The 144,179-nt window shown below is 40.1% G+C and overlaps 1 protein-coding gene across 8 annotated transcripts; it reads right to left on the bottom strand.

The window, feature by feature from the left end:
- Positions 1 to 32,646: 32,646 nt before the first annotated feature.
- GK (glycerol kinase) lies at positions 32,647 to 100,786 on the bottom strand. Of its 8 annotated transcripts, XM_070502058.1 has the most exons (22): positions 100,491 to 100,720; positions 89,633 to 89,706; positions 86,954 to 87,060; positions 80,036 to 80,113; positions 70,818 to 70,901; positions 67,389 to 67,465; positions 65,221 to 65,358; positions 63,275 to 63,384; positions 62,726 to 62,792; positions 61,639 to 61,656; positions 59,886 to 59,921; positions 59,429 to 59,496; positions 53,412 to 53,454; positions 52,858 to 52,938; positions 44,312 to 44,390; positions 41,766 to 41,862; positions 41,135 to 41,219; positions 40,497 to 40,617; positions 40,243 to 40,386; positions 38,430 to 38,510; positions 35,724 to 35,810; positions 32,758 to 33,909 (listed from the first exon to the last, which is right to left on the bottom strand). In XM_070502058.1, exons 1-22 carry the CDS (start codon positions 100,566 to 100,568, stop codon positions 33,899 to 33,901), a joined length of 1,764 nt encoding a protein of 587 aa, XP_070358159.1. In that variant the 5' UTR covers positions 100,569 to 100,720; the 3' UTR covers positions 32,758 to 33,898. The 8 variants fall into 8 exon arrangements, with proteins under 8 accessions (XP_014699052.1, XP_070358163.1, XP_044619401.1 ...); XM_070502062.1 differs by lacking the exon at positions 35,724 to 35,810 and having other exon boundaries at positions 32,654 to 33,909; positions 100,491 to 100,700; XM_014843563.3 differs by lacking the exon at positions 70,818 to 70,901 and having other exon boundaries at positions 32,757 to 33,909; positions 100,491 to 100,786.
- Between the last annotated feature and the right edge of the window lie 43,393 nt (positions 100,787 to 144,179).

Genomic DNA, 144,179 nt, shown 5'->3' with positions numbered 1-144,179 from the left:
TATCACATTGTAAATTTCGGGTATACGTTATTATATTTCAGCTTCCGTATCGACTGCACTGTGTTCACCACCAATACCCTGATTTTTATCTGTCACTATACACATGTGCCCCTTTAGCCCTTTCGCCCTCCCCCCTCCCTGCTCCTCTAGTAATACTCATCTATTCTCCTTGTCTGTGTGTTTATCGTCCACATATGGGTGAAATCATATGGTATTTGCCTTCCTCTGTCTGACTTATTTCGCTTAGCATAATACCCTCAAGGTCCATTCGTGTTGTCGCAAATGGGACGATTTTGTTTTTTTACAGCTGAGTAGTATTCCATTGTATGTATGTACCACATCTTCTTTATCCACTCATCTGTAGAAGGGCACTTGGGTTGCTTCCGCGTCTTGGCTGTTCAGAATAATGCTGCAATGAACATACGAGTATGTACCTCTTTTTGCACCCATATGTTCATTGCAGCATTATTCAAAATAATAGCCAAGTGACTCCATGTTCTTTGGATAAATACCCAGTAGTGGAATAGGTGGATCATATGGTATTTCTATTTTTAATTTTTTGAGACATCTCCATACTGTTTTCCATAATGACTGCACCAGGAGTGTATGAGTGTTCCCTCTACTAGAGGAAATAAACAAAGAAAACTTCTCGGTAAATTTGTGATAAAAAGACATTATTTTATTTTCTTGTTCTTGTCTATGTTAATGGTACATGACCAAATATTTATAAGCCCAATTTTGATATTCTAATGATTCTTGCTTTTAATCACATTCTCCCTGCCCTTTATTTTTGGCCTTCTATTGTATCTCAAAGAAAGAGAAATCAGACAAAGAGAAGCAAGTCGCTAGACTAGAGCCATACTGGAGTAATTGCTTTGAACTTAGTCAAACGCATGACCTGGAAGTGCTTCTAAACCTGGTCACTTTCATCCATTCGGTTTTTGCCACAGGAGAAATGTTAGATAAACTGAAATCACAGAAATATGCTATTTATAATCTATTTAAAGCAACAACTGCATTAAGTTATTAAAATCTTGGTTGTATGAATCAAACTTTTTTTTTTTTGCACGCAACTTTCAAATACTGTGTTTTATACTAGTAGACAAGAATATCCCTTAAAAGTAATTTAATTTCCTAGGAAAGATCATTTTTAGCAGTTTCTAGCTAACTCTACTTGTGGATTTGCTATTCATAGCATTAAGATCACTAAGAAAGCAAGCTTTGGTATAGAGGATGCCAATTATTTTTTAGCCTAAGTTCTCTTTTCCCAAATTGCCCATGTATTTCTGTCATGGAAGGATAAGGAGAAAATCTACAAGGGCTGTGAACATCAAGGATATTCTTTTTTCTTTTTTTGAGGAACATTAGCCCTGAGCTAACATCCACCAACAAGCCTCCTTTTTTTTTTTTCTCCTGAAGAAGATTGGCCCTGACCTAACATCTGTGCCCATCTTCCTCTACTGCCACAGCATGGCCTGACAAGCGGTGCATAGGTCCACACCCAGGATCTGAACCAGTGAACCCCGGGCCACTGAAGCAGAGCGTGTGAACCTAACCGCTGTGCCACTAGGCCAGCCCCCAAAGATATTCTCATTAGTCAGGATAGGTTAGTTTATGCTGCAATAACAACCCCAATATCTCAGTAGCTGAACACAACAAACATTTGTTTCTGGCCTCTGCTCAAAATGGTCACCCCAGGAGCTGAGCCTGAGGGAGGATCCAACATGACACTTGGTTCTACCATTACTACAGCATGGGGAAGAGAGTGATTCAGTGTCTCCCACTGGCCATTAAATGTAACATCTAACACTTGGGCACTTGTGGTAGTCATAATTTGCACCCTGTGAATTAGAAGTGACAGAGAAGAAGAATATTTGACTGCAGAGAGATGAAGAGAGTGACAGAGACCTGATAGTGATCTACTTTTTGGCTATAACATAACCTGAGGCTGAGATATCCTCCTGTCCTTGGGGTCTAAGATATACCTTAAGGTCCATTCAATAAACGCATTTTTTTCTTTGGCTAGAGCTAGTTTCTGATGCTTACAACCAAAAGCTTTCCCACCTCATTAACACTGTTTAGTCCACGTGTTTCCGTACTAAGTACAGTGAGCTGCTATTATAGGCTCAGGCTGTGCATTGAGCTAAACACTGCCATCTCACTCCAGAGGAAATAAATCCCGTGGAGATGTAGACTCCTTCTCCTCTGAATTATCCTAATGCATATTCTTGTAGACTGTGAAGTTTTTCCCTCACTTAATTTAGAGACGAAAGCTTCTTTTCTTAATGCCCTAATTAGAACAGTAGCTGAATGTATTGAGTATTTACTGTTGCAGGCATTATGCTAAGTACCTTAAAGAAACGATAGCTTAGCTAGTTAAGTACAATGCCCAGCGTCATAGAACTAGATAGTGTCATAGGTGATTTTCAACCCTTATCTGTCACACTCCAGAGCCTATACTTCTCATCTTATGATCCTCTAAATCTCAACCTAATCTAGATATCTGTATATCAAAATCGTAAAGACATACATTTATGTTTTTCCCAATAAGACTTATTTTTATTAAGAAATTATAAGAGCATCATGATACCATAAGATGTCCTTTCTTTTCATCGCCATTTTTCAAAGCATTAGACATCTATCCATGAACCACCGCACCTTTGTGGGACTTGTGGGATCCAGCACCATATGCCAAGGGACCCAGGAGGAACCTCTCCCAACTGTGCATCTGGTAGTAAGCAGACAGACAGCAGTATAGGCGGTAAAACCAGCGGAGCAGCAAACCCACCCCAACCCCTCTCATGGCAGTCAAGAAAAAACCTGGAGAGTGCTGACCTGGGCAAACCCCACAGACAAGAGAGAAATTGTGCAAGTCCAGCCTTCCCGAGGGGAGATTCCAGCATGCCACTGGAGCAAAAAAATATGTCTGACAGAGAAAGACCAACTCTGTATGACTCCACTCATAGGTGGTAGTTAACATGTGGACAAAGAGAACTGATCGGTGGTTACCAGGGGAAAGGGGGGTTGGGGGGAGGGCACTAGGGGTGAAGTGGTGTACCTACAACATGACTAATAATGATGTACAGCTGTAATTTCACAAGGTTGTTAACTATCATAATCTTAATTTTAAAAAAAATTAAAAAAAAATATGTCTGAGTTTAGATGCAGGAGAGATAGTGAGAACTTTACGAGTGCCACCCCTTCCCCTCTACCCCCGCAAGGAAACACTGCATGGGGTTGAACTATCAGGCAGTACTGACCTCGCCTCCCAACCTCTCTCACAGTTGAAAAGGAGAACAGTGAGGGAGTGCCTGCTACTCCAGTGGTGAGAGATGCAGCTGGAGGAATCCCTTTCTCTCCAGCAGCACCCAGAGTATAGAGGCAGGACCTCCAGGATTAGAAGGGAAGAGAACAGGAAAGAGGCAGATAAGAATATCAAAGGACATTAAAAGGGACATGGTTCCTGCTGACTCCACTCAGCAGGAATTCCACCCACACCTGAGAGTACCACACCTGGGGATCTCCCGACCAGGTTCACTGGCACCCACAACACCTTGGGTACTAAATCCACACCTCCCCCCACTCTGCAGCTGGCTCCTTGTGCATACGCCTGAGTGCAGCAGCAGAGCTGGCTCTGGTAGTTAGAGAGTATGCTCAGAAAACAGGCCAAGGTCTATGGGCAAGAGAGAAACCACAAACTTGAGCTATAGCGCCACCTTTTGGAAAACAAAAGATAGGTTCCCAGTAGCCAGCCTGGTGAGTTGCAAGAACCAGAGAAGACATAAAAGCTTACAATTCTGCCACAAGAGGGAGTAAGAAGAGTGCAGCAGGTGTACCCATACAAAAGTGAAGAAAACGCCAGATAATAACAGCACCAACAAACAGAATATCCCGTCTGAAGTCAACTAGCAAAGATTTAAGGAGGCGTCTGCTACTTCAAATGCAAAAGCAGTGATGCAAAACTGCAAGGAACACACAAAAAATCAAGGAAATATGTCATCACCAAAAGACAATAATAATTCTTCAACAACCGAGCTATAAGGCATGGAATTTTGCAATCTAGCTGATAAAGAATTCAAAGTAGCTATTTTGAAGAAACTCAATGAGCTACAAGAAAACCCAGAAAGACAGTTGAACAAAATAATTTCAAAAATACATGTTCAAAATAAGATATTTACCAAAAAGACAGAAATCACAAAAAAGAATCAAGCAAAAGTTCTGGAGTTGAAGAACTCAATGAATGAAGTGAAAAATGCAATAGAGAGATTCCGTAGCAGAGTAGTGCAAATGGAAGACAGAATAAGTGAGTGAGAGGATAAGATTTTGAAATAACCTAGTTAGAGAAAAAAGAATGAAAAAGAGAAGACAGCCTATGTGATCTGTGGGATTCCATCAAAGGAACAAATATTAGAATAATCAGGATTTCAGAAGGAGAAGAGAGGGAGAAGGGGGCAGAAAGCTTATTTAAGGAAATAGCTGAGAACTTCCTAAACATGGGGAGAGAATTGGACACCCAAGTTTACGAAGCTAATAGATCACGCTATTATCTCAATGCAAAAAGACCATGGGCTGGCCCGGTGGCACAGCAGTTAAGTTTGCACGTTCCACTTCTTGGTGGCCCGGGGTTCACCAATTTGGATCCCGGATGCAGACATGGCACCACTTGGCAAGCCATGCTGTGGTAGGCGTCCCACATATAAAGTAGAGGAAGATGGGCACGGATGTTAGCTCAGGGCCAGTCTTCCTCAGCAAAAAGAGGAGGATTGGTGGCAGTTATCTCAGGGCTAATCTTCCTCAAAAAAAAAAAAAAAAGACCTTCTCCACGATATTATAATGAAATTGTCAAAAATCAAAGATAAAGAGAATCCTAAAAGCAGCCAGGGAAAAGAAGATTGTAACCTACAAAGGAACCCCTATTTGGCCATTAGTGGATTTCTCAGCTGAAACCCTATAGGTCAGCAGAGAGTGGAATGACATATTCAAAGTGTTGACAGAAAAAAAGAAATCGCCAGCCAAGAATACTCTATCCTGCAAAATTACCCTTCATATATGAAGGAGAAATAAAGACTTTGCTAGACAAACAAAAGCTGAGGGAGTTCATCACCACTAGCCCTGCCTTGCAAGAAATGCTGAAAGGAGTTCTTTAAACTGAAACGAGAAGACACTAATCAATGACATGAAAACATACCAAAGTATACAACACATCAGTAAAGATAAATATACAGTCAGACTTAGAAAACTCTAATTATGTAATAGGATGGTGTGTTAACTACTAAACTGTAGTATAAAGGTCAAAGGAAAGGAGTATTAAAAATAATTATAGCTACTACAATTTGTTAATGAATATACAATATAAAAAGAGGTAAATAATGACATCAAAAATACAAAAGGAGTAAAAGGGTGAAGCTTTTATAGACAATTGAAGTTAAGTTGCTATTAGTTTAAAATGGACTGTTTTATCTATGAGATATCTTATGTAAATCTCATGGTAACCACAAGGCAAAAGACTAGAGTAGACACACAAAAGACAAAGAAAGGAGAAAGAGAGCATACCACCACAGAAAAATCACTAATTTATATAGGTGGGCAGAAACAGAGGGAAAAAGAAACAATAGAAAGACCAAACAACCATAAAACAATAAAATGGCATTAGTAAGTTCTTACATATCAATAATGGCTCTAGGGGCTGGCCCAGTGGCTCAGTGGTTAAGTGCGCATGTTCTGCTTTGGCAGCCCGGGGTTTGCCAGTTCGAATCCTGGGTGCAGACATGGCACCGCTTGGCAAGCCATGCTGTGGCAGGCGTCCCACACATAAAGTGGAGGAAGATGGGCATGGATGTTAGCTCAGGGCCAGTCTTCCTCAGCAAAAAGAGGAGGATTGGCAGATGTTAGCTCAGGGCTAATCTTACTCAAAAAATAATAATAATAATAATAATAATAATAATAATGACTCTAAAAGTAAGTGGATTGAATTCACTAAAAGGCACAGAGTGGCTGGATGGATAAAACAGAAACAAAAATAAAAACAAAAACAAGAGCCAACTATATGTTACTTACAAGAAAGTCCTTCAGCTTTAAGGATACACATAGCCTCAAAGTGAAGGGATGGAAAAAGATCTTCCATACAAGTAGAAACCAAAAGAGAGCAGAGATGGCTATACTTATATCAGATAAAATAGACCTTAAGCCAAAAACAGTAACAAGAGACAAAGAAGGTCATTATATAATGATAAAGGGGTCAATCATCAAGAAAATATAACAATTATAAATATACACATATCCAACATCACAGCACATAAATACATTAAACAAATACTAAGAGATCCGAATGGAGAACTAGATAATAATACAATAACAGGAGGGGACTTCCATACCCCACTTTCGGCAATGGATAGATCATGCAGACAGAACATCACTAAGCAAATGTTGGACTTGAACTATACTTTGCATCAAATGGACCTAACAGACATTTGTAGAACACTCCATCCAAGAGTAGCAGAATACACATTCTTCTCACATGCACACAGAACATTCTCCAGGAGCGACCATATGATAGGACACAAAACAAGTCTACCAACTTAAGGAGACTGAAATCATACCAAGTATCTTTTCCAACCACAATGGCATGAAACTAGAAATCACAAGAGGAAGAAAGCTGGATAATCTGCAAATATGTAGAAATTATACAACACACTCCTGAACAACTGATGGGTCAAAGAATAAATCAAAAGAGAAATAAAAAAATATCTCAAAACAAATGAAAATGGAAACATACCAAAATCTATGGGATGCTGCAAAAGCAGTTCTGAGACCGAAGTTTATAGTGGGAAATGCATATCTTAATACAATAGAAAGGTCTCAAATAACTTGACACCTCAAAGAACCAGAAAAAGAAGAACAAACTGAGCTCAAAGTTAGCAGAAGGAAGGAAACAACAAAGATAAGAGTGGAAATAAATGAGAGACCAGAAAGACAATACAACCAAAATCAATGAAACCAAGAACTGTTTTTTGAAAAGATAAACAAAAATGACAAACCTCTACCTAGTCTAAGAAAAAAGAGAAGACTCAAAATCAGAAACGAAAGAGGAGACTTTATAACTGATACTACAGAAATACAAAGGATCATAAGAGATTACTATGAACAATAATATGCCAGCAAATTAGATAAGCTAGAAGAAATGGATAAATTCCTAGAAACATACGACATACCAAGACTGAATCATGAAGAAATAGAAAGTTTGAACAGACCAATAACGAGTAAGGAGATTTTATCAGTAACTAAAAACCTCCCAACATAGTGGCTGGCCCAGTGGTGCAGCAGTTTAGTGCGCACATTCCACTTTGGCGGCCCGGGGTTCGCCGGTTTGGATCCTGGGTGCAGACACGGCACCGCGTGGCAAGCCATGCTGTGGTAGGCATTCCACATATAAAGTAGAGGAAGATGGGTACAGATGTTAGCTCATGGCCAGTCTTCGTCAGCGAAAAGAGGAGGTTTGGCAGCAGATGTTAGCTCAGGGCTAATCTTCCTCAAAAAAAAAAAAAAAAAAAAACAAAGAAAAACCTTCCAACACAGAAAACCTCAGGACCAGATGGCTTTACTGGTGAATTCTAACAATCATTTAAAGAAGAATTAGTACCAATTTTTCTCAAACTCTCCCAAAAAAACAGAAGAGGAGGAAACACTTCCGAATTCATCTTATGAGGCCAGCATTACCCTGATATCTAAGCCAGATAAGGGCACTACAAGAAAACTATAGACCTGATAAATATAGATGCAAAAATTTTCAACAAAATATTAGCAAACTGAATTTACAACACATAAAAAGTTATACACTTTGACAAGTGGGATTTATTCCTGGGGTACAAGGCTGGTTCAACATACACAAATGTGATACACCACTTTAATAGAATGAAAGGTAAAAATCATATGATCATGTCAATAGATGTAGAAAAAGCATTTGATGGGGCCGGCCCCATGGCGCAGTGGTTAAGTTCACGTATGCCACTTCAGCAACCCGGGGTTCGCCAGTTTGGATCCCAGGTGCAGACATGGTACCGCTTGTCAAGCCATGCTGTGGTAGGCATCCCACATATAAAGTAGAGGAGGATGGGCACGGATGTTAGCTCAGGGCCAGTCTTCCTCAGCAAAAAGAGGAGGATTGGCGGCAGATGTTAGCTCAGGGCTAATCTTCCTTAAAAAAAAAAAGAAGATGTGGTGTATATATATGCAATGGAATGTTACTCAGCCATGAGAAAGAAAAAAATCCTTCCATTTGCAACAACATAGATGGACCTCAATTGAGGCATTATGCTAAGTGAAATAAGTCAGTGAGAGAAAGACAAATACAGTATATCACTTGTATGTGGAATCTAAAAAAGCCAAACTTGTAAAATCTGAGAGTAGAATGGTGGTTCCCAGGGGCTGAGGGTGGGGGAATTGGGAAGATGTTGGTCAAAGGGTATAAACTTGGAAGCAGTAGGTAAGTCAGTCCTGAAGAGTGAATGCACAGCACAGGGATTAGAGACAATGATACTGTTTTATAACCTTCAAAGTTGCTAAGAGACTAGATCTTAATTGTTCCCACCACAAAAAAGAAACGATGATTACGTGACATGATAGAAGTGTTACTAACGCTACAGTGGTAATCATGTTGCAATATACATGTAGTAAATCAACACACTCTAAATCTTACATTTACACAATGTTATATGTCGATTATATCTCAATAAAAATAAATTTAAAAATTAAAATGATAAAAGCCCACACTCTTTGAAATGTTCACCCGTTTATTCATTAGTGTGCAGTACGAATGTAAGTTTTATGTTTGCATTCTGAGGCCGTCCTTGAAAGCATAATGCATTGTTTAAAGTCTAGGCGGCCCATGGAGTGACTTGTGTTTCCCAATGGAGAAGATCCAAAGGAAACACTCGGACGGGCCAATAGCTTCTGTAGCTAATACGGATTTGCCTTTCATGAAAAACCAGTCCAGCACCAGGACGCGGGTGAAGGGTGGAATGGCTTGCTTGGTATCCTCAGGCAGTACCTGCAGGGGTGAATGTGGGCAGGGAAAATTGGAAGGGCCCGTCAAAGCAGATTGTTTCTTTTGTTCCAGTCACGCAGGGAATATTTTTAAAGGTAGATTTGCAGTTCTATTTGGGTCAACACTGGAGTTTTGTATTCCTTACCAGCTATATACGCCTTTAAAAATATCTTCACCCCAGTTGGTGGTACGTTTTATTTTGTGCTGACGTTCAAGTTCTCAGTACGGGTTGTTCCTGAGGCCCAAGTTTATCCTGTCCTTTCCTTCACTTGGTTCAGCCTCAAAACACACAGGGGTCTTCCAATGAATCTTCTTTTTTGGCTGAAGCTATGTTACAGTTAACTTTTACTGCGTAACAAACTACTACCAAACTCAGTGGCTGAAAGCCAGCATTCATTTAGCGCACGAGACTGTGGGTCAGCTGGGTGATTCTGGGATGGGCTGCCCTGGTTGATCTTGTCTGAGTTCAACTCATGTGCCACTCACGCTGACAGCTGGATGATCTAGAAGACGACCTCACTTATATGTCTGGCAAGTAGATAGCTGTTGGCTGAGTGCTGTGAAAGTGACTGGGCCATGTGGTTACTTGTCCTCAGCAGGCCAGCCCCGGCTTCCGCACATGGCAATTACAGGGTTCCATGAGGTGTAAGAGAGGGCAAGCCCCAAGGTGCAAGAACTTTTCAAACCTCTGATGGTATCACATTTTTTAGTGTCCCATTGGCCAAAGCAAGTGACAAGGTCAACCCAGATTCAAGTAGATAAATAGCCTCTGCCTGGTGAAGGGAGGCATTCTGGCCTTGTTTGCAATCTCCCACAGCTAGTTCAAACGGGCTTTTTATCATTCAAATTGGGTTCCTATCGCTCGTGATCAACTACTGATAGAAACTATTTTTAATTTTTAAAGTGTTAATCTGAATAATGTTTATAATCATATCTCATTGGCACAACAATCACGGAACTAATCAGGCAAACTTTAGAAGAAATATATTTGAAGTTGATAAACCAACAGGGCCTTCAAAGCAATCTCCTGCTGGCATTTTAACAGGGTAATCTGCTTTTCAAGGACTTGGGATAGGCTATTGAACCATCTCAGAGATGCACGTTGTATATACATATTTTTTGTCCCGAAAGGACTTCCTTTGTAAACTTGGTTATCCTCCGAAGTGCTTTTCTGCTCGTAGGCAAGGAGGGACAGTTCCATACATTGTTTGTGGAAAAGACAATAACAGCTCACTCCTCCCGTTGCCACAGGGAGCAGTTTTGATTACTTTGTCACACTTGGTGTGCGTCCTCCCAGAAACGCCGGAGGCTGCAAAGTTAAAATCGCTCCCCAAGTGGCAGCAGTGGCTCACCACGGACGGTTTCATCTTCCAGCTCCATAAACATTCTGATGTCCTCAAGCATCGATGAGGCCATCTGGAGCCCAGGATGACCAGACAAATGGGCAACATTGGTTACTATTGCTTCTCCTCAAGGAACATTAACTAAGATGTCCTTTTGAAGTAAAGCATCTGGACCTATTTATCACTGTTTAACGATGAAGTGAAGGGGTTGCAGCCTAGCCAGAGTACTGCATTCAGATGCTAAATACGCATCGGAAAGAAGTTTGGCGAGGAGAGAAATGACTGCAGACATCTCTCCTTCCCTGAGACTTAGAACGCTTGGTCAGTGTCATGGGTGGCAAAAAATCCCCAAGCCGTGCTGCCACATCTTAGAGACTTTTTGAATTTTCAAAATAAGGTGAGGGGTTGCCCCTAGATTAGACACCACAGAAACATATGCAATTTCATGGACATTGACCGACTCAAACACACACACACACAGATTGACCAAACTCCTGAATGAATCTTCCCTTCGCTTCTGAGAGACCCTTTCATCCGGCCCCTGACCCCTCGGAGTTGAGGGTTCCTCCCTCAGGGCCACTACTGAATCTTAAAGGCTTTTAAGTAGTGGAGTGACATGTCAGGTTCGTGGTTAGAAAACTCCGTTAGAGCGGCAAGATTGGGGCAGTTTTTGCTGTGTAAAGAAATGAACCCCAAACATAGAGGCTTAAGGAAACAATCATTTTATTGCTCGTGATTCTTCGGGCAAAGGTGAATCACATGGCCAAGCCCCAACTCAGTGCACATGGGGACCAGTCAAAGGGGTGGATACTGGAAAGTGTGAGCAAACTGGGGGCCATTACTGCCCCAGTCTGCTGCAGACGGCTTCATGATTTCATCTGTGAGTTACTTCCGAACTTGTGGATGGATTTTTCTATGGCTCTAAGTGATTTTTTTCTTACACTTGTGTACATTTTGAGAAATGATGAGGCTTTAAACAAGGTTAATAGGGAGGATGATCAGGAGACAAGATAATACGTATACTGTTTTTTTTTTTCCTCCTGCTTTTTCTCCCCAAATCCCCCCAGCACATAGTTGTATATTCTAGTTGTGGGTCCTCCTAGTTGTGGCATGTGGGACGCCACCTCAGCGTGGCCTGAGGAGCGGTGCCATGTCCACACCCAGGATCTGAACTGGCAAAACCCTGGGCCGCGGAAGCGGAGCGCGCAAACCCAACCACTCGGCCATGGGGCCGGCCCCTGTATATTCTGTTTTGATTTCTATTTATGTTTAAGAAAAGCTGGCTTCAATTTATGCTCATTTCTCTACTGGGAAGAGTTGAGTGTCATAAAAACCAAGAGAACTCACCCCGTAGACTCCAGGGACATTAGGTGATGATCACAAAGCGTTCTTCCATAGAACCTCACTACCGTTTACACGTCTACATCCAGAGTCCCCATTTAAAGTTAGTTTTTGCTTACAAATTAATTCCATAGCTACACAAAGGAGACCACTTGATTATTTCAAGTATAAAGGAAACAAATTCTTGTTCTCTTTTTGTCCATGTTCTTATTTGTCCCTTCAAAAGCCTCTAATTAGATTACTCCTTCATTCCAAAAATAGTTATTTAGCTTATTATATGCAAAGAATGCAAATGCATGTAAGATTTGCTTTTCCCATTTGCTATCTTCTCCCTAGACCAGGCTTATTCCGTCATTCCTTATTCATTCAGCAAATATCTACAGTACTGAGTATGTTTTATGTGCCATATACAATTATAACTCTGCAGATCAAACATTCAATCAACAAATACGTACTGAGTGTCAGTTATGTGCCAGGCACTATGCTAGACATTAGGGTTCTAAGGGTGAGGAAAGCTCCACATTCTTTACTTTCTGGAGTTTATAGTGTAGTTGAGAATACAGACATTAATCTTAAAATCACATGAACGTGAGTATATTTAATCACAAAATGAAATAAGAGATATCCCTGGCAAAAGCGATAGCATACACAAAGGCTCTGGCAGGAGGCGCCCGGCCCATTAGTAGAACTGAAGGAAGGGCTGGGGTAGGGAGACTGTGGTGGGAAGTTGTGGAGATGAGGCTGGAGCTGGGCGATGGGAGGTGGCTCGTGCTGTGAAGGGCTGTAGGTCATGGTAAATACATGCGCTTTTATCTTAAGATAAATGAGAGTGACTGAAGGATTTGAAGTCGGAGGGGGGGGAGGGGTGGCATTGTCAGATTTTATTTTAAAATGATTGCTCCGACTGTTGGAGAGCAGATCGGAGTGGGGCCAGGGTGGATGCAGAGAGATGAGTAGGAGGAATCTCTGTTTAGTAGATCAGGTGGGAGCCTAGAATAGGGCGGTGCCAGCGTAAATGGAGGAAAGGAGATGAATTTCAGGTTTACAGGCGGTAAAAACAGACTTTGGTGATGGATCTATGCAGGCTGAGGTGGAGGGAGGGATCAAAGCTGACTCCTAGGTGCCCAAATGGTTCAGTAATACCTTTAGTAAGGTTTCTACTGACAAATAGAAATGGCAAGTAATAGGATATATTGGAGTATATGAGGAAGCCATTTGGTGTAAGCCTAATTCGTCCTGACTTTGTTTTTCCAAAAGGGCCTGACATGGCCATTGAGCATGCATTGTCTATCCGCTTTAAGCATTTCCCATGGCAAGAACAAATGCCCTTAAGATAAAGGTGCAACTTCCCCACACATTGGCATTTCCTTAAGGATAAGCATCTCTCCCTAGGCTGGGAACTGATTGCTATGCTCACCTGTGACCACCCAGCTCGAGACAACAGGCCTGCCGCCCTGCTGTGTCCACCAAGACAGCAGACCTACTACCTGCTGTGTCCATCAATTGCTGTGCCGACAGAGCAGTCTCGTGACTATTGTAAAAGGGACATTTCAATCATACGTGAAACATGCTCTTTCAGGGTGTATAACCACTCTGTACACCCCACTTCTTTGGTGCCCTTCCTTTCTTGGAGAAGGAAGGCCCCAGGCTACGGTCCTCACATTTTGGCTCAGAATAAACTCATCTGAATTTTCATTTATAGATTAGTTATGGATTATGTGTGTTGACACTACCTATGATTCTGCACCCAATTCTAAGGTGTGGGTATTTTTCCTCACCACCAAGCAATTCTCTGACACCAGGTGGGTGTCCTACAATTCAACTCAATTCCGACACTATCTACCTGGAGTCCTACCAGACTGCTCCCCAGCCCCCATTCAGACGCCAATCACAAGTCTAGGTTATCATCTGTGCTTCTGACTCATCGGCTATAGATCAGAGGTTCCCACAACCCCCTCCTCAGGCTCAATTAATTTGCTAGAGCAGCTTACAGAACTCAGAGAAGCATTTTACTTACTTACTAGATCACCAGCGTATTATAAAAGGATATAACTCAGGGCAGCCAGATGGAAGAGATGCACAGGGCAAGGTACAGGGAAGGGACGCGGAGCTGCCTTGCTCTCAGAGCACGCCACTCTCCCAGCACTTCCATGTGTTCACCAACCAGGAAGCTCGGCAAACCCCAGCCTTTTTGGGTTGTTATGGAGGCTTCATTACACATGCATGATTGATTAAATCGTTGGCCATTGCTGATTGAACTTAATCTCCAGCCCCTCCCCTCTCCCCGGAGGTCTGGGGGCGGGACTGAAAGTTCCAATCCAGGAATTGAATGGTTGGCTCCACTGGCAACCAGCCCCCATCCCTAGGTGCTTTCCAAAAGTCATCTCATTAACATGACAAGAGATGCCTTAATGCCTCTCATCACAGGAAATTCCAAGGGTTTTAGGAGCTCTGTGCCGGGAAAGGATGAAGACCAAATATATATTTCTCATTATAAATCATAATATCATACTACTACCTTGTTAGGGATGGAAACAAGACACACTTTCTCTTGGATAAGAATTGCAAAGGCAACCCATGAAGTCGTTCCCACGGTGTTTCAGTTAGCGTTTACTGTGCCACAAACCACCCCCAAAATGTCATGGCTTAAGACAACAGGTATTTATTCACTCACAATTCTGAGGCTGGGCAATCCCGGCTGTGCTCAGATGAGTCGTTCCTCTGCTGCTAGTCTCTGGGCTCACATTGGTGAATGCAGTCAGCTGGCAGTTCAGCTGACTAAGAGCCCTCAGCTGAGATGGTTTATTGACCGTCCCACTGAAACTGGCAGAGAGTTAACCATTGATGATTAAGTAGCTAGGAACTAAAGTTTTGTTTCCTTTTTGCAATTACTGATTATAGCTTTTAGCTGTTAAACGCACCCATTGTTAACTGCTGCTTAGGCAATATGATATCTGACTCCCACTGGGCTCCTACAGATAACATCTCCCTGGAGCCTGGATCACCATGGTAATGGGTGTATGAGCCATTTTTCAGGAATTAGAACTCCTTGTCCACTTCAGGCCAGTTGAGACCACCAACTGATCAACTGGGCCCATGCAGATGTCTGATAGGTGACCTTTTGACGTCAAGAGGCTGAAAACTCCACCCTCAGATCATGCTAATGCCACCATTTTGTGAACATGGGTCCGATGAAGAGGCACGGAGTCTGAATACGCTTGCGCAGATCGTCAATTATCTCACCTCCCATCACCTGTCTCCACATTTCAGACCACCTTGCCCCCTATCCCATAAATATCCCTGAGTCCCTATTTTCAGGGAAGCGAATTTGAGGCTCATGCTCTCACCTCCTCACATGCCTGCCTTGCGATTAAACCTTCTCTCTGCTGCAATCTCATCGTCTCGGTGTTTGGCTTTCTGGGCGCTGGGCAAAAACGAACCTGGTTCATTAACACCACGAGATCTCATCTTCCAGTAGGCCAGCCTGGCTTCTTTACATGGTGACCTCAGGGTTCCAAAGAATAACATGAGAAGCTATGCCCGAAGTGTTATCTCTTTTCAAGCCTTGGCTTGAACCACATTTACTATTGTTCCATTGGACAAAACAAGTCACTCAGTCAAGCCCAGAGTCATTATACATGTGAAAGATGGCATGAGTGGAGCCATATTAAAATAGAACCAGAGTGGCCATCTCAGAGGAATTGCCTTGCACGTCTTGTCTTATCTCCCAAACTGGACCAAACTGCCAACATTCCAAGCAGTTACTAAGGACAAGAATATCCTGTCTGTAAGAACTCATGGAACTGGCCTTTGCTGATGACCGGATTGAACCTGTCAATGAAGTACAAGTCCAGCCTTTTGCCTGATGATGGAACCTCAGGCCAATCTACGAAGTAAAAACCCAGCCTTACCTCATCTAGCAACAGTGAACTCTTCTTTAATACAACTTACGTCATCCTCCCTTTATCCCATAAAAACCCTAAGCCTCTCTCTGTAATCGGGACACAATTTGGGTTTCTGCCTGAATCTGTGCTCCCTGAATTACAATTCTTTGATCCCAAATAAACGTTTTGCCTCTTACACTGTTTTCTGTTTTTGTAGGTTGACATACAAGAGAATCACTCAGGGGCATGGATATGATGAGCTGTGACCAAACTGGGGACAATTACTGAAACAATCTGCCACCCATGGTTTCATTGTTTTAACTGTGAGTGGCTTCAGAACTTGTAAGAGGCTTTCCTATGATCTCAGGGATCTATTTACATTTATGTAGAATCAATACATTATTATCTAGGCACAGCTACTATTTGACCCGGTGTTCTTGACCTAGTGTCTAGCTCTGGTGACGTAATGTATCTCTCCTTCTGGATCACCATGGCCTCGAAACATTGATTTTCTCGCAGGCTCTCCAGCCACTGCAGTATCATTTTTTGTGGGTTTTGTGCTTCTAGTGAGGAAACTTTGAATTATTTTCTGGTCTCCAATATCTTGTATTTTTTTTTTTTTTTGAGGAAGATCAGCCCTGAGCTAACTACTGCCAGTCATCCTCTTTTTTTTTTTTGCTGAGGAAGCCTGGCCCTGAGCTAACATCTGTGCCCATCTTCCTCTACTTTATATGTGGGACGCCTACCACAGCATGGCGTGCCAAGCAGTGCCACGTCTGCACCCGGGATCCGAACCGGCAAAGCCTGGGCTGCCAAGAAGCAGAAGGTGCGAACTTAACTGCTGCACCACTGGGCCGGCCGCCTCCAATATCTTGTATTTGACTCAAAGTATTTCATGATCACTATACATTTCTTTGTATAAGCTTTCCATTTAAAAAATGTTCTTTCTAACAGACATGATTGTATCAGTCAGCCATTGGTATGTAATGACAAAACACATAATTCTTATGACATTACAACAATAAATGTTGATTTTGCTCATATGTCTGTGGGTCAGCTGGGGAGTCTGCTAATCTAAGCTGGATCTGGGTCAGCTCCATGTGTCTCTCATCATCCTTGATCTACAGGGTTAGCTAGTAAAGGTTTGTCAATAATGACTTATCTTTTAAACCCACTGGCCACACTGAGGTCTTGGGTTGGTTGGTTTGCTTGTATGTTTTTAAATTTGTTTTCTCTCTCCCCCCACTCTCCGTGTTTAAAATGTGGTTCTTAAAAAGTTTTAAGACACAGTAAATTATTTCTTTTACTTTTATTTACATTTTTTCCCTAAATGATAATTTATCTGAGATGCTTTTTCTTTTATCCATTTTATCCATGAAATTTATCGAGACATCTTAGTTTTTCTATTATTTCTGTATCTGTCAGCTGCCAGACAGGTGGGTAAGAAATTTGTTCACTAAACCATCAAGTGTATCACTTGCTTGTCCTTTTTATCCCAAGTATATCAAGACATTCTTTCCTTTTCCACTATTATTATTCACAGAGAAAGGATCACCTTTGTCCTTCACTTTAAATGAAAGTTCTAGACATTTATCAAACATCTAGCACTTTCAAAGGCTGCTCAGGCTATTTGGCCAGTTAGCTGAGAAGCAATGGCCATGAAAAGAAGCTCTGAAATCCCCCCAGAGAATCCGTGATAAAAAAAGGCCTTACTTCTAGAATGAATAAATCTTCTGAGGATGATGGGGTAGGAATTTGCTAATTGAGGGTCACCTACTTAGGTACAATTATGTATGCTTTATAGATTAATAATAAATATTAATGGCAGAAGTTACTGAATAGAAAATAAAGGCTTGCAAGTAAATATACCTGCAAATATTCATCACGGCAACTTTAGTGAGTGAAAGTGGGCCACAGTTCTAGGAGGCAAGCCTGTGTCACAGATTAGAATGTGGAATCAAAGCTAACCCAGGAGAACTTCAAGGCAGTTGGCTGTACTGCACGTGACCATCTACTCTCCCACTACCATTTCTTGGTAACATTTCTGAATGTGTACATCACCGAGCTTTTGGCCCCAGAAATGCACATGGCAGGACAACAGTGAATCATGACTGGAAAGAGTCTATGATGCTAAGAAGTCCGGTCGAGTGGTCAAGAGTCTTGGCTTTAGAGTCTGACGCACTTGGGGTTGAGTCTGAGTTCCATCACTCGCTCTTTGACCTCGGGCAAACCAATCAGCTTCTCTGGGGCACCTGTAGGGATTCGGGGAGCTTGTCTGTTCCAGGGCAAGATTCCAGTCTTAGGACCAGCCTCCTTGAACACCACTCCACCACCTGCTCCTCCCCACCGCTGCCTACCCACGAGGACTCTGAAGTTCCCCCCTGAGTCTCTGCGGGGAGAAGAACTCGAGTCTCCCCTCCAGTGGGTTCTGTCCCCTTTCCTTCTTTCCTCACTCACTGCCCTCAGAAGCATTTATCTCTTTCCCCTCCTCCCAAGCATAAAGCCCTCCAAGTGTTAAAGGGAAAAAAAAATACAGCAGGAACAAAAGGCATTCTAACTGCTCAATAAATTATCTAGTTGAAGAGGAAATAGTATTAACTAACTTAAAGGCAAGGAGGTTATATAAAAGCAAAACAAAACAGGGGCCGGCCTGGTGGCGCAGTGGTTAAGTTCGCATGTTCCACTTCAGCGGTCTGGGGTTCACTGGTTTGGATCCCAGGTGCAGACCTAAGCACTGCTTGTCAAGCCATGCTGTGGTAGATGTCCCACATATAAAGTAGAGGAAGATGGGCACGGATGTTAGCTCAGGGCCAGCCTTCCTCAGCAAAAGGAGGAGGATTGACAGTAGTTAGCTCAGGGCTAATCTTCCTCAAAAACAAAACAAAACAAAAACAAACCGTTAGGTTAGCAATGCATACTGATGTGTTATGGATGCAATGACATAGTGTCTAGAATTTGCTTTGAAAGATTCTAGAAAGGAAGGAAGGGAGGAAGTGAGGAAGAAGGAAAAACACATTGGGTGGGAACAATGGAACAAGGTTGGCAAAACATGGACCAGTTCTTGCAGCTTGGTAATGGGTATATGGGGGTTCATTGCGCGATTTTCTCTGCTTTTTGTGCATGTTGGAAATTTCCATCATGAAAAGTTAGGAAATAAAAAATTAAAAATAAAGAGTGTTTATGAAAATTAAATGTGATCATCCACGGTAAAGTAGGTAAAGCACCCAAACTGGATATACAGTAACAACACAATAAATAATATTATTATTGCCTACCTATCACCTCACATGAGCAACATTTTATAGACCAGAGGGTAAATACTTTATATTAACCCTTTTGGGCATTTCGCCTTCAAGTAAGACAGATCTAGACGCAAATTCTGGCTCCTCCTTCTTAAAGACATGCAATATTTTTCAGGCTTTGGGAACCTCTTCTATCTCCAAGAGCTTCTGGATTATGTAGCCTACTCTTATGTCCCATGTGTCTACTTTATATGAGTAGGATTATGCTAATTAAGATACTGCAACAGGGGTCTGCATTCTCCCCCGGCAACAATCCCCATTCGCACAGGGTATGTGGTCTTGTTTCCACAGAGGTCTGTCTCTGTCTGTTTTCTTTACTTTCCCTCCTCCCTGTTTCCATTTCTTGTCTGGCCTCTGTGGGCGTTTGACATTTTGACATGGGCGTAGGGCATGAAAGGACCAGGAGGATGCAGAAGGAAGGGGAAAGACCTCAGTAAACCCTCTTCCTTTTGTAACCTTTTATCATTGCTATTTTTCCTATCTATTAGAAGATAACAGTTCGCATTTATTGAGCAGTTGCCCTGTGACATCTCTGTTCTAAGCAATTTGTATGCATTATTTCACTTAATCTTCACTACTCTAGGAGGTGGGGATCGTTATCTTTATTTTCTAGAAGAGGGAATGATGCAAACAAGTTGAACATTTGGACAAAGGCCACACAACTAATTACTGTGCGTCGAACCCAGGCAGAGAGCCCAAGATCTTAACCACTGTGCTCTTTTCCCCACTGTTTTCCTCTGATGTTTTAAAAATGTATTTTCTTTTCCTTCAGGGTTCTTGCAAGTTGTGATTTGCTTTCAATTTTTTTCTCTATTGAGTTGTAATTCTGTACTAAACCTTTTAAAAAGTCAAACAATACAGATGCGTTTACAGCAGAAGAAAAGTCCCCTTCCCCATAATCCACTAGGAAAGCGCTGTTAAGAGCTCAGTGTAGACCTTTCTTATGAACCTCAACAGCATTCTCTAGTGACATCACAATGGTCATAGTAGGAGAAAACCAGTATCATGGAGTTTGTAATAGGATGGTTGTAATACGCAGGAACTATGTCCAGAATTGCTCTCTGCATTCTGATAATTTCTGTTATGCTTTCCTCACTTTATCTCATTCTCAAAAGAGAAGGAGTGAGAAGAAAAGTGACTCCAGAGGCAACTCCTAGGAGATAAAATGGCCAATGGGCCTTCCTTCAAACCGAACTCGGTGGGAAGCTGAACATGCCAGTGACTGATCAACACACACATGATGAAAGTCATTATCTACGCCACCAGGAGGCCCATCATTCATAAAGTGACATGCTAAAATGGCCATTCCCAACCTACCAGAACAGTCTCTCTTGCAGCTAACAGTAAATCCTTAGAATACTATTCATTCATTCATTTATTCATTCACGCAACACATATGTTCAGCACCTACCATGTGCTACACACTCCTAGGCGCTGAGGAAACAAATCAGAAGAAAATTCCTGTCTTCATGGAGCATACATTCCAGAGAAAGATAAGGGAAATAGACGGCAAAGTCATTTTAATAAAATACGTACTGTCAGATGATGATAAGTGCTATGGAGGAAAAATATCAGGGAAGAGAGTAAAGAGTGTTGGATAGGCTTGTGATTTTGCTCTTGTTGCTTTTTTCTCATTTCAGATATTTTCTTCTATGGTCTCTGTTACATGTTCTAGGTTTTTAGCCTTTTATATTGTGAGATATAATTTACATACAGAAATGTACATAAAACATATATGTGTAGTTAAATTAAGTATTACTATAAGGTGAACACTCATGTACCCACCACTCCACTCATGAGCTAGAAAGACCATTATCTTAGAAACTTTCCACCTGTTACTGCCTGCTATACACTGAATGTTTGCATTTCTCCAAAACTCATGAGTTGAAGCCTAATCCCCAACGTGATGCCTTTAGGAGGTGGGTCCTTTGGTAGGTGATTAGGTCATGGAGGTGGAGCTCTCATGAATGGGATTAGTGCCCTCATAAAAGAGACCTCAGAAAGCTCCCTCGCCCTGTCCGCCTGCAAGGACGCAGATAGAAGACGGCTGTCTATGAACCAGGAAGCGGGCTCTCACCAGACACCAAACCTGCTGCAGCCCTGACCTTGGACTTCCCAGCCTCCAGAGGGCGAGAAATAAATGTTTGTTGTTTAAGCCACCTAGTCTATGGTATTTTTGTTATAGCAGCGTGAGCTGACTAAGACATTGCCCAACCAAAACCCCCTCTACAGACTTCCAGAGGCAACCGCTATTCTGACTTCCATGTTAATCACTCCCTTGCATTTTTAATACTTTTACTACCCATAAATGCCTCCCTAAAAAAGACAGTACAGTCTTTGGGCTTTCCACTTTGTTGAGGTACCTGTTCCATTCTTCTAACCATTTTTCTAAATTGGGTTGTCTGCCATTTTCTCATTGATTTAGAGAAGTTCCTTTACATTCTAGATACAAGTTCTTGGTCATATATGTGTGATGCAAATATTTTCCCACTCTCTGGTGTTTTCACATTTTATGATGTTTGTGGCAGGAACAGAAGAGGCTCTGCCCACCGGTGAGGGGTGTGGTTAGCTGATAGCCTCCTGCCGTTGGCTCCTTCAGGGTCCTTCTTAGTTTTTCAACCAAGCTCATGCTTTTCTTGGGGTAGCCCCTAGCCAATGACTGAGCAGGTGGTGGTACTCTGGCTTGGCCATTTCTGCCCATGTGGGGCTCCTCTAACAGGCAATCTTCACTCCAGAACTCTCCATTGGGCTGGCAGAGATTTTCCACCTTCTTTTCTTTCTGTGCTCCACACTGGGTAATTTGTCTTGATCTATCTTCCAATTTACTAATTCTCTCTTCTGACGTGTCCAACTTGTTGTTCAACACATCCACGACATTCTTGGTTATTGAATTTTTCTTTCCTATAAGTTCAGGTTGATTCTTTTTCAAACCTGCTTTGCAGATGTTTTCAAGTTTGTCATTTATTTCTTGAAACTTGCCTGATAACATCTAAAATTGTGAAAATCTTTCTGCTGTTATTTGAGCAGGTTCTCTTTCATGATGCTTTGCCTTCTAATGCTGTCTTTGACTCCAGGCTGGTTATTACCTTAGGAAAATTATTTCTGGTGGCCTCCAGAGGCCTAGAATGGTGAGGCTTTGTGAATTGATTAGGTCAGACACCCAGGGGCACTTCTAGTCCAGACTGCATCAATCAAGTTCAGGGCTTGAGGGACCTGGCTCATTGAGGCTGTGAGTCCCTGGGGTACAAATTTGAATGAGGCAGGCATGTGCCAATAACTTCTTAGGGATTCTTTTCCTTCTCTTTCTTCTTTTCTAGCTCTGCTCAGAGTCAAGGAAGCCTTCTCTGTAGTCTCCCGGGCTAGACAGTGAGGGAGTAGATCCAGTCCTTATCCTGGAGGTATAAGTCTTTTGGGATCCATCTGTAATGATGGAGAATCTCCTACCTACAAGACTCACTATATGTTGAATGCATCTTGGTCCTGGACTTCTGAATCCCAAATGGGAAACCTGTTCATCCAAAGATGGTGCTCTGATAGCTTCTATCTCTGAGCACAGGCTGTCATCCAAAAATTAAAAATTGGCCTGGAAGTTTACCACTGTCTTTTCAGCTCTGCAATACTTTTAATTTTTTTGTAAAGATTGGCACCTGAGCTAACAACTGTTGCCAATCTTTTTTTTTCTGCTTTTTCTCCCCAAATCTCCCTAGTACATAGTTGCATATTTTAGTTGTGGGTCCTTCTAGTTATGGCATATGGGACGCCGCCTCAGCATGGCCCAATGAGCGGTGCCACGTCCACACCCGGGATCCGAACTGGTGAAACCCTGGGCCACTGAAGCAGAGTGTGCAAATTTAACCCTCAGCCACGGGGCCAGTCCCAGCTCTGCAACACTTTTAAGGTATTATTTTGACATTTTCAATGAGAAGGTTGATCTGAATAACCTAGTGTGATACATAAATATGGCCACAAATTATCTGCAGCTCTTCCTATCAAGAGATGGAGTCTATTTTCCCTGCTCTTGAATCTAGGCCTGCCTTATGATTTGCTTTAACCAATAGAAAACACTGGGAGTGACAGTGTGGGACTTCCCAAGCCCAGGCCTCAAGAGGTCTCACAACTTCTGCTCTTGCCCTCTTGGAACCCAGCCACCGTGGGAAGAAGTCTGAGCTATCCTGCTGGATAGACAACATGGAAAACAACTTAGGTGCTCTGACCAACAGCCTCAGCTAGCTGCCAGATGTGTGAGTGAAGTCAACCAAGCCAGCCAGCCCCCAGCCAACTGGTCATCTGACTGTAGGCCCATGGGACCAACAGAAGAACTGCTCCTCTGAGCTAGGCCAAATTGATGGTCCAGAGAATTGTGACCAATAGAATAGCTGTTGTTCTAAGCTACAAAGTTTCGGAGTAGTCTCCTAGGCAGCAATAGATAACTGATAACACCCAGCTCACTACCATGAACTTCAAGCTCCCTAAACTGAAATTGTCATGTTGAAAACATCACTATCAATTTTTTGTTATTCATTATTTTGAGAAGGTATTTACATAAAGTTTGTTAATAATCTAAGTATATTTTACTTTAGTAACCAAATATTTGAGGGCAGAATTGGATTTTAATCCTTTTTTCCTTTTGATTTCAGAAAAACCTTTAAGCATACATGGTTAGAATGGCCAAGTTCACTTGGAGATACTAAAGTCAATCAATCGCTAAAGCATAATATGAAAAACTCTACCTTCCTTTCTCCACTCCCTTCCCTGAGGGGACTAAAATTAGCTCCGCTAAAAGCAATTTTAGAAACAAAACTCATTATTCTTTAACCTAGAAACCTGAGCACAGAGAAAGGAATGGTATAACTCTAAGACCATTCACATTATTTCAAGTTAACATCCTACTCACATGTTTTGGATAAAAACCTTTTTAATGTCTTTCTACAGCAGAGCTCCAAAAAAAGTTTTGGGAGCAAGACAATCTCTTCGACTATGCCTTCCTGCTTGTGTATTTTTAGCATCTATACGGTTACAACAAAATTTCCCACTAATAGTACAATGCAAAGCAAAATATCATTACTTCTCTTAGACAAAAATTAATTTGAATTACTCAATTCCAAAGTAGTTTATGATTCTTTTTAGAGTAGCATATTCAAAGAAATTTCTTTTAAAAATGTCTCATTTATATGAAAAGAATTCCATTTGAAATACACTTACCCAAAAGATGCCTAAGGAATTAGGGTGTTAAAATTGTTGGCTCAATGACTGATGATTAAAGGAATTTAATCCTATTTGTAGCTTATTAACATTGATATGAATCTATTGTGATTGTTTTTTCAGAGTATACACTTTGCCTTATACAACTGTATGTGAAAAATGTTTTTACTACAAAATATTCTATAAATTAGATTATTCATCATTTTCCAAATTAGTTGAGCTTTATCATATTTGGATGCTAAAGTGCTTATGGTACTTAGAACGTGATCAAAATGCTGATGGATTATAGTAATAAAGAATATTTTCTTAATAACTTTGTAAATTTAATATGTAAAAAGCTAATGAGAATGATAATAGAGTTAAAAAAGATTTCCTTGGTATTGAGACAATAATGATGGCACCAACATAGGTACCATTAACAAAACTTTGTCTCGATTTGATGTTTGTGGATTGTTTTAAAAAGAGATTATTTCTTTATAATTCTCTAGAAGCAAATAGGTGAAAAGGAAAAAAATGATAATGAAAAATAATTTGGTTGATATTGTTAAAATAATGGGGGCACAATTTTGCCTCGAAATTGGTCGATTCTACTATTTCATCCCAAGAGTCAACCATGAACAGAGGTGTTTAAAAATAGCTTCTAAGAAAATAGGCTGGGGGCCGGCCCCGTGGCCAAGTAGTTAAGTTCGTGTGCTCTGCTTCAGCGGCCCAGGGTTTCGTTGGTTTGGATCCTGGGCGTGGACCTAGCATCACTCATCAGGCCACACTAGAGGGACCTGCAACTAGAATATACAACTACATACTGCGGGGCCTTAGGGAGAAGAAAAACAAAAGGAAGATTGGCAACAGATGTTAGCTCAGGGCCAATCTTTAAAAAAAGAAAATAGGCTGTAATTAAGATCTTTATGACCGAATAAATTTAGGACAGTATATAATGTGCAATTAGCAGAGATATTCCAGTTTGTAAATAATTGTTAAATGTTAAATTATCTACTATGAAGAGCATTATCTATAAATCTGATTTTTATGATGAGCTGCAAAATCTAAGCTGCAGGTAAGTATAAATGGATTGACGGCTTCACTTACACCTTTAGTTTTTACGAGCCTGGCATGAAAGCATCCTGGGCATCTCCCACGGTCACCACAATGCTTTCATTTAACTGATTACAAAAAACGAGTACTTCAGCTACTTTTGCAGTACACGCTGATGGGAAGGATGCCTGAGAAGACAGAAAGCATTACTGTGGAGAGCAGCGCCACCTAGGGGTTGAATTTGTTTCTAACAAGAAACTGACTTCTCAATAGATAACCAGGTCACTAGACCCTGTTCTACATGGCCTGTAGCAAGCTGATAAAACATTTTGGACTACAAGTGATGGACTTAGAAAACATAGGGGAATCTTGTATGGTACACATTACTTAATAAATTGTGATTATAAATTTGAGACATTTCAGCAGAAATGGTTCAGCATTTGTCCATTTATAATCACTTTATATTGGCATTACAGTGTCTAAAATATAACTCTATAAAAAACCCACAACCATTAAATTTTCAGTCCAGTCTACCATCACCAGATGAAAGAAACCTACGTTAACACTTGTAGCTTCACCAGTTCTCCTTCCAGTTGCAGGACAGAAATCCCTGGCTTGAACTACACAGTCACTTGGCTCGAGCCAAGAATCTGGGGAGGAGTATGCAGTGAGAATTTTCTTTCTTGAGTTTTGACAGGCAGCCTTCTTTTTGGAAGACCCACGTGGTTACCAGTGAGTACAGTTCAATTAGTCAAACAGTCGTTGAGGTGAATTAGGAAACAGGAACAAGCAGCAACAGGCTTCAGTGTGAGAAGCCCTGTGTGTTACAGGCATGGCCCTGTCCGGGCCTGACATGCACGTGTGCCTCTCTGAGACGGAGGGGAGGGGCGCCTGGTGGCTCTGATGAACACACAGTCACACTAGAGACCTGGCACAAATTTCCCTCCAATAATCTTTATTACCCAGTCTATAACCCATAGAGAAAAGAACAGCTCTGCTTTTGTTTATTCTAAATGTACCCACTTAATAGAAAATAATCTCTCCTATACTCAAATGTGATTATACTGAACAAAAATATGTACTGTCTCTCTGTGTGTGTGTGTGTGTGTGTGTGCTGGAGGGTGGGTGTGTACCCTGCAGGATACACACATACACACATATTTAACAAATAAAGAATTAACCCAATCTGCGGGATGGATACATAAAGATAATATTGAAAAGCCATAGAAGAATCTAAACAATTTTGTTTTCATCATTAGTTATGTCTCTTCCTTTAAAATCTATTAGATAAAACAACTAGCAGTAACAGCTCACTGAGTGGAGCAAAGGGAAGTGAAACACCAAGGCATAATGGGAAAACCCCTCAGCACAGGTGAACCTAGCAAGAGTTCCATTTCAGAGCCCGGGTTTCCCTTCCAGAGCAGGTGTTGGTCATTTCGATTGCCACCCTACCATTCTATTTTATCCATGGCTTTGCGGTCTTTTAAACACATGTTCATCCACTTTTATCATTTAGTGCTTTCTTTCAACTGTAATGAACTAGGACCTGGAATACAATAAAACAGGCCTTGTGCCCGACTTAAAAATCCAGTATAAAGATCACAACGATTTTTCCCCTTGACATTGAACTTTAAAGTGAGAGTTGCCTTTTCTGTCCAGAAATTTCCTAGCCTTAGTATGTAACTGCATATGTGGTGGGCTTACAGCAGCGCAGTTGTCTATTAAAACTTGCGGAAGGTACTATATAGGAAATTAGACAAATGGGTATTTCTTTTTTGAGTCTTCTAAATTCAGTTCATAACAAGTGATTGGCTAGGCAAGAACGCAATTTCGAATACACATTTCTTCTGTATATTGATACTTTATACGAGGTGCTTGAAATAATTGTGCCAGATCAGTAAGATTTCAACCCTTTTAATTGGGAAGGCTGGCAGGATAACAAAACTGTGCTAACGGACAGTGAATGATGGACTTACATACATACAATTAGGGCAATATGCCTTATCTTTTTGTTATGAAGCATTTCAAGCATACAGAAAAGTAGAGAATATAGTAAATACATGTGTACCCACCACTCGGAAGTGTCAAATCTTAAGATTTTGCTATACTTGCCTGAGCTCTTTGAATTTTTTAGGAAACACAACTTTTCAGGTTCCAGTGAGGTCTTCTTCCTTGATTCCATCCCGTCCCTTCCAGAGGTAACCATCATCCTAACCCTGGTATCCATCATCCCTATGCAAGTCCTACACTTCTAGTTCACCTGTGTGTCCACATACAGGATAGCTTGTATTGTTTTGCATGTTAAAAAAAATTTTTTTTGAGGAAGATTAGCCCTGAGCTAACATCTGCTGCCAATCCTCCTCTTTTTGCTGAGGAAGACTGGCCCTGAGCTAACATCCGTGCCCATCTTCCTCCACTTTATATGTGGGACGCCTACCACAGCATGGTGTGCCAAGCGGTGCCACGTCCACACCCAGGATCCGAACGGGCGAACCCTGGGCCGTTGAGAAGTGGAACGTGCGAACTTAACCGCTGTGCCACAGGGCCGGCCCTGCATGTTAAAATTTTTATGTAGTCTATGAGCATTCAAGATCTATGAGGATACTCCCTTTAAGTTTGGGGAAAAAAATCAAAATCACTACAGGCATTATTTTAGGACTAGGAATGATTTTCCACTCTTTTTTTTAACCTCTTTTATTTTCCAATTTTTCTAAGAGCACTTATTACTCTTATTTCCAAACAATTTGATCAAAATAAGAAAATGGACAGGAATGCTTGTTTTAAAAAGAGCTCCCTGGGTTGCTGAGACCAGCGATGTAGAGTGTGAGCTCGCACACAGTACTGCCATTTGAATTAGATTCACCACTAACTGAAGGAGGAGATTTCAAACAGACCTATTGTTTCCTCCTATAAGCTCTGTAGTGAAGAAAAAGATGTGGTGGTAAATTAATTAAAGGCTGAAGGTTTAAATTGAGTTTGGGGAGAAAGAGGATGTGGAACAGATGGAATTAAACCTTTAAGAAAATTAAGCAATGGCATAGTGGAAAGGTTCCACTTTGGGGAAAGTCAAGTTACTGCTAATTATGGTACTATATTTTGGTTAATACTTTCAGAAGACTGCCTCCTCACTTATCAAGTCTTTGAGGGAAGCGAGTTAGCTGCATCTGATAATACCGGTATATTCTATTGGACAGACCGCGAAAACCCCTGGGAAGACGAATGGAAGGCCATAGCTTGTTTTACCATAATTTTTTATGTGTTAGTGACTAAAACACCTTTCTTATTTCCAATATTAAATGCTTGAGAAACAGTTAAAGTGGAATAAATAGGAGTTAAATTTACCAACCTCCATTTTTCAGGGAGTAAATAAAATTCCTTTCTGGGGCTGGCCCCGTGGCCGAGTGGTTAAGTTCGCGCGCTCCGCTGCAGGCGGCCCAGTGTTTCGTTAGTTCGAATCCTGGGCGCGGACATGGCACTGCTCATCAGACCACGCTGAGACAGCGTCCCACATGCCACAACTAGAAGAACCCACAACGAAGAATACACAACTATGTACCGGGGGCTTTGGGGAGAAAAAGGAAAAAATAAAATCTTTAAAAAAAAAAAAAATTCCTTTCTTTCAGAGGGCTCATTTCAAGGATTACAAGCTCCCATGCCATCAGGGGCTGGTCACATGTTTATTTTACAGAAACACAAATTAAAAATAGTTTTGTTGTTCTAAACAAGCTCGTGGGCTGAATTTGGCCTGTGGGTCACTAACTTATGACGTCTAAATTACATTTTTATTGATGTAATTCATGTATCATAAATGCACCCCTTTAAATAAGTGTAAAATTCCGTGGTTTTTAGTATATTCACAAAGTTGTGCAACCCTCACCACTATCTAATTCCAAAACATTTTCATCACCCCAAAAGAAACCCTGTACCCATAAGCAGTCATTTCCGATTTTCCCTCTCCCCGCAGACTCTGGCAACCACTAATCTATTTTCCATCTCTATGGATTTGTCTATTCTGGACATTTCACATAAATGGACTCATACAATATGTGGCTTTTTGTGTCTGGCTTTTTTCACTTTGCATACTTTTCAAGGCTCATCCATGTTGTGGCATTGATCAGTACTTCGTTCCTTTTTCGCCTACATAATATTCCACTATATGGCTATACCACCTTTTGTTTATCCATTCATCAACTGATAGAAATTTGGGTTGTTTCCTCTTTTTGGCTATTATGAATATTGCTGCCATGAACATTCATGCACAATGACCTCTGAATTTAAGTTTGAAAATTTAAAATTAGTTTCATAAATAGTTAATACATTAACATGGCTCAATATTATACATACTAACAGTTAACATGGTTCAAATATACATATAGAGAAAAGTTTTTTCTCACTTGTCTCTCACCTGCCTTTCACTGCTTTCTGTCCCAGTAAGTAAACACTATTCACAGCTTTTTTTTGTGAGGAAGATTAGCCCTGAGCTAACATCTGCTGCCAATCCTCCTCTTTTTGCTGATGAAGACTGGCCCTGGGCTAACATCCATGCCCATCTTCCTCTACTTTATATGTGGGATGCCTGCCACAGCATGGCTTCCCAAGCAGTGCCAAGTCCACACCCAGGATCTGAACTGGTGAACCCTGGTCCGCTGAAGCAGAATGTGCACACTGAATTGCTGCATCACTGGGCCAGCCCCTATTCACAGCTTCTTATGTGTCCTTCCAGCACAGGCAAACATTTTCTCTTTTTAATTTATTTTTTGGTGAGGAAGACTGGCCCCAAGCTAACATCCATTGCCAATCCTTCTCTTTTTGCTTGAGGAAGATTGTCCCTGAACTAACATCTGTGCCAATCTTCCTCTATTTTGTATGTGGGACACCACCACAGCGTGGCTTGATGAGCAGTGTGCAGGTCTGTGCCCAGGATCCAAACCTGCAAACCCTGGGCTGCCAAAGAGGAGCATGGGAACTTAACCACTACATCACCAGGCCAGCCCCTCTCTTTTTTAAATACAAAGGTAGCACCTTACGCGCTCCTCTGCACCTTGCTGTTTCACATATCCTGGGTTCGTTTCCACATGTTTCTAGACACTGTCCTCATTCTTTTCTAAAGCTATGCATTTTCTAGTGTGTGGCTGTACCACAGTTTATTTAACCAGTCTCCCTTTGATGGATGTTCTGGTGATGATTTCAATGATTTGATATTTATGAAATCTACTTGTAAATGTCATACAATAAGCAACCATCAAGATAAATATCAGGATTAATAATGAAGAATAGAAGCAGCTACTTACTTTTAACACTCAACAGGAAAATCAAAAAGGGCCTGAGGCTACGTTTTAAAATAAAATATTGTCATCCTCTCAACTATTATGCTGTCAGGTTAGAACCAGTTATCTGAAATAGGATGAAAACTGGCAAATAAAGATACTGGTCTAGTTGAGCAACTTGTTTTTAACCTTTCTTCTGCTTCTCAGAATATTTATCTTTATAGTCCCCAAATTTAATTTAGTGGGTCATTTCCACTAAATCTTATAACAGGGAAATCTCAGGAAACACTTATGAGTTTTTTCAGCCTTAAAACAGAAGAAAATCCTACCGTTTGCGACATTGACCTGGAAGACACTATGCTAAGTGAAAAAAGCCAGACACAGAAAGACAAATAATGCATGATCTCACTTATGTGTGGGATCTAAAAAAGTCAACCTCACAGAAACAGAGAGGAGACTGGTGGTTACCAGGGGCTGGGGGGAGGGGGAAGTGCAGGCGCTGTTGTTCATCGGGTTTAGTTAGTTATGTAAGATGACTCAGTTCTCGAGATCTGCTGTACAACGTAGTGCCTACATTTAACAGCACAGTCTCGTACGCTTCAAAATTTAAGGCGGTAGATCTCATGTGAAGCATTCTTACCACAAGAAAAAAGCAAAGGGGCACAAGGAAGCTTTTGGAGGTGATGGATATGTTTATTACCTTGATGACGGTGATGGTGTCATGGGTGTGTGCCTATGTCCAAACTCATCAAATTCTATATATTAAATATGTGCAGTTTTCTGTATATCAATTATACCTCATTAAAGCTGTGAAAAATAGCAATTTTTGTACTTTTGGTACTTCTATTCACTATTAGGTAGACACTATGAGGTGAATACTACCTGTTCTACTGTCAGTGCTGCTAGTTCCTATGTTATGACAGCTTTCGTTTGGTGGTTTCTCCTAAATAGCTATCATTCTTCCTTCCCAAATGATACAAAACACCCATCAATGAAAGAATTGAGCTTTGGGCACTTCAAAAGAAATACACGAAAAAACTCTAAGATATCATTACAGAAGCAAAGACGCATTACGTATTTTACTGATTAGCTGGAGAAGAAAAGATTGAGGTGTTGGCTAGCAAGTGGAAAGAACAGCGGGGTACTTGACTCCACCGACTAATCAAGGGGGAGAGAAACCAGCAGAAGGTCATGGTTAGCCACGTGAGACCCTCCTGATAACGGCTGCTCAACTCACCAGGGCATTTCCTGGATGCTGAGATGGCACAGTGTAGTCTTTTCTAACAGAACGATTAAGGTGCTCATCATTCAGAAACGATTTCTTCAGCTGCTGGCTAATTCTTCAGAATGCGCCTGATCAAGTGCTAGCAGGGGAGCTCCACGTTTCCTGAAATAGCTTTCTCAATTTAACTTTGATCTAAGCTCTAGTCTCTAAGTGAGAAATGCAAGTAAGAATGAGGGGTCAATTTATTTTAAGTACATTTATCATTAAATATCAATGTGTACAATTTCAAACATTTATAAATATTGCAATTTGTAGAAAATGAGTGTAACCTTAAAATTATCTGAACAGTGATTTTCACATTATTCACAGTTAATTCAACCTATCTTTGTAGAAATATAATTATGTTAAAAAGTACCCTTGCCACAACGTAACAATTTCATGATACCTTTCTATAATATTTATGTCACTAAAGTGGCAGCTGCATCAATAAAACCCAGCAGATTCAATAATATAGAAACAGGACAAATAGAACTGCAAATGCAAGCTACCATTAATCCAAAACAAAATAAAACCTTTTATACTAATATATAAATATTTTCCCATTTTCAGTTCTGACTGAAGAAAATAATTGGGGGACAGTATTTTATTCATAGTAAACAGAAATTAAAAATATTTTTGAAATTGACATTATGCAGCTAGATTAGGTAAGTTTTTATAATACGTAATACTAAATATTTTGAGAAATTCTTGGTTTCATTGCGAGCCATTTCTAATAGTAAACCTTTTTTCAGTTGTAATGACAGTAAGCAGAAATAATTCTCTGTCATCCCACATAGAATAATTGCTTATCTGCAACTGATAATGTATTTAGATAAAAAGAGATTCTTGGCTTTATTTCTAAGGTTTTTTTCGACTTAAGTTTTTAAGCTTTTTCGACACCCTCCAAAAGGATCCCAAATAAATCTAAAATTATGTCAAAGGAAAATAACTTTATACGGACTAGTGCTTGTGTTTAAAGCAATATTTACTACAGTATTCCATAGTTTTCTTTTTCTTTCTCAGCATATACCCAGCTAAAACAAATAAAAAGGTAAGATATAAAAAATACAGTTGAAGTCACAATAAAGTACATTTTCTTTTATTGACATAGAACATTTACTTAAATTTTAAATGTTGGCTCTTTAAGAAAAAGTGTCTCCTTGTAAATAATATGCATAACCGTTGCCCAAAAATGTATACAGTGTTTTCTCCAAAATATTTATACATATAGTGGTCCACTTAAGACCAGCCCCATTATAACTTGCTGAATACAATGTGCTCTTAATTTATAAATGGGCTACCCTCAGTATAGAAAATATATAGGCATGTATGTCATACATACAAAGTAAGAAATATAAAAAGGAGAGATGAAAAGAAAAAAAAGAAATGTTCTTCCCTATAAGATCCAGACAGAAGTTCAGTGTCGTTAGCGAGACCATGTAAATGTACTCTTAATTTATAAATGGGCTACCCTCAATATATAAAATATATAGGCATGCATGTTAGACATGCAATGCAAAAAATATAAAAAGGAGAGATGGAAAAAAAAGGTCAAAGTGTCCTTCCCCATAAGATCCAGACGGCAGTTCGGCGTAATTAGTGAGACCATGGAAAATGTCCAAGGAGTTTCAGCTCTAGCAAGTACTTTTCAGAAAAATATCTAAGCTATGAGAGCAATAAATTTCCATTTTAAGAATTTAGTAGAGGTTTCCATTTAAACAGTCAGTGAGGATGCTGTGGTCTCCCTAATAGGCAGAAAAGAGGACTCTTGGCCGTCTGTTAAAAAGAAACAAACAAAAAGTTGCTCATTTTTAGCCAGTTAGTAAGAAACCTTTAATCAAGTGTGTGTAGTGCAGAGAATGACATCCTGGCCCACGAGCGTCTGAATTTGTTCGACGAAAGATTCCAATGGACAGGATCTGAATTCTTAGATCTTAGAGGGAATGGGGCAGGAAGTGATGGCAAAAAAGGGGTCAGCCCCAAAGGTGGCTGGTCCAATCTTAACTGTTGATGTTAAAAAACACACCAAATGTTTCTATAACATTCTTTCTGCTGCATTTTCTTTATTTCAAGCCACGGGTCTACTTGGAGGGTCATGCACCAAGTGGCTTATAAATAAAATCAGAGTCTATGAATAGTGTCATCACATTTAGAGACAACCACTGGATTCTCTCATTAGATAAAGAGGTCGCATCTTTGGAATCCATGAGTTAGTATTATTTACGGGATACCTAAAATGGGGAACAAAAACCATATGTCAATAGCAACATACATGAAATTCAGGAATTAAAGCAATGAAGACTACTAGTCATTTACTGAGCTAGAAATTCCATATGGTCTCTAAATACTGCTTCACAGTCAAAATGCAAGAAATATAACTGGACCAATTCCAAAATTAGCAAATATTAACACTATTGCTAATTGTTTACCAAGGCAAGCAATTCCCACTGTTCTCCAATCTCAGCATATGTTACCAAGAGAGAACCTAAAGATGGCAATCATCCATTTTGGAAGCTTAGGCATTTGGACACTTAATGTATCCTTTAGTGTAGAGATATGCTACATGTCTCAATTTTCATAGAGAACAGGCTTTTTCATCCTGTCATGGTACCAAAGGGGAAACAGAGGGATAAAAGAATCCATGAAAACATTCAGCTGCCATGTTTTTTTCTTTCCTTTTCCAGACCATCATTATGCAGCCAAAAACAACCCCCTCAGGATAATAACAGAATAATAGAACTTCTCCTAAAACAGCATATAAGTTTCTTTATAAATTAAAGTTACAATTCTTCAGGGGAATATAAGGGCTCCTTCAACAAACATTCTTGAGAAGCAGACAGAAAATAGTCATCTGCTAATTCTGTATAGATTTATGTATACAGAAGCCCTTTGTAGGATGTAAAGCACTAATGCCAACATAAGGTATTGTTATTACGGAAGGAGAAGACTGAAACATTTATCCTGCATTGAAGAATACAAAAGAAGGAAATATAGTTTTAAATTCTCATGCAAGTAACCTATATTTTATCACTAATTAAAAGATAATCTAATGTTCTGCTGATGTAAATAATTTTCATTCCATATATGCATATATATATATATATATATATGTATGTATGTACATATAGCTAAACGATGATGCCAAGCTAAATTAAGGCTTGTCAGATTTTTACAAACAGATGTTCTGCCATATCAATAAAGTTTACATTTTACACGTAAAACCCAGGCCATCCATCTAATTAATTGAGAGAAATAATTCAACTCTTTCCCTAATTATGAAGATTTTAAAAATGTTTCACTTTCTTGGCAACATATGGACTAAGTCACTTCCATTTAAGCCATTAACTTGGAGAAAAAGTGAGCTATCATCAAGAATGGCTTCCAAAAATGATTATTACACTTAAGTTAACACATAACACAGGTTATGCAATGTATTTCATAATATGCTGAGCAATTTTACTCATAAATAATAATTCAGTTTTAATTTCAACCCCAATTTATTTAAGCAATTTTAAAAACATGAGTTCGCAAAATGTATTCTTTTAACTAAAATAAAAGTGACTATATATTTCCCCTAGTTTTAGAGTTTTACAGAAACTCTGCTAACATACTCTGGCCAACACTCTTACTAGAATTGAAAGATTAAGACTTGCGTAGCAAATTTTCATAAGTATGAGAAACAGCTTATGTACGCTTGAAAGCCAATTTGATCATGGTCAAAAATTAGACTTTAAGTTTCATCTGTCACTCAGAAAGTCCTTCCATTTGAGCATTAACAGTAGCGCGTGCACTTTTGCTGCTGAGGGCAGAATGGAGCCCCTCAAATCCTCATCATCTACTGCAAATTGAAAGAGGTTAAGCAGAGCCACAGTCCTTCATTCTGACTGCCCCCAAAGATTAACTGGTCTAACCAACTAGACATTTAACGGATTTTCCAGGTTCCTTAGCATAGGAAGAACGAAAAACATGGAAAACTTTCTGCTGAGTTACACACAAATATATTAATGCTAACTAATAAAATCGTCTAATTTAAAGAGTAACTGACCTGAGATGTACCTTGCTCCGATTAACATTACCATGCTACTCACTATAAAAAAGCCCAAGGGTAGACTACAGAAGATACTAGGGTCACCTGTGGTCATCCAAGTAGAAGGGAATTCCAGTCAAGCAAACCAAAAGAGAGACACATAATTACAATATTTGTGTTAAGAATCACATGACAGCAAAACAAATTAAGTTATAAAAATAGTATATTCATAAAAGCTAGCAAAGAGTTATTATTTCAAATCAAAACTATAATCAATATTGAAGGCTTACGACAATGAACAAACAATACAGATAGCACGCTACGAGTAGCCAAGAACATACAGTAGTCTCCCCTTATCCGCGTTTTTGCTTTCTGTGGTTTCAGTTACCCGCGGTGAACCGCAGTCCCAAAATAATGCTACCTCACAACGCCTATGTCATTCACTTCACTTCACTTGAGCTCATCATGCAGGCACTGTGCCATCTCACATCGTTAGAAGAAGGATGAATACAGTGCAATAAGATATTTTGAGAGAGAGACGACATGCATATAACTTTTATTATAGTACATTTTAATTGTTCAATTTTATTGTTACTACTGTTAATCTCTTACTGTGCCTAATTGATAAATTAAACTTTATCATAGGTATGTAAATATAGGAAAAAACATAGTATATATAAGGTTCAGTACTATCCGCGGTTTCAGGAATCCATCAGGGGTCTTGGAACGTGTCCCCTGCAGATAAAGGGGTACTACTATAGTGCATATAGACCAACATAAGCCTTACACTGGCGAAGCCAAAGAGAGAACTTTTTGGGAGGCTACTGACTTTAGCTTTCTTGATTGTTCCCCAAAAGATGCTAAAATGAGCAATCCAATTCCCCCAAAGTTCAAATTATGGATCCTTTGGCTATCAGAGAAGAATTATAGTCTACTGAAAATGCGTTTCACACCCTATTGGATTCATTTTCTTTTTTAAATAGAAATTGGTGTATAAGAAAATGCACCTGAGAATTAATATTACTGTAACTTAAAAGCTAAATTGTGTTAACCTACACTTACAAAAATTGCCTGAGAACATGCTTCTTTGATTATTTTCTAACCTGGATTCTCTTGGAATCTCTTTCTTTAAAGAATATTTCTTATATTTATGCTTTTGGTTTTTTTCTTCTCCCCAAACCCCCCCAGTACATAGCCGTATACTCTAGCTGTAGGTCCTTCTGGTTGTGCTATGTGGGACATCGCCTCAGCATGGCTTGATGAGCGGTGCTATGTCCACGCCCAGGATCTGAACCAGTAAAACCCTGGGCTGCCACAGCAGAGTGCGTGAACTTAACCACTCAGCCACGGGGCTGGCCAACCCCTATGCTTTTCTTGAATTTAAAAACTATATATCTAGAATATTTAACATTCTTTAAATAAGAAGTGTATTCAAAATTAACATCCAATTGAAATTAGTCTTTGAGTGGTGAACATGATATAATCTAAAAAGAAACTGAAATATGACGTACATCTGAAATTTATATAATGTTATAAACCAACATTACTGCAATAAAAAAAAATTAACATCCTAGAGTTAAAAAAATACAACCACTAGATGAAGTGGCACACATCTGTTATATCTTGTACAGAAACTAGCACTGTGGTAGAAAAATGATTGAGAAGTTTAATTATAAACGGTCTCAAAATTGCAAACAGCCTTAGCATGAAAAGCTTTGCCACCATCTTGGAAAGGAAGTTGAGTCTCAGAACAAAAGATTAAAGAAAAAGGATATTAAGCTTATTTAGGAGAAAAAACAAAAGCTTCAAATAGGAACATCCAGGACTGAAAATACAGATCACAGTGATCTGTGGTAGTGGATGATTCCAGAAGCTTCTCCTAAGAGCCAGATACATTAAAAGTGGTTCTATAACTCACTTTGGGGTTGGAAGGCAGGTTACCTTTCATTTATAAACTCTTCTCCATTAAAGCATATGCTTCAATACATTCCTGGCCATTGTTCCATCCATTATGTTCCATATCTTGCATTTAGCAAAGAATTAAAATATTATGCCATATTAAAGGCATGTTTAAGGCTGTTTAAATATCAAAAGCATATTAAAGACAGCTTAAGACTGCTTACAACTAAATGGTTTACTTAAGTTGAATACCTTCCTACCTAAGTGAGTGAAAACAATAGTCCTTTGTTTTTTGCCAAGAGCATTTCCAAATCTATTATGACACTCTACTGTGTGGGATATATTTCTTCCTTTCTGATTCCAGTGAATTTCCATAATATACACCCACTAAGAACTTGGAATCAGCCTAGGAAGTGGCGAAATATATCCTGAAATTAATACAGCTTTCAGCTGGTTCAGGTCATGAAGACAGCCCCCCAAAAAGGTAAAGTAAGATATTAAGAGAAAAAAAAGACTATAGTTGATTTTTTTTCATTAAGAAGAAACTAGAAATAATTTCACTTTTAGAAAACTAAGTTATCAATTGAAGTACCAGGAATAAACTAATAAGAAAAGATATAGTAGGACAGAGTTAAGGATGTATATCAACCTGATAATTTACATCTTATGTTTAGAACTTTAAAGTGTTTTTAAAATGCTAGAAACTCCGGACATATGAAAATGGTTTTCTTCAGAGCAGCCTTGCTAAGTATAAATGGTCAGATATTCAAATAAGATATTGAACATACTAAGAAAAAGTGGCAATAATATTAAAAACATTTTTACCACTTTCCGAAGACTGAGTTGTAACCCAACCCATTGACTTCATCACAGCTTTCTTCCACGTAGAATAACGAATTTCACTTTCTAGAAATAGAAGGTAGGAAAAACACACATATGAAAGGTGGTTTACTGAGATGTTCTAAGGACCACACTTACGTTCACTCAGCATTCTTGACTAATTGTTACACGTATAAACTGACATGGGACTTTACCAGGACTCATATTTGGGAGAGTATGGCTGCTAGGGAGTGCCAGTGACCGGAAGAGACGCTTGCTTGGAAGTTGGAGGGGAAATTCAGCTGGGTCTACAGGGTGAAGGGAGATTGGGAGAGGGCTACCTGCTAAGACCAGGCCATTTACAAATGAGCGGTGATGAATTAGAAAGGGGAATCCCATTTGATCTGTTCTCTCTTTGTTGTGTGTGTGTGTGTGTTGTGGGGAGACAAGAGGGGTTGGTGAAGGGAAGGACAACTGACACAACTGATTAACTCTGGGCTAAGGCCTAAAAATGGCACGGGTGGCTCTAATCAGAAAACTAATCCTTAATTTTTTGCACACAAGTTCCTTGCTCTAAGAGAGGGATTAGTGTCTTGAGACCATATACTTGCTCTGAACATTATTTGCTTATTAAAAAGTAGTTCTTTTCAGAAGTAGAAAAATTCTTGAACTTCATATTTTATCTAATATTGCAAAAGTTAAACATTACTTAGAGACAGAATATCAGATTTTGAAACACATTTCTACATCAGGGTACATGGTACACTGTCTGACTATAAAATTACTAGCATTACGATCTACTTTCTTATATATGGAAAAGAACGAATACAATTAAGAAGTGCTGGCATAGTCTTCCAGAAAATTAAACAAAAATGAATTTGAAAGCTTCTTTCCCAATAGCTCAAAATCCACTTTGATGCTATTTTATACATAGGGTTTTTAAAAGTTATAAAACCAGGGGCCAGCCTGGTGGCGCAGCGGGGCCCACGTTCTGCTTCAGCGGCCCAGGGTTCGCTGGTCCGGATCCTGGGTGTGGACGTGGCACCGCTTGGCATGCCATGCTGTGGTAGCATCCCACATATAAAGTAGAGGAAGGTGGGCACAGATGTTAGCTCAGGGCCAGTCTTCCTCAGCAAAAAGAGGAGGATTGGTAGCAGATGTTAGTTCAGGGCTAATCTTCCTCAAAAAAAAAAAAGTTATAAAACCAAATTCAGTATATAAAAAACCTTGCTTTTGTACTCACATTTATTTCAATTTAAGAGCTGCATCACTGTATTTTAATAAAGGTGTTGGTCAGAGCTTGCAGCTTAGCTTAGTTTGTTAGGACAGTGAATAGATCATTTAATGCTCATTTACTGAAATTGTTGCTGCTTTTGTCAGGCTAGCTCTGCTATGCTTACAAGTTACCAGAATGTCCCTTAGCCCAGGTAATCATGTTCTAAAACCAGACCATTGGAACCAAAGATGATCCAGTGTAGACATTAGGGGCTGGTGGCTGCTATATCTCTGTTCTCGCTTTTAAAAACGGCTGTGCTAACAAGCCAAAACATAGCGCGGCAGTGTTCTCCTGCTACATGAAAGGACTGTAAACAATAGAAGCGCAGGGGGAAAAAAAAGAGATTTTAGGAGGTGTTTTTATAAGGATTTCTCTCATTTACACTCATTGAGTGTAGCCCAACATGCTGAGGAGCCAAATCTGAAACAGCAGCATTTGCTATTTACTTAGTTTCCTAACTTAGGAATCAACAGAAAGGCCAACGCTCTCTCACTAAGGTGCTTTCCACGGTATGCCGTTAAAAGTTTCATTCTTTAAATGTACCCTCAGCATTGATCTGGGGTTCAAACCGTTCCATTGTGACAGCTGACAAATCCTCGGGTTCGAGACTCCAGACGCCGACACCTTCTGCAGCGCCTGCAGCCATGGCAGCTCCCAGAGCCGTTGTTTCAGGCATCGAGGGCTTCACTGAGGGGAGAGAGCCACATCAACGTCTTTGCAGTTACCGATGCCTAAAAAAGCAGTTCTGCTGAGGGAAATGTTACTCTGGGAGTTTAAAGGACAGAAGGCTCACAAACCTACTGGGATGTACAGAATGTCAGCTTGGAGCTGCATAAGAATCTTGTTGTTGGTCATTCCTCCATCTACCTGCAAATGACTGAGTGGAATCCCACAGTCGCGGTTCATGGCATCCAAAATCTTAAACAAACCAACGCAATGAACATAATGAAACGACTTCACAGTAACATCTCTCAAAATGGCAATCTTCTACTTAAAAACCCTCAAGACCTTCCCAAAGCCTACAGAATAAAATTTAGACTTCTTATTCTGGGCTTCCAGGCCCTCGTTGATCTGGTCACAACCAACATTTTCTCTCATGACACCTCTGCACTCACCATTACATCGAGCCAAGCCAAACCACTCTGTTTTGCACCCTGGTTTCCTGCCTTGATGCCTGTTTGTGCTATTCCCTTTGTCTAATATGTACCATTCAGCATCCCAGCCCTCGACTGTAAAATGCCCAGAGCCTGGCAGATAATGGGAACTTAGAAGGTAATGACAGCTGGACAAAGAACCAACACTTACATTTATTAGATTAGTGTTTAGGCAGGCTTAACTTTCGACAAAGTACTTCATAAATTTCCGGCATTAGTATATAATTTGTTTAAGAGTGATAAAAGGATCAAGTACAAGAAAACAGGCCTCTATTTATTACCTCTCGGGTTTGGAAACAGACAGCTTCTAATGCGGCAAAAGCAATATGGCATTTATTGGTGAACTGTGTGAGCCCGCAGATGATCCTAAAGACATACACAAAGATTTCAAGATTAGAGTGGAAAAAAACGAGTCATCAATCTGAAATGTCCCGAACATGGAAAGATTGAATTTGTAGACAGAAAAGTGCAGAAGAAAAAAGGACATTCAAAACCCCCCAAACTGGAATAAACATTAAGTAGCTTGGAAAGCCGTTCGAGTCCACAATTCTGCATCCACATAGGAAAAAGTTCACGATCCATCTGAATACATGACAATAATATAAAACCAAATCAGTATTCAGCTAGATGATGTCCCTTTGATACATAACTTGCAGATGCCTTGAAGATAAAAGATAATACTAATATGAATATGGATATAAATTCATGAATATGAATATGGGGGCTTATTGTCAGATGATTTATAACTTCTTGGAGTTTAAAAGTTCTGAAATTATACTCTCCAAATGGAAAAGGTTTCCTCAACACTTTAAAATCATTTGAAAATAGATAGGAAACTATTAACTAATGTTATCAGCTAATTTAGTGAATAAATCAGGACCCACAAAAGCATACCTTATTTTCAATTCTTACCCTCTTGCACTGGGCTCCCAATAAGGCGCATATAACCCTGAAAACGCTGGGACGAAATAGCAGCCATAAGAAGTACCGACTTCTTTAGCAAGTTTTTCTAATATTAAACAAAAACACAAACAAAAATCACTCTAATATCTCCTTACTTACTTTAGTTAACAAACACATCTGTTTAAAACAATTAGGATGGGGCTTTTGGTTTCTTGTCCATTAGTACAGCAAACTGTTCCTAATGACAGCAGAATGCTACGAGCAACCAAAACAAATTTCCCCACATTGAACACCCCCACTAAAATGAAACCCAGCCCCCAAAATAGAGGAACCGGATTGGTTTTAAGGTATTTTAGCTCATTTCCACAATTTTTAAGGTAGCTGACTAGGAGACGAAGAAGTGGCCTCCGGTGTGCCCCTGATCAGAAATGTGTTTCTGATTGTCTCACCTTCAGGCAAAATTAAGCAAGTCGATGACAGAGCAGGTAGGTGAGTTCAAAATAATTATCCATAGACTGAAAATAGCCAGATTAGTACTTAAATTATAAGTACTGGCATTTTTTTTAAATTAAGGTTGTAAAAGTTAACATCCTTGTGAAATTACAGTTGTACATTATTATTAGTCATGTTGTAGGTACACCACTTCACCCCTAGTGCCCTCCCCCCACCCCCGTGGCAACCACTGATCAGTTCTCTTTGTCCATATGTGAACTACCACCTATGAGTGGAGTCATACAGAGTTCGTCTTTCTCTGTCTGGCTTATTTCACTAAACATAATACTCTCAAGGTCTATCCATGTTGTTGTGAATGGGACAACTTTGTCCTTTTTTATGGCTGAGTAGTATTCCATTGTATATATATACCACGAGTTCTTTATCCAATCATCAGTTGCTGGACACTTAGGTTGGTTCCATGACTTGGCTATTGTGAATAATGCTGCAATGAAGATAGGGGTGCATGGAACTTCTGGAATTGCTGATTTCAGGTTCTGAGGATAGATACCCAGTAGTAGGATGGCTGGGTCATAAGGTATTTCTATTCTTAACTTTTTGAGGAATCTCCATGCTGTTTTCCATAGTGGCTGCACCAGTTTGCATTCCCACCAATAGTGTATGAGGGTTCCCTTTTCTCCACAGCCTCTCCAACATTTGTCACTCTTGGTTTTGGATATTTTTGCCATTCTAACAGGTGTAATGTGATATCTTAGTGTAGTTTTGATTTGCATTTCCCTGATGATTAGTGATGATGAGCATCTTTTCATGTGTCTATTGGCCATCCGTATATCTTCTTTGGAGAAATGTCTGTTCATGTCCCCTGCCCATTTTGTAATTGGGTTATTTGATTTTTTATTGTTGAGTTGTGTGAGTTCTTTGTATATTACGGAGATTAACCCTTTGTCGGATAAATAACTTGTGAATATTTTTTCCCAATCAGTGGGCTGTTTTTTTGTTTCAATCCTGTTTTCCCTTGCCTTGAAGAAGCTCTTTAGCCTGATGAAGTCCCATTTGTTTATTCTTTCTATTGTTTCCTTCATGTGAGGGGTTATGGTGTCCGAAAAGATTCTTTTGAAGCTGATTGTCAAAGAGTGTGCTGCCGATATTCTCTTCTAGAAGACTTATTGTTTCAGGCCTAATCTTTAGGTCTTTGATCCATTTTGAGTTTATTTTAGTAAATGGTGAAAAAGAATGGTTGATTTTCATTCTTTTACATGTGGCTGTCCAGTTTTCCCAGCACTATTTGTTGAAGAGACTTTCTTTCCTCCATTGTAGGCCCTCAGCTCCTTTGTCGAAGATTAGCTGTCCATAGATGTGTGGTTTTATCTCTGGGCTTTCAATTCTGTTCCATTGATCTGTGGACCTGTTTTTGTACCAGTACCATGCTGTTTTGATCACTGTAGCTTTGTAGTATGTTTTGAAATTGGGGATTGTGATTCCGCCGGCTTTCTTTTTCTTGCTCAGGATTGCTTTAGTAATTCGCGGTCTTTTGTTGCCCCATATGAATTTTAGGATTCTTTGTTCAATTTCCGTGAAGAATGTTCTTGGGATTCTGATTGGGATAGCATTGAATCTATAGATTGCTTTAGGTAGTATGGACATTTTAACTATGTTTATTCTTCCAATCCATGTGCATGGAATGTCTTTCTATCTCTTTATGTCGTCGTTGATTTCTTTCAAGAAGGTCTTGTAGTTTTCGTTGTAAAGATTAGGTACTGGCATTTTAATGCTCACTCTAAGAGTTAAAGCTCTTTGTCATCCGCTAAATTTAACTGGACTACTTCACCTGCAGATTCTGGCAATCTTTGGTGTTCAATTTTACAGCTGGGTAATTTTTATGCCCTACCTTGTCAGTTTATTAATCCACCACTAATCATGTCCATTTGTTGTTTTATAAGTCTTCACAAAATAGTCTTTTATGTATAAATCAAACTCGTAATAGGGATCCATATAATTTAATGACACATATGGGGCAAAGCACAAGTATTAACAGATTGTAAAAGTAAAATATTAAAAATTTTCCTTATTGAGATTCTAACCTTTTGTTAGAACATACTCACCAATTTCCTCTGAGGTCTGTATAATTCCTAGATTGTCTCTTAGCCAGCGAATAACAGCACCAGCTATAGCTACAGAACCCTAGGGAAAAAAGGAATCCGAGAGACAATATATGTTATCACTATAAAAAGTTTTTATTGAGCGTATTCTCTATGCGTGACCCTACCAGATGGATAAAATTCAAAAATTTCAACTTTGGGGTTTCTACAAATATCATAAACTAGGTCTTCTAATACAAACATATTTTTATCTAGGTCATTACAGACGTTTCTCATGAGACAGGGAAAGGCAGCCAGCCCTCCAGCACACCCTCGGCCCCGTCCCCACAGGTGGACATCAATGCATTGAGTGGTTTGCTTCTTGGATAACTCTTCTATCTGTCGCTAAGCTAGTGAGGTATGTTACCACCTCAGTATATACATTCCCATCTTATCCACAAAGTTATTGGGAGAGGCCACATTAAAAGTTATTTTCGGGGTGGCCCAGTGGCGCAGTGGTTAAGTTTGCATGCTCTGCTTCGGCAGCCCAGGGTTCGCCGGTTCGGATCCCAGGTGTGGACCTACACATCACTTATCAAGCCATGCTGTGGCAGGCGACCCACATATAAAATAGAGGAAGATGGCACAGATGTTAGCTCAGGGCCAGCCTTCCTCAGCAAAAAGAGGAGGATTGGCAGCAGATGTTAGCTCAGGGCTAATCTTCCTCAAAAAAAAAAAAGTTATTTTCAAGTCCATTTCCCATATCTAACAGTATATTAAATCAAGCAAAAACAACAAATAGTTAGCAAAGATGCTAACTACAGAGTAATTTTTCTTTACAACAAAATCACCAAGGGACTGGGGGCGGGGTGTGCTGTGGCAATAAGGAAGGAAACATATAATTTGGAGTCAGATGAACTGGGTTTGAGTGTGAGTTCTAGTTCTGAGTTGCTATGTGATCTTAGGGAAATTAGTTAGGCTTTCTGAGCCTCCATTTCTTCACCTATAAAATGGTGGTGACGCTAATAACATCTACCTAAATGAAGTACTATGAGGCTCAATATGAGGACATATAGGAAGATTCTTACTGAATGTAAATATTAAACTCATTAATTTTTTTTTGAGGAAGATTAGCCCTGAGCTAACATTTGCTGCCAATCCTTCTCTTTTTGCTGAGGAAGACTGGCCCTGAGCTAATATCTGTGCCCATCTTCCTCTACTTTATATGTGGGACACCTACCTCAGCATGGTGTGCCAAGCAGTGCCATGTCCACACCCGGGATCTGAACCGGAGAATACCGGGCCGCCAAAGCGGAACATGTGCACTTAACTGCTGCGCCACTGGGCCAACCCAGAAACTCATTAATTTTTTAAGTGTTAAAAAAGTATTAGCCAAATTCCATCGATTGATGAATGGATAAACAAAATGTAGAATATCCACACAATGGAATATTGTTTTGGCCATGAAACTGAATGAAGTTCTGCTACAACATGGATGAACCTTGAAAACTTTACGCAAAATGAAAGAAGCCAGTCATAAAAGACCACATATTGCATGATTCTGTTTATATAAAATGTTTAGAATAGGCAATCTAGAGACAAAGAGTAGATCAGTACTTGTCTAGGGTTGGGGCAATGGGGTGATGAAAATGTTCGAAAGTGAGATTGTAGTGATGGTTGCACGACTCTGTGAATATACTAAAACCGCTGAATTATATACTTTAAAAGGGCGAATCATGTGATATCTGAATTATATCTCAATAAAGCTGTTATACAAAGATCATGAGGGGGGCCAGCCCATGACCGAGTGGTTAAGTTGGCGCGCTCCACTTTGGCAGCCCAGGGTTTCACCAGTTCGGATCCTGGGCACGGACATGGCACCGCTCATCAGGCCATGCTAAGCTGGCGTTACACATGCCACAACTAGAAGGACCCACAACTAAAATATACAACTATGTCCTGGGGGGCTTTGGGGAGAAGGAAGAAAAAAAAGATTGGCAACAGATGTTAGCACAGGTGCCGATCTTAAAAAAAAAAAAACGATCACGAGGGTAAAAAAAGTATCAGCACAAACCATTAGGAATTCCAAAATAAGCTTTTTGGTTCTGCCATTTCATTCATATAGATTACTAATGTAAACTCCGTCTACAGAGTCAGCCCAAACCAAAAAGTCAGGTAACTTTGATATGTTACATATTTAGGTACTTAGTGGGACCATCAAGAGGAAGTAAATAAATTTTTTGCTTAGAGAGATTAAAGAACTTTAAGCTCGGGGGGCCGGCCCGGTGGCGCAGTGGTTAAGTTCCCACGTTCCGCTTCTCGGCAGCCCAGGGTTTGCCAGTTCGGATCCCAGGTGCGGACATGGCACTGCTTCGCAAAAAGCCATGCTGTGGCAGGCGTCCCACATACAAAAAAGTAGAGGAAGATGGGCATGGATGTTAGCTCAGGGCTGGTCTTCCTCAGCAAAAAGAGGAGGATTGGCGGTGGTTAGCTCAGGGCTGATCTTCCTCAAAAAGAAAAAACAAAACAGAACTTTAAGCTCGGGGTTGGCCCAGTGGCGTAGCGGTTAAGTTCACACACTCTGCTCTGGTGGCCCAGGGTTCACAGGTTTGGATCCCCGGCACGGACCTACACACCACTTATCAAACCATGCTGTGGCAGGCGTCCCACATATAAAGTAGAGGAAGATAAGTAGAGGAAGATGGGCACAGATGTTAGCTCAGGGCCAGTCTTCCACAGGAAAAAGAGGAGGACTGACAGCAGATGTTAGTTCAGGGCTAATCTTCCTCAAACAACAAAAAAAGAATTTTACTTTCAAATTTCCGTTGGAAGCAAACAATTCAGAGACAGTAGTTGCTAAAGACTAGTAAATATATAAGATTTTCTAGACCAGTGTTGTCCAATAGAAATATAATGTGAGCCACATATATGACTTAAATTTTCTAGTTACCAGATTAAATAGGTAAAAAGAAACAGGTTAAATTAATTGTAATGTATTTTGTTTAACCTAATATATTAAAAATATTATCATTGCAACATGCAATCAATATAAAAATTATTGAGATATTTTATCTATTTTTTGTACTAAGTCTGAAATTGGGTATATATTTTATACTTAAAGCACATCTCAATTTGGACTAGCCACATTTAAAGTGCTCAATAGCCACATGTGGCTAGTGGCTACCATACTGGATAGCACAGTTCTAGATCTAATTTAAAAAACGCCTGGTGGCGCAGCAGTTAAGTTCCCATGTTCTGCTTTGGCAGCCCAGGGTTTGCCGGTTCGGATCCCGGGTGCGGACATGGCACCGCTTGGCAAGCCATGCTGGGGTAGGCGTCCAACATACAAAGCAGAGGAAGATGGGCACGGATGTTAGCTCAGGGCCAGTCTTCCTCAGCAAAAAGAGGAGGATTGGCAGTGGATGTTAGCTCAGGGCTAATATTCCTCAAAAAAAAAAAAGACAACAAAAAACAGATGTCCCTTCTCCTTATACTCTCAAAAGATACTGGCTCTAAATGGCATCTAGCTAAGAAATGTATATATTTTCAATAGTTTTAGGTGAGTAAACTATGAATTTAAAAAAGCCACTGTGGGCTACCAGGGGAAAGGTGGGGTGGGGGGGTGGGTACAAAGGGTGAAATGGTGCACCTACAACATGACTGACAAACATTAATGTACAACTGAAATTTCACAAGATTGTAACCTATCATTAACCCAATAAAAAAAAAATAAACAAAAATAAATAAATAAATAAATAAAAATAAAAAAGCCACTGTGGGGCCCGGCCCAGTGGCGTAGTGGTTAAGTTTGTATGCTCTGCTTTGGTGGCCCAGGATTCACAGGTTCGGATCCCAGGCACAGACCTAGCACCACTCGTCAAGCCACTCTGCAGTGGCATCCCACATAAAATGGAGGAGGATTGGCACAGATGTTAGCTCAAGCCCAGTCTTTCTCACCAAAAAAAAAAAAAAAGCCACTGTGCTAGAAGTCTATTAGAGTGGTTTTCTGACTATCAGCTAGTGGAACTTTATACTTTTGGAAACCAAATGTGGATGTGCCTCATTTCCATTGAAAAGGGCAGGATGTTACATGCTTAGACAATATTTTTTTGAGAGGAAGCAATATGGTTTTAGCAAAAGGAATATCAAGGTAGTTCGTGGGGTGTTTTTTGGTGAGGAAGATTGGTCCTGAGCTAACACTCATGCCAATCTTCCTCAATTTGTATATGGGACGCTGCCACAATATGGCTTGATGAGCAATGTGTAGGTCTGCACCCAGGATCCAAACCTGTGAACCCCGGGCCGCTGAAGCAGAGTGTGCGAACTTAACTGCTACACCACCAGGCGGGCCCCAGCAAATTTAAGGTTTTACTTAAAGGTAACTGGTTGAGAACCAGAGGGCATTACTTAGATTAAAACAAAAAAAAAATACAAAGCTACCATCAAGGCTCCAGAAAAAAAGTATTCTAAATTTGGTCATCAGAGGTGTACAGGAGTGTTTGGTTGTGAGTGAAGAAATAGAGTCAATATAAGAAAATAAAAGGTAGATTCAAAATACTTATCTGAAAGAAATATATAATTTTGGTCTAAGGATATAACACATAGTATTAGTTAGCCTTTAAAAACATTAATAAAAACGAGAGAAACCTCCAAATTCACAAAAGATGTGGTCTTCTGAATTCAGAAGCAGGAGATAAAGTGGAAGATGGTATAATGCTTTGAAGATGGGCAGGAAAGAGTACAGGAACGGAAACCTAAAATGATAGACAGAAAGTGACTGTCTACTTGCTATCAAATAAGCTATTTGATATTTGTCAATTATATCCTAAATATCAAGATCCAATAGTTAAGTGCATCATCTACAAATAAGAACCAACCCTTGGCCTAAGTCATGATCCTCGGGGAAAGGTGCACGCAAGCCTATTGGTTGTACTCTAAGAAAGACATAATAGAAATGAGAGGGCATAAAGAATAAATTCAATGATAACAGGATAAGGGGACTAAATTATATAAAAACTAGACACATAGCCTGGAAAGTGAAAGGCTAAGAAAGAGGTTACAGGAAGACTGGATTAAAACTAATCAAGCAGGGGCCGGCCTGGTGGCACAGCGGTGCGCACGTTCTGCTTCGGCGGCCCGGGTTTGCTGCTTCAGATCCCGGGTGCGGACATGGCACCGCTTGTCAAGCCATGCTGTGGTAGGCGTCCCATGTATAAAGTAGAGGAAGATGGGCACAGACGTTAGCTCAGAGCCAGTTTTCCTCAGCAAAAGAGGAGGATTGGCAGCAGATGTTAGCTCATTGCTAATCTTCCTCAAAAAAAGAAAGATCAAGCAGATTTGATGTAATGTCATAGCAGGCAAGCATACTTTTCCTCAAAAGCTCCTTGACATGATTGCCACTGCCACGAACAGTATCTGTATAAAGCAAATATTTCAGGATGGAGGAGAGTTGTATCTTGCAAGGTCGTTACACTTAAAATCAGTAGGTGTGGAGAAAAATTACATAAAACTAAGATTATCCTTAAATTGCTTAAAATCATCCATTAGGCCTAGTAAACACAATTTTGTATATGCTACAGTAATAGGTATCTCTACGTATACATTTATACTGTACTTAATTTTATAAGATTATAAATGCAAACTTGAATTCTATACCATTTTTAATTGCATAGAAAAGAGAAAAGGAACACAGAGTTGAACTGGGGGAGCATTATTTTTGAAATGTAATCTATATCATCAATACTTCAGTAACAAGTTAGGGAACTAAAATTAAAACTATTTAGGGCCAGCCCAGTGGCACAGCGGTTAAGTGTGCACGTTCTGCTTCTCGGTGGCCCAGGGTTCGTCGGTTCAGATCCTGGGTGTGGACATGGCACTGCTTGTTAAGCCATGCTGTGGTAGGTGTCCCATGTATAAAGTAGAGGAAGATGGGCATGGATGTTAGCTCTGGGCCAGTCTTCCTCAGCAAAAAGAGGAGGATTGGCAGCAGTTAGCTCAGGGCTAATCTTCATCAAAAAAAACCGAACTATTTATTGCTCAGAAAGTATACTTTCTAAGAAAAGTACATGACAAAACTCCATAAACAATGTTTATAGGCTGTGGCAGACAGATTCTTAATTAAGGTAGCCCCATGAGCCCCGCCTCCTGGTGTTCATGCCATAGGTTAGGACCTATGACTTGCTCCTAACCAGTAGCACATGTCAAAGGTGACAGGATGTATGTGATGATGTGTACGTGACTATATCGCATAAGATTATCATGCCTGTTTTCTGGACTCTGGGTCTCCCTTGCTGGCTCTGAGGAAGCAGAGGGCCATGCTAGAAGCCCTAACATGGGAAGAAATGAAGGTGGCCTCTAGGAGCTGAGGGCAGCCTCTGGCTGACAGCTAGCAAGAAACCAAAGCCCTCAGTCCTACAACCACAAGGAACTGAATTCAGCCAATAAGCTGAGTGAGCCTGCAAGCAGACGGAGCCTCAGGTGGACTGTAGCCTCAGCCAACACCTTGGCTGCAGCCTTGCAAGACCCTGAGCAGAGGACCCAGCTAAGCTGTTCCAGGGCTCCTGACCCATGGGAACTGTACGATAACAAATGGGTGTGGTTTTAAGCCACCTACATTTGTGGTAATATCGTTATACAGCAATAGTTCACTAATATACAGGCTTATATCTAAAATGGAATATCTGGCTCAAGAGGGATGAAAAACTCTAAGGAAAACCTTACACTATAATCATAAATCACACCAAAGAAGAGATGGGAAAAAGGACATTTAAAGAAACCAATGGGGGCTGGCCCCGTGGCTGAGTGGCTAAGTTTGTGTGCTCTGCTTTGGTGGCCCAGGGTTTCGCTGGTTCAGATCCTGGGCACGGAAATGGCATCGCTCGTCAGGCCACGCTGAGGTGGTGTCCCACATGCCACAACCAGAAGGACCTACAACTAAGATATACAACTATGTACTGGGGGGCTTTGGGGAGAAGAAGAAGAAAAAAAGAAGATTGGCAACAGATGTTAGCTCAGGTGCCAATCTTTAAAAAAAACAAAAAGAAACCAATGGGGGAATATAGCGAACCCTCTTTGAAGCTCATATATAAATAGACAAATATGGCAGAAAATAGGATTTGGTATGTAACCAATATTTACTGAGTGTCTACCACATGCCAGCCTGCTGGGACAGAGTGGTGAACTAGACAGACAAGTACTCTGGCCTCAGGGAACTTACATCCTATGAAAGAACACAGAACATGCAAGTCTCAAATCCTAAGTAAGCTCAAGTTCATAATCATATTAAAAACTCCCAAAAGGATTTTCTTTTGTGAAATAATATTTAGAAAAAGAAGATGAACAAGGAAAGGGGAAAGCACCGCCTCGGGAAGACAGCGCACTATTAACAGACGGCAGAGGGAAGACGGAACTAATTGACTGCTCTATTTCGCTTCACTCTCTTCCACCACTAAGAAAAATTTTCCACTGAGAAAGAGTGGGACAAACTGAAGCAGTTTAATTGAGTTTAAAGTCTTAGAACAACTAAAGGATCCTGTGCCTTAATTCCTTTTTACTGATAATGAAAATAGGAACCTAGAGATGTCAAAATATCAGGCCTAGATGAATCCCATGCCAGGGGGTAGGGAGAGAAAAAAAGAACTCTCTTGGTGATGAAAACGAGGTAGAGGTCCACATCAGCAGAAATGATGAATTTGCACTTTACAAATCCCCTCTGTTCTGGCGCCGGCCCATGGCCGAGTGGTTAAGTTCGCACGCTCCACTTTGGCGGCCCGGGGTTTCGCCGGTTCGGATCCTGGGCGCAGACATGGCACCGCTGGTGAGGCCACACTGAGGTGGCATCCCACATGCCACAACTAGAAGGACCCACAACTAAAAATACACAACTATGTACCGGGGGGCTTTGGGGAGAAAAGGAAAAATAAAATCTTAAAAAAAAAAAGAAATGCATCCGATTTTACACAAAGAGTACTGCTTCACTGACTTTATAAATAAAGGTTCTAATGCAAACTCACCGTGCCCTACAGACTTAGGCTGACACATTCCTACTAGAATTTGCAAACTTGTCTGAAACAAATGCTTGAGTGAAAAATGGCATAAATCTCCTCGCTTTCTTTCTCCCATCAAAATGTGACAGAAAATTTATTTTTACGAGGATACACATGAAGAGAGTTGCTCTGTTTTTTTTTGGGCCCAGTGGTTCTCTCTGGAACACTGAGGCTTTGTGGTTATAACGAAATGCTGAAAAAAATGTTAGCGAATAAGTCGATGCCTTCAGTAAACTTTAGAGACAGAAAATCTTACATTGCAAAGAGGTTAAGTAACACGCCCAGGGTCACACAATTAATTGGTAAAAGAACTGAGGAGCCGATACAAAATAATCCAGGACTCCTGGGAGCCTGGGACACCAGCTCAGTCTCAGGTTCCTTCTACCTAACTGAATGCCAAGAAGAAAACTGAGTTTTTTGAGTCCTATCTATTCAGATTTATCAGAAAAGGTGTTAGAAAACACTGTGAGTTTCATCAGCTTTGAGAGTTTGTCATATTATCCATATTGATTGGAAAAAACTTACTTCCAATGCATAATATACGGGTTTATCTCTGCCGAGTTTATAAGCCACTGTGGTCAGAAGGCCGTGTTCAGAAAATACACACTGTAGGAAGGAGAAAAAGATTTCAGTAGCCAGGCAAATAAAAAGATAGCCTAAGAATATTTTTGAAAGCTAAAATGACCTACGTACAAAATAATTCAATAAATACACCAATTTAAAAAATAAATCTTAACAGTCAAAATTTCTAGCATTAAGAATACACTTAAACAGAACAAAAACTTTATCCCTTGTTCCAAATTAGATTTCCATTAAGAATCTGGAAGGTTCTAGTGTAGCTATCCCACCAACACAATTAAAAACACAAATATAAAAGTCAAAGAACCTAAAATGGTTCTTACTAGAACCATTCAAATTTAGCGATTTTCAGCATTTTTATTGAGCTCTAAATTTAATCCTGATAAAGAGTAAATAAATGCTGTAGATGCCAAAGTAACTTAATAGCCAATTATGCTCAAGCATTATTTATGTGAAGTTCAAGAAGACTTTCATCAATGTTTTAATTTGAAAAAACCAACCTTACGGCCTGTATTACATAGTAAGAAACAGCCTGTTCCATACCTATAGTTGGGGGAAGAATGAACAGTATAACAATTTTATTAAAAGTAAATGATGAAACATTAATAAGACAAATCATTTAAACTGACATTTAACTTCGTACAACAAAAGTCATTAAAGTTTTAGAAAAGTTCCAAAAGTTAATAAACATCGCGTACTCTTTGGAATACTGTTTTCAAGATAAATCTAGAAGGAAACGTACTTAGTACCATCTGAATGGAAAAATGCAGGTAAAGTATTTAGTGCTTCGTCAGTCATAGCCCAGGGCTGTGTTAAGAAAATATTGCTGAATGACAACAAATTCTATGTTCAGTCACAGTTAGGCTGCTACGAATCCACGTGCAGTGAAGCACTGTGACTAAGGGCCATTCACCAATGGGGCTGGCCAGCTTAGCTCTGCCATTAGTCAGCCATCAACTGAGAAACGCCGCTCTCTTCTGGCACAGAGAGGAAGCTCTGTCCAGAGTGCAGGAAAATGTAGCTGGACCACAGGGACAGGGGTGACATAGAGGCGAAGGCTAATTAAGGCCTCGCTTTCCCAGTCTCCCTGCAGGAGAGGCATTCTAACAGCGTGAGTCAGAGCCAGACTGTAACACAGCTGCCATGGAAGAACCGAATTTTCTGTCGTGGCAGCCTTATCGGTATAAGCTTCAGACCCCGAAACAAGTGTGCCATTTAGACATGAGGAAGGAGTTTTGACTTAGGCCAGGCAGATAAGCAGCCTAAACTGATACCAGTAAGGGTCACAGTGAAATAGTTTTCAACTGAGTTGGCTGCAACTGCCACCCTTGGCTCTCTGCAAGCCGTCCTGCCCGAGCTTGGCATTCCCTCTCCACAGGGCTTGCGGCTGTGTTCTGCGACATCAGCTGCGTTTGTCTTGTGCAGCAAACAGAAACCAAGGGCTATTGTTTCCCATAAACATTTTTCCAGGCATCACTGTTGTGAATAAGAATTAGCCCCAAATATTCTATCCTTTCTCACCCAAACATATTCTTGGCCTGCATGATGAACAGCTAACACATTCACAGAGCATGGGACTAGTGAATACAGTTGTCCCCCCGCCATCCACGGGGGGTATGTTCCAAGAACGCCACTGGATGCCTGAAATCACAGACAGCACCGAACCCTATATATACTATGCTTTTTCCTATACATATACACCTATGATAAAGTTTAATTTATAAATAAGGCACAGTAAGAGAATATCCAAATTGCCAGCATCACTTCTCTTGTGCTCTAGGGCCATTATTGAGTAAAATAAGGGTTATTTGAACACAAGTACTGTGACACCACTACTGTTGATCTGATACCCAATAGGGCTACTAAGTGACTAATGGGCAGGTAGCGTATACAGCGTGGATACGCCAGACAAAGGGATGATTCATGTCCCGGGCGGGACGGAGCAGGATGGCGTGAGATTTCATCAAGCTACTCAGAATGATGTGCAATTTAAAACTTATGAATTGTTTATTTCTGGAATTTTCCATTAATATTTTTGGACTGCGGTTGACTGTGGGTAAGTGAAACTGCTGAAAGCGAAACTGTGGATAAGGGGGACTACTGTGTCTAAGTTTTAAAAGACATCAGTCAAATAACACTAGGTACAGGTAATAACATATTTACAAATTAAAACACATAAATCACTATACCTTTTTACTTCCGTGATGCTGAAAATGCTTTGTATTTTAAGTTAATCTCCTTTACTAAATATTCATAAAAATGGAAGTTAATTATCTCTTTCATGCTTTTTGAAGGAGAAATCTGTACCAATTAGTCCCCAGAAAAACACTCTGTAGGGGCTGGGCCAGTGGTGTAGAGGTTAAGTTCGTGTGCTCTGCTTTGGCAGCCTGGGGTTCACAGGTTTGGATCCTGGGCACGGACCTACACATCGCTCATCAAGCCATGCTGTGGAGGCATCCCACATATAAAATAGAGGAAGATGAGCACAGATGTTAGCTCAGGGACAATCTTTCTCAGCAAAAAGAGGAAGATTGGCAATAGATATTAGCTCAGGGCTAATCTTCCTCACCAAAAAATAAATAAATAAATAATAAAAACAAAAAACCCCAAAAAACACTGTGTACCAAACAGTAGTGTACAAGTCTTAAAGTACAAAATTGATACAAAGGCTCAAGGCACTTAATAAAAGTGAATTCTTAAGTTAGTATTCTTAACAATTAAGGAGCATCATCAATGTATGAAGAGACTCACTTGCTACATTTAGGTCACAGCTTTCAAAGCAGTACACAGGCAATCATTTTCCTCTTAAATTTTATTATTTTTTCTTCACACTCATCAAACATATATGGAGCTTTCAGCATTTATATGGTCTACCTACCCTTCCTCAAGATTGTACTGTGTTCTAACATCCCAGAAAGATGCCTGACTTTTCTAACCTCTGTGAAGGTAAAGGTTGCTTGCTATGCATCATGGAGAAGTGTGCCAAAGACGGTGCACGGGGGGAGGGTGAGTGGCCCAGGCTGAAGCTGTGAAGGAGGCAAAAGGGCTCCTTTATTACACTAAGTCAGCACCTTTGGGGAGGGGAGGCATCTATCTTGGGTTCTCTCTCTTTCTTTCTTTTTTGGAGAGGAAGATTGGCCCTAAGCTAACATCCGTTGCCAATTTTCTTCTTTTTGCTGAGGAAGATTGTCGCTGAGCTAACATCTGTGCCAATCTTCCTCTATTTAGCATGTGGGACACCACCACAGCATGGCTTGATGAGTGGCGTGTAGGTCCGCACCCAGGATCCAAACCAGGGAACTCTGGGCCACCAAAGCGGAGCCCGTGAAATTAACCACTACACCACTGGGTCAGCCCCTTGGGCTCTCTTTCTTAAAAGCAAAATTTAATGTTCAAATAATCCTTGTTCATTCTGGAAAAATTAGAAAATACAAACAGACTAAAAAAGAATTAGAATCACCCATAGTCTGTTCCTCTACCCCAAAACAGAGACAGGGAAACTTTCCACTGAATTCTGAGCTGACTGCCATTTTCTCCCTGCTGAGATTCAGAGAGATTACCTAAATTCTCAGTCCCAATCTCTCTAACCTCTTAGGACTTCATTTTGCCTATCACTTATCTCCCCATTTATTTTACAGTTTCCATCTGTTTTCTACTCAGACTCCAAAGAAACATTCTCTGGTCTTGCCATTAACTTAAAAACACAAACAAAAAAATTTCCCCAAGCTTGGCATGATCTTGTTAACCTAAAGAACTACTTACTTTGCTCACCATTCCTGGATGGTTACATTTTTGCAAAGCAAATTCTGTCCTGCTGTCGCTATTTTCTACCTACCCACATCTTTTTTGACCATCAGCAACCTGGCTTTTATCTTGAACATTCTTTCCACAAAAGCTTCATTCTTGGAGATCACCACTGAAGACCTAATTTTTATGTACACTGGTCTGTTCACATTCTCAGCCTCCATGACATTTTGGGAGTACTTTGCACTGCTGACCTCTTAAATATCTCTACCCTAGATTTCCACATTAATGAATAACTGCACTCTATTTTTCTGAACTCTTTACCCCTGTGTCTTGCACTTCTAAATATCTCCTTGGTAATTTTATCCATTCCTATTGATTCAAAATCACCTCTAAATGAGGGAAATTCAAAGTCTCTACTTTTATATTGAACTCATTCTACATTTCCAAATGTGTGCAATATTTGGCCTACCAGTACCACAAACATGTCCCAAACAGATATTCTTCAAACCAGGCCCGTTCTACTTTGGCTAAGCCCAACCACTGGGCCCAGGTGACTAGACTCCATACCTACGTCCTGTCTCTCCTCTCTCTGCAGTGCTGTGGACATCCACCCACAGCGTCCCTCTGTCCCCATCCTGCTCAGCTCTTGTTCTTCTTCCTGGGATGATGTAGTGGCCTCCTCCACGGCCTCTTTGCCTCTAGTCTCTCCTCCCTTTGACCTAGGACTGCCATAGCATTAATGGCCAGCTCCAGTCATCTCTGAACACCAGCTCACAAACCTTCTGAAGTGTCCCACTGCCTATGATGAAAAACCTCCTCAGTTGGAACTTTAGGGCTTCACAACACGATCCTAGCCTTATTTCCTCCCACTTCCCTACCCAAACTTTCTCGCCATTCTCTAAACAAGTTTTTCCATTTCCCTATTCACATCCTCATTCAGTGTTCTGTGCCCTCACCAATATCACTCATTCTCAAAACATCTCATTACTAACAATCTTTTGTGATTTTTCTCCCCTCCCTTTGAAATCCAATAGCAGTACTTCAAAGTTTCTTACGGCACGTAAATTCTGATTTATAATATGATTAACTGTATGTTTATGTTCCGTCCCCTCGAGAAGAGAAATATGAGCCCTAAGATTTTACAATTTGCTATTTCCCTCCTCCAACCTGCAGGGGCTGCAGAGATACTCAATGAGCCCTCCCTAACTTCAATTCTCCATTTTAGGATTTGGCTGAGAATGCTCAAGGGGAAGGGGAGCAGAAAGAGGAGGAAACAGGAGGCAATTTTATTGGGTACCTCCCTTGTGCTCTCTGCTGTGTTAGGTACTTGACAAATAGAGCGAGCACCTGATTTATTGGCGTTAGCGTGCCTGGCGGAGGAGGAAAGAAGGACAGAAACGGCCTACTTTTCTATCATTTCTCTTGACTCCTGACTCAGCTGCCTGGAGCTCAGAGTTCAAGGAATATGTTTCCAGACTCATGCTGACTCAAGCTATCTTGATTGTACCCTCGGGATACCATGACCTGCAAAGAATTTCCATATCTCCCAATCTCCTTCCAAAAAACTCTCACATCAATAATGTCACACTCTTGCATGAGGACTGCTGACCCTACTAGACTACAAGAACATTCCATCGAAAATGTTAGACATTCCCTTATTCACAGAAGAGTTTAGCCACTGAAGTTAAAATTGATGAGAGAACTAGGAAATCCTCAAGAACAGCACAATTAAATGTAAACAGTCTCCTGTTGGCTTTTTGGAAAGCTTTACCACAGAGGGGACAGTAAAGTGCAGAGGTTAAGAGCCCCGGCTAAGTCGAATCAGATGGATCTGGGTGCAATGACTTCTCTTACTTACTATCTTAACATTTCTGAGCATCTGTTTGCTCATCCTAAAGTGGGAGTAATATTATCACTCTTAGATATGGGGCTTTGTTACAGACTCTGCTTGTGTGCGTAGTAAGAACACGAGATTAGGGGGCCAGCCCGGTGGCGCAGCGGTTAAGTTTGCACGTTCCGCTTCTCGGCGGCCCGGGGTTTGCTGGTTCGGATCCCGGGTGCAGACATAGCACTGCTTGGCAGCCATGCTGTGGTAGGCATCCCACGTATAAAACTAGAGGAAGATGGGCACAGATGTTAGCTCAGAGCCAGGCTTCCTCAGCAAAAAGAGGAGGACTGGCAGTAGTTAGCTGAGGGCTAATCTGCCTCAAAAAAAAAAAAAAAAAAAAAAAAAGAACACGAGATTAGGCGAAAATGCAGAAAATCTCTACTTTCATCATTCCTTCTGCTTCTTGTCAAAGTAGAAACCCCAGACAGTGGGGAGAAAGCACAGTGCCAGAAAAATAACATTGAAAATCCCACAAAAACATGATGTTATCGTTACAGTGAGAAAGTCTAGGGCAAGAACAATATGTTCAAAGTTGTAGTTTAAATAATGGTTCTTTCTCTCAGCCGCTTGGCCCTCCTCCACCCTCCACCAACCTCCCCCAAAAAGGCATGAATATGTTAAACCAAAACTTAGTTTCTGGATGGAAAAAGTATTGAATTTTATTAATTAAGGTCTTCGTAAGCCTCATCAGTGTGTTTACCTATGCGTAATGTATTTTATTTGAAGGAGATGAAGAAAAACAAATGGCAAGAAATTTATATATCCGTATTGGAATTCTTAAGCTATTGATTTTCAGCTTGGATGAACTTTAAAAGCTTTTCCTCATTCAAAGCAACAAAGGGAAAAATAAACAAACAAAACACCACTGTTTCTTAAACTCACGTGTTTTTGGCTTGTCCATCCTGGAAGCACATTTGTCCCACCAATGCAGCAGACTGGTCTCCCAAACACTGAACGTATAAATGACAATAAAGAACACTGACAAAGATGACATTATGAATTTCCCTTTTAGGAGAGCCATAGGATTTATTTTTCCTATTTTATTTATCAAGGAATGAAGTGTCTTATGTGTTTTGCATTGCTTCCATGTGGCCATTTTCACATTTGTTAATACCCCCATGAGATAACAGGTATGAGAAGGGAGAGTTAGAGTTATTTATTCAAAAGATTCTCAATGGCCCACACTGTGTCACATAAGAACAAGAATTGGCCAATTTCTCGGCTCTTGTTTTCTATAGTTGAGGAAGGAGCAGATTGATTAAGATATAGGAGGAAAGCCATACATGGAAGGGGGGGAGGGTTGGGAGGTAGCAGGGAGATGTTTGTTGATGAAACTTACCCCAGATATTGGCACACCTTCCAAGGCCCCAGCTTTCTAATAAAATTTTAAAAAAGGATTATGAATAATCACAAACTGCTGGCTCTACTAACATAACTGCAACAGGAATGAACGTGAATAGCAACGTGCCATAGCATGCGGGCAGACAAGACAGAGCAAGTGCTTTAACTATGTGAGTGGTTCAGAGACAGAGACTAGAAGTATTCCTAGAATGCCAAGAAGAGACGTGGCGCTGGAGAATGGACATGAGACATTGGACTGGGAGTCAGGAGATGGAGTCCTGGTTAGTTAGTGTTAAGCCACTGAGCAGGCCGCTGAAACTTCTTATGCCTCAATTTATTTATCTTACAAAATGAACCTGGGCTACATAAATGCTGAAGTCTATTAGCTCTTTGCTATTATCGCCAGTACTAAGAACAGACTAACACGTTCTTTAAAATGAACATATAAATAGCTACCAAACCAGCATGGAACATATTTATTTTAGAAGGCTGTGTTTTGCCAACTATTCTTCCGACCCGAACTGCTCTTGAGGTAAGTAAGAAACACAAGAGTGCTCAGGTATTGGGTATTATTTGTTCAGAGCCAACATCATTCTGCAAGATTAGATAAGCAAGAGTTAATTCATGTCATGAATAGTGGTTTTTATTTTGATCAAGTATGACCAAGCATTCTAGGAAGAAAAACGAGACTTAAGTGGCTGACTGTACTTTACCAAACTTAATGTTTTAAAAAACATACACTCATACAGAGAAATCTGTACTGGTATTCAGGAATTAGGGGAAAGGAATGTGATCCGCAACGCAGCAGGAAGAACACCAAACACGAGCTTTGGACCGACCCCTCAGTCTGCCATTTGTGAGCCGGTCTCCCGGCCTCTGGGAGCTTCAGGTTTCCTATCTGCTATAGCGAGGGTACGAAGAGAAGCCACCTCACATGGCTATGATGATAAGGAAATTAGAGCATATATGTGGAAACCCTTTACAAAACAGAAGAGACTCCCCAGATAGCGGGTATTATTTAATTTCTTTCCTGCCTTCCGGTTAAGACCTGCTGTTTTTATTTACTGCATATATTCTTAGAAAATCTGAACCTGGATAATAAGGGAAGGGTAAATTTCATAAAGGGCTGAAAGTGAAGCAGTAGGAAACCTAGAGGCTGTATATTTGAACAGATTTAAAGACTAAAAGAAGTGTTTGCTTATCCTATTGAAGTTCCTAACAAACTGCCGGCGGGATCTACTATGTGCGGTCAGGCACATAAAGCTCTCCTTTTTCTTCACAGCGAGGGGTCTCTGGAGGACTCCTGGGAACATCCTCCGGTGAAGCATGCAGAAAAAGTGACAGTGCATTTCCAACTACCTGGTCTGAGAAGTTGGTCAAGATATCATGTTTCAGACATTTATCTATCAAGATAGATGTTTCAGACATTTAAAAGCTATATCTGATTTCCATATTATGCCTAAGCCCAAAGCATATCGCAACTGTACTTTGTAACGGGGAACGTCAGAATTTCTCATTCCAGAAAACTACCTTAGTCTTTTAGTTCGAAACGTTAACTTAAAAATAGACAAATAAGATTAAGTTTTAAAAAACCCTAAAGCTTGACTAGAGCTTATAATAATTTGGAGGTTCATGGAGATTCTAGAAAAATCTGTTTAGTAAATGGACTTCTGCTTGTCTAAAACTAAATGGAAATGCACTGTATCTTTTCCAAATGAATGGGTAGCATAATTGGTGGGCAACCTACTCACCAGGCTATGAGAGATTTTCTATAGTCAGCAAGGGGGGAAAAGGGGGACAGAAGCACAATATTTTAAACGCAAGAGAAAACTAGGCCAGTTAAATGTTTTTTTCAACCATTCTCTGAAACCGTTTCTTAAGAATAGTTTTTTCTCTGACCCAAGTCAGTTTGTAGAAAGCTATGGAATCATTGAAGCACTTTTATTGTAGAAAAGTAGCAACCATGCTTCCCTTAAAAGATTCTATGTTGCCTTAAAAGGCTTTATTGTAAACATTTAAGAATTCACGCTCAAGCTTGATCCAGAGTACTTAGAGTTCAACTCTATAACTCTATAAGTAGAGTTTCTAATATTTGTTATGAAATGTCTAAACAATATTTTTTGCAATTTATCTTAGATGTATTCTTAAGTTATATCATAAATTCCAGGTTTTTGTGCTCAAACACCAGTTCAAATCCTCCTAGAGGCTTTCATTCCTGATGTGTCACCAGAGATACTCAATGACGCTAAGCACACTTTTTTGCTGAAACTACTTTTTCTCTGGGTTTCACTGAAAGCAACAGTAAAAATGTGCATCACGGAAACCAGTTTCATTAGCGATCACAAATCAGAAAAAGACTCTTCGCTTTCAGTTTCTTTGCTAAAGTTCTGCTCAGGTTGACAAAGAATCTAACATAAAAACATGGTTTGGCCATCAAGAGACTCAACAGGAAAAAGGACCCCAGTAAAACATGTAGAGCCCCTCCTATAAACTAGAAGCAGACCCCACAACTACGAAATAGTTGTTTGGATAAAAAGAATAAACTTGGCTTGAACGTTCCCACGCCATGCACTGTAGGTAGATTATCCCATTAATACTTTAGAAGTAGTAATACGCAAAGAAAAGCCAATTAAAGTTTATAAAAAGTAAAATCAATTGGTAGGAAGGACTCTAAGATTTTTAAGTTATAAAACTATTTAAACAATACTAAATTCTTATTTTACATACTACCAACATTCACAGAAAAGTCACAACTCCCAAAGTATAAAACATAACACAACTGACTTTTAAATTCCGAATAACAAAGCTTTTGTTTTTTAAATGAAAATTTTTTGTTACCATTAGGCCATAGATCTCAGAGGAACTCCGGACATTTGGAAGGACTTTCATTGGAATTTCAAAAAATCTGAAAAACAATAAGATAAGACTGGGTACATAACACTATTTTAAATAAACATCTGGAAACATTTATCTGTATTTAAAGGCAAAAAATGTAAATAGCAACTAGAAATGGATGCATTTGACGATAGAGTTAAATAGCAACAAATAAATAAGCCAGCAGAACATAGCTGTATGCTTGCATATTTAACATTCCAACTGTATAGAAACAAATCAATAAAAAATAAAAAGCACAAAGAAACCAAAGTACTTTTCTAAAGGAACCTAATCTTCCTCGAAGAATAATCAAGACAATTACTTAATTTGGCCTGTTTATTATATATGCAACAACAGCCTCTCTTAAAAGAATATACAACACAGACTTGCATATTGTAGTTGAAATAGCAAGGATTAAAGTCTCGTGCTTCCCCGACATCTAAAAGTAGTAAGATGTAGGTTATAAATAGGTAACACATTTGGAAACTATTCTTAGGGCGAAACACAACTCACTCGCAGAGCTCTTTATCCCATTCCAGAGAATGAATGTTGAAAAGCATCGTCCTACTTGCATTTGTTACATCGGTACAGTGGACACCTCCATTGGCTCCTCCTGTCAAACTCTAGACAGAATAAACAGGACATGTTAAGTTTGTACCTATCTGCAATTCAGTTTACATTTTCTCAAAGGCCACATTCAGTCGCAGAGCACACAAAGCAGGAGAATGGAACATTTCAATTATTTCATTTTCTAGTTTTCGGCAGTGTCCAGTAGAATTATAACGTGAGCTATGTATGTAATTTAAATTGTTCCAGCAGCTACATTTAAAAAGTATAAAGAAGCAGTGAAATTAATTTTCATAATACTATAGATTTCTTTAACCCAATATATCCAAAATATCCTGTCAATATAAAAAATCATTACTGAGATATTTTACCTTTTTTTGGTACTAACTTTGAATGACGGTGTGTATTTTATACTCACAGCACATCTTGATTCAGACTAGCACATTTCAAGTGTTCAACAGTCATTTGTGGCTAGGTGGCTACGAGACTAAACAGCACAGTTCTAGTTAATTGATGGTTAAACAAAAAATCGGTTTTGTTTTCATCATCTTATTTTTGGAAAATGCAGAGTCTTATTAAATTTGGCAAAGTGAAATCCACTGAAACGCCTGCCTCTTTAGGATCTTACTGAACCCTGTGTTACTGTTGTTTCTTTGTTTTTTTGGAATAACAGTTCATTGGGCTGTGCCTGTGCTGACGCAAGCGCATATCCTGAAAGCAGAGTTTTAAACCTTCTCATGTTAATACTCTCAGACCTGAACTGGAAGCACTGCTGCCTTCTTTTATGTGGAAGCAGTAAGAGGGAAGGAAGGAACAAAAATGAAGAAATGGCATCACATGGAGGTACAGCCAAATGTGTGCCCTTGGGTCTTCTGCAGCTCAGTTCCCACATCCTGCGCTACTCTGGTTCCAGGCAACAGTCAGAACTATTGTCAGAACTATTTCAACTGTGACTAACATGTGTGAAAACTGCTGGCTGTGAGCACAAAGCACAGCCTGCACTGGCCAAGCACAGGGAGGGGTGGAGAAGGCGCTGCTTCCCCATAGCAGTTCTGGAAGATCTGCTCTGTGGATCTGGCAAGTGAGACGAGGGACAATATTCTCCTGATGCTCCCTTGAATGTTGAAAAAGATAACCACATACTTACTGAAGTATTTACAAATGAAATTATATGTCTGGGATTTGCTTTAAAATTATCTGTGGGGAGAAATAGTACTTGAGTATAGTTGAAACAAGATTGGCCATAGTTGATCACTGTAGCTGGCTCACTGCTGTAGGGGTTCATTATACCATTCTCTCCGTTTTTGGGTATATTTGAAAATGCCCATAATGAAAGAGAACTCGTACTTTTAAGATATATCTGGGAAATGTTTGAAATGTTAGTTTCTACTCCTCCATGTTCAGCTTAGGCAAAAAGATTATAGATCAGATATTTCCACTATAATTTTTCATATTATGGCTTAATTAAATAAGAGACAGCTGTGTAATGTTGAAAGCGAATAATATAAACAGCCTAGGTGCTTTCTCATGTTAAATAGCTATTTCTTCTAAGAAATGGCCAGTGGAAAAGAAGTACATGATAGGCAAGAGAGAAAGGCTATCTAAATTACTAATTAGCTAAATTACTTATTCTAAAGATAATAGATGTGAGATATGGGTTTGGTAATCATCCTCCATTTTTACTGAAGTAAGGCAAGAAAAAATGAAGAGGAAGCAGGCAAAAATGCCTCTCAAATGGAGGCTGAAACGTTCTGTTGTTTCTTGAGTGGCTTTTCTTAACAATGCTGCCGACTAAAAAGCTTGAACTCTTAGTAGAAAACAGATAGCAGGCAAAGCAATCTAGAAAATTTCTGAAAAAAATTTCTCCATACACACATTATATTTAAACATACCCAAATAAGCCATGAATCAATAGTCCCAAAAAGAGCTCTATCTTCTTCAACAGCCTTTTGAACTTTTCTCACATTGTCAAGGAGCCAACGAAGTTTCACCGCACTGAAGTAAGTGCTAAGCGGAAGGCCTGTCTTGGACTAAAAACAGTCATGAAATTCAGCCAGCAGAGTAAATTCATAACAGTTTAAAATAAAACAAAACACCAAACCAAAAAACTCAACAAGTCCCAAAATATTCAAAGGCCCTAAAGGCAACCCCACAGTATTATGGATAAGAATACTTCTCCTATCTCATGGCACAGGAAAGCATGCTCACAAACAAAGATCAGAGTGACATGTTTGCAGGTCAAAGAACATCCACGTAGCAAGGTAAAAAGAAAAATAAATGACACAATGACCTGTAACCTAGATAGTGAAGACACGGATGTTAACTTTTGGGATGAGTCAGTACTATATGCAGAACCTACTCCAAAACTCTGCTTTTCATTTTATATTCCACGAAAGTGACATGTAAACTATTGAAAATCAGAGAGCACATCAAATCATAAACTAACAACCTTAACCAGAAAGTTTGTTTTAAAACATATGACTAAACAACAATAATATTTCTGTGTAAAAAATACGTATTATAAATAAATATATATTTATACACACACACACATATTAAAGTAACATAATATAAAATTAGTGGAGAATAAAGTAGAAGTCAAAGACACGCCAGATAAAAGCAACAGAGAGTTGCTCTATGTAAGAAAGTAGTTGCCTAAATTCAGCAAATACATTGAACAAAGTGAGGGTGGATTGAATAAAAGTTAAAGGATAAAAGTGAAACACATATGGGCTTATCAATCTTCCTTGAGAATGGATCAGGTCCAGCTCTTATTTTTATTAGTATATTAAATATCAAATTTATTTATAAGGGTTGATGAAAGTGGTTAAGAAAATACATACATCAAAATAATGCAACTATCTTTCTCCTCCCCCATCTCTACCCTCCTCATTTATCACCTAACTACAGAAAGTGATAACCTTTTTTTCTTCTTATCTCCTATGGATACATTTAATAAGAAAACTCAAACCAAAGGATTTACTACTTTAATGCAACCTCTAAGTTAAGAATCTTAACTCATGGTTTCTAGCTTTCCTAGGGAAAAAAAGAGATCAATGCTAAAAAATAATGAAAGGAAATAATTTATAAGAATATTCTTCTTTGATTTGAAGGACCAAGGGTCGTCCCACAAAGTCAATAGTGAGGTAGTACATGTCATTTTCATGACTTTGGTACAAAGTGTAAACATTGCTTAAAATGGCATTGGAGAGAAAAACATGCATCCTTTGAAGCAAAGTGCAGCTGGAGGTGGGAGTGAGGGTTAAGCAGGGTGACAGAGAGAACAGAACAGGAAGTGAGTAAGGGTATATTCAGGACTAGCCTGAAGTTCTCTGGGTGGGTGAGGGCAGGAATGGTTTGTTAAATTGCTACAATTAATGGGATCTGAACACTAGTTTCAGAACAAAGAACTACAAGAAAATGCCATAAGAGTCCCATGGACAAACATTAAGAGCATAAACCAAAAAACAGAACTTCCTTTTGGACACTAGGAGAACTCTGCCTTGGCCTTGCTAAGAAAAACACGCCTTGCCTGTTTCAAAAATTCTTTCTCCCTTCTTTTATTTGAAGAGAGATCTATATAAGGACTGACGTTTAGGCAATTTTTCTTAGCCTTCTTCATATGAAGAAAGCAGAAGAGGAGTTCAACAAAGGGATGGAATGTCTTCCACCCTCCCTGAATGCTGATGTCTAAAAACTCAAAAGCACCCAGAACTTCATTTGATGGATAGTAGAAAATAAGAGGGATGGATGTGAAAAGCAGGCTTGAATTACAGGAAGTACTCCTAGGGAGTATGGCTTAAGCCCCTGGGTCACATTATAATCCCCTCCAGCCTTCAACCTTGGAGTATTAGTGCTCCAATGCAGCACAGGGCAAGAAAGACAGGAAGGTAAAGACTTGAGTTGGCCTCAAATATCTGCAGAGAAATATTCTATAAATTGTATCGAATAACTATTGTGCAATAAGACGTAAGGCCCAAATAGTCTTTCTGGTGAAATCGCTAAACTTATTTTTTTTAAACAAGCATTCTTATAGTATACTTTTGAAGAGATCTCTTACCTTGACAAAGTTATTATTTCCTGGAATTCTTTTACTAAGATTCTCAACGGTAGACTGGGTTCTTAGATCAAGCCACACTACAGACCAAAATATAATAATATATATGAAAAACTTCATTTAAAAGAATCAAATATTAATGAAATCACTGTCAGGGATAGGAGACCGATTAGTTTCCATAAGCAATTAAAATGCTACAGTTTTCAAAAGACAGAAATTAGAAAATTAGAAATGAATGGACATATTGTTAGAAGAGAATAAATTTATGAGGGAGAATTTAAAGCTTTTATGCAAAATTACAGACCAAATTAGGAGAACAATACAAACCTTAGGGCACTTATTTTGTATCCTTTTTATAGAAAAAAAGCAATGAAAAAATGTTTTGAATATGGATTTCCTAAGCATACATGAGTGCAAAGAAAATCTAAATGCTAAGTAAGCTAGTTGCCAGTGCAGAATGCACAGCCCAGGATCACCGTACTGTGTATAAAGCATGTATCTTAGAAAACTCAGGAGCAATTTGCGACAAAGTAGAGAATCTGGTACTATTATTGAGGGGAAAAAAAATAAGATTCAGTCTCTCATGTATGAAATGCTTATTTACATTAAGTTCTTTCAAAATAGGTTAGAACCCAGAAGGGTTAAGAGTTATTTAAAGGTCACCATTGTTTCTCCACGCTGGATTATTAAAAAATCTCCATTTTAACAGATGAACGTTATCTTAACTATTGTCCGCTTTCTGATCCCCTAGTAGAAAGGACTTCTGTTCTGCTTCATGACAGAAGGCTTGAGAAAAGAGAAGGTACTAAATGGTACATAAAGCAATTATGAAAGGTAATCAATGGGATTAGCCGAGCTTTGTCAGATTTAAGTTTTGTACTTAACTTTCCTAACTTTTAATCTGTTAGCGGTCATTCGCTATTTTTAGGCACTGACGGTGCTCAGATGCCTCCTGAAAAGACTCAGGCCCACGGGCTATTTAAAGGGCACCAGGGAAGACTATACACACTTGCCCACTACACGTGAATGCTGGCAGTCACTGTCCAGTTTGGTTCACCCTGAACTATACTATTTCTTTCTCTTCATTTAAAACCAGTTAGTTTTAATCAATTCTTCCTAATTACTTAGACTGTCATTTCCCTTGAGAGCTATCTGTGCTTGATCCTGACAGTAGCTGCTTCACACTGAGCTTTAAATCGGGGACTTCAGGACACTACACCGGTTTCCACAGGTGTGAAAAGCAGCAAAAAAAAGAGCTCATCAGTACCAAGGAAACAGGAGAACAAAGAGGAAGACCAAGGCAATGTATGGCCGATAGGCGATATCTGCATTTGCCGCCCAGCATCCATTCCTCCTGCCTCTGAGAGCAGTACTTCAAATTCTCTTTAGGAAATCACCCCTCCCTCATCCTCAGCCGTGCGGTTTGCCTGAGATTCGACCCTACTGCCAGCCCACTGTCTTGATCCCGGTAACCGGCTCAGAGAGAGCATGTGGTTTAATCAGCCCAACTGAGATTTATGCTCAGTCTGCAAGAGCCCCTCGCCTCAGCTCAGCTCGGCAGTGTGTGGCTGGGCAGCGTGTGGCTGCCCTCAGGAAGAAAGAGCTGAACTGGCCACATCTGGAGCCATCCCAGAAAAGACAGACTTGTGAGGGATCCAGGTGATACTGTCTGAGTCTGGAATCAAACAGCACCGGAACTAAGCTATTTTTGGATCGCTGGCTCCATGAGCAAAAGAATTCTTTTTTTTTTTTTACTTCATTTAGCTGGAGTCGAGTTTTCTATTACTTATAGTGTGACTGGAAGAAGCCATTAGTAGCAGCAGCATGGAGTTAGCAAGATCTCCCATGTCCAGGGAACAAGGGCAGTCCACTTTTTACACAGTGGCAGTATCCTGTGCCTGTGACAAAAGCAGACCCTCCTCATAGGCAGGCAACCGCAGCAGGTGCTAATGGCTTAACAGGCGTAATTGGGAAAAGTGGAGAAATTTGAGAGAAAAGTTTTAAATCTGTGATAGGTAGAATTAACACGTATATCTCAAGTCTCAGTGTTTCAAACTACAGTGGGCTAGGGGTTTAAAATCATTCTAGTGAGTTTCGATTACCTACTTTAAAAAAATGAAATAGGATGGAGCGGAAAAATCAGAGTTCACTGAACTCGGTAAAAGAAGTATTGGCTTTTTGGTTTTAATTATGTGGGTTTGATGAATCTTGGTGTAAAATATATTTCTTCCCAAGGAACATGAAAGCCATTGCTCTAGGCTTGTTGTTTAATGACTCAAAGCCTTCTAGGTCAGCGGGTTTCTTTCTATATTTTAATGGACATAACAATCACTAGGGAGCTTAAAGATGGACTCCATCCGCAGAAATTCTAGGATAAGAGGTCTAGGGAGGGGGCCCCAAAATACACTTTTTAAATAGGTGCTCCCTTTTAAGAAACACTGCTAGACTCCACAGCAGTGGTTCTTTTCCAGAAAGCACACCAGAATCACCTGGAAAACTTCGAAATCACACAGCTCAGGCCCTGCCTTGCAGGATTCTGGTTGCTGGTCTAGGCAAGGAAGGCCTGAGTCTTCCTACTTTTGTTATAAGCATCCCAAGTTATTCAGTATCATACTAGAACTTGAGGACCTCTTTTCTAGCGCATGTTCTTTAGGATACTGGATTTGTTCCAAATGTTTATTTTAAAACAAAACTAAAGACAAACTGAAGATCAGGTGGCTCCCTGAGTCCCAGTGGCTCTGTGACTCTATTGCTCCTTGACAAAGACCACTTTTGTAACTGGGTACTTTACCCCTCACTTGAAAGCCTGTAAGTATCCACAGCGGTATCCGCAGAATTAACACCTTACCAAAAAGAGTCAAAACACTGGATGTGAAATCAAGAGACCAAGGTTCTACGTCTTTTGGCTTTGCCACCAACAAGTTATGTGACTCAAGCAAGTCATTTTACCCTTCATGGCCTGGATTTCCTGAATATAAAATAAGGCAGTTGGACTAGATGGTCTCTAATGTCCCTCTCCTTCCATTATTCCATGATCACAGAAGGCTGGCATCATGTTTACTTTGTTTTTATAGCCCAAGAATTTAAGGCAATTAGAATACATAGAATGAATTAGTAAAACTGCCAAAGAGAAAAATGTCAGTGGTTGGTACGCTACCAAGCAATTCACAAATGCTCAAAATTAATTGAATTAAGAACAAAAAAAATTAGAAAACTCATTAAAGAAGCTAAGATGGCAGAATTAGAGTTGCAGAATAAGAGACCAAAAGCCAAAGAGAAGACCCCAAGCTGGAAGACTAAGCCCCTTGTGGAGGTAATTTCTGAGAACAATCAAAAGAAGTGCCAGATCCAGATCCAGCAACAGTAGTCAATTTCTCCCAACATGTCTGAGTTGGAAGGCCGGGAAGTGAGCAAGAGCCAGAGCACCAATACCTGAGGAAGTGCCAGCAGCTGGAACTGAAGAGCCAGAGGGAACAACGGCAACTGGATCTGAAGGGCCAGGAGAAACTGGAGCGGCTAGAGCATTAGGAGAAATAACGGCAATTCATGCTAGAGATGGCCAGATTCTAGGTCTGTGTTCTCTTGTTGACCACTTAGGAAATGGTAGATCACTTGGGAAGTTCATCGGAATGAACGTTTTTCTACACATTTGAGCGCAGAAAAAGAAAAGGAAGAGACATGGAGTAGAGGCGAGCAAAAGCAGTCCAGTCGGAGTCTCTGGTTCAATGGTATTTCCATTTGGACAAAGACCAGGTAAATACCTACTTCTTCTTCAGGATGATTTTTCCCTACCTGGCCACATATCTGCGTCCTAGTTAGAAAAAGTTGCTCAGTTGGTTATTGACTGCTCACCCAACCACCAGTGATTTGAAATGCTGTGTGATGTTGTGAGCGAGCACATTCCTAGGAGATGTTAGAAAGGAATGCTAAGGAGCGTACCACAATCTCTGTTGGGGCCAACTGCAGAAGACATGGAAGGGCTGCTTTGGGAAGGCACGGGTCCCAAGAAAGCATTTCCCTAGTCGGGTGGCAGGAGATGAAGCCCACCTCCACAAAAAGGAACAGCATGTCTAGAGGGAACAGGGAATTGCTAAGTTCCAAAGCGACTTGGGAAAAAAATAAGAAGGAAAATAGACACTACGGAGTCCCGAACACCATACAGCCTGCATCCAGAAGGCATGTCCCTTAATTTATTTATTTTATTTTATTTTTGAGGAAGATTAGCCCTGAGCTAAGCTCCACTGCCAATCCTCCTCTTTTTCCTGAGGAAGACTGGCCCTGAGCTAACATCTGTGCCCATCTTCCTCTATTTTTATATGTGGGACGCCTGCCACAACATGGCTTGATAAGTGGTGTTTAGGTCCGCACCTGGGATCCGAACCAGTGAACCCTGGGCCGCTGAAGCAGAGCGTGCAAACTTAACCACTACGCCACTAGGCCAGCCCCAGTATACCCCTTATTTAGACCAAGTAAATCAGCTTTAAATGCTTCAGACCATCAAATGAATAGGTTAATAAAAACCAAACTTGGATGATCTGAAGCTTTCATTTGTATTAAATAAAGTCACATCCAATGTATGTCTGGTAGATTTAGTTTGTTCTGAAAAACAAAGTTTTAAGAGTGAAGAGAAATGCAGTTGCCTCAACGCCCATGGGCCAGGGTTAATTTAGTTATGCAGTAACAGTACAGAGGGAGAAACTATTTCTAGAATATTTAGAAATTTGCATTATTTTTGGTTAGTCATAACAATAGAAGGGGAAAGTACCTAGAAAAAAAAAAGAACAAATACACTAGAGATAATCTAAATTATTTTCAGCTGACTACAAGCAAAGGCAAATAATACATCTCCTTTGAGAAGATTTGTTATGAGAGCTCCTGGCCTGACAGGAAGCGAGACAAAGGTGAGGCTCCACGTTATGGAACACACCCTAAGCAAGGACTGCTGACAGTTACACAAAGTGACAAAGTGTTGTCAGGTTGTTCCTCCCACAAGAGATACAATAATAGTAAACCAGATTTAATTGTTATGTGTTACCACTTGCCAGGGTTAAGCTATTCATTAAGCTGGGTAAGAGGTCATTTGCTCAGGGGAAGAGACTATATCAAGGACTGTCCCTCACCTGATGACATTTTCAGAAATCAGGTGGGACCAAAAGAAAAATTAAGAGGGGGAGGGAAATTAGTTAAAACAAATATAATATAATATAATATAATATATACATACTCAAATGTGGTGGCTGAAACCTATTTCAGCTCTCAGGTGTACAAATATCAAAATGCTGATGACTGACATGAGTGTGTGCGAACCCAGGTAATCTCGGCACTTCCCCTAAGAACACTGGGCATGTATATATCAATCATTTCATCGGGCATTCCTGGATTAAAAAGGCTATTGGCCAATTCAGAACAGTGGCCACGGCTAACATTTATTGATGCCCTATAGTCTGCCAGGCACTGTTTTAAGTACCCTACATGTATTAACTCATTGATCTTCACCTCAAGTCTATGAGGTCCATACTTTTAATTTCTCCAGTTTAATTGTCGAGGGAACAAGCACAGAAGGATAGTAAGTGGAAAAGCCAGGATTTGAACCCAGAGTTTGAATTTAGAATTAAACTTCTATGATGTAGGTACAGCCAGGATGAATTCACAGTCTTAAATAGAATATGATGAAATATTAAAGACTGGAGACCTCACAGTTGAAATCTAATTCCGTTTCCTTTTACTTAAACTGGCCAGAGTTGAAGAATTCACTCATTGCAAAATACAGCATATTCTTTACCCAGGATTTAAGGAGATGCAAGGTTGTCAAAGAACTGTGTAATAAAAGACTTGAAATAATGAAAAATAAGTTGATAAAGTTGAATATCTTAGATTTTACAAAAATAAAAGTCTGCTCCCTTCAAAGCAAAACAATAAAAACACCACCACACTTGTACTGTTTAAGGGCAAATGTGCCTAGGAGTTTTAGGTACTTTGCCGTCTATGGAAATCTTGCATGCTGATACTTTGAAACATAAGCCAGCTCTAGAAAAGATAACAGGATTGAGCTCAAGGTTCCTTCAGATCTCAACAAATGATTACACAGGTTTAATCATTAGCCCAGGGTTAACCAGTATGTAAAAATAAAAAAAGGCAAAGAGGATGAGCAATGTTGAAAATTGCAACGCTCTGCATAAAGAGTTATATGGCTTATGGAACTTTAAATTCAACGTCTTAGAAAAAAATGTTTGCAATACCATTTAAATAAAGAAAAATGGTTCAGAGACAACTGATTTTGGTTGGTGGTCTTCTTTAATATACTAAAGGTCTTAAATCAGTGACTCTTGCCTCCCTGGATATTAGTCCTTACTATGAACAATACTTTTATACTAAATCATGAATTGCGCTCTACAGAAAGCTACCAGAGTGAGGGTCATATTGCACTAGGTTTGTCATGCACACCAATCAACTGCAGTAGTGAGTGGCAAAACATGGCCAAGAAGAGGGGAAATAGTTGGGCCATGCTAGTTAGGCCAGAACATTTCACTGGTAGCATCAGTGAAATGTGCATACGCACCTATTAGATATCATCAATTCAAGACTTCGTCTACTGGACATTTGAACCACTTGGATAATTTTGTGCTTCTTTATCAGTTTAGTCTGTGGTGTATTGGTAAACTCACACTTTTTTTTGAGTAATACTTAGAAGACAGCAAGGTATGGAGATCACTAATAAAAGTTGTTTGGGGAAGGAAAAAAGGCTTAGAAAAATGGCGAGGAGTGGGGTGGAGAAAACTCTTTGGAAAAGAACATTGATGAAGATAATGCTAAAAGGGAGAGAGAAAAGTACCAGAGGGATGAGGATAACTGAGGAGAGGCGGGAGAAGCCAAAGGCCTGCTTCAGATCCAGGGGCACAGAGCTCCTGCAATGCACCTGTGAGGTCATCATAGTAAACAGCTGCGTCATGGCACAGTGACTGGGAAGCAGAGATGCAAATGATACTTCTCCATTTTAGACAACACACCAATGTTTATCTCGCTCATCACAGAATTCACACACAAATTCTAAAACTATACGAAACTTCTAAAACCGGCCATATGTGCCTCCTGGATCCATTTAAACTTTTTTTCTATGCTTTCAATTGCATCTGTTATAAAAGACGTCAGTAAAACACATCTTTATTGCAAGCAAGAATGAACCGCCTTTTTCAGTATTCAACTTCCTCAAAAAGCGTATTTCACATCCACTAATAGCACCCTGAAATTTTCCTATCTCTGTTACTGTACTGGGAGTGAGTGAGCTGACTGCTTAGCAAGGACCCTTGAGCCATAAAAAGAAGGCCACAAAAAAGGGCAACTTTTTAAAAGGAGAAATTTAGACTGCTCCTCTCATTTGCTTGTCTATAATAAATACTGCTCATCAGTTATATAATTTAGTAAGAGAGAGAAAAAAATAAAGAGAAGGACGGGCCTAGAGTAATAGATTTACAAGAGAAAGGTACAAGGAAGGAAGAAAACATACAAAAAGAGAGAGAGAAAAAGTATAAAACCCATAGACTGTGATATAAACAAAGAAGCTCAAAGACAAATAACACGTGAAAATTCTGATTCTGATTCCACCTATCCCACCTTGTATTGTTTTAAGATAAAGCTGCTAAAGATTTAATATTACATTGATATTCTCAACTGAAGACTTGCATGGAGATACGACACCTGAGTGTTTCCTGGAGGAAACCAAATTGGAGGCAGAATCTATCCTTGTCATTACTTAGTGACGTCTCTTCAAACTAATTGCTCCTTTTCTCTTGCTCTATTCCCCTTCCTCCTTCTAGCTTCTAAATTCTTAGCCTTAGCCTTCTGTGTCACAAAGGCAAGCACCATGCCTGGCTGATTTGTCACTATATGCCTAGGGGTCATCACACAACCTGGCACATAGAAGGGCACCTACATTTCTGTTGGATTAATTTTGCATTCATTCATTCATTCCTATAGTGAGTTCATCTATAATAAACTGAGACTATCATCTCTGTGTTATCAACTTTCAAGTCTACATTTTGAACAATCTCTTTATAATAGAGCCACAAATTTCTAATTGCCCAGAAATTAGCTTTGATTGCAAGTCCCGTACTCACCTTGTCCAAAAAAGAACACCATTTTCCCTCCAGGTTGGCACCCCTTAAACATTACTTAATTTCCTTCTGTCTTCTCAGGTTGAAAATTTCGCAGCCCTGTTTTATTTTTCCCTCATGTTTATGCCCTATGCAATTTACAGACATACAGGTTGTATGTTTCCTCCCAAAGGTCTCAGCAATTTGCCTTCTCCTCTCCAGTCCCCATCTCCACGCACTAATCCCATCAACTCATTAGCAGTCTCAATGAACTCCTTTGCTAGATTTTACTGTAGAGATGAATCTTTTTCATACAATTCCTCCCATATTTGGAGGTAAATGCTTTCTACTTGTCCTTCCTTCCTGTTTCATGTTCCTTTTTCTTTCCTTTCTTGACTTTTTAAGTCATTCCATTTTCCCCCTTTATAAGCTAGTTAATTATACATTATTTTACTCTTTTACTGCTTACCCTAGACATTAAAACATGCATCCTTGACAATACAATGACCTCAAAACAGTTTAATCTGATCTATCCCAAATTTCTTTCATGTACTACTGTTGCCATGTATTTTAATTCTTAATATGAACATCACAATATATTATTGTTTCATATAGTCAAAATTCACTTAGACTGACCTACATATTTACCCTTTCTAGGGGTCTGCATTGCCAAATTTCCATCTGAGAACATTTTTCTTCTATCTGAAAAACATCGTTTAGTTTTTCTTTTAGTGGGAGTTTGCTTGTAATAATTTCTATCAATTTTTGGTTGTCTTTGCCTTTACATTTCACCTTCATTTCTTAAGAATATTTTCACTGGATATAGAATTCTAGGTGGAAGTTATTTCCTTTCAGCACTTTGAAGATTTCATGCCATTGTATTCTGACTGACTTTGCTTCCATTGAGAAATCAGATAAAAGTCTTAGTGTTGCTCTCTTGAAGGTCATATATCTTTTTTCCTCTGGCTACTTCAAAATTTTTCCTTTTATCCTCAGGTCTCAGTATATGTTTATGTATGGATTTCTGTGTATTCTTCTTGCCTGAGGATCATAGTGCTCCTTGAATCTGTGGCTTGATATCTTTCATCAGTTTTCAAAAACTTTATCATCTCTCTTTCCTGTTCTTCTGGGATTCCAATTACAAACATGTTGGACCTTTTCACCTTACTCCATATTTCTCGTAGATTCTTTTTTGTATTTTCTAAACCACTGTCTCTGTGCTTCAGTGTGGATATTTACTTCTGATCACTCTTCCTGTTCGCTCATTCATCTTCAGCTGTGTCTAATCTGACGTAAAACTCATCACTGAGTTTTTAATACAATTCTAGAATTTCCATTTTTAAATTTCTAGTTTTTTGCTAAGATTATCAATCGTCAATTAATTACTTGAACAGGTTGATCACGATTATTTTAAACTCTGAAAAATTCCAGTATCAGAATTTCCTATGGGTCTGTTTCTAATGTCATTTTCTACTGGTTTTTAGTTATGTCTTGTTTTGTATGCCTGATTGTTTTTTATAGAAAACTAGATATTGTATAGGAAAAATTCTAGAGATACTTTTCCTTTAGGAAGGGTTCACTTTTGTTTCTGAAAGGAAGTTCAGCTAGCAGTATTAGCAATCTCAGATCTTCTTAACTCAATCAGGGTTTAAAATTATTTGAATCTGAGATTCAATTCCTGTGAGGGTTGGTATATTTCCAGTTTACCTTACTTTTAGGATTGGCCGTTCACAATCTCAACTGAAAGGCTGGGATTTTATCAATATCATCCCCACCCTTGGGAGCCCGTGACTCCACCTTTTGCCTCTCTATCTTCATGAACCTATGAAAGTGCTGCTTAGCCTCTGAGATATGCCTTTCAGAATCTACAGATATCTCTAGGGAATAAGCAACACCAAATTCTGGGCTTACCTCTCTGGGCTTTCCTTCTCTCCTTCATCTTGGTCCCACAACTCCTCACTGCCTTGGTAGCCTTCCAGTCCTTCAGACAGAGTTTTCTTTTTTGGTCCAGCTTTTCAAGCTGTTGTCAGCAGACAGGTACATTTTTTTTCATGCTTTTTAGTGGGGAAGATTGGCCCTGAGCTAACATCTGTGGCCAAGCTTCCTCTTTTTATTTTTTCCTTTTCCCCAAAGCCCCAGTACGTAGTTCTAATTCCTAGTTGTAAGTCCTGCTAGTTCTTCTATGTGGGATGCTGCCACAGCATGGCTTGATGAGTGGTGTGTATGTCCATGCCTAGGCTCCAAACCGGTGAACCCTGGGTCACCAAAGCAGAGCACATGAACTTAACCACCATGACAGTGGGCCAGCCCCGACAGGCACATTTGAAATAACCCATTCCACCACCGTGGAAAGCTAAATTCCCCTTTATTATCCATTTTGTCCCATGTTGCCCAGTACATAGCTTTTAGTGCCCTCTATATCCTCACCAACACCTATCTATCCAAATTGGAACACAGGCTTTGGGGTTGGAGAGGTTTATGTTCAATGTGGCTTTACCTCTTCTTATAGCTACATGACAGTGGACAAGTTATATAGATTTTCCATAATTCATTAATAAAATAAGGCTAGTAAAACCTGCTTCACAGGTTACTGAGATTAAATAGCATGAGACAGTGTTTAGCATAATCCCTAGGACACAGTAATAGCAGCTAGCACTTATTGAGCATTATTTTCACCGGTAGTTCTAGGAAAACTAATAAATAAGTCATCCTATGCTCGAATCCGATCAGTCTCTTCACTCTGGTGAAATGCATGTATGGGTTTTCACCTTCATAGTTTGTTCAGACTATCCCTCAATTCTCTCTATTCCTAATGTAATCTAATACACTCTTCAAGGCCCAAAATGGAGTTCAACCTCTTCCAAAGGTACGCCACAAATTCCATACTGACGTGTACCTCTCTAATTCTTATTCAACTTAGCAGCACAATTTATCAACTATTCCCTAATTTTGTATTAGTGTCTTTCCAAAACTAGATTATAAAGTGTTTATAAAAACAGCCAAGAATTCATATCCTCTATAACACACCCAGTGTAGCACCAAACACATAAGAGGTTCTCAAAACACACACGTATAGAAAAAAAGTTCTTCATATTCCATAGGCACAGTTTGAATTGAAACTCCAAAGCACAGAGAATGAGGGAGGGGTGCAGAGGGACACAGGTAAAAGAAAAGGAAATGAGTATATAAGCACATGACAGAAAAAAAGCTTTTCTGGTAAAATATTTACTTAAATCCTTCACTGTAAGCATAACTTCAACTAACCTAGTTGCATTATTTTAAAATGACAACTCAAAGTCCAAAGTGGCATTTTTACAATTCAAAGTTTAGAGTTTAACAGGAACTTTCTGGTTCCTTTGAGTAGGCCCCTTCCTTCACCAGGGGGAAAAAAAAAGTAAAACTCTAACTAGTTCAAGAAGTTAGCTAACACTGATCTGTCAAAGAATACCCTCCTAGGTACTAGTCATTAAAACCGTAACATCCTGCTTTACTCAAATTCAAAATGAGCTACTCATGAGAATGAGAACAAAATAAAAATCTAAAAGATGTACTTTTGTGCAATAGGATTTTTACTTGCAATTCTTTGACATTTTTTGAGTTTTTAATTTTTTACCACACAGAAGACATACTACATGTTTTCTTACAACACAATAACATCAAATATCTTAATTTTTTACAAAGAGTATTTCCAAAGAATTCATGCTACTCTTACAAGGCAGCTCTTTAGTATATTTTTTGCTTGAATATCACTTCCTACCAATCAATACTAAAGTAATTATACTACCAAAGTAACTGTAAAGTAAACATAGCTCACTCTATAAATCAGCCCATCTCTGACAATTTCTCTGCCTCCATTGCCCGCCCCACAACCTGCTATTTTATTGACAAAAAATTGTGCTTTGCTATTTGTGACAAAACAACACCTTTTAGTGATTGCAGATTTAAAACAAAATCTTCCTTTTAGCAAGTGACAGTGTCATTCAGTGCTCAATTGTCAAGTACAAAGAGTGATGCTAAACATACCCATGGTCATGTACATTTAAGTGACAGTTAATGGTGGTATATTTGAGATTTTGAGTTTTTGAACCCCTGCTGAAATAGCTAAATTTGTAGCAGAAGGAATTAAAATTTTGAGATTTTATTTTCATAATCTCAGAAGAGTCCATTCAAATTCCTAGATGGGAAGAACAAATACACAAGTACTTTATAGAGAGATGACTGTGAACAGTTGTGATTCTGATTTTCAAGGGGGGAAGGAAACGAGATCTCTTTTAGGGGTCAGAAACAGAAGGGTTTATGAAACAGTTCCAGCAACATTCACCCATTTGTATAATACAAATAATCTGGAAAAGGGGAGAACATGAGAAAGAGTTCATTCAACGTGTGAATAAATATCTAAAAATGGTAAATATATAGAAACTGATTTTTTTAGAGGACTCTTCTACCCATCCCATCAGATTACAGGAAACATGACTGCATGCTTTCTTAGCCAGATATTTTAGTATGACATTTGCAAGTGGAGAAAGGTCTTGCATTTGACATCCACGTGCGACAGCTTACCCACAGCATTGTAGAGCGGCTCTCCAGTTAACTTGTCCCAGACTACAGTGGTTTCCCTCTGGTTACTGACACCAATAGCTTTAAAGAGAAAGTTAAACAGAAAGGAGTAGAAAATTAAACAAGTAGAAAACGACTTCAGGAGAATAGTTCTCTCTTTTTTTTTTTTGTTACAGGCACAACTAAACATAACAATTCGAACAAACATTTGGAACGTTTGTAGTGGTATTGAGTTTTTTTTTGAGTTGCCCCAGGAAAAGTGGATACTCAATGCTAAGTGTTTCTTTTTATTTCTACAGACTTCTTCCTGCTTCATTACCAACACGTGATGACAAGGACCCAGATCAATATCCAACCGAAAGGCTCCCAAGTTGCCTTATAAAAAGGGAATACAATAACTTTACAAATTTAGAATACCCAATTTATTATTCTGAGGAGACCAACAATCACTTCATTCATTTATTTACTAATTGCTACAAAAAATTTCCTTCTGTGTGTGTGGGTATGCGGGTGCACACACCCGCATACCTTCATTTTAATGAAAATAGCCAGAGATAAAATCCTTCACGCTGGGCAATGTCATATTATGGTTAGCTAGAAATTTAGTTCTATTCTTGTATTTTAATAATATGTTACAAGACATATGAGTTTGAATCACGCATAAATACAATATGTGATGGCATTTACATTATACTGACCTACATACAGCTAAGTGCTATAGTCACAGTAAGTTACCATAAGTAAAATACTAATGCATACCATCTTATTCAGTTCAGCTTGATTCAGCTAAATCACGGGTTCTCAGACTTGGTTGTACATTAGAATCAACTGCAGAGCTTTTAAAAATAGCACTGCCCAGGCCCTGGCCTAACATTCCAATTAACTGACCTGGGTGGGATCTGAACATTTCTATTTTTCCTTAAAACTCCCCAGGTGATTCGACTGTGCAGCTCGGGTTGAACACACTGGACTAAAGGATTGAGGTCTTTCCAGAATTTAAGGTTAGGACAGACTTTAAAGGCTACATAATCAACAACACATCTGGTGCTCAAATCTCTTCTAGACTCGCTCGTCACGTGACCATTCAGACAGCACATCTAGGGACAAGATACTAAGTCTGTCGAGGCAGACCAATCTCTATTGCACAGCCTTGGTTTCCAAAAAGCTCCTTTTCCTTCTAGCTTCTGCCTGTAGGTCTCAGCTATATTCTCTGGAGATACACAGAATAAGGTTGACCCTTCTTCCACACGTCAGTCTTTCACGAGCTTGAAGCTGCTGTTTGGTCCATCAAGTCTTCTCTTCCCGTCTAGGCTAAATAATCCGATTTCCTTCCGCGGCCCCCACCTCCATATGGCACGGTTTTAAATCCCTTCACCACCTTTCCTAGGAAGACGCGACTGTCTGTCTGTAGTACTCAAACTGTACTCCCAGAATAAAACACGATAGGAATGTTCTGACCAACACAGAGCGGAGGGGAACCAGCAGCAACTTTGTTCGAGATAATCTTTATCCAATGCAGATTTCCTTCCTTTATTTAACACCCTTTCTAGAGGTAAAGATGACTGAGATTCTACTCCAGGAAACAGAGACACAGGATAAGAGGAAGAGATTTGGGCGTGTTTTTTTAAAAAATAGAAGACAAATGTTTGTAGGAATAAAGAAGGAAGAGAAAAGAGAATGTGCGGGGCAGAGGGGCTGGGAATCAATGGGACAGTCCTGATCCTTGTAGTGACAGGAAGGGATGGGATTAATGCCCAGGTGAAGGGAGGAGCCTCAAGTAGGGCAGAAGGCTATCGCTTCCCTTGTGATGGAGCGAAGCGGGCATGAGATCCAGACATTAAGTACAGGAACAGGAAGTTGAAGAATTAAGGTCCCAGAGCCTCAACGTTCCCTGTGAAGGAGGATGCAAGGTTATCTGCTGAGACAGGGCCAAGCAAAAGTAGGATCATGAGTTCGGGGTACTCTTCAATAGAGCGCAGGCTCTGAAGCCGGACTGCTGGGGTTCAAATTCCAATTCCTCTGCTTGCCAGCAGCATGACGCCGGGTCTCAGTTTTATCTTCTGTAAAATGGAGATAATAACAGTTCCCACCATACAGGGTTATAATGAGCAATCCCTGAGTTAATGCATATTACAACAGTGCCTGGCACACAGTGATCACTCAATTAATGTTCCCTTCTGCTGCCATTCATTGTCATCATTATTATTGGGGAAAGAGTGGAGTAACAGGTGCAGAGAATGGGACTCAGCTAACCAGGACACATAAAGGAATTCCCCAGCAGCACTCTGGGCATGACAGAGGCCAGGGACCTCAGTGGGTCCTCAGCAATGAGTTGCTAAAGTTGGGTATCGTGAACGTGATACTCTTAGCGCCAACTTTACAATGTGGGCTCACCATGCATGCACAGTCTACTAAAATCTCCTATTTCTCCCCACCGCATTAATTTTCCATAAACGGGCTGGCTGCTCCCTTAGCTGCAATCCTTGAGTTGCTATTCTATGCCCCTCGTGGGACCTTTCTTTATTGGCTTTCCAACTTGTCTTCAGAATGTAACCTAGAGCTATTTCTAGCTGATTCATTAGTCACAGATTCTGCCCTACCACTCCTTCTTTCCCCTCTTTCTTAATTCAATTCCTTCCTGCAAAGTAAAATTGCTTTTCTTGCAGACAATCAAAGTCCAGCAAAATAGCTTCTCAGCATTCTCTTAAAGCCATAAACACATTCTGAACCCATGAACCCTGCACCACCAAAGCGGAGCGTGAGAACCCAACCACTACACCACTGGGTTAGCCCCCCCTCTATGTTTTTTAAATAAAACTTTTCTGCTAATCCCAGCATATGTGCCTCTCTTAATAGTTCTAATTTTAATTCCTTCTTTGTCAGAATAACACAGTCAAGTTTTGTAATCCTCCACCCTAGATCATCTACCACTTAGGAGTATATGAAAGTTACATGCATAAAGTATGTATTTCCCGGCCTAGCAGTCTTTTAGTTACGGATACTATAACCATTGGCATATATAAAACCTAATGTATTACTCTCGTATCTAGCAGGTTCATGCTTTACCTACATACTCTTTCTCAGGGGGTGTTTTTCTTTACACTGAGTGTCACTAGTAAAATTAACTAGTTAAATGCTACCTTCAAAATCTCTGGTTAAATTTTGCTTTGAATTCTCTGTGAAAAGTTATAATCCTAGTTAGAATATACTTAGAAAAAAGCCTTTCGAAATACTCTAGGATGTTACTATTGTTGTCTTGGTAGAATTACAGATGACATGCATCCTTATTTAAAAATAAAATCATAATTTATAATTGGAACACAGTTTTGAAAAAAGAACTAAAAACAGACATGGCACAGTAATAAGAGCCCTAGAGGAAGGCTGTGGGGCTACTAAAAGTGGGAAGAGGTGTAAAGCTTTTTAAGAAAACAGTCTCCGGAAGACGTGTGCTTGAAGCAAGCTACAACAATCGCAAAGGACATGTGGCCACTGCTCTAAGTTATTTCGGAGAATGAGGTGCCTTTCTGAGACCCCTGAAAGGCCCCTGAGAATATGAGTCTGAGAAGTGAGGGACGTGTGTGTGACTATGTTGGGGAGGGCAAGGCGGTGGAGGAATCAATGTAGGGGTTCCCTTTTCTCTAATCATGAGATAACTATTTCTGATACATAAATGCTGAGGATTTTACGCTCTCAGCTTTGAAACAGTTTATGTTGTGTTTTGCTTGAATCACATGAGAGAGGATGAAAGTACATGGTATGGTCATTCTTTTTTTTTTCTGAAGAAGAATAATTAAGTACGCAGAATAGTCCAGATCAGTGATTCCAATTCAAATACTACTGTAATTTAATCACACCATATGGGCTTAATGAGGGTTAGGAACACTACTTTAGATGTGAAAATTCTAAGTTAAGAATATATCAACATAATGTAAATTTCAGTTTACTTTACTTTTAATCTGGCATCATTTTCTCATAGATAACAGTATAGGCTTTTGATTAGCATAAATATGTGCTCGTTCTTAAAATAAAATGAATAATGTATTTCTTTCTACTTTGTAGTTCTTCCGTCCAGTGACAGGCAAACAGCTGCCCAACTCTCTAAATCAAGAAGGAAAGCAGCAGCCTATATACTTGTCGGGCTCACGTGTGCCGTTCAGCTGGAGAGTGAGTTTTACTTCTGGAGGAATTGTTCATAGGAACCTGAGATCAACAAACTTTCTGAAGATGAGGACAACTAAACCAATAAAACTGGAATTTGCAAAAGAAATACAACCAGATATGATGAACTCTTAATGATTCTCAGGTAAGACTATAAATGAACTGCTCTTCGGCTGGAAAGCCCATTGACTTGCCACACTGGAACTAAAAACTGAAGTGGTTTGTGAGGTTATCATCCGTGGGGCTCAGGAAAAAGAGCACTGGCCCAGGAGACAGGGGGGCTGTGCTTTAACGTTATCCACCACTAAAGAGCTTTACAACCTCCAAGAAGTCCCTTTCCCTCATTTGCAGCTGGGTCTAGGTGACAGAAGATCCTTTACAGCGTTAGCATTCTGTGATCTACACAGAGTTCCATATAGGCAAGCAAAAGCTTGGCCCTTGGCAGTGCCAATTCAATAAATTATCTGGGAAAAAATATTTAGTACAACTGGCCTGGTATGGAGGGGCTTGTGGAACGTTCTCTTCCTTGGCCATAGGCTGGTGGTTGTTGAGAAGGAAGTGCTGGGTCACTTTGGCTCAGGTATGGGTTTCACACTGGCCAGACATGGAGAGGTGCAGAACAGAGAGCTGCGTGTTCAGTATTCCTACAGACCACTTAGCACAACTGGAAGACAAGTCACTTGGGCAGGAGTTGTGTGTCACCTTCACATACACCACAAAAACAAGAGGAAAACGAATGGCACCCAAGTGGGTCCAGAAGGCCAACACATCGCAGCCTACCTCACCTGTAAGGGAGGTAAAATGATGTCAAAATCATGGTCAATCATCCTGGAATCTACATCCTGAACACGGCTTTCAGGAAGCTAGATTATTCACGCCTTTGGTAATGGGCATTTTGACAACAGAGTGTGATACTGAATGCCTCATATATTTCCTCTGTTTAGACTGTGAAAGCTGGGAGAACAATTCAAGGAAACAACTGACAATCACTTGGGTGCACGATTCATCTAAATCTTGGTGAATGCAACTCTAAAAGAAGTTTGAAGCACTTCCACCAAATGGAGGGATAAAACAAGCGTAGGATATTAGGAAATTGTTAACCAAATATCAAATCATACGTGGGTGTTTCTTTCTTTTAAAAATCGGCAACAACAGAAATAACTATATTATTGTTGCAATTTTCCATTAATTTGCAATTATTGTGATCACTGGATTAACATCTATTTGCCCCACTTGACCGTTAGCTGCACAACCCTCCTTGTGCTCCACTGTATGTATCCGTAGCACATCTAGCACATGGTAGGCACTCTATGGGTTTGTTGGATGAATGGTTTTGGTTATGTTTAGTCTTCTTTTAAGTGAGTTTTATCCATACGAATAGGGGAAAGTCTGGAAAAAAAACCCAAAGTTTCAACTCAGGAATGCTGGTAAGACTCAGAGCCAAGATGACATGAATTTCAAGGCACCATCACCACCAATTGATGGTTCCCCCTATCTAGAGTCAAAGTACCTATAGAAGAAAAAAATAACCCTTGAATGATGAACTTGAAAAATTTAAACTATAAAGAAATGGCGATTACCGCATTATGTTTCCACTCTTTACACTAGCGTATCCATTTTGGATGGATATTTTTTTTCTCCTATGAATGATGCAAAGCCAAACTTAGGTAGACATTCTATTAAAATTACTAGGAATTAACAGAGAGATCTGTAATAATCCAACACTCTCAATTATTTCAGGGAGATTTTACAAATAGAGTGTTTTGATTTCAAACAACCTCCCCCCCACCCCCGCAAACCCCCAGCTGTTCCTTACTCTAGTCTTTTCTCTCCTCAGCAAAAGGCATCCGTATCTATCCAGGAGCTCCAGCAAAACTCCCAAGCACCATCTTTGACCCATCTCTTCCTTCCACCCTGCTACTCTCTCTGCTACCCTCACATCCAATCCATCAGCAAGTCCTGGCCCTCTCTCCCCACCTCCACCACTACCTCTGTCAGTCCAGCCATCCTCCTCTCTCAGGACTTTCACAGCAGCCGCACACGGGTCTCCCTGTGTCCATACTTACGCCTTTATAATCCACTCTCCACACAGCAGTCAGGAAGTTGTCTTTATACTGCAAGTCAGATCCTGTCATCTCCTGCCACCTTGCTTAAAACCTTCTCACAGCTCCTTGTGATACTAAGAATAACATCCAAACTCCTAACTATGGCCGACAAGCCCCTCTCCACTTCCTCGATTTCAGCTCCTACTGAAATTCCTTACTCACCCACCCTCATCCCTCTTTTACACTACTTTTGACATGCTGGCCTTTCTGATCCAGGAATGTGCCAAGCTTATTCCCACCTCAGGACCTTTGCATGTGCTGCCTTCTTTTCCTCAAACACTCTTCTCCCAGATATTTGCCTGACTGCCCCTTTTGGCCTTTGAGACCTCAGCAAAAGTGTCACCTCTTCAGAGACGCCTTCTTTGGCCATCCAATTTAAAGTAAGCCCCTCTAGGCATACTCTACCATATCGCTTGGCTTTAGTTTCTGCATGGGACTTCTCAGTATCTGAAATTAGCTTGTATTTGTCCGCTCTTATTGTTGGTCTTACTCTCACCAAAATCAAAGCTTCATTAGAACAGGGACTTAATCTTCCTGTTTACTGTTGTATCCTCAGTTCTCGCAGAAATGCCTGCCACTGCATAGGCACTCGATTATGTGCTGAATGAATATGATCGAGATAATCACACCATGGAGTAAAATATTCTATTAAAAATACCTTTTATGTTGGAAATATCAATATTGAGCTGTCCAAGTTTCTCACAGGTTTTCTCTATACACTCGTAGACAGACTGCAGAATTTCCTTAGGGTCTTGTTCCACCCACCTTTGAACAAAGGAATGTATCTGGTTAGTCCACAAGAAAGCAATACAACTGTAATTTATTTCTCTAGAAATGATCACTTATGAGGGTGTGGCTGGGACATAAATTAAAATCAGCTAAACAAAGCAAAACATATCCAGTATTCTAAAGAAATGATTTAAAGAAAAGTCTATTTCCCTTACATTTTTATTATTCTTCATACAATAGTTAATTATTTGAAAGGAGGCAAGTAATAACAGGTCACAAATAGCAAACATTCTATCTATTTTAAAATCATTTTTTCAAATCCAATAAGAAATTAGTCCCCCAGTTCTTTAAATCCTGTGGGTTTGATGAATTTTGATAAACTTTCTGCAGGTTTCACTAGTCACTAGTTATTTCTAAGTAGACTCATATACACATATTTTATTTATTTATTTGTTCATTGTATTTATTTAGTTGTTTACTTATGAAGCAAAAGGAATTTTGAAAAATGAAATAAGTATACTACTCTCTTTTGCCATTTTCCCCTAAAACATGTTGTTAGAATTTAGGGAAAAAATTTAAATTCAGTTCAATAACTATTTCATGTAGACAAGTGCTTAATCCAAGTTTTCAAACTCAATCCCAGTGTGCTTTTGGCAAGGTACCAGGGCGTCAGGAGGATGAAAGGCTCATAACAAATGACAAGGGGGAGAAACAAATGGTGATTTGAAGAAACTCGACGGAGAAATGACACAAGTTACAGGAATCCTACAGTAGGATCTGGAAGTAGCAAGGGAATTCCAAATGCCTTTCTTCTCCATCTGCCTCAGGCCTGCCTGGCTAAATGCTTCCCTTTTCTCAGCTTTGAGCTCTGTCTCTAAATTCTCTTCTTCCAAAGACCCAAACTCCTTCCACATATTTCGAATTTTGGTCCTTCCAAGACCCAGGTATCCTTTCTCCAAGTTGCACTGGGATCAGGCCTGCGGACAGGCATTCTCATGCTGCTAACATATCAGAAGCTTTTATTATTAAACAAAGGAATTCTCTAAAACACAGGAGCACATTTCTCACGGGAAGAACATGATAAAATTTGGTAAGACACCAATTTTTTCTCTTTCTTAAATTAAGTAAACTTTACAGTGAAATGCACAAATCCAAAGTGCATAATTTGTTGAGTTTTAACAAATGTATACACCCATCTAACCAACACCCCAGCCAAGACACAGAATATTTCCCTCACCTCAGAAAGTTCTTTCACGCCCCTTTCAAGTCAACTAACTGCATATGTGACAGGCAAACACTTGTCTGATTTCTATCATCCTAGATTAGTTTAGCCTCTTCCTGAATTTCAGATAAATGGAGCCATGTAGTACGTGCTCTTTTGCATCCAGCTTTTTTCACTTTCCATGATATCAACGAAACTCATCCATGTTGTTGTGTCTATCAGTTCACTTTTTTTCTTCTTGAGGAAGATTCACCCTGAGCTGAGATTGCTGCCGATCTTCCTCTTTTTGTATGTGAGCCACCACCACAGCATGGCCACTGACAGATAAGTGGTGTAGGTCCGCACCCGGGGAACTCAACCCAGGCTGCAGAAGCAGTGTGCTGAACTTAACCACTAGGCCACTGGGGCTGGCCCTCAGTTCACTTTTTAAAAACTGCTGAATAGTATTTCATTGTTATTCATTCTACTGACAACAGACATTTGGGTTATTTCCAGTTTGGAGCTATTATGAATAAAGCTACTATAAACATTCATGTATAAGTCTTTCTACAGACATATGTTTTCATTTCTCTTGGATAAATTCCTAAGAGTTGTACGCTGCAGATGTATGGTTAATTTTATAAGAAACTGCCACACAGTTTTGCAAAGTGCTTGTATCATAAACACCGTTAAATTTTAAATAATATACTTAACATTATATTTCATCACAATTACTACACATGAACATTATACCCAAAAAGGATGATTTCAGCATTAGATAGTGTGTGAATGCTTTTTTAAAAACATCTATCTTTAAGAAACAAACCCTTACACTTAAATCAGCAAGGCAGCAGTTTGACAATGAAGACGACAGAACTAAATGACTTCAAAGCCAATGGAGAATTTCTGATATCTAATACTTCTTTGCTTGATTACTTTATTATCCCTTCCTTTCCCGTCCCTGAATTCCTAAGCTATCAATTACCCACATGTTTTTGCTGAGCTACCAAGTTATTAGCTTTTTTTCTTGACTAATACCTATTCCTCAAAAGTCTTCCTTGGCTGACCCAGTGGCGCAGCAGTTAAGTGCGCACATTCCGCTTCAGCGGCCTGGGGTTCACCGGTTTGGATCCCAGGTGCAGACATGGCACTGCTTAGCATGCCATGCTGTGGCAGGCGTCCCACATATAAAGTAGAGGAAGATGGACACGGATGTTAGCTCAGGGCCAGTCTCCCTCAGCAAAAAGAGGAGGATTGGCAGCAGTCAGCTCAGGGCTAATCTTCCTCAAAAAAAAAAAAAGTCTTCTCCAGAGGGTGTTTGCTCAAGTTTACAAAGCCACAGGGTAGGTGGGGTGAGATGAACTAATAAACATGATGTATCTTTACATATTAAATTAGGAAACATACCCTTCTCTTGGAAACTCTTGTTTTATTTCCACTTGATGATGACTAAGTAGTTCGGCTGTTTTCGAATTGAAAACCTGAAAAACACATTGCAACATTAGGGTGCAAGTGCAGGTAGACAGCAAAGTTGTTTAAAGTTGTTCAGCCACTGAAGTTCTTATTCGCTGATAGAAAAAGTCCAATTAGATGAAATGCCATACAAGACGATCTACTTTCTCTTCAGACAGAATCATCAAAGTTCTAAGGTAGCTTCAGAAATAATAACTTCTTTTTAAAGAGAAATCCATTGAAGATCAAATTAAAGAGGCAACTCCTTATTCTTTAAAAAAAAAAACAAGAATGGCTCAAGATGTAGGAAAGTTAATATATCAACCAGCTAATAGTATGAATTTCTTTTCAAGAATAAGAGAGCTGGCAAAATGCTGATAATGATGGCGTAAGGTTCCATCCTGCATCCACCTTAGAAGTGGAGACAGAAAGAGTCATAGATGCCCAGGCGGGGAAGCGTCCTGTGTAAATCCCTTTGAAGGACAAGAGGTAAAAAGAGCCGTGTCAGCAGAGGGGAAGTATACCCTGGCATTCAGCTCAATGCTCTCTGTGACATACCTGTCATGAACTCCTGCCCCTTGATACAAAACACTAAAACCAACGGATGAAAGCTAACCAAGAAGTGCTGTGCGAATCTCCACAATTTTAATACTACTAAAACAATATTTTTTTAAAACTTAGCAACTTTTTTTCATATATATTATTTTTCACCTGGGAGTACCTATACTGGAGTACCAAAATACTTAGTCTTTCAGAGTAAGGATTCATATTTTAATTAAAATTAACTTCCCCAAATCACTGTAATTGCAGCAATAAAGTAACGTCCAATTAGTTAAGAAAGTGTTTCCATGCCTAGGCTTCCTGTGGGAGAAAATTTCCTGCTCAATGCAGACTAAGAAAGAGAAAGTAACAAGAGAAAACACATTGTGAGGCACTGCTCCCCTCCTTCTCCACACATACACCTCCTTTCCGGGAGGGAGTGAGAAACATAATGAAAGCAAAAAGACAAATTCTCAAGTCTTTTGAGGGGAGAAGATATCTTATGAGCCAAAGGTTAACTTGACACATCACAAATAAAAGGCACTTGGCAGAATCCCACGTCATATTCTGGTAATTTACAACTTAGCACTGGGGTATGTCTCCAGGATGTCCACCCCATTTGTCCTGTTTCATTCGCTGAAGTATCTCTAGGGCCTAGAATGGTGCCTGGGACAGAGTCGATGCTCAAAAAATATATGTTCAATGTCTAGAAAAATATGGTCTATCCAGTACTTATTAGGAGAAAAATTATCAAATTAAATGAGAAATGGTTATGCGGCAGAAAAACTCTAATAGGAAACTATGGTTGTATTATTTCCATTCATATAACTGCTGCTCCCAGGGTCTTCTCTCAAATTGCCAAAGGACTAGGGGTGAAGGAAAAAGGTGATCCTTTATGCCGGCTGGATTCATAAAAACCTTAATAAGCAGACCTATGGGGCTATGAATAGAATGAGATCCTTCTTCCATCACTTCCTAGCCTTAACTCTGTTAACGTCAGGACTCTCACACTAAAAATGAATTTATAGGCCTTTGGAATAGGCAATGAAAAGGGAAGGATTTTGGTAAATTCTATTTGCCACATTAGAGAATGACACCATCTAATCACACAGCATTTAGACATACCCAGATGGAGCCTGGACCTCCCTACTTCTTTAGAGCTCTGAATCTGAGGAGAAAATGGACATCACCTTTCAGTGTTTAGAATTTGACCCTGTGCACCACTCCCAGGTTTGTGGGACACTTTTTACATTTAATATTTTTAGAATCTGCAAAACTTTCTTAGTGCGGCACTATCCAATAAAAATATAATGGAAATCACAAATGCAAGCCAGATATGTAATTTTAAGTTTTCTCATAAAACACAATAAAAAGAAACAGGTGATATTAATTTTAATAATACATTTTATTTAAACCAATATATCTAAAAAATTATCATTTCAACCAGTGATCAATATAAAAATTACTAATGAAATCTTTTACATTTTCTTAGTACTAAGTCTTTGAAATCGGGTATATATTTTACACCGATGGTCCACCTCAATTCGTACTAATCACATTTAAAGTGATCAACAGCTACATGTGGCTAGTGGCTGTCATATTGGATAGTGAAGTTCTAGAGTACTCTTTTTCTCATATATCTAGGTTTGTGTGAAGAATCATAATGAAACCTCCTAGCCAACCACTTGTCTGCAGATGCATAAGTATACAAAGAAGGCTAAAGATGTTTCCACAAGACAGTATGGCTGGAGGTTAACTAATTCCATATGGGAACACATTGCCCAGTAGCAAGAATGCTAGTCTGTTCTTTTCAAGTAGATTTCAAAAGCCATTGCCAAGCAGTTAAGTTCGCATGTTCCCCTTCGGCGGCCTAGGGTTCGCTGGTTTGGATCCCGGGTGCGGACACAGCACCGCTGGGAAAGCCATGCTGTGGCAGGCATCCCATATATAAAGTAGAGGAAGATGGGCATGAATGTTAGCTCTGGGCCAGTCTTCCTCAGCAAAAAGAGGACGATTGGCGGCAGTTAGCTCAGGGCTAATCTTCCTCAAAAAAAAGAGAAAAAATCATTAGATGGCAACAGAGAAACACCTTAGAATTACAGATATTCAGTATCTTTTTCTCCCTTTTCAAGTTTGAAATTCACCAAATTGAACAGATAAAACTTTGGATGCACAACGGCACAGAAGAGAAGACTCTCTTTAAGAAAGTTAACTAGGGGCCGGCCCGGCGGCCAAGTGGTTAAGTTTGCGCACTCCGCTGTGGCGGCCCAGGGTTTTGCTGGTTCGGATCCTGGACGCGGACATGGCACCACTCATCAGGCCACGTTGAGGTGGCACCCCACATGCCACAACTAGAAGGACCCATAACTAAGGTATACAACTATGTACTGGGGGGATTTGGGGAGAAAAAGCAGAAAGAAAAAAAAAAGAAGATTGGCAACAGTTGTTAGCTCAGGTGCCAATCTTAAAAAAAAAAAGAAAAAAGAAAATTAATTAAAAGGAATGTTTTAAGATACAATGAATCTATGGGAGCTAGAAGAGATCCTAGAGATGCTCTGGGCCAGTGTTTTCAAAATGTGCTCCCTGCATTTCTGTGGCCCTTCAGAAGCTGGGAAGGAGGGTCAGGGAGCTCCAGCTGAGCCTCTGGACCACACCCACCTTAGATTTCACATTTTATTGACTTCAGCTTCCAGATTTAAACCCTTCCAGTCAAAAGCTTAACAAGGAGTCCCAAGGAAAAAAACAAAGGACAACACAAACTGAAACCCATGGACTGAATGTAATGCTCATATTTACAGAGCATTACTCCAAGAGATTAGATAACGCTGACAAACAGGGCTAAACGCTAGGTACTCTAAATACCAATTCAGTGCTTTTCCAGTACAAGATTCTACTAACACTAATTATGATCTTGTCATCATCCATTAAGTGGCAGCAAATACAAAGAAGTTGTATAACATCGGGCTGCCAGTGCTATGAAGAGGAGAAAGGACACCCAACCCAGACTTGTGGAGGTCAGAGAAGGACTCGCAGAAGAGAACTTCTAGACTGACTTCAGGTTAAATAGCAGGGAGTCCATGTGGGACCAGGAATGGGTGGGGGAGGCTGGGCTGAGGCAGGGAGAGCAGCTGCCACGTGTCTGCAGTGATCCAGGTGAGATACCTGGAGGGCTCCACTCCGGGGGCGGCAGTGGTGGGGACTGAAAGGTGTGAAGTGCGTGTGCGGAGAGGGATTTAATCTAGGAGATATAAGCAATTCGACTCATCAAGGGTTTGGATGGGGAGGAGTGAGAAAAAGGAGGAACACTCAAGGATGACGGGCTATAGGTTAGGGTAGGCAGTGTTTACAAGACAAAGGATAGGGTAGGAACAGTAGTTGGGGTACAGAAAGAGGTAAGGAGATTGCAAATTTCGTTTTAGATAATGTGCGTTTGAGGTGTTACTCGGACACGTAAGTGCAGATGCCCAGCAATCAGTTGCTTATAGTTTAGGTCATAAGCTTAAAGAAAGAGATCCACTAAGGGTACAAACTTGGAACTAGTAGATAAATAAGTCCTGGAGATCTAATGCACAGCATAGAGATTACAGTCAATAATACTGTATTATAAACTTCAAAGTTGCTAAGAGACTAGATTTTAATTGTTCCCCCCACAAAAAAGAAATACTTGTGTGACATGATAGAGATGTTAGCTAACGCTACAGTGGTCATCTTATTGCAGTACACAAATGCATGAAATCAACACGTTGTCCACCTCAATTTACACAATGTTATATGTCAATTATACTTCAATAAAAAAAGAAAGAGATGTGTTCTCAGAATTTGGTGCGGGCCAGAAAGGCAGATGAGAACTTCACACTTGGTGTAACATGGAGGCAAAGAGCACAGGCCTGGGAGGCACACAGAGCAGGGTGGGGATCAAGCCCCAGCTCTGCCCGTGTCAGCTGTCTGACTTTAACTTTTCTGAGCCTCGACTTTTCCATCTGCAAAGGGATTAAATAAAATAATTTATGGACAGTACTTTGCACAGGGCAGGCACACAGTATGCATCCAGAAGATGTTACCATTACTGTTGTTGCTACGACTGCTATTATTTTTATTACTATTATTACTATTACTACCAGCACCAGCACTACTGATAGGTGATAGAATTAGGATTCAAAACCACCAGTTCTATATTCATCTCTAAGCCCAAATCACATCTCAGTTCCAGATTTTGTTGTGGGGGGAGGGCAATTAAAAACTGAAGAAACAAGTTCATGCAGGAAGAGAATTTAGCACAGCACAGGCATATGGCACACGCTCAGAATATGTTACCACTACTGCTGTTGCTACTCCTGCCGTTGCTGCTTCTTGGTCTTATTCTTACGGCAGCTACTACTACCATTACCTATAAGTGGTAGAATTAAAAGTCACCAGTTCTAAGGGCCGGCCCCGTGGCCGAGTGGTTAAGTTCGCGCGCTCCGCTTCGGAGGCCTGGGGTTTCGCCGGTTCGAATCCTGGGCGCGGACATGGCACCGCTCATCCAAGCCAGGCTGAGGTGGCATCCCACATGCCACAACTAGAAGGACCCACAAGTAAAAATATACAACTATGTACTGGGGGTCTTTGGGGAGAAAAAGGAAAAATAAAATCTTAAAAAAAAAAAAGTCACCAGCTCTATATTCACCACTATGCTTAAATCATGACTCAATTCCAGATTTGGAGGAGGGGGATAGTTAGAAAACGGAAGAAGCCGGGAAAATCATTTTTATAAAAAATTGTTTGAAAAGGACTTTCTGCAACAACGCATGCCTCCTCCATCTTAGAAGGAGAGCAGTGGAGAGACAAAATGCTGTCCTTACAAAGTAACTGTCCGTTAGGCTTGCCTCACTCCTCCTGTGACTAATTCAGCTATTCCATCATAAACACGCACATTCATTCCCCTCCCCACGTGATTTCCCCTCCAGCCTATTCTTTTATGCCATACTGTACTATGTGATAAGACATTTTTCAGGAATGTGAACTCCCGCTCTAGAACACTATGATACTATATCAATCTGAATGACCTAAAATAAAAATACTAGCTAAATATGTTACATCGCAAACTTGACCACAAAAGGCGTCATGGTGTCTTCCAAAAAGCCACAGAAGAAAACTTAGCAAATGGCATTATATTTTTCTTAAAAGTGAAATTGTATTAAATAGCATATACATATATCTAATACAGCTAATATACATATATCTAATGCTGAATTCGACTTTTTCCAAGACCCCACAAGGTGTACCTTCCTAGTCTTTTGATCCTAGTCAACACATCTCATCTCTGTAGGCCGATGTCTATTCTGCTGATGTCTATCCATATAATAAGCACCTGCCACATGCCACATGCTGTGTTAGGCTTTGGGGAGGGAAAAGAAAAGAAAAGACATCATTCTGCCCCTCAAGGAGCTCAAAATTGAAAGCTCTTAACTCTTAGGGTTGTGACAGACAAGAGGACGAGAGGGTGACAGCTCTCTGATGAGAATGTGTCCTTGCCATTTGCGTAATGTGATGGGCAAGAAAACAAACCAACTTTGTGGGGAAAAAAAAAAATACACAAAAGAATCACAACTATAGTTATTACAAGAGTGGCCCCATTCCAGCTATGAGCCAAATTAGTTTTACCAAATTTGCTGTTCATTAGTCCCTGGCCCCTAATGGGTACTTAATAAATATGTGTCGAATAAATAAATGAAACAAAGCAAGCGGAAATTCGTCCCTAAGCCTTACGAGATCTCTAAGTAGGATGAGACAACTGGGGCCAGGGCAATGTTTCCTGCCAAAATAAGCACGGAACTACAATTCTAGTCATTCTTCATAGACACTAGCTATTGGAACAAAATGGTTACGCAACCATTATCCACGGTGACTACACCTGCGCCCTGCCCTGGACTTGCTGAATCCGAATTACAAGATCATCAAAACCAGCATCACTTATTCCAAGGCAACATTTTTTACAGACTGTGAAACCAATGTATAAGTATGCTTTTCTTGGTGAAGATTCATCTGTGACTATAATCAGAAGTGACACTGGAGTGAGAGGTGAGTAAATGGCCTTCTCCAGCCTCTCATCTTCCCTTCACAGTACTCCAGGGAGCCAGGAGCCTAAGGCAGGAGTCAGGACAGGCTTCTGAGGGTGCCAGCCCCGGACTTGAGTCCTAGCTCCACCAGTTACTGTGCGACCTTGGCCACCATCCTCAGCACAGTCTAATCAGCTGTGCAAAGGAGCTTACTAATACTGCCTACATCATAGTTGTTATGAGGATTAAATGAGATAATTCTGGAAAAGTCCTCAACACGGTACCTGACACATGTCAAGCGACAACACATTCTAAGCCTTTGGTTTTCTTTTGAGCATTCAACTTAATGGGGAAAAAACAAAGTTACCAAACTCAAGAAGGAAGTTGACTGTTTAAGCTGAAACTTTCGTCTTATAAAGAAACGGCCCCTCCATTATGTTAAGCGAAATAAGTCAGTCAGAGAAAGACGAACTCTATATGACTCCACTCATAGGTGGAAATTAGTATATTGAGAAGGAGATCTGAACGGTGGTTACCAGGGAAAAGGGGGGGTGGGGGGAGGGCACGGAGGGGGAAGTGGTGTACCCACAATATGACTAACAAAAATGTACAACTGAAATCTCAAAAGGTTGTAATCTATCATAACATTAATAAAAAAAAATAAAAAAATAAAAAAATAAAAAAGAAAAAAAAAAAGAAAAAAAAAGAAAAAGAAAAAAAAAAAAAAGAAACGGCCCCTCCTTGAAACCTGTTAGACTAATTCTCTTTCCAGGAAGTTCCCACTCTGCAATCTGAGTAACCATGTGCCAACCCCAGTTCGCTTTCCCATCACACAAGCTGGAAATTTTCCTTTAGCACAAAGCATATGCATAGGGTCCCAAGATTAATTCTTCGACAACTGCAGGAAGAAAGGAATAGATCCCCTAAAATGGCAGGTCTACTACTAAAATAGCAGAAATTAAGTAATCAAACATATCCAAGTCAGAAAGTTATGAGATTTTTTCACAAGGTGAAAAAGAGAACCAGAATTAAAAATCTGTTGACCTATTAAAGAAAAATGATCATCTATTCAATAAACATTTGTAAAGTGCTCCCCACAGACACGTGTTCATTTGTCGTGTTGACCAAGATGTTTTAAGGAATAAAAAGATGAATAAGGCTTAAAAGGAGGTCCCTGCTCTCAAGTACAGCAGGCATATAATACAAAGTAGGTGATAAGAGCTATTCATAGAGACATAAGAAAAGTGCTACAGGAAGGGGGAGAAATTCTAAGAATTTGAGGAAGACTTCTACTGAGACTGTAGTTGAGCCCTTATGGAAGGTAGATAAGAATTTCAAGAAGCAAAGTGGCACAGGGGAGGAGGCATTCCCCTTGGATGAAAGAGCACAAATAAAGAAATCTTGTGTCCTTTATGGGAGAAAGCTAATATTATTAGCATAGAAAAGGAAGAAGAAAGCTTGGAGAGGTTATTGGTCTTGTGAAAGCTGAATTCGACATGCAAACTTGACGAATAATCGTCAGGAAATTATTTAAATACCTTTAACTTTGTAAGCTTCCTTATGAGAGTTCTTCTCCACTGTATTCTTTCCTGAGAAGGTAAGCAACTATTTTTTGAGTCATAATTACAACATGGAACAATACGCCTGGAACAACTCCTGGGAATCACCTTGTGATTGAAACACTTATTCACCACATCTATTATCTGCCTTTTGGAGGGAGTGGTTTAGCAATCTCTTTCCTTATGATCAAAGGAAAAAATACCTTGCTAAACCTTTCCCAAGTTCTCCTCTACTTCCCACAGGATGGCTAAGTCTTTTTCTCTACCCTTGAAGCATTCTTTCACAGTTGTTTCTCAAAGAGCAGAAAACATTATTGATCAACTTTTATATGTCCTTCAATAAGCAGGATGGGGGTCTTCTGAATCTGCATCTTAGCTTACTCATTGAGAACGTGTCATACAGAGCCCAGTAAACAGAACCCAAATTTTGAAGGCTCATGTTGTTCACGTCACACACTGAACAACTGATTGTGATAATATGAAGTTGATTTATTCCTTCCGCATCAATGCAGAAAGCTGCCTCTTGACAACAGAAACTGAGGGACCAGGAACAACCTGCAGTAGATAAAGAAGATTGCTGGGCTATACGGACAGCAACAGTGAAGAGTTGAAAGGAAGACAAGCACAGTAAGGCTGGCTCCTAAAAAGGCAGACTACAAAGTTATGAAATATTTTACCCACTTTCTAGAGGGCAAAGGCTGTATCAACTTGGCAACAATCACCACGTTTGGTTTGTCGCCCACAACGACAAACTATGAACTAGTTGCCAACATTCAAGAATAGGAAGATTTCGGGGCTGGCTGGGTGGCATTGTGGTTGAGTGGTTGAGCTCTGCTTTGGTGGCCTGGGTTTCATGGAGTTGCGAGTTCAGATCCTGGGCATGGACCTACACACTGCACATCAAGCCATGCTGTGGCAGCATCCCATATGTAAAGCAGAGGAAGACTGGCACAGATGTTAGCTCAGGGACAATCTTCCTCACGCAAAAAGAAGACTGGCAACAGATGTTGGCTCAGGGACAAACTTCCTCACCAAAAAAAAAAAAAAAAAAAAGGAAGATTTCACTGAAGACTCTAGACTACCAGTTTTTCTTAAAGAATTTGAAGATCTGGCAACACCAGGCTTGTGTCCTGCTTGGCAGCTATAGGCTGTTCCCTTGGCCTGGGTCTGCTCTCCAGTGTGACCCCCTCCCCCTGCCTGCCCGGGCCCCTGCAAGCATTTGTGTGGGCCATTCTTGGATATGCCTTCAAAAATCAACCCACAGTTAGTCAGCACACACGACTTAATGGTCTTTCTTAATTTTAAATACACAATGATGATTATGTATTTTATGTGGTGATCAAATCCAGTTAGGCAGACTTTCTTCCTTATGATTCAGGATTACTTTATAAACATTTATGAAAATAAGACAAAGTGATACCTGCCCTGGGTGATCAAAAGGTAAACAATGTAAGAGATGGAAGAACCGTGTCTTGGCGGCTCAAACCAGGGTAAGTCGTTAAAGAAGATTCAAACTACAATTGGACTGAAAGCTTTCCATGTTAGACAAGAGAGACGAGTATCAAAATGAAGACACAAATGCAGGTTTTAGTCAAGTGGTCAGCTAAACAGAACTTTGAAAATATATATATACTGTACATATGACGTATACATACACATACTAAATAATGCACGAAAAAACGATTTGAGGTAAAGCAGTGAGAATGGAGCTAAATAATCAATAAATATTTACAGCAACTTGCCAGCTTAGTCAACCGTCCACTGAAAGCACGGGCTCTTGACCAACTAGCGTTTATTTGAATGACTTTTAAATTATCTTACTGAACTCAGTACTAGATCACCGTTAAGCGCAAGTTTCGTAATTGCACAAAACAAATTAACAAGCAGAGCCACTTAAATAGCACTGTTATGGTAAAACTCTGCTGTCATATACGGTAAATAAAAAGAGAAAACAGAATTTCCCTGTCCCTTTATGCTGTGAAGCGCGGAAAGGACAATCATCTGTTCGTAATGGGCAAAGCATCAGAACTGAAATTTGCGAGTCTTCAAAATTAAATAAAGATTCTGGTAAAAGCAGTGTAGTGTGACTTTTTCCTACTGTGTCCTGCCACCCCCGGCCCCCTTCCTTAGCATTCTACCTTCCGCAATTTCTACGGGAGAAGATGACAACGCATCATTACGCTAATACTATATTCGTTCTACTGCTCCAAAGGACGCAGTGTTAGGCTACCACAGCCGTGACACAGCTTTCCCCCCATCCAAGGACGTCCTGCGCCCCGCAGGCCAAATGCTCCCGGGGAAGACCGCAGCAGCGGTCAATGTGGCCACCTGTCCCCGGCTGCAGGCAGGCCGCTCTGCACAGATGCTCGGCGAGTCCTAGCTCCCTTTGGAGGAGGAGTCCTCCCATTAGTAGGTGACCCGGCTCCACCGCTAAGGCCGGGGCTACTCAGCTCGGCCTCCGGGGGTCGCGAGAGGCCGAGGTACCCCAGGCCTGGGCGGGGCGGCTCCAGCGTGGCAGGTCCCGTTTCGCTCCGGGGATCTTGGCCTCCCTTCCCTTGCCTGACGGCAGGGGCCCGGGGCCGGGGGAGGCGCGAGATGGGGACGCGATACCCAGCGCCGGCGTCCCCGGGCTCCCGCCCCAGCTCAGCTCCTCCTCAAATGTCACCCCCGGCTCACCAAAAAGCGCGTCGAGCTGGTGCCCTGGTCCACCGCCCCCACCAGCGGCCCCAAAACTGCTTTCTTCGTGGCTGCCATGAAACCAGCTCCGGGTCGGCGAGCAATCGCGGCCCGTTTCCCGGGTGACGGCGGCGCGCAGGGGAGGGGTAGCGGCGAGTCGGTAGGGCAAGGCGGCGCTGCCCGGCAGAACGTTCGGCCGCGCTCCGGCGGCCCCTTTACGGGCGCCGAGCCTTCTCACCCCGCCCCTCCGGCCCAGGCCCCGCCCCCAGCCGCGTTCCCCACGGCTCCGGGGGAGTAGCGGGGGGGAGGGGGGCGCTGTCTGCCGGGCCAGCCAATCAGTTAACGCGGAAAGAGGCGGAACGTTCCGACAACCCGAGGGCGGCGAGACGTCACGGGGGCAAGGGCCCGCGCTGCAGGTCACGTGGGGCCCGGCGACCCGGCGGCGCGGTCAGCTTGCGGCAGGGTCGGGGCGGAGGCGGGTGCTGCAGGTTGGCAGGGAACGCCGCTGGCCGGCCGAAAGGGCACAACCCCACCCGCGCCCTGGGGCTCCCGCCCGCGGATGGGTTCCAAAGTGCACAACTGCTTTTTCCGCTGGTGGGCTATGCAGAGCGCGGCGTGAGTCGACCGACCCCTCCTGGCCTTCCCGCGCTTCCCACGCCCCGCCCACTTGCCCGCTCCTCGCTCACGATAATCCTCCCCTCTACAGGGACTGACCCTGTGTCTTGTCACTTCCAGGAGCTACGCGAATCCCTCGCCTTTGTAGGCTTTTCTGGGACAAGGAATGTGAAGTTCGTTCTGTTTAGCATGGAAGGGAAGCTCTCAAAATCAACCTCCCCTGGTCCCCCAATTAACTATCCCAGCAGAAGTCGCCCAGCACTTCTCTGTCCTGATGCGCCCTTGCGCTTCCTAGATCTCACTCTGGTCTCCCCTCCCTCACACGCCATTTCCTTTCCCTCCATTAACTGCTCTGGACTGCAAAGGAAAGAAAAGGGGCTCTCTCGTTTGACCTGGAATTTATCTTGCCAGGATCTTTTTGGATCCTATGTTCCAGGGGTTTTCAAACTTTAGACCAAGACCCACTGTGAGAAATAGTTTACAACAGAACCCGGGGCAAGTGCGCACGTGTGCGCGTGCATTTATTTATAATTTACATATTAGAGTTACATATATAAATGCATTTTATATATATTTACATATATTGAAAAATGTTTCCAAAACAGTACTTATCCTTCCATGCTATGCATTCTGTATTTTTTTATCCTATTGCATATCGTTTTTTCAAACTGCTGGTTGAAAAATGGCTAAATTGATTTTGTAAACCACCATGCTCTCTATCAATTTCAGAAGTATTCTATTCCCACTCTTTCATTTCTTTCCACCCCTTTCCCCAATCTCGCAGTATTCTGGAACATCATTTCTACTTTTTTTCCCCTTCTTGCCTTACTCTACACCACCTTACTTGTCCATCTCTGTGTTTATAGTTTTACCACACTTGCTCTGGAAGCAAATTTGCCTTTACTCTGTCCAGAAATCAGACTCTGGTGTTCTAGATGAGGCCTGCTTCTGGAGATGCTGGACTTGTAACTATTAAGAAACTGGTTTGCTTTAGGATTGGAGTGCAGATAATCAGTATTTCTGAATTTCTTGGAAGAGGAAAAGACACAGACAGGCATACAGGCAAATGTAAAAGATCTAGGCTAATTTGCCTGTAAATACAGTGAAAGATGTTAATTGAATCATATAGATAAGGATTTCCTTGACTCTAGCAGGCAGTAAAAGAAAGCCACCACACCTGCCACACTGATCCATTAAAAAAAAAAATCCCTGATCACGTTCGAACTTTCGCATATTTTTGACTCAGATTGCAACAGGACAGCAGATTATTTGTTTCGCAGTATAGTGGGATCAGAATTCAGACGTTTCAGAATAAGTAGGGTTAGATGTACATGAGAGATTCTTAAAATGCATTGATTCTGTGGTTCCCACAACAGTCTGTATTCCAAATCCTCATTCCTTTCACCAAAAACAAAATGGAAAGGTCAAGATATTATTTGAGCTTTCAGAAGTCACACATATCTAAGCTCTCTCATAGAGATCTGGAAAGGTTTTAAAGGAAAGAGTCCCGCTCAGCCCACCTCAACTCCACACCCTAAATATTTACTTGCACTCTTGTAGATCTGTTTTCTCTTATCCTTTTGGAATTGCTCCAGTTTGCCTGCCCTTTATCATCTCTTTAAGCCTCAGCTACAGTCTGCAAAGTCAAATCTATACAAATGTAAAAATCAATCAACGGATATGCTGATTCCACTGTTCAGACTGTAATTGAGGCAGAGTTGGAAATAACAATGGGATACCCTGAGGCCCAGAGCTCGTAAGTGACTTGTCTGCGACCAGCCAGCCTTCTGTGGTAGAACTAGAACTCGAATTTCCATCTCTTGATATCAAGCCTAGTGCCCTTTTACAGCAGCCTGAGGGAATGGAAGCTGAGGAAAATTAGGAAGGAAAATGGATAAAAAGGAAGAAGGTAGGATACTGGTGCACGCTGATCTCCCTGCTGCTCATCCCAGATTTGAAGGCAAAGCAGTGGAGGAAACACCAGATTGGAAAGCTGAGGACCTTGATCTGATCTTGGCCCTGCCCTTCAACACTTCATCTTCCTCACCTTGAGTAACTTGTTTCCTTCCACGGCTTCCTTTTGCTCGTTTGTAAAACGGGAAACGTCACTGACGTGGACAGGTTAATGTGAGACATAAACGATGTAATGCCTGTGAAAGCGCTCTACAAGCAGCATGGTTCCTGAAAGGCGAGACACAGTCTCACCGACAAGTCTGTTTGCACCAAAGAAACCCAGAGGTAAAGACCAAAGTCCTTCATGCAAATGATTTAAGTAGCTTGACTCATCTAAAGCTCACTGTGATGATTTCTGACTGGTAGAGCAAGAAGTCAACCCTTGGAGAGTCTGTGGGTGTTTCCCTTATTCCTCCTCCAGTTTTTCCTGTTAATTTACAGAGAATTTATGTAAGCGGAAAGGCTACGTTTCCCTAGAAAATCGTTTTTTGTCCTGTAATGCTTCTTGGTTTTCTCATATTTGCCTGACTAATTTGTTTCTAGCCTAGTCTATGTGGAAAACCAGCCTTTCCTTAATCTCTCCTTGCTATTCTAATGATTGCGTGGGTATGGATTGATATGCATATAGAACGCATACAATGGAAAGTTAGTGCTGGAAAGGATTACAATAAATAGCATCAGCACTTTATTTTACAGGACTGGGATGATTTAGGCAGACAAACGTAGTGATTTGCGTAAAGTAGCAGAGGGAGTTAAAGACAGATTAAGAATTTAAGTATACTTGATAAAAATAGCCAAACGGGGAGCCTTCCCCCCTCCCCATGCAACCTGGAGAATCCACTCATATGTGTTAATAATCTAAGTGTAACCACCTAAAATTATGTATCACCTTATGTAGTGTGGCACTTGTAACAGATATAGCTGATGCCGGGTCGGTGAGCCAAGGAGTCAAAAGAAAGATTTCTTAGACTCTTAAGATCTGGCAGTAGTGCTCTTTTATTTAGAGAATAGAATAGCATGGGGACAGGACCCATGGGCAGTCAGAGCTTCTGCTGCCACCATGGGGACAGGACCCATGGGCAGTCAGGCTGCTGCGTGGGGACAGGGCCCACGGGCAGTCAGAGATGCTGCTGGCATGGGGAGCTGCTGCTGCCACCGCTGGCATGGGGACAGGACCCATGGGCAGGCAGAGCTGCTGCCGGCATGTTGCTGCTGCTGCTTCTGCTGCAAAGTTGGGTGGAGAGTAAGGCTAAATTTAAGGCATAGGTATGTGAGTTATCTCTTTACAAGACAAAGGAATATGTAAAAAAGTTAAAATGGTATCAGTGCCCATAGGGTCCGGCCATTTGGCGGTCCCACAACTTTTAGATAAGAATCAAACCGGATTGAGTAAATGGCAGAAGTCACCGCTTGAATATTACCCTCAGCTAAAGACAAAGGAGGATTTGGGGGGGGGGGGGCGGGGTCAGTTACATTAGGTTGCCAGACAGTAACCAACTTAAGTTCTTGCCTCTGGCATTGAGTTTCTAGAGATAAGGCCATCCCCCTTCTTCCTTGCACAGAGAGGGAGGCATCTTCACAGATAGAGGTTTCCCTTAGAAATGTAAATCTTTCCCAACAAAGGGACAAGCAAATTCCACTCCTTGGAGCCTGCTTCTCATCTGTAGTTTTAAAAGTAACCAGCCTAAAAATCCTCATCATAAACCGTTTTAAAATTAAGCAGCCTAAAAATCCTCATCATAGTGATTCTCAAACTTTACCTACATCAGAACCACCTAGAGGACTTGTTAAAACCCCGGTTGCCAGGCCCCCACCCCAGAATTTCTGGTTTAGTAGATGAGGTCTGAGGATTTGCATTTCTAATAAGTTCTCAGGTGATGCTGATACTGCTGGTGGGGACCACACTTTGAGAACCTCTAGGCTATGGGGATGCTGGAATCTCTATCTTTCTAGGACTTGACAAAACTGTGGCAAAACTGAAAGCAGAGAAATCTGGCTTGTGACTTGTTAGTGCCCTTTTCTCCCAAATCTTAGTTCTCTGCTTATAGTCAAGTAATCCAGTTAGAATATTAGTAGATAAAGGCTTAAGGCAGAAGTTCTCAAACATTAGGCGTGTCAGAATTACCTATTGCGCTTGTTAAGGATGCAGATCCCTGCCACCTTCTCCCTACCCAGACCCCTGAAATGCATGAGGTAGTCTCCTCGATGCCAAGGATTTTATCCTGATCATTATTATATCCCTAGGGGCCTGGGTGTTCTATAAGAGGTTGCTGAATGAATGAATGGGTCAATGTGATAGACTGTTAGGTGGCTCCCAATGAATCGTGCCTTCTGGTAATAATGTCCTTGTGTTGTACACTCCCACATTTTTTTTCCGATGGTTTAAAGTTTTATTGTAGGCTTGGCTGCTGGATATAAAATAAAGTCATAACAACTGTCACAAGTATGACAGGCTGTACATACAAAGTCTAAGCTATAAAAACCATTTCAAAATATAAACTCGTGTTTTTTTGTTTTGTTTTGTTTTGTTTGGGGGGGAGGTTAGTCCTGAGCTAACACGTGCTGCCAATCCTCCTCTTTTTGCTGAGGAAGCCTGGCCCTGAGCTAACATCCGTGCCCATCTTCCTCTACTTTATATGCGGGACGCCTACCACTGCATGGTTTGCCAAGTGGTGCCATGTCCACACCCGGGATCCAAACCGGTGAACCCTGGGCCGCCAAAGCAGAACGTGCAAACTTAACTGCTATGCCACTGGGCTGGCCCCTAAACTTGTGTTTTTGGAAGGCATTGTGTCAAGGGCCGCCCATGTTAATTCCTTTGGTATAAAAGGGTAACGTTTCCCTTGACAAGCACACAAAAGCCATCCATTACCTTACACTTTTCTATCTCCATGTAACTACTCTACCTAGTGCAGTCTCACTCTTATTAGTCACAACTCACTTCTGTTCATTCATAGGCACAGAGGAGATTGGGCTTGGGCCATGTGACTTGCATGGCCAGTGGGACATTGGCAAACATGATGCAAGCAGACTTACTAAGTGCTTGTACAAAAGTGGACCTTTCCTGCATGGAACCCAGTGGCCACACCCTAAGAAAGCCAACCTAACCTGCTCCTACTAGCTGATGAGCAGCCATGTGAAGGAGAAGGGTGGCACTCTAGTTGACCACTACCAACTTCCAGATATGTGAATGAAACCATCTTGAATATTTCAGCCCCAGCAGAGCTCCCAACTGATTGCGGCTGCTGAATGAGTGACCCAGTTGAATGAGTGACCTGAGCCAATATCACCTAGAGGAGGGAAACCACCCAGTTGAGCCTAGCTTGTCTGCAGAGTCGTGAGAAATAATAAATGGCTGCTGTTTTTAGCCACTTGGTTTTGGAGTCATTTGTTATGCAGCGACAATAAATGACACAATGAGCACATTTTGATGTGATGTCTGTTCCTCACAGAATTTAATTCTTGATCATATTTGGTCACAAACAGGACACTGGGTCTTTTGGAAAAATCGAAGTATCAACGTCCAGAAGTTTTCTCATTTTCCAAACATGTTTGGAAAACTTGCAACTGGTGCAAGTTGAGGGGTTTTCAATTTGAAAACCTGATCCTGAGAAGGTTCTGGGCCAGGGATGGTACCTGGAAGGCCCTTGAGGTCTTGGTTGGATCTGTTAAGGATAAGGTGGTATGTAAGGTGGGACCATTGTCACTTGGGCAGGTTTTAGTTCCTTCCCCCAGCATTTGTTTGGCTTTCCAGCCTCGCATTCCTTATTTTCCTCATGCTTTCTCTTTTGTGTGCTTGTTCGTTTTGTCTTTCCCTTCTTATATGCCTACCTCCAAGCCTCCAGGAACTAACAGAAGAGAGACAAAGATGTATGTTCCTTTTTACTTTCTGCCTTTTATTATTTTATGTAGAGATGTACAAAATATGGATACTGACAAAAAATGAAGACAAAGTAATCAAAATTATGTTCAATTATGTTAATAATTATAAATTACATATAATTATTACATATAATTATTAAATTACATCTAATTATAAATTATGTATTACATTTATAATCATGGGCACTGACTTTTCAAGTGCTCCATTCACACATTCATGTTATACAAAGAAAAGAAAATTTATTCAGTGCCTTATCTGACAAGTCACATAGTAGGCACAAAATATATGTTGAATGCATAAAAAGAGTTTACTAATGTCAATGAGATTACAATCACTCATTTGCTGATTCCCTAAAAGAATGTGACCTCTTGGGGCTGGCCCCATGGCCGAGTGGTTAAGTTCATGCACTCCGCTGCAGATGGCCCAGTGTTTTGTTGGTTCGAATCCTGGGCACGGACATGGCACTGCTCATCAAACCACACTGAGGCAGCGTCCCACATGCCACAACTAGAAGGACCCACAACGAAGAATATACAACTATGTACCGGGGGGCTTTGGGGAGAAAAAGGAAAAAAATAAAATCTTAAAAAAAAAAAAAAAGAATGTGACCTCTTGAAAGAAAAGGTAAGTTTACAACTTATTTTTTAGGCTCCCTATTTAAGCTTGATTAGGAAAAAAATTGGAAGAAAATGTATCATTCATTGATCACTCAGTAATGACATGTAAGGGAAGAGGAATGATCATCTTAATTGAAGTATATTCATTGTCTTCTTAATGGGAAACTCTACTCCTTTTTGAAACATTCCACTGAAATCACATGTGTCTTTGGGGGGCACGTCTTATTTGTGACGGAACATATGGATTTGATTTTTTAAATTAAAGGATTGGAAAGAACTTTTCAGATTTCCTAGCTCAACTGCACGTATTAGAGCTGAAGATAATAAAGGCAAGAGTCTGGGTAACTTGTCCAAGGTCACTGAAATGTACGAAATTGGTCACTAAGTGGTAAGATGCACAGGTGTGTCTTAGGAATTTATCACTATTCATGAGAAAAAGAGCTCAGAGTATAAGCCAACCTACAAGTCAACAAACAGTACTATTTTCCCAAAGATACTGTAAACATATAAACATTCTATGTATAAATAATTGAGCCATCACTGAAAAAAATTGTGGCCTTTTTCCAGAGAGTTTTTCTACTATATTTTTTACATTCCATTCTCACAAAGCCCCATTCCTCACCTCTGTACACAAAACCTAGGTCTTCTTCTCTGTCATCAATCTCTCTACGTTAGAGAATGAAGAAATAAAAACTGTAGAGAAACACCAAATACTGGCAAGGATGTGGAGCAACAGGAACTCATTCATTGCTGGTGGGAATGCAAATTGTATAGCCACTCTGGAAGACACTTTGGCAGTTTCTTACAAAACTAAACATACTGTTATCATACGATCCAGTAATCATACTCCTTGGTATTTACTCAAGTAAGTTGAAAATTTAATTCCACACAAAATCCTGCACCAGATGTTTATAGCAGCTTTATTCATAATTGCCAAACTTGGAAGCAACCAAGATGTCCTTCAGTAGGTGAATAGATAAGTAAACTGTGGTACATCTAGACAATGGAATATTATTCAGTACTAAAAAGAAATGAGCTATCAAGCCATGAAAAGACATGGAGGAACCTTAAATGTATACTCTAAGTGGAAGAAAACAATCTGAAAAGGCTACACACTGTATGATTCCAAGTATACGACATCCTGGAAAAGGCAAAACTGTGGAGATAATAAAAAGATCAGTGCTTCCCAATGAAGAAAAGCCCGGGACCAGAATGCTCCACTGGTGAATTTTACCAAACACTTAAGAATTAACACCAATCCTTCTCAAACTCCTCCAAAAAATCAAAAAGGAGGGGATCACTCACAAACTCATTTTATGAGGCCAGCATTATGCTGAAACAAAAACCAAAAAAAGGACACTGCTAGAAAAGAAACTACAGGCCAATATCCCTGATGAATGTAGATGCAAAAATTCTCAATAAAATACTAACAAACTGAGTTCAGCAGCACATTAAAAGGATCATTCACCATGATCAGGTGGGATTTATCCCTGGGATGCAGGGATGGTTCAACATCAACAAATCAATCAATGTGATACATCACATTAATAGAATGAAATAAAAGAATCATATGACCGTCTAAATAGATGCAGAAAAAGCATCTGACAAATTTCAGTATCGATTCATAATAAAAACTCAACAAATTAGGCATGGATGGAACATAACATAATAAAGGCCATGTATGAGAAGCCCACAGCTAACATCATACTCGAAGGTATACTCAAAAAGAAATAAAGAAATTGATCCCATTTACAATACCATCAAAACCAAAATACTTATGAATAAATTTAACGAAGGAGGTGAAGGACTTCTATTCTTTGTTGTTGTTGTTGTTGTTGAGGAAGATTAGCCCTGAGCTGATATCTGCTGCCAATCCTCCTCTTTGTGCGGAGGAAGACTGGCCCTGAGCTAACATCCGTGCCCATCTTCCTCTACTTTATATGTGGGACGCCTCCCACAGCATGGCTTGCCAAGTGGTGCCATGTCCACACCCGGGATCCGAACTGGCGAACCCTGGACCGCCGAAGCAGAATGTGTGCACTTACCTGCAGCGCCACCAGGCCGGCCCCAGGACTTCTATTCTGAAAGCTACAAGACATTGATGAAAGAAATCAAAGAAGACACAAAAAAATGGAGAAGTATTCCGTGTCCATGAATTGGAAGAATAAATGTCGTTAAAATGTTAATTCTATCAAGAGCAGTCCATAGATTCAATGCAATCCCTATCAAGATTCCAATAACATTTTTTACAGAAGTAGAAATAACACTTTAAAATTTATATGGAACCATAAAAGACTCTGAATAGTCAAAGAAAGCCTGAGAAAGAAGAACTAGGCAGGAGGCATCACACTTCCTGATTTTTAGCTATACTATAAAGCTATAGTCATCGAAAAAGTGTGGTACAAGCATAAAAACAGAGAAGTAGACCAACGGAACAGAATCAAGAGCCCAGAAATACATGGTCAACTAATATTTGACAAGGGAGCCAAGAATACTCAGTGGGGAAAAGACAATCATTTCAATAAATGGTGCTGGGAAAATTGGGTATTCACATGTAAAAGAATGAAACTGATCCCATGTCTTACACCACTCACAAAAATTAACTCAAAATGGATTAAAGACTTAAACATAAGACCTGAAACCATGAAATTCCTAGAAGAAAAAAATAGGAATAAACCTCCTTGACATGGGTCTTGGTAATGATTTTTTGGATATGGCACCTAAAGCACAAGCAACAAAATAAAAAATAAACAAGTGGGACTACATCAAATTAAAAAAGCTTCCACACAGCAAAAGAAACAATCAATAAAATGAAGAGGCAACCTACAGAATGAGAGAAGATATTTGCATACCATACATCAGACAAGAAGTTAATGTCCAAAATAGATAAAGAACTCATACAACACAATAGCAAAAACAAAACAAAACAAAAACAATTAAAAAATGAGCAAAGGACCTGAATAGACATTTATTCAAAGAGGATATACAAAAGCCTAACAGGCACATGAAAAGATGTTCAATATCACTAGTCATTAGGGAAATTAAATTAAAACTGCAAATTAAACAAATTAAACTACAAATGAAATTTGACTGCAAATTAAAACTACAGTGATCACCTAACATGCCTGTTAGATTTGCCATCACCAAAAAGACAAGAGACAACAAATGCTGGCATGAATGTGGAGAAAAGAGAACCCTTGTGCACTGTTGGTGGGATTGTAAATTGGTACAGCCACTATGGCAAACAGTATGGAGGATGCTCAAAAAATTAAAAATAGAACTACCATATGATCTAGCAATTCCACTTCTGGGAATATATCCAAACGAAACAAAAAGACTAACTTGAAAAGATATCTGCATCCCCATGTTCATTGCAGCATTATTTATACCAGTCAAGACATGGAAACAACCTAAGTGTCCATTGATGGATGAATGGATAAAGAAGTTGTGGTATATATATGTATATATGTATGTATATATACATATATATACAATGGAATATATATTTATTCAGCCACCAAAAACAAGGAAATCCTACCATTTGCAACAACATGGATGGAGACCGAAGGCATTATGCTAAGGGGAATATGTCAGACAAAGACAAATACTGTATAATCTCACTTATAAGTGGAATCTAAAGAAAACCAAAAAACCCCCCAAACTCCTGGAAAAAGAGATCAGACTTGAAAGAGATCAGACTTATGGTTACCCGAGATGGAGGGTGGGGATGTGGGGAATTGGGGGAAAATGGTCAAAAGGTACAAACCTCCAGTTATAAGATAAATAAGTACTAGGGATGTAATGTACTATATGATGGCTCTAGTTAACGCTGCTGTATGATACATGGGAAAGTTGTTAAGAGAGTGAATCCTAAGAGTTCTCATCATAAGGAGAATTTTTTTTCCTTTTTTTCTTTTCTTTTTATTGTATCTATATGGAAGATATATGCTAGCTGAAACTTTTGTGGTAATCATTTCACAATATATGTAAATCACACCATCATGCTGTGCGCCTTAAACTTATACAGTGATGTATTCCCATTATTTTTCAATAAAACTGGGGGAAAAAAAGATTAGAGCTTGCCAGGGCTTGCAGTGTGGCAGGCGGTGTGAATAGGCGGAGCACAGAGGATTTTTAGGGCAGTGAAACTACTCTATATTGATACGATAATGGTGGATACATGTCATTATACATTTATCTAAACCCGTAGAATGTAAACACTAAGAATGAACTCTAATGTAAACCATGAACTTTGGGTCGCAAAGATGGGTCAATGTAGGCTCATCAGTTGTAAGAAATGCACCACTTTGCTGGGGGATGTTGATAATGGAGGGGGAGCTGTGGGAATGGGGGCAGGGGTCATATGGGAATTTCTCTGTCCTTTCCACTCAATTTTGCTGGGAACCTAAAACTACTCTAAAACCATGAAATCTATTTTTAAAACTGTAGAGATAGTTTTGATGGATTTGGATAGTTCTGTCCCCTGCTCGTCCTCCTCGGCTGACTGCACACCACTGGGCATTCGTTACCTTGGTTGAGAACTCCCCACTCTTTCTCTCCCATTGCCATTTTGATTCCCTGCTCTCAACCTCCTTTACTTTTCACCACGTTGCTTGCACTGGTGTATTTCTTTGCTTATGATAAAATAAATTTTATTAGAATTCCTTTTAGTTGTACTTAAGCTTATGAATTTAATAATTTTTTAAAGCTAAACTATTTTAAAATTTTGTAAAATATTGGCACAACATGAAATCAGTAACTTATGGAGAATAGAGATATTTTTTCTCCTTTTAAAAACAGTTGGTCCCCAAATAATTGCTCTTCAGGAAGATTTCAAGTCCACTTTGTACTTACATTTTCAAATATACTTTAACTTCTCCACTTGCCTTCATGCCCTTTTCTCTCATTGCTGTTTAATGACACTACAGTCTCCAAATGGAAATTTCCGCTATGTAGTTTGTGTCTTGCTGCCTGGAAATGATGGTGATGTCACAATCGTCGGTTTGCAGTTAGGCAACATAGTAAGAGGAACCTGGTTAAAGGGGAAATAACTTCTATTTGTAAATTAGTATTTGTACAATGAGGAAACCACATATTTATATGACTCTCCTCTCATGACTCCCTCTTCTTCTGGATGGGGTGATGTGACATCTCTGCCTATTAAAGAGAACTTGCTTTGATGTAGTGCCTATGTGTAGACACTTTGGGATGCCTGCATATTCCACAGGTGAGAGAGTCCATATTGCTTCAGAGTTTGGAGATCTCCGATCTCCGGTCTGCCAGTCTCACAGATATGGACACCCAGACTGGCATATGTGTTCAGAAATAGGGAACAGTGACTACTTTCAATTCATGAGTCACAGCTTTGTGGTTATGAAGCTTAAAGGAAAAAGTCCATTTCAAGTAAGGGTTTGGTGCCTTCTCTGGTGCCTTCTTCTTGTGCCTTCGCCCTCAGTGAAGTGTTTTGCAGCAGAATAGTTTTTTCCCCTATGATTATGTTTATTATTTGAGAAATTTCTCTGCTGTCAAGTATAACAGAGCTTGTTGTGTGGCCTGTATTCAGGAAAGACTTTATTTTCAATCTTTTGATATTTTTCCTCCTGTTAATTCTACCGAAATTCTTTTTTCTAAAGGAGGAAAGGCAGATTCTATATTCCAATGAGAGTGAAAATACTCCAGATACTTATATTTTACAACAGTTTAGACCAGTGTTTTTATGGCTTTAGAGTCACGAGACCCTGAGCTAAAATCTTGTACTCTTCCAAAGGTATGTAGGTCAAGTTATAGCAAACTGGAGGTTTTCTTAGACTCATTCCCTTAAAAATTTCACTCCCCTGACCTTTGGCCTTTGCTTCCAGGCCCTTTTTTAGCAGTATCCCTTTCTCCCTGCCTATCTATTGCAGTTTGTGGTATATTGTTGCAATAATGGCTTCCAATGTGTTCACTCCTCCCTGTACCCAACCCCTGCTTAGTCTCCATCATCCTGGCTCCACACTTGACCTGGTGATTTCTTTTGGCTAAGGAGGCAATAGTAACTATGACATGAGCAAAGACTTAAAACTAGCTTCTTCGTTTGGGCTAGAGCTCCTTTGGCAATCCTTAAACCATCATGTGGAGAAGCCTGGGCTAACCTGTTGGAGGATGAGAGACCCCACGGAGCAGACACAAGTCATTGCCACTGAGGACCTACTAGAAAAACCAGTTTGATAATCACCAGACATATGAGTGAGGCCATGCTAGAACATCTAGCCTCAGCCCAGCCAGCCAAGACCAGAAGAGCCAGCAGAAATATCCCAGCCATCACAGACAATCCACAGAAATGTGAGATAAATAAAATATTATTTTATTACAACCCGATCAAAAAATGGGCAGAGGACATGAACAGACATTTTTCCAAAGAAGATATACGGATGGCCAATAGACACATGAAAAGATGCTCATCATCACTAATCATCAGGGAAATACAAATCAAAACTACACTAAGATATCACCTTACACCTGTTAGAATGGCAAAAATAACCAAAACAAAAAGTGACAAATGTTGAAGAGGTTGTGGAGAAAAAGGAACCCTCATACACTGTTGGTGGGAATGCAAACTGGTGCAGCCACTATGGAAAACAGTATGGAGATTTTTCAAAAAATTAAAAACAGAAATACCATATGACCCAGCCATCCCACTACTGGGTATATATCCAAAGAACTTGAATTCAGCAATTCCAAAAGTCCCATGCACCCCTATGTTCATCGCAGCATTATTTACAATAGCCAAGACATGGAAGCAACCTAAGTGCCCATCGACTGATGATTGGATAAAGAAGATATGGTATATATACACAATGGAATACTACTCAGCTATAAAAAAGGATAAAATTGTCCCATTCACAACAACATGGATGAACCTTGAGGGTATTATGTTAAGTGAAATAAGCCAGATAAAGATGAACTCTGTATGATTCCACTCATAGGTGGAAGTTAAACATATAGACAAAGAGAACCGATTGGTGGTTACCAGGGGAAAGGTGGGGTGGGGGGAGGGCACAAAGGGTGAAGTGGTGCGCCTACAACATGACTAACAATAATGTACAACTGAAATTTCACAAGGTTGTAAACTATCATAATCTCAATAAGAAGTTTAAAAAAATTATTTTATTGTTCCAAGCCCCTAAATTTCAAGATGGTTTGTTATACAGCAAAAACTGTATGATACACAGACCCACATCTGGTCAGTTCAGTTTTCTACCATGTGAGGGAATATCAATCACACAACTGGTTGCTCATCTTTCCTCTTCTTCCCTTATGGAAAATATCTTAGCCCGGTTCTTTAGTTACAAGGAACAAAATCCATTTAAGTTTGCTAAAAACCACACTCTGTGTATGTATATATGTGTGTGTATATGTGCATGCGCACGTGCTGAGTGGGAGGTAAGAGTTGGTTTTAAGACAACTTCTTAGGCTCAAGACCTGCAGCTCAGCCAGGCTTCATGTTTGCTGGTGCTGGAAAGCCTCTGAGAACTGAGTCTATTCTTCCCATCTTTTTTTTCTCTCTCTGGGATTCTTCTCTGAAACTCTTTGAACGTATGTTCTGTTTTCCAACTTCACTCTGAAGACTGGCTTTCTCCGTTGAGTCATCGAGTTGCACAGGGCTCCAAATGACACCTCAGTCTCCAAGTCTAGAAGAGACTGAGGTGTCATTTGATTACAATCTCTTTCCAAATACAAACTCTCAAAAAGAAGATCTGATTGGCTCAACTCATTTGCCTGTTGCCTATGAGTAAGCTTCCCTTTAATCAAGTGGTCACCCTGATTTGGTCAGCAGTGGTGACATGAGACAGATAGGATGGGCAAGAAGACTTTGTGCATCTGCTGGTTGGCTGGAGTTCTCGATCTAGGCTGGGCTCAGCTGGGTGTCACTGCCTCAGGCTGTGACTGCTAGGGTGGCCCTTTTTCTCACTGCAGGTTGTATACTAGATAGGGTGGCTCTGTTCCATGTGTGTTCTCTTCTTTCTTAGACCAATGAGATAGCTTGTTCTTGGTCATGTTCATCTAATGGTGATGATAAAAGTGCAAGAGAATGAACAGAAATGTGCAAGGCCTATTAAGGCTCAAAATTGTCACACTGGCACTTCCATCCAGATATCATTCACCAAAGCAAGTTACATGGGCAAGCCCAATTCAAGGGGCAGGGAAATCCACTCCATCCAAGATGAGAATTAGGGTCAGAGAAATAGGGCTGAAGAATTAGGGCCAGCAATACAACCTAGGACATGTTCCCTTTTTCATATCTTGGTATGCCCATCTTTGGACAAGCAGAGATGGTAGTGGTGGTGACTAATGGTGAAGAGCCAGAAGAGATGGGTCCAGGGGCTAGAGGAACAAACATGTCTATAGGAATGGCTTCTAAGATCATCGGCAGTCAAAATGACAGAGTTTAAAGGGATACCCTAGATATGGGCCTACTCGGGATCAATACTATTATTCCAGGAGATCCAATATGGTGCTATAGCTGCAATCTCTTGGCCATGACATGGCCCTACAGTGGAGAGGGGCCAGTTAGGTTGTTCAGGGTGGAGATAGTCTCCCTGGAATGAGAAAACTGCTGTGCACATCGAGAAAGCAACACAGGGGCCAGCCCTGTGGCGCAGCAAAGTGTGCAGTTCCACTTCGGCGTCCCAGGGTTTACCAGTTCGAATCCCAGATGCGGACATAGCACCACTTGGCAAGCCATGCTCTGGTAGGCGTCCCACATACAAAATAGAGGAAGATGGGCATGGATGTTAGCTCAGGGCCAGTCTTCCTCAGCAAAAAGAGGAGGATTGGCAGCAGATGTTAGCTCGGGGCTAATCTTCCTCAAAAAAAAAAAAAGAAAGCAACACAGATACATATATGTACTCATATATCTGGCCAACATATGCAACATATGGCCAGATCCTGCTAGCTCACAGTGCTTTTTCTGTCTTGTAAAACCACCATCCCCCACCCCCAACCCACCGTACAACTTGTTGTCTAAATGACTCATTTGGCAATTTATCATGTCCCACTTTACCTGTTTATTTAATTTGTCATGTGTGGATCATGTGAAAAATCATAAAACTATTTTTAAAAATAAAATTCAGAGCAGGCCTATGCCCATATAGTTGATTCTGATTGTTCAAGGAGTAGAAATCAGGGTAATGAAGTCCAGAGACCCAGTAAGTGAAACTGGTGGTAGGAGGAAGAGGCAATAAAGGTAAACCATTAGCAGGGGTTTGCTGTGATAGTCCCAGAAGAGGCTCCTAATGCAAGCTAGTTGCTAAGGGCCGAAAGGAGGCTGTGGCCTGAGTGTGTTAGGAGAAGTGGGGGAGGAGCTTCCTCCAAGCACTTAGGGGAAGAAATGGACCAAGGCCAAGCAGCAATAGGAACTCTTCAAACTTCCTCATCTCTGAATTCAGAGTAAGCTCCTGTTTACCTTTCTAGCCTCATTCCCCACAACTTCCCCATCTGTACTCTACTTACTGCCAACGAGCGTGCTTTCCGTTCTCCAAAGACATCCTGCTCTTTTCCTGTTCTATGCCTTTGTGCCGTTTCCTCCATCTAGGATGCTGTCTTTCCAGTTTTTGCCTATCGAATTATTCTCATCCTTCAAGGCCTATCTCTAATTCCACTTCTTTCACGAGGTGGATTCCTCAAGCAAATATGACCTGTTTCTACTTGAACTCCCATAGTACAACTCCTAATCTGCCTTGAATTGTCATTTGACCTGTACTTGTTTTATCCATCTTTTCCTTCTTCTTCTCTCTGTATTAGTTATCTGTTGGATGTCCTATATTTTGTCTGGTCCTATTAAGACGCATGTCCTCAAAATCTCTTCTCTCAAAAGGCTCTAGTTGGTCTAGAGGAAGACGCAGACCGGTAAACGGGAATTGCAACATGTGATAAAGACTAAACAAAAGTAAGCATAAGTGCTATGGGAGCCTCTAAGAAAGGAACTCTAATCAGCTGCTAGAGTCAGAATCCTAAGGGTAAAGGGCAGAAGTCATTCCAGCAGAACCAGCAGCACATGGAAAGACCCTGGGGTTATTCACAAGCTGCTGTAAGGAGCAATACATTAAAGACTTTTGTTTAGATCTTGGTAAGTTAACCTAAATGTATAAATTACATTAATATTTTCCTATTTGTTGTATCTTCTGGCAACCTTCAATAAGCTATTATTCATCCCAATTTACAAATGAGGAAACCATGCTCAGGGTGATTAATTTAGAGTCTATCAGATTCAAAGTAGCAGAGTAAGGATGACAACATAGGTTTCTGATGCCAAAGCCATGCTCTTTCCTCTAGATTCTGCCTCTCAGGTCTGGCTCCTCCAGATAGGAGAGAACTGGGCGAAAGGTCAAGGAGAGGCTACAGGAGAAATGTTAGGAGTTGGAGGATAAATGACATAACCCTCACAGTTTTTGCCCAGGACTAACTCTGCTCAATACAGTATCAAAAATCCAATGTGTAGCAGGTAAACCAGAGTGCCTTAGTCCCTTCCCGTGAACTCTTCTCTATTTTCAATGGTTGACACTGCTATTGGCATAGGTAATAAAAAGGTGGGGGGGGGGGGTGAGTGTAGGATGACCTCTAACCTACTTAAAGAACTGGCGTGGATACAGTGATGGTAGCCAACAAGAATGTCGTAACATTCAAGTGTGCAGAATTGGCTTGGAGTCGCACAAATCAGCTGACTGAAATTCTAACCTCAGTACCAGGGGTATGCCTTTTTTTTAAAAAAATAATAGGATATCACTATATTCTAACTCAAAACAAAGTTTCACTTCATTTCCACTTAAAAATACATGTGCTATATACAACATTGAGGAGAGGTAATAAGGGTTTGGCAAAATCTAACAAGTAAGATTGCTGTAACTCCAAAACTTCTGGTCTCTACAGAGACCAGCACTGCCACCCTCAGTAAAAGGTGGAAATTGCAATTATCAAGTAAGAATACAGTATCCTTAAATGAAATGCAAATTGCTCCCCTAATTAACAGCCTTGAATGATGGAATATTCGTGTTGGAAAAACTCTTGGAGATCACTCCTTTTTCTACATTAAAATTAGATAAAGAGAAATTGGGTGACTTAGCCGGGTAACATTTTTTGGGGATTTCCATGTACATGACGTCATTTTATCTTTGAAACCTTGCAAAGTAGACATGACAGATGGTGTTCTGATTTTACAGATAAGAAAACCAAGTTCAAAGAGTTTAGCCCTTGCTTATTAGCACAAGAGTAATAAATGACTGTGCCAGGATTTTTGTGCTTTTTACTGTACCACGTGACCTTTCAAGACTTTTTATTGACCTGAAGAAAATGATAGTAAGGAATAATAAAAACGAAGAAAGAACTTAGCATTTCACTGTTTTCTTATGCAGTCCAATAAGGAGGTGGAAAGGGTTCTAGATTGGAGCTTAAAACTTATTTCCAGCAGTTATTGGCTGAGTGACCTTGGGCTACCTTCCTACGTGTGTTCATCTCTGAAGTCACAAACCTGTCTTGCAGGGTTAATGTGAGGCTCAAATGAGATAATGAATGGGAAAGCACTGTGTAAACAACGAAATGTTAAGTGATCATATGGTGAAAACACATTCTGGACATCCATGCTTTAGAAATGTAGAGGAGAAAAGAACATTAACTGTTTAGATACTTATATCATGAAGGACATCTGGAACTTATAAAGGAGGATTCAACAGCTTTAACAGAAGAAATGGTAACTCTGAACACAAGAAGAAATCTATGTGCTCTTGTCTGAGAAGACAATATAATAAAGAAGGTATTTTAGAAGTTCGTTTATGGACTCAATACATTACCAATTAAAATCCCAACGGAGCGCTTAACAGAACTTGAATATCTGCAGTCAACTTTTTATGGTAAACCATGCCACCAAGCAATATTTTTAGGAAAAAAAATGACAGCCTGGGATTTACTCTGCCAAAGTTCTAAACGATTGTCACAATTTTCTGGTAGTATCTCAAGTAGAGAAAACAGAAGGAGGAAGTAGAATAAAAAGTAGACAAATAATATTTTAAGATGTCAATATATGGCAAATCAGGTGACCTAAAGGAATAAAAAGAAATCATTAATAAATGTGTTAAAAATGGATATGAATATGGAGAAAAATAAATTTACAGCAATATCTTGTATCACATCCAAAATATTTTTCAAATTAGTTAAAGAGGTAAATATTAGAAAGTCACCTACAAACAAAGCCAGAAGAAAATGGAATCACAGATCTTAAATCGGTTGTGGAAGGGAGATAATTTCTTGATACCTGAAGAAGTAAAAATATCTGTGGTTGGGGCCGGCCCGGTGGCACAGTGGTTAAGTGCGCACGGTCCCCTTCGGCAGCCCGGGGTTCGCTGGTTCGGATCCTGGGTGCGGACATGGCACCGCTTGGCAAGCCATGCTGTGGTAGGCGTCACACGTATAAAGTGGAGGAAGATGGGCACGGATGTTAGCTCAGGGCCAGTCTTCCTCAGCAAAAAGAGGAGGATTGGCGGCAGTTAGCTCAGGGCTAATCTTCCTCAAAATAAATAAATAAATAAATAAATGAATATATTAAAAAAAATCTGTGGTAAAATGGATATAATAAGAAACGAAATGTTTTCCCACAACAATGGATAATAAAGTGAAAACCACTGAGTGAGAAAGATATTTGTAATTGATATGTAGGAACAGAAATTTTAGCCCCAAAATAAGTAAGCAAAAGAGATACTGGCTTGTAAAGGCAATAACTACTTTCTAAGAAGCATGGTCAAAGAATGTGAATGTACAGTTATATAAGAAGAAATATATGGAATAATTAAATTTTACTCAAAAGTTAAGCTGCCAGAAGAATTTTAAATTTTGTGAATTAGAGCAACTATGAGGTGTGATCTTAACTATATTTAATTAGTAAAAATAAATCAATTTGAATAGGTTATTATTGACAGGGTTGTGGGAAAAAAATATTCTTATATGTTGCTGATAGAATGTGGGCATCCTTTACCAAGGAAATACTTCAAAAGAAAAGAAAAGGGGCTGGCCCAGTGGCTCAGTGGTTAAGTGCACATGTTCTGCTTTGGCTGCCCAGGGTTCACCGGTTCGGATCCCGGGTGTGGATGTGACACCGCTTGGCAAGCCATGCTGTGGTAGGTGTCCCACATATAAAGTAGAGGAAGAGGGGTACGGATGTTAGCTCAGAGCCAGTCTTCCTCAGCAAAAAAGAGGAGGATTGGCAGCAGATGTTAGCTCAGGGCTAATCTTCCTCAAAAAAAAGAAAAGAAAAGAAAAGAAAAAGACCCACTTGTACAAAGACAAAATTGCATATCGTATTCCAGTCAAAACTGGAAAGTACCTGAAATATCACTGTGGAGAAACTGCTAGGCAAACTGTGATATGTTTAGGCAATGGATTAATATTCCCATTAGAAATGACAAATATTAGGAGCATATAAATATGTGGAAATGATATATAAAATAATGTTAAGTAAAACAAATAAACAATGTACATACATTGATACCAGTCTTACAAAACTTGTAGTATAAGCAGTAGGGTTGGAAGGGACCCTCTTGCTAAAGAACAAATATTTTTCAATGACGTTTTACCCCCTCATTTAAATATTTAATTTGACTTTATTTTATACCACGTAACTAAATAGTCAAAACATAAAAATATGAAAATACATGAAAAAGTCAGAGATAAACAAAATTCTCTCCTGGGGCTGGGATTATTATCTTAAAAATTTTTTTCACATCTACACATTGTACTTTATTTACTGCTATAAACAGAATGTTTGTGTCCCCCAAAATTCATATGGTGAAACCTAATCCCCAATGTGGTGCTGTTTGGTGGTGGGACCTTTGGGAGGTGATGAGGTTGTGAGGGCAGAGCCCTCCTAACTGGGATGAGTGTCCCCAGAGAGAGCTCCCTTGTCCCTTCTGCCATGTAAGGTTATAGTGAGAAGATGAGCATGTGAACCAGGAAGGGGTCTCTCACCAGACACCAAATCTGCTGGCACTTTGATCTTGGATTGCCCCGCCTCCAGAAGTGTGAGAAATAAATATTTGCTGTTTCGAAGCCACTCAGTCTACGGTATTTTGTTATAGCAACCCAAAGAGAAATGGACTAAGACACTTACTATCTATAATTGTGATACCCTTTGACCCTTTTTTCCTTTTTTTTTTTTTTTTTGAGGAAAATTAGCCCTGAGCTAACTGCTGCCAATCCTCCTCTTTTTGCTGAGAAAGCCTGGCCCTGAGCTAACATCTGTGCCCATCTTCCTCTGCTTTACACGTGGGACGCCTGCCACAGCATGGCTTGCCAAGCGGTGCCATGTCCGCACCCTGGATCCGAACCGGTGAACCCTGGGCCGCCGAAGTGGAACATGCGCACTTAACCACTGGGCCACCAGGCCGCCCCGACCCTTTTTTCTTTTATCAGCTTAACTTGTAGACTTGGAACTAGATTTACTCTTAGAGATTATCTAGTCCGACCTTCTCGTTTTGAGAATGAGGGCACTGAAGCCCAGAGAGATTAAGGAGCAGCTCAAAGTCACAGAACTTGTCAGTTGCAAATTAAGTTTTAGATTATATACAAGCATTACTTATTTTCTTATAAATAGATTTGTCGGGGCCGGCCCCATGGCCGAGTGGTTAAATTCGCTCACTTCGCTTTGGCGGCCCTGGGTTTCGCCGGTTCGGATCCCGGGCACAGAGATAGCGCCACTCATCAGGCCATACTGAGGCGGCGTCCCACACAGCAGAACTGGAAGGACCTACAGCTAGAATATACAACTATGTACAGGGGCGCTTTGGGGAGAAGAAAGAAAAAAAATAAATAGATTTGTCATACCTCCAAATGAGCATGTGATTCATCAAAGAGAGAAACTCAATGTCAAAAGTATTACTACCTCAACCTTGCTCATAATTAAAGAAATGAAAATCAAAATAATAAAATGCTATGTATCACTTATAAGATTAGTAATAAACTAAAAATATGGTATCTAGTGATGGTGAGAGTTTGGGGAAACAGGCATCGCCATATTGTGTTGGAGGGAGTGTCAACTGATGCAGTGACTTCTGGAGGGCCATTTGGCAATAGCTACCAATCATTTAAATGCACTTTTCATCTAGAAATGCCACTGCCAGGAATTTACCCTAGAGATATACTTGCAAAAGTTCTTCAAAAGGATATTCATTACAACATTATTATATAGGAAAAATGAATAACTCACTAAGGCATTGGTTAATCGGAAACTGGTTAAATAAATTAGGAATATTCTTTAGATGGAATACTATACAACTACTGAAAATGAGATGGCATATGTCAAATTGGAAAAGGTCTGTAAGATAAATTATTAAGAGGAAAAAAGCCAGGTACATAATCATGAACGGTCCCTGGTGTGTGTGGAACATACATATATGCATATACACACACACATATATGTATGAATTCTGGAAGAAAACACAAGAAACTTTGAATAGTAGTTGCCTTTGGAGAGAGGGATATGAAGGAGGGGAAAGAGGAAAGCTTTCACTTAACATCTTGTAGTAATCTGTACCATATGGATTTTCTACCTAATTACATCTATTACTGGTATTTTAAAATTGTCAACAGAGTTTATGTAGGTTCCGGAGTCATGGCCAATATTTTTTTTCTTTGTTTCTTGTTTCAACTTTATACTTCTCTGTATATTTTCTTTATATTTCTCTGATAAAAAGAACAAATATTTTAACATTTGTATTGGGTTATATCCATGTAAACTGACCCAGAAAAATGTCCATGAAATTTTAAGTGAAAAAAGCAAGTTGCAAAGTGAAATTTTTCATTAAAAAAATCTGGGGAAGGATGAGTATTACATTATAACTTAGATGGGCAGGATTGGTGAGGAAGAACGGAAAACCTCTTTTTGAAATACAAATCTAATAAAGTAAAAAAATTAAATTAAAAATATCACTAAGAAGCTATATGGGGCCTGTATCAGTTTCCTATTGCTGCTGCAACAAATTATCACAAACTTAGTGGCTTAAAGCAATACATATATATTGTCTTAAGTTCTGAGGTCAGAAGTCCAAAACGGATCTTACTGGGCATAAGAAAAGGTGCTGTCAAGGCTGTCCTTCTGGAGGCTCCAGGGGAGAATCTGTTTTCTTGGCTTTTGCAGCTTCTAGAGGCTGCTCGCATTCCTTGACTTAGGCCATCTTCAAAGTCAGCAATGGCCTGTCCAGTCTTTCTCACATTGTGTAACTCTGACACTTTTTCCGCCTTCCATTTTTTTTCTTTTGAGGAAGATTAGCCCTGAGCTAACATCTGCCACCAATCCTCCTCTTTTTGCTGAGGAAGACTGGCCCTGAGCTAACATCTGTGCCCATCTTCCTCCACTTCCTATGTGGGATGCCTACCACAGTATGGCTTGGCAAGTGGTGTCATGTCTGCACCCGGGATCCGAACTGTCAAACCCCAGGCCACCGAAGCAGAACGTGCACACTTAACGCTGCGCCACCAGGCTGGCCCCTCCTTCTTGCATTTTTTTTTAAAGATTTTATTTTTTTCCTTTTTCTCCCCAAAGCCCCCCGGTACATAGTTGTATATTCTTCATTGTGGGTCCTTCTAGTTGTGGCATGTGGGACGCTGCCTCAGCGTGGTTTGATGAGCAGTGCCATGTCCGCGCCCAGCGGACCGCCTGCAGCGGAGCACGCGAACTTAACCGTTACTCGGCCACGGGGCCAGCCCTTCCATTTTTTTTTTTAAAGATTTTATTTTTCCCTTTTTCTCCCCAAAGCTCCCCGGTACATAGTTGTGTATTTTTAGTTGTGGGTCCTTCTAGTTGTGGCATGTGGGATGCCTCTCAGTATGGCCTGATGAGCAGTGCCATGTCCGCACCCAGGATTCAAACCGGTGAAACCCTGGGCTGCCGAAGCGGAGCGCACGAACTTAACCACTCCGCCATGGGGCTGGCCCCACCTTCTTCCATTTTTAAGGAACTTGGTGATCACATTGGGCCCATCACGTAATCCAGGAAAATCTCCCTATCATAAGGTCAGCCAATTAGCAAACTTAATTCAACCTGTAACCTTAATTCCCCTTTGTCACGTAAGGATACATATTCAAAGGCTCCAGGGACTAGGTCACGGACATTTTGGGGGGAGGGCATTATTCTGCCTACCACAGGATGTGAGGACAATGGCAACTTCTGGAACTATCGAGAGATGTTCCCAATGTGAGCCAGCAGGGCTAGAATGCTAGTAATTGATCAGAAGGGGCTGAGCTGGCTTTATAATCTCACGCTGATAGTACCTCAGTTTAGTGTAGCCCGAAGGAGAACCTTTTATGTTACTTTCGTACCTGAGTCAACCCTGGGAAGCAAATAGGACTGTGATTTGCTTAATTCCTTTATCTTTTTCCTCCTTGTTTCCATTTTAAGATGTATTTGCTGGCCCTACATCTGCACCAGTGCTTTTGTCCTTTTGTGGAGTCTTTAATCCACCAACCCAACCGCATCCTTGGTGTGAAAAAATGCTGCCACAGTACTCTGTCCTTGGCACACTTCCTGAGCAAGTTCCATCACCCACCAGAGCCCCAGCTGAAACACACCTGTCATCATCACTCTTCATTTAGAAAAGGTATAGGTTTGCAACACTTATTTAAGGTGTATCTATGTGCACACACACAGACAAAATTTACTCTGGAGGTTTAAGTAGGAAAAGAAAAGGGGAATACAGTTTGACTTGAAATAGAAGCACTATGCAAAATTCAGGAGTAAAAGTTAATTTAGGGAGAATAAGAAAAATTGCTTCTATAATTAAACAGAATCATACTGTTTAGGAACCTCAGTTCTCGTCTAAGTTCTCAGGTGTACATTTTCATGAACAATTATATAATTTCCTCCCTAGACTTAATCTTCCCCTCTGATTTTGTGGCATTAGTAGTATCCAACTCAGAATTTAAAAAGGAGGTCGGGGCTGGCCTGGTGGCGCAGTGGTTGAATTCCCATGTTCTGCTTCAGTGGCCTGTGGTTCACCAGTTTGGATCCCGGGTGTGGACATGGCACTGCTTAGCAAGCCATGCTGTGGCAGGCGTCCCACCTATAAAGTAGAGGAAGATGGGCATGGATGTTAGCTCAGGGCCAGGCTTCCTCAGCAAAAAGAGGAGGATTGGCAGCAGATGTTACCTCAGGGCTAATCTCCCTCAAAAATAAAAAATGAGGTCAGAAAAAAGTCATCATCTGAAACGGAGCTAATATGACTCAAATGGAGGAGATTAATCATGGACAAGAGTGACCTACCTAGGGAGCTGGTATGGGTTATGTGGGAACTAAGCCAGAATTTAAGTGCAAGTCTCTGGACTTCTAGTTCCAGAAGTTTTATTCTTTAAGGCGGAAACAAAATACTGGTTTTTTGCATTTCAGAGGGACCGGCAAAAGTTCAAGGCTGACGTGGATGTCCAAATAGGAGAAGCCCTCATTGTTGGCAAAGGGCAGAGTTCGAGTCTCCTGTTTGGGATGGCACTTCCTATATTTGATCTACCCGGTATCAGTAAAGGTGTGGGCCCATAGCAGGCTCTCGGCAAATATTTACTCGGTGCTTGATACGGTTTCTTCTCCAGTGTAATATTTTTAACCCGGTTCAAAGGTGAAAAATATTAGAAATCAGGTGACAGCCCCCACAGTGGTTGGTTCACATGAAATGATGTCAGAAGGATGTGGGGTGAGGAAGGATTGGTGTGGGATAAGGAGTGGAAATTATACATGGCTTGGGCATGTAAATCCAGGGAAAGGCAGCTAGCTGAGAGACACACAACTATTGTGTCATTTTCAAGGCACTATAAAGAGCTTCTTTCTTTTGCCCAGAGCTCCTTATATAATGTGGGTGAGTGTGATGGGTTGGGGGGATGAATAGGGAGCACACGCATGCCTTTCTCCAAGCAGGCCTACAAGCACATTCCTATCACCCCTGCCTCTCTCCCCCGTCTCCTCTCTCTCTACCCACCAAGAGGAAAGACAGGAAGCAACAAAGCCCACTTCAAATTATAAGCCAAGTGCTCTTGTGTGCTTAGCATATGTTATTTAAATATGTTGCTGCTGCTGCTGACAGATCCTGAAAAGGTTATGTAATCTACTTGTGAAATACACAACAAAGAAAGGTAGCAACTGCATTGGCAATTGTCTCTAAGTTGCATACCTATCTTTTTTTCCCCTTTACTCAAAGAGTGGCTGTATAGCAACTTGCCCATCAACTTTGGAATCCACAACAAAGAGCGCATCAACTGAAAGAAGAGTTTTTACTGTTAAAATCCAAAGTAGGTCAACCCTAGTGACTTTTATAAAGCTTCATTTCCTGAGTTAATGGAAAAAAAAACTTTAGCATTAGAAATTTAATGGTGCCATGCTTCCTCTTCTCTTTTTCAAAGAAGGTTTATGTCACGGCTTATCCTTTTTGTCTGTGTGTCCTTACTGTTGGAAATTTTATGTTTGCAGTGTTTATCCCAACTATACATCAAAACTGGTTAAATGTCTTTCAGCAAGGAAAACTATATTGAGAAATCACAAATCGTTGCTCTGTCTTTATTTCTCTTATGAATTAAATATTTGTTTTAAGTAAAAGATTATTACTTTCAGTCACTTCTTTTAATGAAAGCCATTTAGTGAAGCCACTTCAAAACTATGAGAACATGAAAATTCTGTGTCTTTTTCTTATTCTATTTTATAGCAGGAATCAAAGTTCATTCAGGGGCTGGCCCCGTGGCCGAGTGGTTAAGTTCGTGCGCTCTGCTGCAGGCGGCCCAGTGTTTCGTTGGTTCGAATCCTGGGCGCGGACATGGCACTGCTCGTCAGACCACGCTGAGGCAGCGTCCCACATGCCACAACTAGAAGGACCCACAACGAAGAATATACAACTATGTACAGGGGGCTTTGGGGAGAAAAAGGAAAAAAATAAAATCTTAAAAAAAAAAAGTTCATTCAATGCTTTAACTTATGAGGCCCCTAACTTAATGAAGAACTGGACTTTTTGTGTATTTTGTCTTTGTTGGGCAATACTTAATGAATTTGTTAATTGTTCTTTGGAAATTAAGAGGTAGTTATAGAAGATCAAGTAGGGGTAGGAAAAATAATTACTCAAGTGAGGAAGTCTGAAACCTCAGGGTTTTTTTTGTTTTGTTTTTGGAGTTTTTCTTGTTTTTTGAGGAAGATTAGCCTTGAGCTAACATCTGCTGCCAATCCTCCTCTTTTTGCTGAGGAAGACTGGCCCTGAGCTAACATCTGTGCCCATCTTCCTCTACTTTATATGTGGGGCGCCTGCCACAGCATGGCTTGACAAGCTGTGCGTAGATCCACACCCGGGATCTGAACTGGCAAACCCCAGGGCGCCGAAGCAGAATGTGTGAACTTAACTGCTGATCCACTGGGCTGGCCTCTGAAACGTCAGTTTTAAGCCGGTAACTTAGTAACTGAATGTCCTTGGGCAATGGATTGATCTGAATCACCTCTCTGACTTGAATTTATGAATTGCACATGAGTTAAGGGAATGGTAGCTATAAAATCCTAACATGGAATAATTAGTATACTAATTAAGTCCTCAGAAAGGACTTTGAAGTCAGACTGCCTGGGTTCAAATCCCAGCTCAGCTGCCTACTACATTGTGACTTGGAGTAAGTTCCTTAACCTCTCTGTGCATCACTTCACCATCTATAAAATGTGGATGAAAATAGGTCCTACCTCGTAGAGTTGTCATGATGATTAAATTAACTAGTATATGAAGAGGACATGGAAAGTGCTTTGTAAGAGTTAGTTATTATGCTAGGAGTGGTCCTAATATTGAAATTGGTTAATGATCAATTCATTAACAGAATAATTTGCCACAAATCATGCTAAACCTTGTTTGATCATCAAGAAGAAGAAAAAAAAAACCCTTATGGATGACAACCAAAACCATCTACACCCACAGAGCTTACTGTCTACAGTCATTATGCAACTTTATTACTCCATACTCTGCTGTCTTCATCACCATAATTTGCTATCTCAGCAGACTCTTGCCCGAGAAGATAATAGTTGCCAATAATTTTATTGCTCATTCTGGGAACTTCCTGAAAGATACATTATACTCACAGACCCCGAATTCTTTGCCTTAAAAATCCTCAGCTTTCTATGTCCACCAATCCTAAACTATTATATCACAGTCCTTACCTAATCGTAACCACGACTGCTCATTGAAAGGCCTTCCTTAACCCAGACTTCAAAACCTCATAAACATCCTGAATTTCCCTTCCCCACCCAAGATTCCATCAAGGTCACTCTCGTATTGCAGTAAGAGTAAGCTCAGCTTTGTCTTATCAACAAGTCATCTTGGTGATCTTTATGGGGAGCCAGTATTTCACACGGATTAGTGTACTGAACTCTGGAACTGGAGTTAGAAGGTATGACTTGAAGTCCCAGCTGTGCCACGTGGGCAAGTCATTAATTTTCAGATGCCTCTTCTGCAAAATATATATGTATAAAATATATACACATACACATAACGTATATAAAAGTGCCTGCTATAGTATGTGGTGAAGAACACTTATTAAATGTTTCCTACATTACCATTCTTTTTCTTTTTGGTTGCTTGCTGGGGAAGGGTAAGCCGGGGAAATGACTAAACTGTTAGTGTATTCAAGCCATCATGTTTGGGTAAACACTCCTTGACCCCTAATAAACCACCTTATAAATACAGCCAGTGTGGGTTGAAGACCCTGGATGATGGGGATACTTCTTTTTGCCTGAGACACTATTGTTTTCTGAAGGGACTGCACACAGGACCCAGAGCAAATGTTAAACCATTCTTATCTGCAGACAGCAAGTAGCTGATTCAAAACCTTACGGGTGGACGGCCGAGGAGCAACCGCTAGCACACTCAGCTCCTTTGTTTCTCAGAATCTTGTGGGTATGTGGGAGGTGTCCTATGTGGATATTTCCTAGGCCTTCATCAACTTGCTCACTGACTCCTCTCCTCCTTTGTCACTTCCAGTGCCACTTATCGATTCATTAACTCTCAGGTCCAAATTTACCCTTTTTGCCTGCTTTGGGAAAATGGGTCCGGACCCTTTAAATCTTCTTCCTTCACCAGCTGCCCAATGTTAAGCTTTGTCAGTGGAAGGTGCTGGAGAGACATTGCAAGAGGAAAGGATATTGTGTCATGGTCTGATGTGCTTGCTCAGCAGTCTCCTTCAGGATGTTGGGCTTCACCAGCGCAGGCAGCTTCTCCAGCACCCAGCTCCCAGAGTGCACAGAAGCCAGCAGCATCTAATGTCCAGAAGCTTCCCCTGGCACCCATCTTGAGTGGTGTTATAGCCGAGTGCCTCTCTTGAGACACCTCCCCGTGAACAGCTTCCTAGGAATCCTAGAGGATAGGTTTTCCCCAGCAAGTTACAGAGAGTAGGTTTTCAGCGAGTTCTGCTGGTGTGACACCACATGATTTCTCTGTCATTCAGTGAGTCATGACGATGATTTGTCAACGAGGTCTGGATCTCAGTCTTCAGGGGAGGGGTATCTTTCTTGGGCACTCTATTTTGGGTCTAGAGGCGGTGGCTGCTTCTCTATCTTCAATTCCTATACTCTGTAGAGTACTCTTTACCTTTTACTAAGCAATCCCGCATTACTCCAACTTCCTGTGATACTTAATGATTCTTTAAAAAAACTTTAATTAGGCATTTTTATTTCTTTCTCTGTGAATTGCCTATTTTTATTCTTTGCTCATTTTTTTAAATGAAGCCACTTTATTGAGGTATGATTGACATACAAAAAGCTGTACATATATAATGTATACAACTTGATGAGTCTGGAGATAAGCATACATCCATGAAATCATCACCACAATCTATACCATAAACAAGTCCATCACCTTCAAAAGTTTGCTCTTGCCCTCTTTATTTATTATTATCATTATGATTTTGGGATAAGAACACTTAACGTAAGATCTATCCTCTTGGCAAATCTTTAACGATGCAGTCCAGCATGTTAACTATAAGCACTATGCTGTACGGTAAATCTCTAGGACTTATCTTGCATATCTGGAACTTTGGACCCTCTGACTAATACTTCTCCATTTCCCCTCCCCCCAGCCTTTGGGAACCTGCATTCTCCTCTACCTTCTATGAGTTTATTATTTTAGATTCCTCATGTAAATGGTATCATGTAACGTTTGTCCGTCTGTGTCTGGCTTATTTCACTTACCATAATGTCCTGCAGGTTCACCCATGTTGTCGCAAAAGGCAGATTTCCTTCTTTTTTAAGGCTGGATAATATTCCATTGTATTTGTAAGCCACATTTTTTTTTTTACCCATTCATTGATTAATGGACATTTAAGTTACTTCCATGTCTTGGCTATTTGGAATAATGCTGCAATGTACATGGGAGTGCAGCTACCTCTTCAAGATACTGATTTTAATTCTTCTGGATAAATACCCAGAAGTGGGACTGCTGGATCACACAGTGGTTCTATTTTTAATTTTTGGAGGAACCTCTATACCGTTTTCCATAGGGGCTGTGCCAATTTACATTCCTACTGGCAGTGTACAAGGGCTCCCTTTTCTCTAAACCCTCGCCAACACTTTGTTCTTTTGGTTTTTTTGTTGTTGTTGTTGTTTTGTTTTTGATAATAGCCAGCCTAACAAATGTGGGGTAATATCTCATTGAGGTTTTGATTTTCATTTCCTGATTAGTGATGTTAAACACATTTTCATGTACTTGTTGGCCATTTGGATGTCTTCTTTGTAGAAATGCCTATTCAATTCCTTTGCCCATTTTTAAATCAGGTTGTTTGTTTTTTCACTATTGAGTTATAGGAATTCCTTATATATGTTGTGTATTAATCCTTTATCACATATATGGTTTGCAAATATTTTCTCCCGTTTTATAGGTTAACTTTTCCTTTTGTTGATTGTTTCCTTTGCTGTGTAAAAGCTTTTGAGTTTGATGTAGTCCCATTTGTCTATTTTTGCCTTTGTTGTTTGAGCTTTTGGTGTCATAGCAAATAAGTCATTGCCAAGGCCAACATCAATAAGCTTTTCCCATTTGTTTTCTTCTAGGAGTTTTATGGTTTCAGGCCTTACTTGTGAGTCTTTAATCCATTTTGAGTTAATTTTTGTGTATGGTGTAAGATAATACACAAATTTCATTCTTTTGCATGTGGATATCCAGTTTTCCCAACACCATTTATTGAAGAGACTATCCTTTCCCCATTGTGTATTCTTGGCACCCTTGTAAAAGATCAGTTGACAATATATGTGTGGGTTTATTTCTGGGCTCTTATTATATTTTTTTTTGAGGAAGATTAGCCCTGAGCTAACATCCACTGCCAAGCCTCCTCTTTTTGCTGAGGAAGACTGGCCGTGTGCCCATCTTCCTCTACTTTCTATGTGGGACGCCTGCCACAGCATGGCTTGCCAAGTGGTGCCATGTCTGCACCTGGGATCCGAACCAGAGAACCCGGGCCACTGAGAAGCGGAACGTGCACACTTAACCGCTATGCCACTGGGCCGGCCCCATTTCTGGGCTCTTTATTCTGTTCCACGGGGCTATATGTCTGTTTTTATGCTGTGACCATACTGTTTTCATTAATGTGGCTGCATATTATGTTTTGAAATCTGTAAGTGTGATGCTTTTAGCTTTGATCTTCTCACTCAAAGTTGCTTTGGTTATTTGGAGTCTTTTGTGATTTCGTATGAATTTTAGGATTATTTTCTCTATTTCTATTAAACATGCTATTGGGATTTTGATAGGGACTGAATTGAATTCATAGATCATTTTGGGTAGTATGGACATTTTAACAAAATTAATTCTTCCAATCCATGAACATAGGATGAGTTTCCATTGATTTATGTCTACTTTAATTTCTTTCATGAGCGTTTTATAGTTTTCAGTGTACAAGTTTTTCACGTCCTTGGTTTAGTTTATCCTTAAGTATTTTATTTTATTTTTTTGATGCTATTGTAAATAGGACTGTTTTCTTACTTTCCTTTTCGGACAGTTTGTTGTTGGTGTATAGAATTGCAAGTGATTTTATACAGTACAAAGCCGTATCCTGCAGCTTTACTGAATTCATTTATTAGTTCCAACAGGATTTTGTGGAGTCTTTAGTGCTTTCTACATATAAGATCATGTCATCTGCAAACAGAAACAATTTTACTTCTTTTTTTTCCTATTTGGATGCCTTTTATCTTTTTTCTTGCCTAATTGCCCTTCCTAGGACTTCCAGTACTGTGTTGAATAGAAATGGCGAGAGTGGGCATCCTTGTCTTGTTGCTGATCTTAGAGGAAAGGCTTTCAGTTTTCACCATTGGGTATGATGTTAGCTGTGAGCTTTTCATATATGGCCTTTATTGTCTTGAGGTAAATTCCTTTTATATCTAATTTGTTGAGAGTTTTTTTTTTAACCATGAAAGTGTGTTGGATTTTGTCAAATGCTTTTTCTACATCTATTGAAATGGTCACGTGATTTTTATTTATTCTGTTCATGTGGTGTATCACATTGATTGATTTGCATATGTTAAACCATCCTTGCATCCCACTTGGTCATGGTGTACGATCATTTTAATGTGCTTCTGAATTCAGTTTGCTAATATTTTGCTGAAGATTTTTGCATCTATGTTTATCAGGGAAATTGGCCTGTAGTTTGCTTTTCTTGTGTCTCTGTCTGGCTTTGGTATCAGAATGATGCTGGCCTCATAAAATGAGTTTGGATGCGTTCCCTCTTCTTTTCTTTTCTGGAAGAGTTTAAGAAAGATTGGTATTAATTGTTCTTTAAATATTTTGTAGAATTCACCTGTGAAGCCACTTGGTCCTAGATTTTCTTTGTTGGGAGGGTTTTGATTATTGATTCAATCTTCTTGCTAGTAATTGCTCTATTCATATTTTCTAATTTTTCATGATTCAGTTTTGGTAGGTTGTATGTTTCTAGGAATTTATCCATTTCTTCTAGGTTATCTAATTTGTTGGCATATAATTTTTCATAATAGTTTTATATAATCCTTAGTTTTTCTGTATTATCAGTTGTAATGTCTCCCTTCTTTCTGATTTTATTTATTTGAGTGTTCTTTCTTTTTTCTTACTGAGTCTAGCTAAACATTTGTTGTTTTTGTTTATCTTGTTAGAAAACCAGGCCTTAGTTTCATTAATCTTTTCTATTGTCTTTCTAGTCTCTTTTCCATTTATTTCTGCTCTGATCTTATTTTTGTTGTTCTTCTTTTTCCCAAAGCCCCCCAGTACCTAGTTGTAGATTCTAGTTGTAGGTCCTTGTGGTTGTGATATGTGAGATACCCCCTCAGCATGGCTTGATGAGCGGCGCCATGTCTGCACCCAGGATCAGAACCGGTGAAACCCTGGGCCACCGAAGTGGAGCATGCAAACTTAACCACTGGGCCACGGGGCCAGCCCTGGTTATAGTTATTCTTAATTCCTTTGTATTTTAACTTTTAAACATTAGGGTTAAAATGTTTTATGCACCACTATTACAGTATTGCATTATTCTGTGTTTGTCTATATATTTACCTTTATCAGTGAGATTTATATGCTTTTGTGTTGCTGTTCCGTGTCCTTTTATTTCACCTTGAAGAACTCCCTTTAGCACTTCTTGTAAAGCATGCCTAGTGGTGAAGAATTCTCTCATTTTTTGTTTGTCTTGGAACGTTTTATCTCGCTTTGATTTTTAAAGGTTAGTTGTGCCTTGTATAGTATTCTTGGTTCACAGTTTTTTTTCTTTCAGCACTTTGACTATATTATTCCAGTCTTTCCTGGACTGCAAGGTTTTTGCTGAGAAACCTGCTGAGAGTTTTATGGGGGTTCCCTTGTTTGTAATGAGTCACTTTTCTCTTGCTTCTTTCAAAATTCTCTGTCTCTAACATATAATTTAACTTAATTATATATATAGTTATATGTATAATGTAATTTAATTATAATGTGTATCAGTGTAGGCCTTTTTAGGTTCAACCTATTTGAATCTTTTGGGCTTCATGAATCTGGATGTCCACTTCCTTCTTCAGATTTGGGAAGTTTTTATCCATTATTTTTTATTTTTATTTTTTTTTAAAGATTTTATTTTTTCCTTTTTCTCCCCAAAGCCCCCGGTACATAGTTGTATATTCTTCGTTGTGGGTTCTTCTAGTTGTGGCATGTGGGACGCTGCCTCAGCGTAGTCTGATGAGCAGTGCCATGTCCGCGCCCAGGATTCGAACTAACGAAACACTGGGCCGCCTGCAGCGGAGCGCGCGAATTTAACCACTCGGCCACGGGGCCAGCCCCTATCCATTATTTTTTTTAATAAGCTTTCTGCCCCTTTCTCTTTCTCTTCTCCTTCTGGGACTTCCAGGATGCATGTATTGGCATGAGAGCTGGGATCTCCTATTCCACCAGCTTGCTGATGTCACTTTTCATTAATAATTTTTTATATCAAACTTTCTCTGTGTGGCTATTCTTTCCTGATTGGACCCAGACTGATATGCTTCCCAAGTCATTTCTACCTCTTTATTCTCTTCCCTCTTTGGTGCAGAAAGTGGGGCATGAGATGAGGCCTTGCCCTAAGTATTTGCCAAATTCCCCAGTAGAAATAATTAAGTTATATTGCCCATCAGTCTCCTTCGGAGCATTGCAGATTTTGTAGCTTCAGGTACCCCTAATTTCAATATGCTTTTCTCCTCCTTCTAGTTACCATTATTCAAAGGCAGACAGGCTCAGACTCTGGTGGTCTCTATTGTGGGAAAGGGGTCATAGGGAAGGGGGACATAAAAAGTGAGGGGCTCTGGCTGATCTTATAGAGAATTTAAAATCAAACACATCCTGCCTTCACAAAAATTAATTTTTTCTAAAACTCTGTCTATAAGAGACAAAAAAACAAAGGTCTATAAGAGAAATCCCTTCTCTCCTCTAATATATATTTGACTCTTATTTATTGAGAAACAACACGCTGATTTTATTACCTTAAAAGAACATTTGCCGGGTCCGGCCCCATAGCCAAGTGGTTAAGTTCTTGCGCTCTGCTCCTGCAGCCCAGGGTTTCACCGGTTCGAATCCTGGATGCGGACATGGCACTGCTCATCAGGCCACATTGAGGTGGCGTCCCACATGCCACAACTAGAAGGGCTTGCAACTAAGATATACAACTATGTACCAGGGGGATTTGGGGAGATAAAGCAGAAAAAAAAAAAAAGATGGGCAACAGTTGTTAGCTCAGGTGCCAATCTTTAGGAAAAAAAAGAACATTTGCCTTCTCTCAGGCCTAATTTACATTACAAAACATGCCATATTGTCTGATAATAACTGGTCCCAATGATTGCAATCTCCTTCCTCATTGAAATGTGTGTGTGTTTATGTATCTTTTAAATTTTAAATTTAAAACAACTTCTAGGAATAAAACAAGTAATTAGCAAAATATATTTCGAAATAATTTATGAAATGGGGAATGATTAGTATTTATTTCTGAAATTGCTTCCCCTTTCTGTGCTAACTTTTCAGCTGGCTGAAGTTATTTTTACATTCTTTTAACCCACGAGGCAGCTGCTCTTTAACCATATCCCTCATTCTGTTTATTTCTTTTGAGTCTTTTGCACTGATGTCAAAGCACCAAATGTAACAGTGAACGTCTATCTTTTTAGAATATAACAAGCTAATTTACTGCAGGAGAGAAATTTTATATTATTTCTAATAGCTTTATTGATCTGTAATTGACATACAATGAACTTCCCATATTTAAAGTATACAATTCGATGAGTTTTAACATATGTACACACTCATGAAATCATGACCACATCAAGATAACGAACATTTCACTCCCAAAGTCTTCTTGGTGCCCTTTGTAACCCTTCTCCCTTGCACCCTCAATCCCATTTCCCCAGGCAACCGCTCATGTGGTTTTTGTTGCTATTGATTAGTTTGTATATTTTAGAGTTTTATAAAAATGGAGTCATACAGTAGGTATTCATTTCTGTTTGGCTTTAACACAGAAAAATTATTTTGAGATTCATCTATGTTGTTATATGTACCACTAGTCCATTTCTTTTTATTGTTTAGTAATATTTCATTGCATGATACATCACCATTTTTTAATTCATTCACTTGTTCATGCACATTTGGGATATTTCTAGTTTTTGGTTATTACAAATAAGCTGCTATGAACATTTATACACAAGGCTTTGCATGGATATATGCTTTTATTCCTCTTTCATTGGGCAAATGACTAGAAGTGGAATAGTTGAATCACATGGTTGGCATGTATTTAACTATTTGATAAAGTATAAAACTGTTTTCTGAAGTGATCCTACCACTTTACAATTCTAGCAGAAATGTATGAAAGTTTCAGTTGCTCCACATCCTCACCAAAACTTGGCATGGCCAATCATTTTAATTTTAGACATTCTAATAGGTATGTAGTTGTAGCTCATTATGATTTTAATTTGCATTTCTTGAACTAATGACGTTGAGCATCTGTTTATGTGCTTATTTGACATCCATTTATCTTCTTTGGTAAAGTGTCTATTCAATTTTTTTGCCCACTTTAAAATTGGGTTGTTCGTTTTCATACTATTGAAATTTGAGAGTTCTTTATATATTCTGGGTACTAGTTATTTATCAGATATGTCATTTTCATATATTTTCTCTCAATCTGTCTTATCTTTTTATTCCCTTAACAGTATTTTTTTGAAGAGCAGGAGCTCTTAATTTGATGGAAGTGCAGTTTATCATTTCTTTTATGTATCGTGGTTTTAGTGTCATATCTAAGAAATCATTTCCTAATCCAATGTCACAAAGATTTTCTTTCATGTTTTTCTATAAGTTTTGTAGTTATAGGTTTTACATTTGGGTCTCTGAGTCATTTTTAGTTAATTCTTGTATATGGTGTGAGGTATGAATTGACATTTGCTTTTTTGCACATGGATATCCAACTGTTTCAGCACAATTTGTTGAATAAACTAGACTTTCTGTGCTGAATTAGCATTGCACCTTTGTCAAAAATCAGTTGACCATATGGGTATGGGTCTATTTATGGATTCCCTATTGTGATCAATTGATCTATTTATGAATCTTTACACCAATACCAACTGCAACTTTATAATAAATCTTTTCTTTTTTAAAGATTGACACCTGAGCTAACAACTGTTGCCCATCTTCTTTTTTTTTTCTGCTTTTTCTTCCCAAATCTCCTCAGTATATAGTTGTATTTTTTTTTCAGTTGTGGGTCCTTCTAGTTGTGGCATGTGGGACGCCACCCCAACATGGCCTGATGAGTGGTGCCATGTCTGCACCCAGGATCCGGAACCGGTAAAACCCTGGGCTGCCTAAGTGGAGAGTGCGAACTTAACCACTCGGCCACGGGGCCGGCCTATATATAAATCTTGAAGTCAAGTAATATAAGTCCTCCAACTTTTCTTCTGCTTTTGAAAGTTATTTTGGGTATCTAGGTTCTTGGCATTTCCACATGAATTTTAGAATCATCTTGTAAAGTTTTACAAGTAATCATGCTGGGATTTCAATTGGGTTGTTTTGAATTGATATCTTTACAATATTGAGTCTTCCAAGCCATGAAGATGGTATATTTCTCCTTTTATTTAGGTCCTAGTTAATTTCTCTCAGCAATATTAATTTTCAGTGTACAGGTATAACACATATTTTGTCAGATTAATTCCTAAGTATTTTATATTTTTCACGCCACTGTAAATAATTTTATTTTTATAATTTCAGTTTCCAATTTGTAATTGCTAGTATACAGAAATGCAGTTGATTTTTGTATGTTGATCGTATATCCTGCAACTTGATAAACTTACTAGTTCTAGTACCTTTCTTGCGATTCCATAGGATTTTTTATATAACAAAGCATTTCAATGGGGAATAAAGAGAGTTTTATCCTTCCCTTCCAATGTAGATGCCTTTCATTTCTTTTTCTTGCCCTCTTGCAGTGGCCACAACATCCAATACAATTTTGAATACAGTTGGTGAGAGTGGATATCTTTGCCTTGTTCCTCATCTTAGGGAGAAAACATTCGGTCTTTGACCACTAAGTATGAGGTTAAATGTAGGTTTTTCATAGATGCCTTTTATTAGAATGTGGACATTCCCTTCTGTTTCTAGTTTGTTGAGAGATTTTATTGATTCATTTTTGAATGCTAAACCAACCTTGCATTCCTGGGTGAACTCACTTGATCATGATTTATTACCCTTTTTATATATTATTGGATTCAATTTTCTGGGGCAATCATGGGGCTTACCTAGTATGTTTCCTGTCTCTCAGGGATTATTGTGTTTCATTGCCTGATGTCCAATGTTTTGAAAATTGTTGTTTCATAAGTTTGTCCCTGTAAATTTGGACCCTGTTAATCCATCTTGGCTAGAAGAAGAAGTCCAAATGTTGCATTATTAACATGAACTCTGGAGGAATTGTGATAAAAAACTGTCTCTTAGATTACAAGCCAATATAAGGTATGTGTTTTCATACTAAGCAGTCATGGTATAGCCTCAGGAACAGAGGAAATGGAAATGGAAATTCAAGGCTCAGGAGACATCTTTAGGTTTGAGGAAGTCAAACTTTGATAGTGTTTCTTACTCTTTTATTTGAACAACAAATTAAGCATATTTTATAAGGAAAGCAGAAATAGCTCTTCTTTTATTGGTATTATTCATATTTCTATTCTAAGAGAAGATGTTGGTGAGTGTGTATACACAAAAACACACAGAGGAATGGGGAAACACAGTGAAAGCAAAATGTAAAGAAAAACCCTTTACATCAATTGGTGTACCACAGCTGAAATTTTTAAAATTGAACCGAGGCCCTCTAGAAGAATCAATCAAGGGTGGTATCTTCTTATAGGCTAAAAAATATTCAGTGTTCATAGAATTGCTCATCCACAAAACTCCAACTTTTAAGATAAGTATACTCATTACTGGTTGTCTCATAAGTTCAGGAATACTTCAGCTTTGAGAATACATTCCAACTACTGCAACTCTTATTTCTTATTAAATTGCAAGGCAAAATTAAACCTCCTTAGCAAAATACGGCCTCCAGAAACATCTGGTCTTTATAAACAGAAGCTTGTGGGTAAAGACCATGTCTCCCTAACTTGTCAGCAATTCAATACTGCATTGACAGACAAATTGGTGTGGCCTAAAAGCAAACTTAAAGAATTATGTTGGCCTAATTTAGCTACAGAGCCATTGTTCTAGAGTATTCATTTTCTTTTCCTACAGATTTTAATTGTTTAATTTACTTTTTAACGATATATTTGTTAACTCACATAATGGTGCTTTTTGGTGTGTGTGAGGAAGATTGACCCCGAGCCAACACATGTTGCTAACCTTGCTCTTTTTGCTTGAGGAACATTGTTGCTGAGCTAACATCTGTGCCGATCTTCCTCTATTTTATGTGGGATGCCAATGGTGCTAGGTCCACACCTGGGATCCAAACCTGTGAGCCCTGAGCTGCCGAAGCTGAGCACACAAACTTAACCACTACACCACCAGGCCAGCCCCATAATGGTGCTTTTAGGAAAGTCTTGATATACTGTCTCAGGATCTGCTTGAAGGCTCAGGCCCAGCAGGAACTAGACACTATTACAATGGCTTTCTCTAGACATATCTCTTTTCATCTCTGCAGCAACACACTTTTCACAACATGAGTTGAGCTCCCTCTGATGGAGGTATGTAAACTCTTTTTGTTTTAGTCATGCTTGACTGCCTTATTAGGCACAGATTCAAGTGTAGGCTACAATAATGATTTTCTTTTAAATCTGAAATTTCATCTCCTTCGAATAGAATGGAATCTCAGCTCCGGGAGCATATTAATTAATGCAGCACTTTATGCACATGACAGTTGCTTATGTCAGTCTGAGATCTTCTGACTCATACTTTTCTTCAATGGATGTTTCATTTTTTTCAAAATTTAATATTTATGGAGGAGCTACATTTCTCTGCTCAAAAGACCATTAGTAGACTGACAACATAGTTTAAAGAGGTTTTAACAAGATAGCATACTTTGAGCTCCAGTTTCAGATTGACCAGAATTTAAATCGTGGCTTTTTTACTTACAAGCTGTATAATTGTGCCTCAGGTTTCTCATCTTTAAAAATGGGACATGACTAGTATCTAACTTGTAGGGTCATGGAAATGAATAAATGAAATAAACATGTAAGGGACTTGGTAGTGTGCCCAACACGTGACACGTGCTTAAGAAATTATTTTGCCTCAGATTAAAACCAGAATACTGGGAATGTTTTCAAGGTAGTGTAGAGCTTTTAAATAGATGGAGAATTTCTGACTTTCCTGAGAAAATAGCAAATGGTAGTAGGCTATTGGAATTGGTGACCTTGGCCATTTGAAGATGATTGTCTTGTCTTAAACCCTGACTTGCTCCCTATTGATGCCCCATCCAACAAGGGCTTTGGTCATTCCTTGAACACAGCATACTTTCCCTCAACTCTGAGCCTGTAAGCACATAGTTATTCCTGTTCAGTTTCTCCACACCCAAGACTTAGCCTGGCAAACTGATGAGTCTAGTAATCCCCATGGCACAGACACTGATGTGAATAGCACCCTGTTAGTATGCATTACACCAAAACCTACATGCTTGAAGACTGTTTTCGTGTGGTCAATACATACTTCCATACTGAGCATATGAGAATTCCAGAAATATCTATGATGTAGACAGTGATGCAAATGACATCCAATGAATTATGAAGTGTACTCAAAAGTACATGGAACACATCTACTTTTGTGTAACTGTTACCTGCCTCTACATTGAACATGGAGGCATCTAGAAATGGTGTAAATTGTGAAATGAATGGAATTTCTAGTGCTAGGCAGTGCACTGCTTTTGGAAGAATTCTGCAGTCATGTGCTCTCACTACATCTCTATTTAGTATGAGAGGTCCGGAAGTATCTATCGAACACACTAGGATTTGAATGGTACCTATTCAGTTGTAAAGTGCACCAAAATATAGATGGAATAAATCTACTTTTATGTGGCCATTCCTTACATTCACATTGAACATACAAAGACACAAGAAAGATCCATGGTGTAGACTGTGATGTGAATGGCACCCATCAAGTGTGCAGGGTACACAACCATTAATGGAATAAATCTTCTTTCATGAGACCATTATTTTCCTCCTCATTGAGAATACAAAGAGTCTCATAAGATACATGGCATAGACTGCAATGTGAATGGCACAGCTTGAGTGTGTAGTGCACACAACCACTCATGGAATAAATCTACTTTCATGTGGCCATCACTTACAACCACATTAAGCATTAGAATAGCCCTGAAATATCCATGATATAGATTAGGATATTGTTCACACTACTGGAGTCGTACAGTACACCCAGATGCACACTAGTGTTGTGCAATGCATGCAACTATTTGTAATACAAACCTAGTTTCATGAGGCCGTCACTTACTTTCACATGAGCATATATGGAGTCCAGAAAACTCCATGATATAGACTGTGATGGTAATGGCTCTCCTTGAGTTGTGCAGTCCACCCAACCATGCATGAAATGTCTACGTTCAAGGGGCCATCATTTATTTCTACATTGAGCATATTAGGAATCCAGAAAATTCATGATTTAGAATATGATGGGAATGGCACTCATTGAGTTATGCAGTGCACCTAACTGAACATGAAATAAATCTATCTCCATGTGGCCATCAATTACCACCATACTGAGGATATAAGTAACCCAGGAAGATACATGGTATAGACTGTGATGTAAATCACACTCAGTGAAGTGTGCAATGCATTCACATACAACAGTAAATAGAATACGTCCACGTTCATGTGCTCATCACTTACCTCCACAAGGAGCATGGGGGAATCCAGAATGAAACATGGCATAGACCGTGATGTGATCAGCCCTCCTAGAGTTGTGTAGTTCACTCATTTGCATATGGATTTTTTTCTATTTTCATGTGGTCACCACTTACCACCACATTAAACATACAAAGTGTCTAGAAAGATCCATGGCTAGTACTAGGATGTTAATTGTACTCCTTCAGTTGTACCTAAATGTACATAGAATAAATATATTTTCATATGCCAATCACCTACCTCCACATTGAGCACATGTAGAGTCAGGAATGATCAGTAGCATAAACTGTGATGGGAATAGCAACCCTTAAGGGAGCAGTACATATAATCCTTCACAGAATATGTCTGTTTTCACATGACCATCATTTTCTTCCATATGAGCATATGAAGTGTCCAGTAAGACCCATGGCATTGAATGAGATTTGAAGGGTACTTCTGGAGTTCGCAGTGCACTAAATCATACATGGGGCAAGCCTACTTCTATGTGTTCATCACTTACCTCCACCATGATTAAGGTAGACTATGATGTGAAAGGCACTTATTTAATGTGTAGTGAACAATATCATTCAAGAATAAGTCTACTTTATTGTGGCCATCGATTATCTCCACATTGAGTATGTGAAAAATCCAGAGACTCCATGGCATTGATGGTGATGTGAAATGGCACTTCTTCAATGTGCAGTACACTGAATTGTTCATGGAATAAGTCTACTTTCATGTGGCCATTACTCACTACAACTTTAAGAACAGAGGAGTCTAGAAAATACCATGGACTAGACCAAATAGCCAATGAAATCCATTCAGTTGTGCAGTACATGCATATATGTACTGAATATATCTACTTTCACGTGGTAATCTCTTACCTCTATATTTATCACAGAAGGAGATCAGAAAGGTCCATTGTGTATAACAGTATATAAACGGCACCTGTAAATTGTGCAGTACACCCAAAGTACAAGGAATAGTCTACTTTTATGATGCCCTCAATTACCTCCACATTGACCATATGAGGAGTCCAGAAACATCCATGGCACTAGACTGTTGTATGAATGGCATTCCTTGGGTATGGAGAACAGAGAAACATTCATGGAATAAATCTACTTTAATGAGGCCATCATTGTGCTCTACTTTGGGCACATGAGTAGTCAGGAATGATCTATGATACAGACTGATGTGAATGGTGATCTTTGAGTGTATGGTGCACACAACTTTTCATGGCATAATCCTTCTGTACTGTGGAAATCACTTACTTCCTCACTGTGCATATTAGGAATCCAGAAAGATCTACATCAGAAGTTAGGATGTGATTGGCATTCCTTAAGTTTTGTAGTGCACCCAAATTTACACAGAATAAATCTACTTGAATGTGGCATTTGCTCCCATATTAAGCATATGGGTCCAGAACTCATCACGTGATTGGTACCCCTTAAGTTATGTAGTGCACTCAACCATACATGCAATAAGCCTAATTTCATAAGGCCATCATTAACCTCTACGTTGATCACATGAAGAATCCAGAAAGATCCATGACATAGACTAGAATATGGCTGTCGGTCCTTGAATAGTACAGTATATCCAAATGTAAGTGAAATAAGTCTAAACTCACATGACCATCATCTACCTCCACATTAGTATATGAAGAGTCCTGAGGAAACTATGGAATTTCCTAGATAGTGAATGGTACCTCTTCAGTTGTGCAGTGTACCCAAATGTATAAGGATAAATTTACTTTCATGTGGCCATAGTTTACCTCCACGTCGAACATAAGAGGAGATTAGAAAGATCCATGGCATAGGCTAGAATAT

This window comes from Equus asinus, chromosome X (assembly GCF_041296235.1).
Source record: "Equus asinus isolate D_3611 breed Donkey chromosome X, EquAss-T2T_v2, whole genome shotgun sequence".
Taxonomy (NCBI): Eukaryota; Metazoa; Chordata; class Mammalia; order Perissodactyla; family Equidae; genus Equus; species Equus asinus.
This window is presented reverse-complemented; position numbering and strand designations above follow the sequence as displayed.

Coding starts and splice junctions, on each gene's coding strand:
- GK (XM_070502058.1), bottom strand. CDS start 100,568: ATGGCAGCCACGAAGAAAGCAGTTTTGGGGCCGCTGGTGGGGGCGGTG. Junction 87,061..89,632: donor CAAGAGTTTCCAAGAGAAGG/GTATGTTTCCTA, acceptor CTTTGTTCAAAG/GTGGGTGGAACAAGACCCTA. Junction 40,387..40,496: donor CATTCTGTACATCCCAGTAG/GTTTGTGAGCCT, acceptor CTCTCCCCTCAG/TGAAGCCCTCGATGCCTGAA.